At 48.4% G+C, this 136289-nt stretch overlaps 2 protein-coding genes across 4 annotated transcripts; both read left to right on the top strand.

Moving 5' to 3' along the window:
* Positions 1–22064: 22064 nt before the first annotated feature.
* On the top strand, positions 22065–39646 carry LOC141060428 (uncharacterized). Of its 3 annotated transcripts, none has more exons than XM_073556679.1 (7): positions 22065–22092; positions 34749–34855; positions 36326–36502; positions 36589–36712; positions 36793–36854; positions 37073–37487; positions 38299–39646. In XM_073556679.1, the coding sequence occupies exons 2-7, from the start codon at positions 34778–34780 to the stop codon at positions 39327–39329; spliced, it is 1887 nt and encodes a 628-aa protein (XP_073412780.1). In that variant the 5' UTR covers positions 22065–22092; positions 34749–34777; the 3' UTR covers positions 39330–39646. The 3 variants fall into 3 exon arrangements, with proteins under 3 accessions (XP_073412780.1, XP_073412781.1, XP_073412779.1); XM_073556680.1 differs by lacking the exon at positions 22065–22092 and adding an exon at positions 27110–27261 and having other exon boundaries at positions 37073–37475; XM_073556678.1 differs by lacking the exon at positions 22065–22092 and adding an exon at positions 27110–27261.
* Positions 39647–80249: 40603 nt separating this feature from the next.
* Positions 80250–130604, top strand: LOC141060424 (uncharacterized). Its single transcript, XM_073556672.1, has 7 exons — positions 80250–80372; positions 117914–118015; positions 126759–126935; positions 127019–127142; positions 127223–127284; positions 127503–127605; positions 128484–130604. The coding sequence occupies exons 2-7, from the start codon at positions 117938–117940 to the stop codon at positions 130028–130030; spliced, it is 2091 nt and encodes a 696-aa protein (XP_073412773.1). The 5' UTR covers positions 80250–80372; positions 117914–117937; the 3' UTR covers positions 130031–130604.
* Positions 130605–136289: the final 5685 nt, after the last annotated feature.

Here is a 136289-nt window from a genome sequence, read left to right as displayed (position 1 = left end):
CAAGAGCACCTGCAGGTAAAGCCAGACATGACCCTCTCTGAAGTTGGTAGTGAGGTGTGCGCGAGCAGGAACAGGACATGACAGGGCCAGTGGGGAAGGTGCGGAGCGGGGAAGCAACCACCACCGCAGACAAAATCCCCCGATGGGTAGAGGACCCGAGAATTGAGATCAGCCAGTTCCGTGAAGAAATGGTGGCTTCAAGGAGATCTCAGGCAGAGAGGCCTGGTCCTATAGTGTGAGACAGAGGAGCTGTCACCCGAGGAGAAGTTGAAGTTACCCAGAGGAGACATTCTCTTACAGGCTATACCTGTGGAAAGCCCGGTCACATTGCCCGGTGGTGTCCCCAGCGGAGCCGACCATACCTGCGCCTACCATTAAAGTAGGTGGCTCTGAGCACAAGGGACACCGCCCGGAGCGTGAAGAGCAGAGGAGGAGTAGTAAAAGTCCCACCAGCCTTGTTTCCACATGCCCCCTGGTCTGGGCAGAAATCAATGGAAGAGCAGTGCGATGTCTGGTAGACACCGGTTCACAAGTGACTACCATGTGGTGGCGGAAAGGAACTCGGTAAAGTCATCGCACCTGCCTCTGTCAATCGAGTATTGCCCCCTGGACAGACGGTACTTCCCCTGCCTATATGAACTGGTATCTCGCTTGAAGGGGTGGAAGTTAAAATTGAGCCTAGCAGAGCCGACTAGCTGCCATCAGGAATACTGGTCACGCGGTCCCTGGCCACTGTGCGGGGCGGCGCTGTCCTTGTGCGCTACATAAATGCGGGGGAGATGCATGCCATCCTACCCACTAAGAGCGAAGTCGTCCAAGTCCTGGGCCTCCCGGATGAGCTGGTTCCAACCAAGACAGTGCAGCTGACTGCAAGGTCAGAAGACCCTTGGCTGGTGACCATCAAAGCGGAGGTAGCTCCGGATCCCTGACTACTGCAGGAAGGGCGACGAATTTTGGGACGCATGCGAACAGAACTCTCAGAACTGGACCCACAGCAGGTCCCTCAGGTGGAAGCCTTGCTGGGTAAATATCAGGAGGTGTTTGCCAAGGATGAAGATGACTTTGGACGCACCACGGCCATAACCCACGAGATACCCACTGGAGATGCGGCGCCGATCTGGGAACGGTACCGTCAGATACCTCCACAGATGTACTAGGAAGTGAAAGGAATGCTGTCACACATGTTGAAGAAGGGAGCTATTCGTGAAAGTCAGAGCGCGTGGGCTGCTCCCATAGTCCTGGTGAGGAAGAAGGATGGGTCCTTGCGGAACTCGTACCCGCTGCCCAGGATAGAAGAGTCCCTATCGGCACTGGGAAATGCCAGGTTCTTCTCCACGTTAGACTTGGCCAGCGGATATTGGCAGGTGCCAATGTCCGAGCAAGATCGAGCCAAGACGGCTTTCATCCTCCCAATGGGACTGTACAAATTCGACCGGATGCCTTTTGGTCTAGCAAATGCTCCAGGAACATGTAACAACCCTGCAGGCATCACTGCATTGCCTCCCATCCCCCGCACACCAACTTACTTACTGCTTCAAGCCATGCTGTGAATTCTGTCTGTTGCCAGCCCTGTGCCTCTGATTTCCTGTATGCTTCCAAGCTATGTGTGTATAGGGGGGCGGCTCCAGAACTCTCTGGTTCTTGTGCAGTCAGGGTGCACCTGTGTAATCTGTCCTTGACCAATCACCTAGCGCCCTTGACTATTTAGTTCCGCCACACCCACTAACCCTTGCCTGTGCAATGTCTAAACTCAGTTAGCTCCTTGCTGCTGAGCTAGCCAGGCCCTGTCCTATGTCTTGCCTTCTCTGAAGGCTCTTATTGCATATTCCTGTGTCTTGGTACCTTGCCTAGTACTTCTCTATCCGCCTGCCAGGAGACAATATCCTGGTCCTTGTGTCTTTGTCCCCAGCCGCTCTGCCACCTCGGCTCCCTTGCTGCTCTGCCTGCTCGGCTCCCTTGCCGCTCTGCCTGCTCGGCTCCCCAGCCGCTCTGCCTGCTCGGCTCCCCAGCCGCTCTGCCTGCTCGGCTCCCTAACCGCTCTGCCTACTCGGCTCCCTTGCCGCTCTGCCTGCTTGGCTCCCTTGCTGCTCTGCCTGCTCGGCTCCCCAGCCGCTCTGCCTGCTCGGCTCCCCAGCCGCTCTGCCTGCTCGGCTCCCTAGCCGCTCTGCCTGCTCGGCTCCCTTGCAGCTCAGCCTGCCCAGCTTCCTTGCAGCCCAGCCTACTCTTCACTCCTGCGGCTCCGCACTCCTGCGGCTCCGCCTCCTCCACACTTCTGCGGCTCCGCCTACGCCGTACTCCTGCGGCTCAGTTCCTAACCTGTTCCAACATACTCCACTTCTTCCTGCCTAAACCTATACCTGCCCCTGCTGTGTGAACAGGTCCCTAGAGTGGAGTGGCACCCGCCAGCTACCTGCCGCATAAGCCTGACCTCACCATCAGAGCCTCCAGTGAAGAACGAGGTAGCTGTCGTAGTCACGCCCCTTCCAGGGTAGTCTGGTTTGTGGCACAGTGGGGCCACAACCCCCCGGCTCGCGCCATTCAGCCAAGGCGCGAGCGTGACAGTTTGCACAGGCCATGGTCCCCGCTGAGTCCCATGTCCTTCCACTCGCAGAGCATGATGAACTCTCTCCCTGCCAGTATGAGCAACCAGAGGTATTTGTTCCGTCCTGCTTGGTTCCGATTGTGGAGACCTCTGAACCAATCATTGTCTCCAATGCCCTCTACAATCAGCTCCTGGCCTATGAAGAGCACGACCCTGATGACCCGCCTAGGTTCAATGGGAACCCTACTGAGTGCCAAGGGTTCCTAAAATAGTGCCTGCACTACATCCTGCAGAATGCAGCTTGTTTCCCCTCTGACTGGGTCAAGGTGGGATACATCATGTCCTACCTAGCTGGTGATGCCTTGATGTGGATCTGACCCTTTGGGAAGCAGGGGACCCTGTCGTCATGAGCCTGGGGGCCTTCCTGGTGGCCTTCCGTAAAGTGTTCGACATGCCTCTTCCAGCTGCTCCTGAAAAGTCTTCCCCGCTAAGCTTCCAGATACAGACCAGACAAGAGGAACCTATGGGTGAATCCTCTCATCCGTCTATGACTATCCATCACCCACCTGTTCCACAGCTTGCCAAAGCAGCCCCCCGTGCAAGATCCAAGAGGTCTAAGAAAAAGGGGCGGGCTAGGTTGTCGTTGGAGTCCAGTCCTGAGAAGGAACATCCTGATGGTCTCTGCCCTGTGAAGCTTGTACTCCAGAACCCTGGGCCAGTAGGAGAGGCTGCCCTGGGCGAGAGTATTACCTCTCCATTAAACTCTTTGACTGTTTCTCTGTCTTCAGGGAGCTTTGGTGTGTTTAATTCGCCAGTCATACGGAGTCAGTGTGTGGTCTCTGTCGTAAAGCTCCCGAAGCTGGTGTGGGCGTTGTCTCGAGGTAGCCGAGCCCTACTTGCGAACAGTCTAGTCCTGTAAGGACAAATACAGCTCCAGGTTGAAGCCTTATACATGAGGAAGTTCATCTTCCACTTGCTGACTGGTATGCCCATGTGTCATTCTGTTCCAGAGATTCTAGTACCCGTTTATGTCTGGAAACCTAGCAGGGCACTGCGGTTGAAACAATCAAGTGACAAGAGGTGTCTGGTTCCCTTGCGTCAGAGTCGGTCAGCAAGGTCGCCTTCTTCATCTGGTCTGCTAGTCGTCGAGTCAAGGGGTGATGACGTCTCCAAAGAAGGGTAAGCGGTGTCAGTCTCCTCACACGTCTCCAGCGACTATACCAGTGATCTTCTCCCAGAAGCATCCCTATCTCTTGATTGTCCTCCCCTGGATTACGGGCTGAAGATGGGTCCTAAGTATATGCCTTCTACCCTCGTGTGGCCAGTGAGTGAAGATACTGAGACAGAGATTTTCTCACCCTCTAACCTAGTAGAGGAGGACCAGTTTTTTCAGGGTAACAGGCTGAAGTGGCTCCCTGTATGTATACCTCCAGCTTCCATTTGGCAGGTGGGTGAAGATGTTGGAACAGTGACCTACGTATCTCCGTTTCTCACCAACCGGGAGGAGGAGGTCCAATTTTTTTGGAATATCGGGCTGAAATTGGACTTAGTGACGGTGTCTTCAGTTTCCAGCTGGCCGGCTGATGTAGGGATCAAGTCCGAAGCTTCCAGGTCCCTACTTTCTGACAATCAGGAGGAAGAAGTCCTTGTACCCTCTGTGTTGGAAGCTGTTGGGCACCAAGAAACTTGGCACTCGGTGATTCCGGATGGCACGCCTACTTCACCTCACCAGAAGGATGCCCTGTCAGCCTGGGCTGTGTGTGGTCCCGTTCTCCTTCTTCTAGTCATTCTGGCAGGCTTGAGGAAGAGGGGCTGTAAAGGGGGGTGTAACGGGGTCTACCCATGCTGGGGTACCTCTTTCAGTACCACCGCGTATTTTCGGAGGTCTGCTCTGCGTTGGCTGGAGTCTGAATGAATGACGCTGGCTAGAATTCCTTGGTTACATGGGCGCATATAAAAGATCACTGCTTCTCCACGTATATCCAGTCTGACAACACTTTACTCACAGGACACAAAATATATCACACAGATACAGAGGGCAGGCCAATAGAAAAGCGGCAGGCCAGACATGCATTACAAAAGCCGCAGGTGGCCGGAGCCTGCCGATGTTTACTGTGGGAATTACAAAGGTGGGGGGAGGGCGGACAAAAGTAGAATATTGTGTCCCCTCGGCCCAGGGGAGCAGCCTGTGAACTGATGCATTAGGGACATGCATCTCACATAGAACCTATTATACATACATATAACTGCACAACATATTCTGGGTGCTGACTGGCTCTGTAACACGGCTCCCCTTTTCAGCGACGTGATCGGCATACACAGTCTGATCCTCAACGGATCGGTTTGGGGATGACCGAAGTTTATGGGGTTGGTACAAGTTCCGTTTGTCGACTTAGTCCATCGGCGTTACCATTTTGTTTGCTGCGTCTGTGGTGGATGGTGAAGTCCAGAGGTTGTAGGGCTAAACTCCACCACAGCAATCTGGCGTTGTCTCCGGAGACCCGATTAAGCCAGACTAGGGGATTATGGTCCGTTAGGAGGGAAAACTGTCGTCCATACAAATATGGTTGCAACTTCTTGAGTGCCCATACTACCGCCAGGCACTCCTTCTCGATGGCCGCATAGCTTACTTCACGGGGCAGTAGTTTCCGACTCAGGTAAGCTACCAGGTGTTCTTGGCCGTCTGGCCCGACTTGGCTCAGTACTGCCCCCAAACATAGAAGCGTCTGTGTGAACAAGGAAACGTTTAGCTGGATCGGGTGCGGCCAATACAGGGGTATTGGTGAGGGCGTCCTTTAGTTGGCGGAAGGCTTCCTCACACTCTGAGGTCTAGGTTACCTGGCGGGGTTGGTTCTTAAGGGTCAGATCAGTGAGGGGCTTGGCTACGCTGCTGTAATTGGGAACGAATTTCCTGTAATACCCAGCTGTCCCTAGAAACGCCATGACCTGGGTTTTAGTGCGTGGGATGGGCCATTTGGCTATGGCCTCAATCTTGGCTGGTCGTGGTCATTGTTTCCCACTTCCCACCCAATGCCCTAAATACTGAACCTCTGCTTTGCCCACGTGACACTTGTTTGGGTTCAGGGTGATTCCGGCCTGGTGCATCCTGTCCAATACTGTCTCTAGGTGATTTAGATGCTCTTCCCATGTCGCACTGTAGATGGCGATGTCATCCAGGTAGGCACAAGCATAGTCCTGGAGACCATCCAGAAGCCGGTCAGCCAGCCTTTGGAAGGTCGCTGGGGCATTCTTCATCCCGAATGGCATAACTCGAAACTGGAATAAGCTGAACGGGGTGACAAATGCCGACTTGGGAATAGCGTCAGGACTAAGAGGAATCTGCCAGTAGCCTTTGCATAGATCGATGGTGGTCAAATACTTTGCCCCCGCCAGCCGGTCTAACAACTCATCCACACGCGGCATGGGGAATGCATCCGTCACTGTTTTCTCATTGAGCTTACGATAGTCTACACAAAACCGTGTAGTCCCATCCTTCTTGGGCACTAACACTACGGGGGATGCCCAGGGACTATCTGACTCTTCAATGACCCCTAAACGCAACATCTCTTGTATCTCTTGTCGCATCCCCTCTCGTACAGACTCAGGGACGCAAAAGGGGTTTTGTCGCAGGGGGGTCTGATCCTGGGTCTCAACCTTGTGTTGTGCCAGGCGAGTGTACCCTGGTCTCCCCGAAAACATCCTCTGTCGCTGCCTCAACAACTCCTCCGCCTGCTGTCTCTCCCGGGGGCCTAGGTCTTCACCCAAGTGTACCTGGTCCCATGTTTTAGACTGAGTCCTTTCCCCTAAGACATCCGGCAAGGGAAGTCCAGCAAAATCCTCTGCTTCAGGTGCACAGATGGCCACTACCTCTTCAGGGTGCTCCCGGTAGGGCATCAGCATATTCACATGGAACATGCTGATAACCCTGGGGTCTTCACAATCGGCGACATTATAGGTTGTGTCGGCTATTTTCCCCACTACCTGGTAGGGCCCCTGCCATGCAGCTTGAAACTTATTCTGCTTAGTGGGCTCTAACACCAGGACCTTCTGTCCTATTTCCAAAGTGTGCTCTCTGGCCCTCCGATCGTACCATACGCGCTGGCGCCGCTGTTTCGCCTGCAGGTTCTCACGTACAACCTGGGTCAGCTCCTGTAGGCAGTCCCGGAATTCCAGCACATAGGGTACAATAGGTACCCCTTCTTTGAGGCCCTCCCCTTCCCAGTGTTCCAGCACTAAGTCTAGGGGTCCCCTTAGCCATCTCCCGTATACCAGCTCGAACGGGGAGAACCCCGTGGATTCTTGGGGCACCTCCCGATAGGCAAACAGGAGGTGTGGCAAGAATTTCTCCCAGTCCCTGTAGGTCCTGGTAAAAGGCCCAATGAGCTGTTTTAATGTCCCGTTAAAGCGTTCACACAACCCATTGGTTTGCGGGTGGTACGGGGCTCTTCTAATGGACTTTACGCCGCACAGCTTCCACAGTTGGTTGTCACCTCTGCTGTAAACTGGGTACCCTGGTCCGAGATAATCTCCTGGGGAAATCCAACCCGTGAGAAAACCTGGAGCAGGGCGGCCGCCACCGTCTCTGCCAGTATGTTAGGTAACGCAACCGCCTCTGGATACTGTGTGGAATAATCTACCACTGTCAATATATACTTTTTTCCGGACGGACTGTGTTTGGCTATCGGCCCTATCAGATCGACCGTTACTCAGCTAAATGGTTCCTCCACAATGGGGAGTGGGCGTAATTTGGCCTTGCATCGATCCCCCCTCTTGCCAATGCACTGACAACTGTCACAGGTCTGGCAGTACTGACGAACATCATAGGTTACCCCCGGCCAAAAGAAGTTTTGTGTCAGACGATGCCTGGTGCGACTGATGCCGAAGTGCCCGGCCAAGGGTATGTCATGAGAGATTCGCAGTAGCTCCTGCCTATACTTCTTGGGAACTACCAGCTGATGTTTTATAGTGGGGCTCGTCCCTGTGTGGTGCTGCTCTGTGATCCGGTAGAGGAATCCCTGCTTCCATACAAACTGTTCCCCTTCCAGTACTCCTCTCCTCCTCCTGTGCCTTCCCACGATATCCCTCTAAAGAAGGATCCTCAAGTAAGTCCCTCTTAAATTCATCTGGGGTGGCCCAAGAAATGTGTCTGGCTATGGGAATACGTGCAGGGCTGGGATGTCTTACCTGGGCCTCCTCTGAGTGTGATTCCGCCTCCGCAGCTCGAACTTGTCTCCGGATGGTCACAGGATAGGTCTCAGCCAGAGGGGCCACCGAGAATGCAGACAACATGGGCCTCAAGTCATTTCCCAGCAAGACGTCTGCAGGCAAATCCTCCATCAAGCCGACCTCAACAAGGCCATCCCCGACTCCCCAGTTCAGGTGAATCCTGGCAGTGGGTAGTCGATGTATAGCTCCCCCTGCTACACGGACTGCCACTGTCCGGTCCGTCTTCTCTTGGTCCCGGACGAGATGAGGCTTCACAAGGGTCAAAGTTGCCCCGGAATCTCTTAGTCCCTGCATACGTTTCCCATTAACCCACACGACCTGTCGATGCTGTTGTCGATTATCTGCCCGGGCTGCCTGGACGGCAGCACTTCCTCCATCTCTTCCACCCCTTGGTTAATCGTAGCCCTCAATGCCGGGTCAGCTTCGCCTTGGTAGCAGTGTACAGCAGCCCGGCTGAAGGTAGCTGTTCCCGCCTTTGGCCACTGGGTATGCTGAGTCCGGTTGGGACATTGTCTTTGCAAATAGCCCAGCTGACGACTGGTGTGGCATCGCGCCCCAGGGGGACTGTGGTAGGCCGGGTTTCTAGCTGGTCCCCCTACAGTCTTCGGTGGTTTGGGGCCCTCCAGGTCCATGGGCGAGCCCCTAGTGACCACCTTTGATCCGGACAACTGCGGCCTCCTGGCATCATGATGTTCATCGGCCAGACGAGCGGCTTCCTTAAGAGTCGTTGGCCGCCTGTCCCAAAGCCATTCCTGTGTCTCCGGGTTTAGTTCATTAAAGAATCATTCTAACAGGAAGAGCTGAAGGACGTCCTCCTTAGTGGTTGCTTGGCTCCCTTGTACCCACTGTAGAAAGTGACCGCCGTAATTTACAGGCCCATTCAGCTTGGGTATCGGTTACGCGTTTTATAAGTCCGCGGAACTTTTGGAGGTAGGCCTCTGGTGTCAGCGCATACCGGGCCACAATAACTTCTTTGATCCACTCATAGTCCATACAGTCCTCATCAGGTACCGTGCGATAGGCGTCCGCTGCCTGGCCTGTCAGCTTGCTGGCTAGAATCTGAACCCGTTCCTCCGGCTTCACTTGATGAAGAGCACACTGCCGCTCAAAGTCCTGCAGAAAGCCATCAATGTCTTCCTCTGCCTCCCCCAACTGTCGGAAGGCATTATACTGGATCTTTTTGTGGCTTACTGTTGAAGGTACCTGGTCGAAGGCCAGTGCTCCCCCTGCTCGCTGACTCTCCTCTCTCCGCTCTGCCATCTCCATCTTGGCCAGCTCCACTTTGGTCCGCTCTGCCATCTCCATCTTGGCTAGCTCTATCCTGGTCTGCTCGGCCATCTTTTCCTTCAGATCAGTACACACATCAGCCATCACCTCTCGTATGATCTCTACTGCAGGGTTTAGGCCATAGAACACCAGTCTGTTCTTTACCTCCCTCTGGAATTCGGTCTCCTCCACATTCACATTGGGGGGTGCTGCACTGTCGTGTTCCATGATGGCTGCTATGAAATCCGCTTTTGTTTTGTTGCTGGCGATCAACCCTCGAGCTTCCACCAGATCTTTTAATGTAGTCCTCTTTAACTTCTGGTAGTTATTTTCCATTCATTCCTTTCCTCCTGTAGAAGGGGTATCAAATCCCGCTGTCTGCCACCAGTGTAACGGGGTCTACCCAAGCTGGGGTACCTATTTCAGTACCACCCCGTGTTTTTGGAGGTCCGCTCTGCGTTGACTGGAGTCTGAATGAATGACGCTGTCTGGAATTCCTTGGTTACATGGGCGCATATAAAAGATCACTGCTTCTCCATGTATTTCCAGTTTGACAACACTTTACTCACAGGACACAGAATATATCACACAGATACAGAGGGCCGGCCAATAGAAAAGCGGCAGGCCAGACATGCATTACAAAAGCCGCAGGTGCCCGGAGCCTGCCGATGTTTACTGTGGGAATTACAAAGGTGGGGGGAGGGTGGACAAAAGGAGAATATTGTGTCCCCTCTGCCCAGGGGCGCAGCCTGTGAACTGATGCATTAGGGACATGCATCTCACATAGAACCTATTATACATACATATAACTGCACAACATATTCTGGGTGCTGAGTGGTTCTGTAACACGTAACAGGGGGGTACTGTAACAACCCTGCTGGCATCACTGCATGGCCTCCCATCCCCCGCACACCAACTTACTTACTGCTTCAAGCCATGCTGTGAATTCTGTCTGTTGCCAGCCCTGTGCCTCTGCTCTCCTGTATGCTTCCAAGCTATGTTTGTATAGGGGGGCGGCGCCAGATTCTCTGGTTCTTATGCAGTCAGGGTGCACCTGTGTAATCTGTCCTTGACTAATCACCTAGCGCCCTTGACTATTTAGTTCCGCCACACCCACTAACCCTTGCCTGTGCAATGTCTAAACTCAGTTAGCTCCTTGCTGCTGAGCTAGCCAGGCCCTGTGCTATGTCTTGCCTTCTCTGAAGGCTCTTATTGCGTATTCCTGTGTCTTGGTACCTTGCCTAGTACTTCTCTATCCGCCTGCCAGGAGACAATATCCTGGTCCTTGTGTCTTTGTCCCCATGTCTCTGTCTGAACTCAGTCTTACCTCTGTCAGTCAGTCTCCTTGTCTTTGGCTTCCTTCTCTGCTGTGTCTTTCCTTGTGTCCTCCCTATCTGCCTGCTCGGCTCCCTTGCAGCTCTGCCTGCTCGTCTCCCTTGCTGCTCTGCCTGCTCGGCTCCCTTGCTGCTCTGCCTGCTCGGCTCCCCAGCCGCTCTGCCTGCTCGGCTCCCCAGCCGCTCTGCCTGCTCGGCTCCCCAGCCGCTCTGCCTGCTCGGCTCCCTAGCCTCTCTGCCTGCTCGGCTCCCTTGCAGCTCAGCCTGCCCGGCTCACTTGCAGCCCAGCCTACGCCACACTCCTGCGGCTCCGCCTACTCCGCACTCCTGCGGCTCCGCCTACGCCGTACTCCTGCGGCTCAGTTCCTAACCTGTTCCAACATACTCCACTTCTTCCTGCCTAAACATATACCTGCCCCTGCTGTGTGAACAGGTCCCTACCTGTTCCTTTTCGAGCCGTGCCCGCCTGTCCTGTGTTTCCAAGACGTGCCCGCCTACCTTGTGTCTCCAAGCCATGCCTGCTTGCCCTGTGTCTCCAAGCCGTGCCTGCTTGCTGTGACAGACTCAGCTCCTGCTGAGCCCATTTTTTGAGTGGACCCTCTGGGTCGTGGCACCCACCCACCGAGGGCGAGCTGACCTTGTGAGAATCCACCCCCTATACAGGGAGTGTCAGGGGCAAGACCAAGGGGGTGAGCCACCACGACTGCTGGGACCAGACGGCCGGCTCAGGGGACACTAGACGAGTGTCTGATGACAAGGACGAGCAGGAAGCAAGACGAGACTAGACGTAGGTGCAAGGTATTTTCATTAGAATAACACAAGATCACATACAGAGAAAACAAGCAAAACGTGCAAGGTGCGCGCGTGGGCACGCCAAGGTCCATAACATGGTACGTGCCAGATGGCACGCCTAGGCACAGGTAATGGCATAATGGCATCGGACTCCGGAATGCTGGCAAACCGACAGGGTCCAGGGATCAGGCTGCGGACGTCAGCTCCGGACATCAGGCCGTAGTCATCTGGTTCCGGACCTCTGGCAACGGTCGGCAGGTTCCGGGCATCCGGCAGGCAAACCAGGGTTCAGGCAAGGAGGCACGACAGATATCCAAGCAGGGTGCGTGTTTAGGGAACACGCCAAGGTCCAAGGCTAGGTGCGTGTGTAGGGGACACGCCAGGGTCCAAGGCTAGGTGCGTGTGTAGGGGACACACCAGGGTTCAAGACTAGGTGCAAGGCAAGGTGCGTGTGTAGGGGACACGCCAGGGTTCAAAGCGAGGTGCGTGTGTAGGGGACACGCCAAGGTTCGCAAACGAGACAGGGTGCGTGTGTAGCCACGCCAAAGCATAGAATTAGACAGTGCGTGTAGAGACACGCCAAGGTACAAGGTATAAGACAGAGTGCGTGTAGAGACACGCCAAGGTTCAAGACAGAGTGCGTGTAGAGACACGCCAAGGTACAAGACAGAGTGCGTGTAGAGACACGCCAAGGTACAAGACAGAGTGCGTGTAGAGACACGCCTGTGACGAACAGCCCACCGCCGTTCGTCCACTTACGGGCGACACTAACGGGAGTCCCGCTGCCACCAAAACGCGACGGACAGCGGACCCTGTGTCACCACTATGTCACAGTCCCACCACTGACACGGGTGTATCAGCGGACGGAGGGGCGTGACACAATGCCGGCACACGGCTATCACAGGCGCAGTGGGGCTTATCTTAGTTATCCCAACACTGGCACCATGTGACCAAAAATATCCAGCAAGCTAATCTCGCTCTACAATTTGCCGCAGGGGGAGTTTAATTTGGATGCCCCACCACTGCTATCAATCTTCCAAGTACTGCGGGGATTTATGTATATCCCACTTTCTCAGTTCCACTTTGGAACTCGCAGCTCTCCGGCGCCCCCCTTACCCTCAGGTCAGTCAGGGAACTGCACCTAGGATAATTAGTCGCCGGACGGGCTGCCTGTTGTGAACCGGCAATTAGGCTTCTGCAGTAAGGGAATTATCAATGCTGTGGCTGAAGCCCCTTACTCAGCAATATAAGACCCTTCTAGACTGCCAGCAAGCCGTAATAGCCGTACACAACGCGCTGCCACCAGTCACGGTTACTTAATTCACAGTGTTAAATTAAGAGGGTCCGTGGCAAACCCCTTGAATTAGTAGCGATTATCTATCAAAGGCGTATAGTTCGATTCTTAGAGCATGGAGACAGATCTAAATAATTTCATTTATTTTCCGAAAGAGGACAGTGATTACAGATAAAAGTTGCTATAAAATTGAGACATAAAATATGTACAGTACAGGTATAAAATAAAAGTGGAGAAAACAAAGAGATTACACTCACAGTTCCATATTGTTCCTTAGGCAGACCATGCGGCTAAGGTGGGTGGAGGCGGAGCTGCACTTCTCCGCTCATTGGGGTCCTTCTAGCACGACGACTTGAGCTGTTCTGAGCTGGTTTGCCCAGGAAATGCCTTATAGACTTTCCTATGTGACATCACAGAGAGGTGCATTCTGGGTTGATCCCACCTCTCTTATCCAAGTTATGTTTTGGCTACAAAACTTAGATTAGCTATAACTTTATGGGAGAAGCTGGTATGGACTCATCAGTGGTATCATGTTTCCCAGCGTAATGAGCCCATCAAGAAAACATCAAACATCTATGCGATATGACCGTCCATTTGGGCGCAAATCCTATCTCATGTTCTGGACAGGGTAGAACTTCGAAACATACGCGGTCTCGAAGCTGGGACCGCTCAGGTTACAAAAATATGATTTTCATATCTCTAGGGTATTTGGTTCTTATGGTATAGTCTCTCATAGTTTTATTCGTTTCAAACAAAGAAGTTTTTCCCGCTCTGAAGAGGAGAGAAGGCAAATGGTGTGAGGAAGATGGTCTAGCTAATTAACATTCCTGCTCTTCCAGAGGAAGTGGCAGGGTTGATAAAACCTGGGGGGAAGGAATTCCTACTACTGAGAGTTTACAATGTCCTAGGATGGAGGATTTGTTAGCACATTGCAACAGAAAACATATCTTGCAGACATGGTACATCACACCTCCCCCCTTAAGAGGGCGCTAAGGAGGCATTACCTCTCGGTAATCGGCCATGCGCACCTCAGCGGGTTCGCCCCGGCGGGACAACCCATCGGCATTGCCGTTTTCACTGCCCTTCCTGTGTTTTACAGTAAAATCGTACTGTTGAAGGGCAAGGCTCCAGCGGAGCAATCTTCCATTGGTTCCCGACACGGTGTGCAACCAGCTCAGTGGGTTGTGGTCGGTTACCACCGTGAAGGCACGCCCATACAGGTAGGGCTGCAAACGCTGCAGTGCCCACACCATGGCCAGACACTCCTTCTCGATGGTCGAGTATGCCACTTCCCTCGGCAAAAGTTTCCGGCTCAGGTACAACACGGGGTGCTCTTGGTCCCCCGAGTCGACCTGGCTAAGCACAGCACTGAGGCCAAACTCGCTGGCGTCGGTCTGTACCAGAAACGGGCGACTGCTGTCGACTGCTCTCAACACTGGAGAGTTGCACAGGGCTGCTTTCAAAGCTTGGAAAGCCGCCTCACAGTCATCTGTCCAGTTGACTGTTTGGGGTAGCCTCTGCTTGGTGAGGTCAGTCAAGGGTTTGGCAAGGGCGCTATAGTCCTGTACGAACCGCCTATAGTACCCTGCAGTGCCCAAGAAGGACTTCACCTGTTTCTTGGTCCTGGGGGTGGGCCAGGACACGATTGCGTCCACTTTTTCTGGCTCCGGACTCATGGAACCCCCGCCTACCCGGTGCCCCAGGTAGTGGACCTCGCGCATGCCTATCTGGCACTTCCCCGGCTTGATGGTCAGGCCTGCCTGGTGAAGACGCTTGAGCACCTCCTGGAGGTGCTGAAGGTGTTCCTCCCAGGTGGAACTGAAGACGGCAATATCGTCTAAGTACGCCACTGCGTACTCCTCCAGTCCCCGAAGCAGGTGGTTGACCATCCGCTGGAAAGTGGCAGGGGCATTCTTCATGCCGAAGGGCATGACCGTGGACTCGTACAGTCCAAAGGGGGTGATAAAGGCGGATTTCTCCTGCGCCTCAGGGCTCAGGGGAATCTGCCAGTATCCCCGACTCAAATCCATGATGGATATGTAGTTGGCGTTTGTCAACCGCTCGAGCAGATCCTCGATGCGCGGCATCGGGTGGGCATCAGAGGTTGTGATGGCGTTGAGCCCCCTGTAGTCCACGCAGAACCGGGTGGTTCGATCCTTTTTAGGCACGAGGACTACAGGTGAAGCCCACGCACCTTTTGACCGTCGAATCACTCCCAGCCTTAACATCTCATCGACCTCTTGGCGCATGACTTGTTGCACCGTTTCAGAGATCCGATAAGGTGTTCGCCGTAATGGGGCATGATTCCCGGTGTCCACCTCATGAACCGCTAACTCCGTCCTCCCAGGACGGTTGGTGAACACGGGCCGGAAGAGTTCCAGGGTGGCCATCAACTGCAACCGCTGGGACACGGTGAGCGAACCACTTATCTCCATGTCCTCAATGGACCCATTGGCCTTGGCCTGGGCCAGCATGTCCAGGAGGGAATCTTCCTCCCCATCCTCTGGCAGATTGCAGACCGGTAGGATGCAAGCTTCACGTTCGTAGTGCGCCTTCAGCATGTTGACGTGAAAGGCCTTGCGCCTACCCCGAGCATGGTCAAGCGTGACCACGTAGGTGACCGGGTTGAGCTGATGGTGGACGACGTACGGGCCTTCCCAGGCTGCCTGAAGCTTATCCGTTGGTACTGGGACCAACACCCACACCTTTTGACCCACCTGGTAGGTCCGCTCCCGGGCGTTCTGGTCGTACCAGCGCTTCTGGTCAGCCTGAGCCTGCGTCATGTTGTCATGCACCAACTGCGTCAAGGTCTGCATCTTGTCACGGAAGCGCATGACATAATCCACGATGGACACTTCTGTGGGGTTTGGCTCATCTTCCCAGGATTCTCTTATCAACCCAAGGGGTCCCCGGACTCGCCTGCCATACAGGAGCTCGAAGGGGGAGAACCCGGTCGAAGCCTGCGGAACTTCTCTGTAAGCGAACAGCAGGTGTGGGAGGTACCGCTCCCAGTCGCGCCCTTGGGTCTCAACCAGTATGCGGAGCATCTGTTTGAGGGTACCGTTGAAACGTTCACACAAACCGTTAGTCTGTGGGTGATACGGACTCGATACCAGCTGCGTCACCTGCATTTTCTCACAGAGAGCCTCCATTAGGCGAGACATGAATTGGGGCCCTTGATCGGTAAGCATCTCCCTGGGAAATCCTACTCTCGAAAAGATGGTCACCAGTGCGTCAGCCACCTTATCTGCCCTGGTTGAAGACAGAGCTACTGCCTCTGGGTACCGGGTAGCGTAGTCTACCACGGTGAGAATGTATCGCTTTCCGGAGCTGCTGGGGACGGACAGCGGTCCTACAATGTCCACCGCGATTCTCTGGAAAGGCTCCTCTATCACCGGCAAAGGAATAAGGGGAGCCTTAAGAGCAGGCCCCGCCTTACCCACTTTTTGACAGGTGGCACAGGAGCGGCAGTAGTGTGTTACATCTGTCCCCATCTTGGGCCAATAGAAGTGTTGAGACAGCCGTGCCTTTGTTTTGCTGATCCCCAAGTGTCCAGCGAGTGGAATCTCATGGGCAATCCGCAACAACTCAGTTCTGAACTGATAGGGGACGACCAGCTGTCTTTCCCTCAATCACTCCTTTTTAGGATCTCCGGGTACTGTCTCCCGGTACAACCTTCCTCGTTCCCAGAACACCCTCTCCTTATCAGACTTGGAGGTGGGCGTCTCGGCGAGACCTCTCAATTTCTCCAGGCTGGCATCTGAGTGCAGAGCAGCCTGGAACTCCATGCTGGAGGCTGCCAGAAGTGACGTCAGGGTCCCCTCTTTACTGGGACCCTCTGGAACCGGCTCTGGGTTCACCTCTGGTTCAGTCTCTCCTGTAGCAGCAGAGGGTCCAGAAGACAGTGCGTTACCTGCGATCTGGGCACTCTGACTGCGTGTGACAGCTGCTATGTATGCTGTCTCCCTGGGGATTTCTGCAGACCCACCAGCTGGTGCTGCCCTGGGCTCTACCTCCCCATCCACCCCCAACACTTCAGGAGCAGTGCTACTTATGGGCCAGTTACCTTCCTCGGTGGCACTGGTCAGCTGCATGGCATTACCTTCCTCATGGTCCCCATGCACCTCCCCATTTCCTTGAGCACCGTTGCTTACTCCTGCCAGGGGTTCCTCAGCCGTCTCACTCCGCAGAGTGACGGGGCTGAGCACTTCGGTACCTGTGGACACATCTACCGCTTCAAAGAAAGGGTTAACGGGTTCAGTCGGCACAGATACATCAACATCATCATCATCCTTCCTAGGAGAAGAATGGTTATCAGTTTGCTTTGGTACATTCACATCAGCATCAGCATCGTACCTGGGGAAAGAATGGTTGTTAGTTGCATCATTACTCATCAAGGCATTAGCAGGTAACACATTCAGTTTCCCATCATCAACATCATCAGGGTTAACGTTACCCTTATTATCAGTTTGGGGAAGGGTGTCAGGGACATAGTATGCAACCATCCTCCCCAAGTCAGTCCCCAATAAAACATCAGTGGGCAAATTTTCAGACACTCCCACCTCCCTCAACCCGCTCCCGGCACCCCAGTCAAGAAAAACTCGTGCCACTGGCAAGGGACAACGGGTGCCTCCAATCCCGGTGACAGTCAGGGTTTTCCCCTCAACAAACTCTTCAGGGGCCGCCAGTCCAGGACGGATGAGGGTTCGTTCAGCCCCGGTGTCCTTGAGGCCTGTAGCAAGACGGGCCCCCACCTGAACAGGTTGAACGTTGTCGTCAGCCCTCCCAACCACACCTCCCACCAAAAGAACAGAGGCATTGGGCCCGGGGGCCTTGGCTGGGGGGTTCTTCGGCCTGTTCGGACAGGTGTAAAAGAAGTGACCAGGCCGCTGGCAGTGGTGACACAGGCGACTGTCAGTAGCCGGCCTGTTGTTGGCAACAGGGACAGGGCCTCCGGAGGGACGGCTAGCTGGGGCATTGGGGTTGGTTGCTGGCTTACCCCCTTTCCAGCTGGTGGCGACTGGCCTCCGCGTCTCGGGCTTCCGGTTGGCCTCGTGGTTGTCGGCGATCTGCGCCGCTTTGTCCGCGTTCGTTGGTTCGCGGTCCAGGATGAACTGTCGGACCTCAGCTGGGCAGAGATGCAGGAACTGGTCTTTGATCATCAGGTCCCGTAGCTGCTCAAAGGTTTCAACGGACAGTCCATGGATCCACTGGTCAAAGTGGGTCCTGAGTCCTTGCACCACATCACTGTAGCTAACGTGTGGGCCACGTTGGAGGTGTCGGAACTTCTTTCGGTATACCTCAGGTGTCAGCCGGTATTTGGCGATCAGCGCCTGCTTTATGGCGTCATAGTCATCATCGGCTTCTGGCGGAAGAGAAGCAAATGCCTCCAGGGCTTTGCCTTTTAGCCCTGGGGTCAAGTACCTTGCCCATTGGTCTCTAGGCAGCTGGTACTGTCTGCAGGCTTTCTCAAAGGCTCGCAGAAATGTGTCCAAGTCCCCGTCCTTTTCCATCACGGGAAAATGCTCTGGCCGGGGTTTAGGAGTCTGGACGCTGCTGGGCTCACGGCTTCGGGCTGTGAGGGCATTCCCACCCCGCTGGAGTACCTCCAGTTCATGGGCCCTCTGCGCCTGGCGCTCGGCTCTCTCAGCCTCAGCTTGGCGCTCAGCTCTCTCCGCCTGGCGCTCGGCTCGCTGCTCTGCTCTCTCTCGAGCTTGCTGGATCAGCCTCACCCGCCCATCACTGTCTTCGGCGGGGAGTTCGTCCAAGGCCATTTGCAGATAGGGGTCCACCCCGTTCTGGTTGAATGTGGGGCCAGCGCTCAGGAGTGGAGCCTCTGCTGCAGCCCCATTGCAACTTGGGCCAACTTCTGCGCTCGCTGGATTCTGGTCGTTGTCCAGCTGCACTAGAGCCGCGATCATTTGAGCTCTGTTTTTGTTCGTGGCGTCAAGGCCTTGGTACGTGCATAACGCAGCAAGAACTTCCTTTGTCTGCCGGGTGTACCAAGGTTCTCCTTTTGCCGCCATGGTTGCCAAATAAAAGATAGAAAAAGAAAAACGAAGAAACGGGAGGGGGATACTTGCAAGTACACACTAATGTCTCAGGACTAGTAACCACTGAGTCTGTTCTCCAAAACCTATGATGCAGGATTCCCGCAGGAACCGTGCAGGTTTTTAGTGAGAGGAATGATTGCTCAAACCAAATTACTAATGCTCTAGGATTATCCCACCGCGCTGCCACCAATATGTGACGAACAGCCCACCGCCGTTCGTCCACTTACGGGCGACACTAACGGGAGTCCCGCTGCCACCAAAACGCGACGGACAGCGGACCCTGTGTCACCACTATGTCACAGTCCCACCACTGACACGGGTGTATCAGCGGACGGAGGGGCGTGACACAATGCCGGCACACGGCTATCACAGGCGCAGTGGGGCTTATCTTAGTTATCCCAACACTGGCACCATGTGACCAAAAATATCCAGCAAGCTAATCTCGCTCTACAATTTGCCGCAGGGGGAGTTTAATTTGGATGCCCCACCACTGCTATCAATCTTCCAAGTACTGCGGGGATTTATGTATATCCCACTTTCTCAGTTCCACTTTGGAACTCGCAGCTCTCCGGCGCCCCCCTTACCCTCAGGTCAGTCAGGGAACTGCACCTAGGATAATTAGTCGCCGGACGGGCTGCCTGTTGTGAACCGGCAATTAGGCTTCTGCAGTAAGGGAATTATCAATGCTGTGGCTGAAGCCCCTTACTCAGCAATATAAGACCCTTCTAGACTGCCAGCAAGCCGTAATAGCCGTACACAACGCGCTGCCACCAGTCACGGTTACTTAATTCACAGTGTTAAATTAAGAGGGTCCGTGGCAAACCCCTTGAATTAGTAGCGATTATCTATCAAAGGCGTATAGTTCGATTCTTAGAGCATGGAGACAGATCTAAATAATTTCATTTATTTTCCGAAAGAGGACAGTGATTACAGATAAAAGTTGCTATAAAATTGAGACATAAAATATGTACAGTACAGGTATAAAATAAAAGTGGAGAAAACAAAGAGATTACACTCTCAGTTCCATATTGTTCCTTAGGCAGACCATGCGGCTAAGGTGGGTGGAGGCGGAGCTGCACTTCTCCGCTCATTGGGGTCCTTCTAGCACGACGACTTGAGCTGTTCTGAGCTGGTTTGCCCAGGAAATGCCTTATAGACTTTCCTATGTGACATCACAGAGAGGTGCATTCTGGGTTGATCCCACCTCTCTTATCCAAGTTATGTTTTGGCTACAAAACTTAGATTAGCTATAACTTTATGGGAGAAGCTGGTATGGACTCATCAGTGGTATCATGTTTCCCAGCGTAATGAGCCCATCAAGAAAACATCAAACATCTATGCGATATGACCGTCCATTTGGGCGCAAATCCTATCTCATGTTCTGGACAGGGTAGAACTTCGAAACATACGCAGTCTCGAAGCTGGGACCGCTCAGGTTACAAAAATATGATTTTCATATCTCTAGGGTATTTGGTTCTTATGGTATAGTCTCTCATAGTTTTATTCGTTTCAAACAAAGAAGTTTTTCCCGCTCTGAAGAGGAGAGAAGGCAAATGGTGTGAGGAAGATGGTCTAGCTAATTAACATTCCTGCTCTTCCAGAGGAAGTGGCAGGGTTGATAAAACCTGGGGGGAAGGAATTCCTACTACTGAGAGTTTACAATGTCCTAGGATGGAGGATTTGTTAGCACATTGCAACAGAAAACATATCTTGCAGACATGGTACATCACAACGCCAAGGTACAAGACAGAGTGCGTGTAGAGACACGCCAAGGTACAAGACAGAGTGCGTGTAGAGACACGCCAAGGCACAAGACAGAGTGCGTGTAGAGACACGCCAAGGCACAAGACAGAGTGCGTGTAGAGACACGCCAAGGCACAAGACAGAGTGCGTGTAGAGACACGCCAAGGCACAAGACAGAGTGCGTGTAGAGACACGCCAAGGCACAAGACAGAGTGCGTGTAGAGACACGCCAAGGCACAAGACAGAGTGCGTGTAGAGACACGCCAAGGCACAAGACAGAGTGCGTGTAGAGACACGCCAAGGCACAAGACAGAGTGCGTGTAGAGACACGCCAAGGCACAAGACAGAGTGCGTGTAGAGACACGCCAAGGCACAAGACAGAGTGCGTGTAGAGACACGCCAAGGCACAAGACAGAGTGCGTGTAGAGACACGCCAAGGCACAAGACAGAGTGCATGTAGAGACACGCCAAGGCACAAGACAGGGTGCGTGTAGAGACACGCCAGGGTTCAGAGCAGGGCTGCGTGCTAGGAGCTACGCAGGGACGCACACCTCACTGGCCAATGCACACGGCTGTAACGCCAGCACGAGGCACGACTAAGGCACAGGAGGGGGCAAAGGAACCTTCGTGCTAGGAGCCACGCCAGGTTCAGGGCAGGGTGCGTGCTAGGAGCCACGCCAGGGTTCAAGGCAGGGTGCGTGCTAGGAGCCACGCCAGGGTTCAAGGCAGGGTGCGTGCTAGGAGCCACGCCAGGGCACAAGGAAGGGCTGCGTGCTAGGAGCCACGCAGGGGGCAAGCCACACTGGCCAGTACACACGGCTGTACACAAACACGTGGCACTTACCACGGCACAGGAGACGGCCAAGGGGAACCCACGCCGGGGTTCAATGCAAGGACAAGGCAAGGAATACAGGCAGAAACAGAGCCAGGTCAGAGAGAGGACAGAGTCTAGCAGCGGAGCGTAGGCAGAAGCCCAGAGCCGGGCCAAGGGAAGACCTTGGGACTAGACAAAGAAACGAGCACTAAGGAGAGGAGAAATGGTGCGTGTGCCAGGGAGCACTACAGAGCACCATAGGAGAGAGCGAGGCAGATCAAGCAAAGACTGAGACCATAGGGAGGAACACAAAGCAAGGAATAGCAAGGCAGAGAACACAGGGAGGACTACAAGTCAAAGCATAGCAAAAGCAAGACCTGGCAAAACAGGCGAGGCAGAGAACAAAGGAAGGACTACAAGTCAAAGCATAGCTAAGGCGAGACATAGCAAAACAGACTAAGACAAAGAACAGCAGAAGGACTACAAGGCAAAGCAAGGCAAAGACAAACATGGCACGAGAGACAACACAAGACATGGCACAAGACAAGAGGCGGAATACGAGCACGGAGCGTGTGCAGAGACGCACTACAGAGCAAAGTGCAAGGGCACAGAATAGAGGGAGCAACCCCACAGACCCAGAGCCTTGCAGGGAAGCAACACAATAATCAGGCCCTGAGCATAGGAAGAGGCGGCCTGATATAGGGCATAGCACCTCCTCCTCCAGGTCAGGACCAGGGGAGAACTTCCGGGATTCTAGACATGACGAGATGATAGCAGAACCAGACAGTGCAGGATCTTAGGAAACGTCACATGATCAGGGTTTCAGACATGACGAGATGATCACCGAACCAACCAGTGCAGGATCCTAGGAAGAACACATGATCCGGGATTCTAGACATGACGAGATGATTGCAGAACCAGACAGTGCAGGATCTTAAGAAACATCACATGATCAAGGACTCCAGACATGACGAGAAGATCACAGAAGGCAGAGCAGAAACGCAGGGATCCTGCAGCTCAGACATGAGGTGAGTCTGCACACAGCTCTAGCGAACATGCAGGACAGCAGACAAAACATGCGCATGCACATCGCTCCAGGAGTTCTTGAGACAAACAGACATGGCAGACATGGCGGACGTGACACTTGCCCTGTGTCTCCAAGCCATGCCTGCTTACCCTGTGTCTCCAAGCCGTGCCTGCTTGCCCTGTGTCTCCAAGCCGTGCCTGCTTGCCCTGTGTCTCCAAGCCGTGCCTGCTTGCCCAGTGTCTCAGCCTGCCTGTTAGTCACACCTGTCCAAGTGACTTGTCCCCGAGTGGGACCAGCAGCCACAGCCAGACACCACCCTGGAGTGGCACCCGACAGCTACCTGCCGCACAAGCCTGACCTCACCATCAGAGGCTCCAGTGAAGACCGAGGTAGCTGTTGTAGTCACACCCCTTCCAGGGTAGTCTGGTTTGTGGCACAGTGGGGCCACAACCCCCCGGCTCGCGCCATTCAGCAAAGGCGTGAGCGTGACAGAAAATTTCAGCAACTCATGGAAAGGTGTCTGGGAGACATGAATTTTGAGGCCACTTTGATGTATTTGGACGATATTATCGTCTTTGCCCCCACCTTTGAGGAACATCTACAGAGACTGGAGCAAGTTCTGAGTCGACAACAGAAGTATGGCCTGAAGGTAAAACCCAAGAAGTGTCACCACTTCCAGACTGAGATTGAATATTTGGGACACGTTGTCTCCACCAAGGGAGTGAGGCCTTCCCAGGAGAAGATCGCTGCGGTACAAGAGTGGCCAACTCCAAAGACTGTACTTTAAAAGATGTGCGCGCATTCCATAATTCCCTCGAGATCAATAAAGTGTATCGTATGCCTGGGACTCACAGAGTACTTCAGATGCTTCGTAAAAGACTTTACCCGCTTGGCAAATCCACTTCTGGAGTTGTTGAGGGGAGTGCCCTCCTGCGCAAAAATCAGGAACATACAGTGGGGGAAGCATCAAGAAGAATCATTCCTAGCTCTGAAGAAGGCTTTGACAGAGGGCCCTATTCTGGCCTACGCAGACTTCACGCAGCCGTTCATCTTGCACACTGATGGAAGCCTACGGGGGCTCGGGGCAGTACTCTCGCAGAAGCAGGACTGGAAAGAACATGACATAGCATATGCCAGTCGTTCCTTGCATGTCTCGGAAAAGAATCCTGAAAACTACAGTTCATTCAAGCTGGAACTGTTGGCTCTGGTATGGGCTATGACTGAGAAATTTGCGGAATATCTGGCAGGTTCAGAAGTTCATGCAGGCACCGATAACAACCCACTGGCTCATCTTGAGACTGCCTGGTTGGGGGCCCTGGAACAACCTGGGTAGCCCAAATGACCAACTTCCGGTACCGAATCTCATACAAAAGAAGGGCCGAAAATGTTCATGCGGATGCCCTCTCTCTCGAGTAAATTGTCGCAGACCAACGGCCGACCCAGATGAAGAACGGGAGGATGTAGAAGTTCCCGGTTTTAGAGAGACTGCCAGGACGGTGGCAGCTGCGCGGGAGACTGGAAAAGAAGAGGCTTGTGTGAATTTGTTGGACAACCTCGGGATGAGTGGGTCCGAATACAGCAGCAGGATCCGGAGTTAGCTCAGCTGAGACGGTGGGTCGCGTCAGAACAAATGCCTAACCGCCATGAGAGGGGGTCCAAATCATCTGAGGTGTTGAAAGTGTTACGGTAGTGGGAAAGGCTCCAGTTGCAGGATGGTATCCTGTACCGGAAGGTGAACCTACAATCTTAACTTAATCTTGTTTGGCAGACGATCATCGCCTCGTCATTGGTAGATCAGGTGGCTAAGGAAGCACATGAGAAAGGAGCACACTTCGGGCCGGAAAAAAACATTCCAGTGGCTGCAGCACTTATTTTATCACCCCCACTTAAGAAACATTGTGGAGAGAGTATGTCAACAGTGCCGGAATTGTGAGCTGGTCAAGCCACCGGAATAGCGAGCTCCAACAGAGACGGTGAGATCTTCTGGCCCCATGGACCTACTGGCCATAGATTACTTGACGATTGGACCAGCGCATCAAGGCTACGAGCATTGCCTAGTAATGATAGACCACTTTACTAAATTTTCCATAGTGATGCCCACGCTGGACCAGACTGCCGAGTCTGCAGCATATGCAATCTGTAAACACTTCATCCAGGTATACGGGTGTCCCAAACACATCCATTCCGATCAAGGAGCCTGCTTCCTCGGGAAGGTGATGGAGGAGTTGCATCAGCTGTACAAAATCGATAAGTTCCGGACCACCCCTTATAATCCACAGGGGAACGGGGCTTGTGAAAGATTAAACCGCACCCTGATTAAAATGCTGAGGACACTGGAAGAGGACCAGAAAGCGCGATGGCCTGAGTCCGTCCCTGAATTGGTGTGGGCGTAGAACAACCGTAAACACAGCACCACCGGATTCACGCCCTTCTCACTGTTCTTCGGCCGAGCCGGGAAGAGACTGGCAGAGCTGGAACCTGAGGAGGATTACCCGCGGACGGGGGTGTACTCCTGGGTTCAAGAACATCGTCGTCGGTTACGGACCATTCAACGGCTGGTGCAGAACTGACTACGAGAATTGGAACATTCCCAAGTCTCTCCCCAAGAAGGGACAGCTCTATGACCTGGAGTTCGAGTCTTGGTGAGGGAGAAGCGCCCACACAACAAATTGGGGTACCGGTGGGAGAAAAGGCTGTATAGGGTGAAGCCAAGGCTTGGTGGCAATGGCCCCGTCTACGAGATCCAGCCTGAAACGGGGGAAGAGTCTCCCACCCGCACACTGCATCGGAATATGTTGCATCCATGTTTGCCTCAAGATCCTCAAGTGGTACCAGTGCCCCGACCAGCTGAGCCAGTGATCATTGCTGATGAAGAAGACGAGGGAGACTTCCAATCTCCCTCAGGGAACCCGAAAACAGGGCTGGTTCCTGAAACTACTGATGTATCAGAGGGGGCCTAGACCCCTCCTCCGCTCCTCCAACGATTGACATGACAGCCCCTGCTGATTTGAGTCGCTCTGAACATTCATCGGGCTGGTGTACCCCCCATCTGTTACAACCAGGATGAGTTCATCTGGCAACAGATTGTGCAAGCACTGGAATATTGCCAACAGGAGCTCCAGAAACTCTCACCAGTGAAATGGCGAGCTAAAAGAGAGGGGGAATGTAAGCAGGTGAAGTACAGGAAGAGCCGGGGGAGGGTTGTCTCCTCTGCTCCATCCCCGAAACCATTGAGTAGCACAACAAGTTCCCATAGGGACAGAAAAGGGGCCTGGTACAGGAAGGAAGCCGGGCAGAGAGTGGGAAAAGTTCGCGAGCTGTCCTCAGAGCAGCCTGGGCAGCGGTCAGGACAAGACGTAGACAGAGACCGGGGGAGAGACAGAGCTCCCATTCAGAAGGCAATGACCGGGGTACCGCACACAAAGACTTCAACCCGTGAGTATGTGGAGCTGGAGTCTGCAGTGACAGCAAAGGTGTGTCCTGACCCCCGTGCAGAGACAAAGGTCCGTGTTGAAACATTGGCCCGTACAAAGACTGTGACCCGCGCAGAGACCGTTGCCCGTGTTGAGACTGAGCCCTGTGTAGAGACAGTGACCTGTACAGAGGCAGTGACCTCTGCGCGAAGCCCCAGTACCCACGGAGTTAGTGCAGAGCCCCTGATTCTGGCGGAGGGACGCAATTGTGTACCAAGCTTTGTTTCTGCATACATTACACATGCGACTCCGCACACATTACGCACGCGGCTCCACTCTGCACACATTACACACGCGGCTCCGATTCGCGCACATTACACACGTGGATCGGCTCCGCACACATTACACACGGGGCTCCGCTCCGCACACATTACACACGGGGCTCCGCTCCGCACACATTACACACGCGGCTCCGCTCCGCACACATTACACACGCGGCTCCGCTCCGCACACATTACACACAAGGCTCCGCTCCGCACACATTACACACGGGGCTCCGCTCCGCACACATTACACACGGGGCTCCGCTCCGCACACATTACACACGCGGCTCCGCTCCGCACACATTACACACGCGGCTCCGCTCCGCACACACTACACACGCGGCTCCGCTCCGCACACATTACACACGCGGCTCCGCTCCGCGCACATTACACACGAGGCTCCGCTCCGCACACATTACACACGCGGCTCCGCTCCGCACACATTACACACGAGGCTCCGCTCCGCACACATTACACACGAGGCTCCGCTCCGCACACATTACACACGAGGCTCCGCTCCGCGCACATTACACACGAGGCTCCGCTCCGCACACATTACACACGAGGCTCCGCTCCTCACACATTACACACGAGGCTCCGCTCCGCACACATTACACACGAGGCTCCGCTCCGCACATTACACACGAGGCTCCGCTCCGCGCACATTACACACGAGGCTCCGCTCCGCACACATTACACACGCGGCTCCGCTCCGCGCACATTACACACGCGGCTCCGCTCCGCACACATTACACACGTGGCTCCGCTCCGTGCACATTACACACGCGGCTCCGCTCCGCGCACATTACACACGAGGCTCCGCTCCGCGCACATTACACACGCGGCTCCGCTCCGCACACATTACACACAAGGCTCCGCTCCGCGCACATTACACACCCGGCTCCGCTCCGCACACATTACACACGAGGCTCCGCTCCGCGCACATTACACACCCGGCTCCGCTCCGCACACATTACACACGCGGCTCCGCTCCGCGCACATTACACACGAGGCTCCGCTCCATGCACATTACACACGCGGCTCCGCTCCGCGCACATTACACACGCGGCTCCGCTCCATGCACATTACACACGCGGCTCCGCTCCATCCTCCTCTATAATACTAGACATCATCCGACACAGCAGAATCCTGCAGTAGTGATATGTCGTTCCCCAGTGAGAGCCACTAAAATCCCTGAATGGCTCTCACTGGGTGTAAAATCCATTGGTTCCTAGAAAGTGGGCGGGATTTCTGACGGCTGCAATTTTATGCAATAGGGATCCATTTAGGAAAAGAGTCGGGTTGACCATCACTACACTGAGACACCTGGAGCTCCGCCCATGATCATGTGACTCCATCCCATGTGACTGATCACATGACTGTGACGTCACACAGGTCCTGTGCGCACACGGCGGGGCCGCTCTGCAGTAGGAGGTATGTGTGTCTCCTCACCCCGCACTACACATGGAGGAGAGAGAGCGACAGACCCCGCACTACACATGGAGGAGAGAGAGCGACAGACCCCGCACTACACATGGGGGAGAGAGAGCGACAGACCCCGCACTACACATGGAGGAGAGAGAGCGACAGACCCCGCACTACACATGGAGGAGAGAGAGCGACAGACCCCGCACTACACATGGAGGAGAGAGAGCGACAGACCCCACACTACACATGGAGGAGAGAGAGTGACAGACCCCGCACTACACATGGAGGAGAGAGAGTGACAGACCCCGCACTACACATGGAGGAGAGAGAGAGCGACAGACCCCGCACTACACATGGAGGAGAGAGAGCGACAGACCCCGCACTACACATGGAGGAGAGAGAGCGACAGACCCCGCACTACACATGGAGGAGAGAGAGAGCGACAGACCCCGCACTACACATGGAGGAGAGAGAGCGACAGACCCCGCACTACACATGGAGGAGAGAGAGCGACAGACCCCGCACTACACATGGGGGAGAGAGAGCGACAGACCCCGCACTACACATGGAGGAGAGAGAGCGACAGACCCCGCACTACACATGGAGGAGAGAGAGCGACAGACCCCGCACTACACATGGAGGAGAGAGAGCGACAGACCCCACACTACACATGGAGGAGAGAGAGTGACAGACCCCGCACTACACATGGAGGAGAGAGAGTGACAGACCCCGCACTACACATGGAGGAGAGAGAGAGCGACAGACCCCGCACTACACATGGAGGAGAGAGAGCGACAGACCCCGCACTACACATGGAGGAGAGAGAGCGACAGACCCCGCACTACACATGGAGGAGAGAGAGAGCGACAGACCCCGCACTACACATGGAGGAGAGAGAGCGACAGACCCCGCACTACACATGGAGGAGAGAGAGCGACAGACCCCGCACTACACATGGGGGAGAGAGAGCGACAGACCCCGCACTACACATGGAGGAGAGAGAGCGACAGACCCCGCACTACACATGGAGGAGAGAGAGCGACAGACCCCGCACTACACATGGAGGAGAGAGAGCGACAGACCCCACACTACACATGGAGGAGAGAGAGTGACAGACCCCGCACTACACATGGAGGAGAGAGAGTGACAGACCCCGCACTACACATGGAGGAGAGAGAGAGCGACAGACCCCGCACTACACATGGAGGAGAGAGAGCGACAGACCCCGCACTACACATGGAGGAGAGAGAGCGACAGACCCCGCACTACACATGGAGGAGAGAGAGTGACAGACCCTGCACTACACATGGAGAGAGAGTGACAGACCCCGCACTACACATGGAGGAGAGAGAGAGCGACAGACCCCACACTACACATGGAGGAGAGAGAGAGCGACAGACCCCGCACTACACATGGAGGAGAGAGAGTGTCAGACCCTGCACTACACATGGAGGAGAGAGAGCGACAGACCCCACACTACACATGGAGGAGAGAGAGCGACAGACCCCACACTACACATGGGGGAGAGAGAGCGACAGACCCCGCACTACACATGGAGGAGAGAGAGCGACAGACCCCGCACTACACATGGAGGAGAGAGAGCGACAGACCCCGCACTACACATGGGGGAGAGAGCGACAGACCCCGCACTACACATGGGGGAGAGAGCGACAGACCCCGCACTACACATGGAGGAGAGAGAGTGACAGACCCCGCACTACACATGGGGGAGAGAGAGAGACAGACCCCGCACTACACATGGGGGAGAGAGCGACAGACCCCGCACTACACATGGAGGAGAGAGAGTGACAGACCCCGCACTACACATGGAGGAGAGAGAGCGACAGACCCCGCACTACACATGGAGGAGAGAGAGCGACAGACCCCGCACTACACATGGAGGAGAGAGAGCGACAGACCCCGCACTACACATGGAGGAGAGAGAGCGACAGACCCCGCACTACACATGGAGGAGAGAGAGTGACAGACCCCGCACTACACATGGAGGAGAGAGAGTGACAGACCCCGCACTACACATGGAGGAGAGAGAGTGACAGACCCCGCACTACACATGGAGGAGAGAGAGAGCGACAGACCCCGCACTACACATGGAGGAGAGAGAGCGACAGACCCCGCACTACACATGGAGGAGAGAGAGTGACAGACCCTGCACTACACATGGAGAGAGAGTGACAGACCCCGCACTACACATGGAGGAGAGAGAGAGCGACAGACCCCACACTACACATGGAGGAGAGAGAGAGCGACAGACCCCGCACTACACATGGAGGAGAGAGAGTGACAGACCCCGCACTACACATGGAGGAGAGAGAGTGACAGACCCCGCACTACACATGGAGGAGAGAGAGAGCGACAGACCCCGCACTACACATGGAGGAGAGAGAGAGCGACAGACCCCGCACTACACATGGAGGAGAGAGAGTGTCAGACCCTGCACTACACATGGAGAGAGAGTGACAGACCCTGCACTACACATGGAGAGAGAGTGACAGACCCCGCACTACACATGGAGGAGAGAGAGAGCGCGACAGACCCCGCACTACACATGGAGGAGAGAGAGAGCGCGACAGACCCCGCACTACACATGGAGGAGAGAGAGAGCGACAGACCCCGCACTACACATGGAGGAGAGAGCGACAGACCCCGCACTACACATGGAGGAGAGAGAGAGCGACAGACCCCGCACTACACATGGAGGAGAGAGAGAGCGACAGACCCCGCACTACACATGGAGGAGAGAGAGAGCGACAGACCCCGCACTACACATGGAGAGAGAGTGACAGACCCCGCACTACACATGGAGGAGAGAGAGAGCGACAGACCCCGCACTACACATGGAGGAGAGAGAGAGCGACAGACCCCGCACTACACATGGAGGAGAGAGAGAGCGACAGACCCCGCACTACACATGGAGGAGAGAGAGAGCGACAGACCCCGCACTACACATGGAGGAGAGAGCGACAGACCCCGCACTACACATGGAGGAGAGAGAGAGCGACAGACCCCGCACTACACATGGAGGAGAGAGAGAGCGACAGACCCCGCACTACACATGGAGGAGAGAGAGAGCGACAGACCTCGCACTACACATGGAGGAGAGAGAGAGCGACAGACCCCGCACTACACATGGAGGAGAGAGAGAGCGACAGACCCCGCACTACACATGGAGGAGAGAGAGAGCGACAGACCCCGCACTACGCATGGAGGAGAGAGAGAGCGACAGACCCCGCACTACGCATGGGGGAGAGAGAGGGACAGACCCCGCACTACGCATGGGGGAGAGAGAGGGACAGACCCCGCACTACGCATGGGGGAGAGAGAGGGACAGACCCCGCACTACGCATGGAGAGAGAGGGACAGACCCCGCACTACGCATGGAGGAGAGAGAGCGACAGACCCCGCACTACACATGGAGGAGAGAGAGCGACAGACCCCGCACTACGCATGGAGGAGAGAGAGCGACAGACCCCGCACTACGCATGGAGGAGAGAGAGCGACAGACCCCGCACTACGCATGGGGGAGAGAGAGGGACAGAGCCCGCACTACGCATGGGGGAGAGAGAGGGACAGAGCCCGCACTACGCATGGGGGAGAGAGAGGGACAGAGCCCGCACTACGCATGGGGGAGAGAGAGGGACAGACCCCGCACTACACATGGAGGAGAGAATGTGACAGACCCTGCTCTATACATGGAGGCTCCGATATTGTTCCTTTTTCTTGTGTGCGGTGGAGTACGGGTGAAGGACACGGACAGGATGGTGACAGTACTGAGTCGGGGACAGATTGTATATTCTAAGCGGCTTCCATGCTGAATAATCTCATGTGATTAGTAATATTCTTGTTCTGCTGCTTCCAGTTTATTGTTTGTAGAGCTACAATTATCTCAGTCAGCGGTGATTTATAGCAGCAGCTCAGATCTTGGGCTTTTCTACAAAGTGGTTCACATGTAACAATGGATTTCAGGAAAAAGAAGGAATCTTTGATTCTCAGGAGATCAGAAAGTCCCGGTGTGTTGGAGTGCGGTCATCACCTCTGCAGTGTGAATCTAGAGAAGACATATTCTATCAAGCATCAGAGTTTAATATAATAACAATAGTCACCACTGCTTCTCTGCTGGTCCGCCCCATAAATCTCCCTCCTTATCACTGTGATTTGTCTTTGTAGCTAAAGCTGTAGAGAAAGACATGGATCTCAGCCGCCAGGGGAAAATATACAGAACTGAATATGAGGTTCTTAGTTTAACCTTCTGATCAGACTGTGTGAAGCTGCTACCACATCACGGTGACCCTCCGTTACTGACCCACTTTAGATTGTCACCGTGAGGTGGTAGCGGCTTCACAGTCTGATGAGGTTAAACTAAGAACGTAATGTTCAGTTTTGTAGATTTTTGACTGGCGGCATTAGATCAGTGTGTTTGAATTTTGTAGGTGCGATCCATGTCTTTTCCTACAGCATTGACACTGGGTAAATTCCCTGCTTCTCCCACACTGACTACATTGGTGGCAGTAATGTCAGGGTGTATGTCCAGTGACCATGTGGATATAGTTTTCATTTGATGGTGTGACATCCTTTGACACTGCTTTAATGTCAAACATGGAGGAGCTGTCTTGACAAGTTATTCTGCTCCTCTATCCAAGCAGAAAGATACAATATCTGCATTATATACAGTGGTGCTTGAAAATTTGTGAACTCTTCAGAATTTTTTTTTTATTTCGAAAATCCGAAAAACAGTCAAAGAAAGCCTAATTAAATGAATGAGATAAAATATTAGGAAAAAAATAGAATTTATCCTCTTATGTTAAGTTTTAGGTATCAAGCAGAGAAGGATGAAATAGTGGACAGACATTGTGGTATTCTGGTTAGTAGAGAGGTGATGTCGGGTCCATAGAGGTAGATCTGTGAGTCATCAGCATAGAGATGTTACTGAAAGCCGTGGAAGTCTATGAGCTGTCCCAGGCCAAAGGTGTAGAAGAGCAGCGGTCCTAGAATTGAACCTTAGGGGCCACCGACTGGGTGTGAGATAAGGAGGTGGGGTGCGAGTGAGAGACGCTCAGTGTCCATCTGTTAGTGATGAGTAGATCCAAGAAAGGGCCAAGTCTATGATGACAAGAGATAAGCCAATCTGTAGGAATTCTTCACTGTGTTGAAACCAGAGGACAGGTCCAGGAGGAGGAGGACATTGTAGTGTCGTTTGGCTTTGGCGGTTAGTAGGTCATTGGTGACTTTAGCTAGGGCAGTTTCGGTCAAATGATGTGGTCGGAAGCCAGATTGTAACCAGTCAAAAAGAAAGCATGAGGACATGTGGGAGGACAGTTCAAGATGTTCATTCCATTCCAGTAGTTTTGAGGCATAGGGGAGAAGTGATATGGGGTTTTTAGCTAGACACAGAGGATTTGTCAAGGAAGGGCTTTTTGAGGATTGGTGTGATCGAGGCATGAGAACAAGACACCAGGTGTTAGTGATAGGTTGAAGAGATGGGTTAGAGTTGGGATGAGGTGGGTCATGCTGTGGTCAAGTGCACAGGTGGTGAGATGTGATCTGGAGAGTAGAGAAAGTTTATCTTCAGTAATGGAAGATAAGCTTATTTTGATGGAAGAGGTCTGAGTAGTTATGAGGAGGGACTGTAGGCTAAAGCTTTTTCTGATGTTGTCAATCTTCTGCTTAAAGAATGAGGCAAAGTCTTCAGCAGAGCTGAGTGGAGGGGGAGGAGATGCTGGGGGAATGAAGGAGGAGAGAATTGAAAGTGTTGAATAACTGTTTAGGGTTATGAGACAGAGAAGATATTAGAGATGAGAAGTAGGTTTGTTTTGCAGCAGTGATTGTGGACTTGAAATTGGAAGGTATTATTTGTATGTGATGAGGTGCTAGTCGTAATGGGATTTCTTCCATCTCTGCTCAGCAACTCTGAAAGCCCGCCTCAATTCTATAATCAGGCTGGTGTTCCAGGGTTGCCTGTTGATGGTGCGAGCTTTGGTATGTGTGAGGGGGCGACCGATTCGAGAGCTGCAGCTATTGTGTTATACAAAGCGGCAGCAGCATCTGCATTGTATAAGAAACCTATGTCTGCCAGAAGGAAGGGGCTCATAAAGTGAATGTGAATTCAAGGTGTTTAAGAATTTTTTCGAAGGTGTGTAAGATTGTGGAGTTGAAATTGTGCACTTGTAAACGATAGCGAAGAGAATGTGATTAGGTTGTGGTCAGATAGGGAACATAGGCGGTTGAAGATGAGGTCCAGTGTGTGGCCATCTTTGTGAGTGCCTGCGGAGGACCATTGCGTGAGGCAGACAGAAGAATTGAGTGTTAGAAGCATGAATACAGCTGAGTGGGAAGTGTCAATGGGGATGTTGAAGTCGCCCATGATGATAGTGGATAGCTGAAAGGAGATGAAGTAGCCAGATGGTGGTGGTTGAAAAAGATGGTGGCTGACCCTGAGGGTTGGTAAATGACAGCCACTTGTAGGGGGAGTATATACGGACAGAGTGCACCTTAAAGAATGGAGAGTAATGGAGGGTGGCAGTGCAATTAGGGTGAAGGAACAGTTATCTGAAAGGAGAAAACCAACTCCTCTACCATGCTGGTTGCTGGGGCTGGAGGTTTGAAAAAGATGGAATCTACCATAAGTACCATATATACTTGTGTATAAGCCGACCCCCCCCCTCCCCTAATTTTGCCACAAAAAACTGGGAAAACTTATTGACTCGTGTATAAGCTTTGGGTGGAAAATGCAGCAGCTACTGGTAAATTTCAAAAATAAAATTAGAGGCCAATAAAAGTAAAATTAAATGAGACATCAGTAGGTTAAATGTTTTTGAATATCCATATTGAATCAGGAGCCCCATATAATGCTCCATACAGTTCATGATGGCCTCATAAGATGCTCCATACAAAATACACCCCATATAATGCTGCACAAAATTAATAATGGCCTCATAAGATGCTCCATAGAATAATATGCCCCACATGCTGCCCCATAATTTTTGTGGCCCCATATGATGCTCCATAGAATAATGTGCTCCATAGATTATGCCCCATAAGATGCTCCATACATTATTCCCCCATATGCTGCTCCATAGAATAGGCCCCATATGCTGCTGCTGCAGCAAATAAAAAAAAAAAATATATATACTCACCTCTCGTCGCTGGGGGCCAGGTGCCGGTGTCCTGAGCAGATGGGGACACCAGCGCGCTATGGGGGACAGGTGCCAGTGTCACCGCTGGCTCAGGGCCCCGGCACTGGCAATATTCACCTTCCCCGGTCCATCACTCCGCTATGTCTTCCGGTCCTCTGTCAGTGACTGTTCAGGCAGAAATACTGAAAATTCTAAACAGTTCACTAACTTTCAAGCACCACTAAAACCCCTCATGTTTCTATTTATTATCTCAAGTTAATTTTTGTGTTTTTCACTTGTTTTCATTTAAGATCTTCTGATCCTCTTTAGAATAAATATCGTCTGTTGAATTTTTCAAAATAGGAGATTTGTTCCTGTTTTACCCATCAAAGATGACTAAGGACAGAGACAAGATGGCGGAGAGGATATTAAACCTCACCCTTGAGATACTTTTCTATCTTACCGGAGAGGTGAGAGGCTCTAATGTCATCATATGACCTCATTATCTATGGGAATAGCAGGGGATATGACTGGAGAGGTGAGAGGCTCTGATGTCATCACATGACCTCATTATCTATGGGAATAACAGGAAATATGACCGGAGAGGTGAGAGGCTCTGATGTCATCACATGACCTCATTATCTATGGGAATAACAGGAGATATGACCGGAGAGGTGAGAGGCTCTGATGTCATCACATGACCTCATTATCTATGGGAATAACAGGAGATATGACCGGAGAGGTGAGAGGCTCTGATGTCATCACATGACCTCATTATCTATGGGAATAACAGGTGATATGACCGGAGAGGTGAGAGGTTCTGATGTTATCACATGACCTCATTATCTATGGGAATAACAGGGGATATGATGGGAGAGGTGAGAGGCTCTGATGTCATCACATGACCTCATTATCTATGGGAATAACAGGGGATGTGACGGGAGAGGTGAGAGGCTCTGATGTCATCACATGACCTCATTATCTATGGGAATAACAGGGGATATGACTGGAGAGGTGAGAGGCTCTGATGTCATCACACGATTTCATTATCTATGGGAATAACAGGGGATATGACCGGAGAGGTGAGAGGCTCTGATGTCATCACATAACCTCATTATCTATGGGAATAACAGGGGATATGACGGGAGAGGTGAGAGGCTCTGATGTCATCACATAACCTCATTATCTATGGGAATAACAGGGGATATGACCGGAGAGGTGAGAGGTTCTGATGTCATCACATGACCTCATTATCTATGGGAATAACAGGGGATATGACTGGAGAGTTGAGAGGTTCTGATGTCATCACATGACCTCATTATCTATGGGAATAACAGGGGATATGACGGGAGAGGTGAGAGGCTCTGATGTCATCACATAACCTCATTATCTATGGGAATAACAGGGGATATGACCGGAGAGGTGAGAGGTTCTGATGTCATCACATGACCTCATTATCTATGGGAATAACAGGGGATATGACTGGAGAGTTGAGAGGTTCTGATGTCATCACATGACCTCATTATCTATGTGAATAACAGGGGATATGACCGGAGACTTGAGAGGCTCTGATGCATGACTTCATTATCTATGGGAATAACATGGGATATGACCGGAGAGGTGAGAGGTTCTGATGTCATCACATGACCTCATTTATGGGAATAACATGGGATATGACCGGAGAGTTAAGAGGCTCTGATGTCATCACATGACCTCATTATCTATGGGAATAACGGGGGATATGACCGGAGAGGTGAGAGGCTCTGATGTCATCACATGACCTCATTATCTATGGGAATAACGGGATATGACCGGAGAGGTGAGAGGCTCTGATGTCATCACATGACCTTATTATCTATGGGAATAACAGGGGATATGACTGGAGAGGTGATGGACTCTGGAGATGTCTGTAGTGATATTATTAATGTCTCCACACTCAGGATTACACAGTAGTGAAGACCTCTAGTGATCGCTGTCAGGCCCCTGTGTCTGAAGGACAGGGAGGAACCCTGAGCCCAATCGTGTGGCCTCCACCTCATTCCCGGATACATGAGGACATCAATGAGCAGAAGATTCTAGAACTCGCCAACAAGATGATTGAGCTGTTGACTGGAGAGGTGACACTGCTGGGAATGCTGGGACATTATTATCCAGGCCGGCATTGGAGGATTCTGGGTGATGACGGTATAATTGTGTGTGTCAGGTTCCTATAAGGTGTCAGGACGTCACCATCTATTTCTCCATGGAGGAGTGGGAGTATCTAGAAGGACACAAGGATCGGTACCAGGAGGTGATGATGGAGGAGCACCGGCCCCGCACATCACCAGGTAATAGACAGGACTAAACACACACGGCCTATAATTCTCTGTATGTAATAATGATGTCAGTCCTGTCTGTGTCTCCTCAGTTCTCTCCAGTAAGAGGACAACCCCAGAGAGATGTCCCACTCCTCCTCCACAGGACCATCAGGTAGGTGGAGATCTCCCTATGATGTGTAGACGGCTGTGACGTCCTTGTGTTCAGTCTTGTTTTCTCCTCCAGTATTATATGTTTTATACTTGTGTAATGAGAGCGGTGGAGACGGCAGGATCACAGCTGACCACAGACATCACATGTCCGGATCTTCTCACCATTATTCCCGGGGACTTCTCCAATCATCGGGGACTTTTACAATGTTTGTTTTTCAGCTTTTGGATTCGGAAAAAGATCTGAACAATATTAATGCTCCAGAGAGAAATGTGAGGGGCGATCAGCATTGTAAAGAGGAGACCCCTAATGTGAGGGGCGATCAGAGGTGTAAAGAGGAGACCCCTATTGTGAGGGGCGATCAGCGGTGTAAAGAGGAGACCCCTAATGTGAGGGGCAATCAGCGGTGTAAAGAGGAGACCCCTAATGTGAGGAGCGATCAGCGGTGTAAAGAGGAGACCCCTAATGTGAGGGGCGATCAGCGGTGTAAAGAGGAGACCCCTAATGTGAGGGGCGATCAGCGGTGTAAAGAGGAGACCCCTAATGTGAGGGGCGATCAGCGGTGTAAAGAGGAGACCCCTAATGTGAGGGGCGATCAGCGGTGTAAAGAGGAGAACCCTACAGGTAACTGCCCAGGTTAGTGGTGACCTCGGAACAAGGCAGAGAAGTCACAGATTTGTCTTCTCTGAATCAAACAATTTTTTTCGTGCTCTTTGCTCTCAGATTTCCAGTGGTATTTTAAATCCTTCATTCAAAATTAAATTCAAATGAAATATTAATGAATGTAATACCGATACAGGAGATAATACATTTAGCGCCTTTATATTATACATGGACGTGAATTCTGCATATGTGAGGGAGGCAGAGTTCGATTTCCTATCATCACTATGTTTGAGTCCCATATATTTAAGCAATTAATGATATTGAGATTGACGGGATTTCTAGAAGATTATTCTGCTAAAGTAATTTCGACAAGGGAATGTACAGGATAAGAGTTTTGAAAATAGAGTTTTTCCAGCATTCTGCCTTTTTGTACAGGGAATGTACAGATTTGGGTATTTTTAAAAAAATTTCAATGGGCTTAAATGTGTAAAATATCTGCGTGGTTGTACATTTCTGTTGCTGACTCCTCCATCTTTATAGAGTCTTTAGACACTTAATTTTTGATGTCATAAAGCATTATTTCATTTATGTGGCCGCATGTAGAGCAGCCACAAACACTGTTCTTGTGGTACCGACTATGAGATGCTAATCCATATTATTAACTACTTTTCTATGTGATTTCAATTTGGCATCGTAGAAGAGTCATTTTGGTAAAAAGACCGTTATCATCTGGCCAGTACAATGATCCTGCAGACAGGGGCCTGAGTTTACCAGTGAAAACTGATTTAAAATGTTTGTTTTTTTTAATTTTAAAATTTACAAAATCAGTTTTATTCTTTTGCAGGTAGTTGTGGTATACATTGCGTATATGAAGAACAAACCATTATCCCAGATATTGCATCAGCCCTTCAAATCCAAGATCTGTCATCTGATGCTTTTAAACAATTCCAATCTCCTGATTCACTGCAGAATGTTGCACTAAATGAAAGTCACAAAAGGGGGGTTCAAGACGAAAGAGCTCCCACAGGGGAGAAGCCGTATTCATGCTCAGAATGTGGGAAATGTTTTGCTGAGAATTCATCTCTGGTTGACCATCAGAAAACTCACACAGAGGCGAAGCCAAATGTATGTTTAGAATGTGGAAAATGTTTTTCCTTTAAATCAGAGCTTGTTAGACATCAAATAATTCACACAGGGGAGAAGCCATTTTCTTGTTCACTATGTGGAAAGTGTTTTAGGCAAAAGTCAGCTGTATATGTACATGAAAAAACTCACACAGGGGAGAAGCCATTTTCATGTTTAGAATGTGGAAACCGCTTTGTTCACAAATACAATTTTGTTAGACATATGAGAATTCACACAGAGGAGAAGCCATTTTCATGTAATCTATGTTGGAAGTCTTTTACTCAGAATTCATATTTGGTTGATCATCAGAAAACTCACACAGGGACGAAGGCTATTTTATGTTTAGAGTGTGGTAAAAGTTATAGCAGTAAATCAAGTCTTGGTGTACATGTAAGAGCTCATCACACAGGGGAGAAGCCGTACTCATGTCCAGAATGTGCAAAATGTTTTACTCGGAATTCACAGCTTGCTGCACATATAAAAACTCACACGGGTGAGAAGCCATATTCATGTTCAGAATGTGAGAGATGTTTTACCCATAAATCAGATCTTGTTAGACATCAAAGAATTCACACAGGGGAGAAGCCATTCTCATGTACTGTATGTGGAAAGTGTTTTACCCAAAAGTCAGCTCTAATTTCACATGAAATAATTCATAAAGAAAAACCATACTTATGTAAAGAATGTGGAAAATGTTTTACTTGGGAATTGCAGCTTGATGAACATATAAAAACTCATAATGTGATTTAATTGAAATGGTTCACCATGGTGTAATTAGACTTTAAACCAAGCACCATAGTAGTATCTGACCTGCCCCAAATTAGCACTCCTACACAAGGGCGTTCTTTAGTACGTGAAAATTGCAGGTAATTAAGAAGCCAGGAATAATTTTCAATTGTCTTCGAATGTTATTGGTATAAATGGTCGCTTTATCCCTGAAAAGTTGGTGCCACCTCCTATGCCATGTATGTAGGCTACTGTCAGGTTCTACCAGCTTTCCAGCATTTCTCCTGCAATTAATGGAGCTTAATAAATTCTCTATCCTCCATTAAACTTTTTCTTGCTTATTTGTTGTTTTCTCCAGTTTGGTTATTCTATTCATGGATCAGTATTCTATGTTGTTAAAGGTTGGTCGCTATTATGTCCGTGTTTTTTGCAGATTTCAATTATTGAGTAGGCTTTACTTGGTTTATTGAATCATCAGTGGGTAGGGAAAGTATTCAGACGCCTTTAAATTTTTCACTCTTTGTTTCATTGCAGCCATTTGGTAAATTAAAAAAAGTTCATTTTTTTTCTCATTAATGTGCACTCTGCACCCCATCTTGACTGAAAAAAAAAATGTAGAGTTTTTTTTGCAAATTTATTAAAAAAGAAAAACTGAAATATCACATGGTCATAAGTATTCAGACCCTTTGCTTAGTATTGAGTAGAGGCACCTTTTGAGCTAGTACAGCCATGAGTCTTCTTGGGAATGATGCAACAAGTTTTTCACCCCTGGATTTGGGGATCCTCTGCCATTCTTCCTTGCAGATCCTCTCCAGTTCAGTCAGGTTGGATGGTGAACGTTGGTGGACAGCCATTTTCAGGTCTCTCCTGAGAAGCTCAATTGGGTTTAGGTCAGGGCTCTGGCTGGGCCAGTCATGAATGGTCAGAGAGTTGTTCTGAAGCCACTCCTTTGTTATTTTAGTTGTGTGCTTAGGGTCATTGTGTTGTTGGAAGGTGAACCTTCAGTCAAGTCTGAGGTCCAGAGCACTCTAGAAAAGGTTTTCATCCAGGATATCTCTGTACTTGGCTGCATTCATGTTTCCTTCAATGTCAACCAGTCGTTCTGTCCCTGCAGCTGAAAAACCCCCATAGCATGATTCTGCCACCACCATGTTTCACTGTTGGGATTGTATTAGGCAGGTGATGAGCAGTGCCTGGTTTTCTCCAGACATACCGATTACAATTATCACCAAAAAGGTCTATCTTCATCTCATCAGACCAGAGAATCTTATTCTCATAGTCTGGGAGTCCTTCATGTGTTTATTAGCAAACTCTATGTGGGCTTTCATATGTCTGGCACTGAGGAGAGGCTTCTGTCTGGCCACTCTGCCATAAAGGCCCGACTGGTGGAGGGCTGCAGTGATAGTTGACTTTGTGGAACTTTCTCCCATCTCCATCTGTGGAGCTCAGCCACAGTGATCTTGGGGTTCTTTTTTACCTTTCTCACCAACGCTCTTCTCCCACGATTGCTCAGTTTGGATGTCCGGACGGCCAGGTCGAGGAAGGCTTCTGGTGGTCCCAAACTTCTTCCATTGAGGATTATGGAGGCCACTGTGCTCTTAGGAACCTTGAGTACTGCAGAAATTATTTTGTAACCTTGGCCAGATCTGCACCTTGCCACAATTCTGTCTCTGAGCTCCTTGGCCAGTTCCTTTGACCTCATGATTCTCATTTGGTCTGACATGCATTGTGAGCTGTGAGGTCTTATATAGACAGGTGTGTGCCTTTACAAATCAAGTCCTATCAGTGTAATTACACACAGCTCGACTCCAATGAAGGAGTAGAACCTTCTCAAGGAGGATCACAAGGAAATGTCCAGCATGTGACTTAAATATGAGTGTCTGAGCAAAAGGTCTGAATACTTATGACCTTGTGATATTTCAGTTTTTCTTTTTTAATAAATTTGCAAAAATTTCTACATTTCTGTTTTTTTTTCAGTCAAGATGGGGTGCAGAGTGTACAATAATGAGGAAAAAATGAACTTTTTTGCATTTACCAAATGGCCGCAATGAAACAGAGTGAAAAATTTAAAGGGGTCTGAATACTTTCCGTACCCACTGTAGCTCCACATCGGACCTTGATCGCGGGGTATGAAATATATACATGAAGTTGTAAAATAATTAGAAAATAAATTGGAAAGTATGCATAGGTTTGCTCAATGTATACAGGTACAATAGTCATGAATACATACGTAGTCATGAATATATACAGTGGGTGAAACAAGTATTGAACACGTCTTCACCAATTTTCTAAGTGAATGTATTTCTAAAGGTGCTATTGACATGAAATTCTCACCAATCCACTCTGGCAAAGAAATTATCCATAAATTATATGTAATATTGAGAAATGACACAGGGAAAAAAGTATTGAACCCATGAAAAAAGAGGTGAAAAAAACCACCCTGGAACTGGTCATGACATGAGCTGAAATCTATTAGTAATTAGAAAGCAATCTTGCCCCTTAGTGAAAAAATATCAGCTGGTTCAACTGAAGGCTTATAAAAAGGTGGTGTTTTATTACCAAGTTGTCACACAGAAACCTCTCATGATGGATAAAAACAGTGAGCTGTCTCAAGACCTTTGAAACGTTATTGTTGCAAAGCATGATGGCATTGGTTAAAGATAAATTTCTAAATTACTGAAGGTACCAGTGAGCATTACTGGGGGCCATAATCCGGAAGTGGAAAAAAAATTATTTCACCATAAACTGGCCAAGACCAGGTGCTCCCCACAAGATTTGTTTATTATTATAGTGCCATTTATTCCATGGAGCTTTACATGTGAAACATGTACACACAATAAAAAAACAAGTACAATAATCATGAACAAAACAAGTCGTTGACTTGTACAGTAGGAGAGAGGACCCTGCCCGTGATGGCTCACAGTCAACAAGTGAAAGGTGAGGATACAGTAGGTGAGCGACGAGTTGTTTGTGCAGCGTTATAGTGGAACGAGGGTTACTGCAGGTTGTAGGCTTGTCGGAAGAGGTAGGTCTTCAAGTTTATAGGTTTCAACTGTAGTCGAGAGTCTGATATGTTGTGGTAGAGAGTTCCAGATTAGAGAGGATGCACGGGAGAAGTCTTGTATGCGATTGTGGGGAAGAGGAGATAAGAGGGGACTAGAGAAGGGAGATCTTGTGAGGATCGGAGGTTGCGTGGAGGTAAGTACCAGGAGACTAGGCCACAGATGGTTACAGTATTCAAGGCAAGAGATGATGCCCTCTTATCTCCTCTTCCCACAATCGCATACAAGATTTCTCTCGCGCATCACCCCTACTCTGGAACTCTCTACCACAACATATCAGACTCTCACCTACCATCGAAACCTTCAAAAAGAGCCTGAAGACCCACCTCTTCCGACAAGCCTATAACCTGCAGTAACCACCGATCGACCAAACCGCTGCACGACCAGCTCTACCCTCGCCTACTGTATTATCACCCATCCCTTGAAGATTGTGAGCCCTCGCGGGCAGGGTCCTCTCTCCTCCTGTACCAGTTATGACTTGTATTGTTTAAGATTATTGTACTTGTTTTTATGTATACCCCCCTCACATGTAAAGCGCCATGGAATAAATGGCGCTATAACAATAAATAATAATAATAATAATGAGGGCATGTACTAGTGTTTTTTCAGATGCTTAGAATCATAGAATCGTAGAGTTGGAAGGGACCTCCTGGGCCATCTGGTCCAACCCCCTGCTTAAAGCAGGATTCGCTAAATCATCCCAGTCAGATGTCTGTCCAGCCTCTGTTTGAAGACTTCTATTGAAGGAGAACTCACCACTTCTCGTGGCAGCCTGTTCCACTCATTGATCACTAACTGTCAAAAAGTTTTTTCTAATATCTAATCTGTGTCTCCTCCCATTCAGTTTCATCCCATTGCTTCTAGTCTTTCCTTGTGCAAATGAGAATAAAGTTGATCCTTCTACAATGTGACAGCCCTTTAGATATTTGTAGACAGCTATTAAGTCTCCTCTCAGTCTTCTCTTTTGCAAACTAAACAATCCCAAATCCTGCAACCTTTCCTCATAAGACAGGGTTTGCAGACCGGTCACCATTCTGGTTGCTCTTTTCTGAACTTGCTTCAGTTTGTTGATGTCTTTTTTAAAATGTGGTGCCCAAAACTGGACACAATATTCCAGATGAGTTCTGACCAAAGAGGAGTAGAGGGAAATAATGACTTCACATGATCTAGACTGTATGCTTCTGTTAATACATCCTAGAATTGCATTTGCCTTTTTTGCTGCTGCATCACACTGTTGACTCATATTCAGTCTGTGATCTATTAGTATACCCAAATCTTTTTCACATGTGCTGTTGCTTAGGCCTATTCCTCCCATTCTGTATATGCTTTTTTCATTTTTATTGCCCAGATGTAGTACTTTGCATTTTTCCCTGTTAAAAACCATTCTGTTAGTTGCTGCCCACTTCTCCAGTTTATTTATATATTTTTGAATCCACTCTCTCTCTTCTCTAGTATTAGCTATCCCTCCTAGCTTTGTGTCAGCAAATTTAATCAGTTTACCCTCAATTCCTTCATCTAAATCGTTGATAAAGATGTGAACAATACAGGGCCCAGGACAGAGCCCTGTGGTACCCCACTTGAGACATTCTTCCAACTGGATGTGCAGCCATTTACGACCACTCTTTGGGTCCGATCACTAAGCCAGTTATGAATCCACCTAACAGTTGCCTTGTCCATTCCATACTTAGTCATTTTTTCAATAAGGATTGTATGAGATGCTTTGTCAAATGCTTTGCTGAAGTCAAGATATACTATATCTACAGCATTTCCTTGATCCACCCAATCAGTGATTCCGTCATAGAAGGAAATTTAGTCTGACATGACTTATTAGTTACAAACCCATGCTGACTCTGTTTAATCACTTCATTCTTATCCAGGTACTGACATACATGTTTAATAATTTGTTCAAAGATCTTTCCTGGTATAGAAGTCAGACTCACCGGCCTATAGTTGCCTCGGTCCACCTTCTTCCCCTTTTTGAAGATAGGAACAACATTTGCTCTTCTCCAGTCTTCTGGTACTTCTCCTGTTCTCCAAGAATTTTCAAAGATTATGGAGAGGGGTTCAAAAATTTCTTCTGCTATCTCCTTCAGTATTCTGGGGTGTAATTCATCTGGACCTGGAGACTTGAATTCATTTAGGTTAGCTAAGTGTTTCCTCACTATCTTTCTGTTTATAGATATCCTGGATTCTTCTATTCCCTTAATAGGACAGTGAAGAACAGTTGATGTTACATTTCCTTTCTGAGAGGAAACGGATGCAAAATAGGAATTTAAAAGTTCAGCCTTATCAACATCCTGTCTTACCATTTCATCATTTTCATCCTGTAAAAATCCTATAGCATCTTTGACTTTTCTTTTACTTTTGACATATCCCCAAAATCCTTTATTATTGCTTTTGACATCTCTTGCAAGCCTCAATTCATTGTCAGCTTTAGCTAATCTGATTTGTGCCCTGCAGGTTCTGCAGACAGCATTATATTCTTCTTTAGATATGCCTCCCTCTTTCCATTTTATAAACATTTTTTTCTTCCTTTTTAGCATGTGCTTAAGTTCTGTGTTCATCCATCCTGGCTTCCTTAAATGCTTCCTATTCTTCCCTCTTTTTGGAATTGTTAACAATTGTGCTTTGAGAATTTCATTTTTCAAGATTTCCCATCCTTCCTGGACATTTTTGTCTTTAAGGATATCCAGCCATTGGATCCCTCCAATTCTCTTTCTGAATCCCTTAAAATCTGCCTTTCTGAAATCTAACCTTGACGTCTGAGTCTTCACAGGTCTTCCTCCTCTAGTTATCCAAAATTCTAAAATAGCATGGTCGCTACCTCCTAGGGTCCCAGCCACTTTTACCTCCTCAACCATTTCCTCCCTGTTTATAAGGATTAGATCCAAGGTAGCAGTTCCCCTTGTTTTCTCCCCTACCTTTTGGAAGATAAAGTTGTCAGCAAGAGAGGATAAGAATTTCCTTGACCTGTTAGTTTTGCCTGAGAGAGATTCCCAACAAATGTCTGGATAGTTGAAATCTCACATGACAACTATGTCATATTTTTTGGAGTGCTTGGTTAAGGAGTGTATGGATTTCAGAAATAGTTTTGAGTTGGAGTCAGCAGGATGTGGAAAGGGCTTGGATATGTGCTTTGAAGGAGAGAGCAGAGTCTAGGTTTACCCAGAGGCAGCGAGCTTGTGGGTCTGTGGAGAGCGAGCAGCCATTGATTTTGATGGTGTTGTAGCTGTTTTTCTCTTCGCCACGACAGCACCCACTGAGAGAGGGGATCGGCCCCTAGGAACAGGAAACCTACAGAGAGATAAATGGGGTGGTCCTCCTCGCTCCTTCTGTTTGGTTTCCTGTTCCTAGAAGGAACCCGCAGAGAAGAGGATGCCCGGCCTGGTAGCCGCCCGCGAGCATTATATGAGCAGCGGGGACCCCAGGGCTGGAAGCAGCATCGGGTGGATCAGAATGTTGCTTCCCCCCTCAGCTGGTAATGCGGGTGAGACCGTGGCAAGATGGGCATGGCTCACCTTTGTGATGCGTGGAGAGCTGACTCCAGGATTCCCCCCCGAAGATGGCGCACGCATTACAGAGCGCGGCACAGCGTCGGGGGGCTGTGGATGTTCTCCTCCCCCCCCCCACACGAGCATTGCAAGGCCAGGGAAGGACGGAGTCCCTGAGCTCACGTGGACGCAGTAAGCGAGTAAGTGCCGGGAGCGCTTAGGGGGAGAATAACATACCTGACAGTGTCAGCGTATGTCCACCGGCCATGCAGGGGCAGCGGTCGGGAGGTGCCCGGCGGTGCAGGAAGCCGGCGCTCCTGTACTAGGACAGCGACCCGGAGGTGCAGAGACGACTTCCAGGGCACGGAGAGGCAGAAGACCGCGGTATCGCGGGGCGGCGACCGCGCATGCGCACTGGCGGAAAAAAAAATGCAAAAGGAAAAAAAAAAATAGGAAGTAGGCGAAACCTGGTAGCTGCATAAAAGCACCAGCCAGAGGCACACTGGTGCGCAGCTATGTCGTCTACAATCAACCCGGTTTCGCTCCAGTTAGGACAGCCAGGGGAATCCCCACATGGCGGTACCAGGAGAAGTGATAGCACAAGAAGGAGTGACAGCACCAGAAGGAGTGGAAGCTCTAGGAGACATACTAGTGGACGCTCCAGGCAGAGCGAGCCCATGGAGAAGAAGCGGGAGGAGAAGAAACAGTCTCACGCCTCGCCTCAGCCTGAGTCTCGAACCCCGCAGCCGGTACTACGCTGACGAAATTCACGGGTGAGTGTTTTTAGTCAAGCTCTTAGCTGATAGCGCGCCCCTTTTTTCTTGTTTCACACCCCTTAGGCCAAAAGAACGGAGAAAGCTAAAAATAGGGAATGTGCCTTATGCTCCCAACCCCTCCCAGATGGTCACCCAAAAAGGTTGTGCCAGACCTGTATCGAGCAGACCCTACAGGAGGAATCCTCGGGGGAAAAAGGAGGATATCAGTACAATAATCAGGGAGGAACTGCAATTTTTAGGCGGTTCCAGTAGTCTGGGGGGACGCTCCTCCGCCAGAGGGATAGCTTCACCGGCATCGAGATCGCTTTCAGAGACGGGGGAACTGGACTCAGATCTCAGGAATACCTATCCTCAGACTAGGAGGAGCAAACTTGCTTTCCCACGGACAGTGTTAACAATTTGGTAAAGTCGGTTCGGAATACCATGGGGTTATCCGATACTAAAGATCCTAAAACCCCGCAGGAAATAATGTTCGTGGGTATCTCCCAGAAAAAGGTTCGGGCCTTCCCAGTAGTTCCAGCAATTAAGGAGCTGGTGAAAAGGGAATGGGAAAAATGGGCAGAGAACCCTTCTCCCCTTAACATCCAAACGAAAATACCCATTTAATGATGATGAATTAGCGCCTTGGTCCAGAGCCCCCAAGGTGGATGCGGCAGTGGCCTCCACTTCTCGTCAATCTTCCCTACCAGTGGAAGACTCGGGGACATTGTCTGATCCCTTAGATCGCAAGGCGGATACCTTCCTCAAGCGATCTTGGGAGGCATACACGGCAGCTTTCAAACCGGCAATATCAGCCACATACACGGCGAGGTCCATGATAATATGGTTGACTGAGTTGGAGGAAAAGATAAAAGGCGGAGCATCTAGAGACAAGCTTCTCTCCTCTATTCCCCTGATTAGGGTGCAGCAGCCTTCCTGACGCCTCAGCTGACTCCCTCCGGCTATCTGCCAGAGAAGCAGGATTGGCCAACGCAGGCCGGCGGGCCTTATGGTTAAAGTGGTGGAGAGGCGACACGCAGACAAAGACCAAACTCTACGCTATACCCTGTCAGGGTAAGTACCTGTTTGGCACAGAGCTAGACGAGATCTTGACAAAAGCGGGTGAGAGGAAGAAGGGTTTCCCTAACCCGTACGTTACCTTCAACAGGAGAGCCTTCAGGAAGCTTCCATTTGGTAGGAAAAAAGATTTCAAATCCCAGGACCGCTGGGGCAATAAGGATCCCAAGGAGAGAGGCAGCCTATTTGGGAAACGTCCCTTCAAATCCGGGGACAGATTCCGGTAGCGCCAATTCACCGGTAGGTGGCAGGCTAATAAAGTTCAGCCACCAATGGGGAAAAATTACATCTAACCCCTGGGCCATTAATATTGTTACATCAGGCCAAAAACTAGAATTTATTCGGTACCCAACACAGCAGGAAGCATTGGAAACGGAGATTACAGCGCTCCTGTCTAAGCGCGTTCTGGTAGATGTACCAAGACACGAAAGGGGAATGGGGTTTTATTCTCCCCTGTTTCTAGTCCTTAAGCCAGATAGTTCATTTAGGACAATAATTAATTTTAAAAAGAATACATTTTTAAGGCTGCGCACCGTTAAAATGGAGTCAATACATTCGGCAATAAAACTCTTGTACCCTAGGTGCTATATGGCAGTCTTGGACCTAAAGGATGCCTATTACCATCTCCCTATATGCAAAGAGCACCAGAAATTCCTACGGGTAGCAGTCTGGTTAGAAGGCCGGATACGACCTCTCCAGTTTACGACGATGCCGTTCGGGTTATCCATGGCGCCCCGCGTATTTACCAAGCTAATGCTAGAGGTGATGTCACATGTAAGGCTGAAGGACACCTTAATAGTCCTGTATTTGGACGACCTGCTCATAGGAATTCTGTTTCTCAATGCAAGGACAGGATAGCTGATATCTCATCCCTACAGACACTAGGCTGGCTGATCAACTGGGGAAAGTCCAGACTGAAACCGGTAACCTGTCAGACGTTCCTGGGCCTACAAATAGACTCTGTAAGTCAAAAATGCTTTCTACCAGAAACAAAAGCATGGGTCATAGTTAACAAAATACGGAGGGCAAGTAATAATCCCACGATGTCCTTAAGAGAAGGCATGTCCTTGTTGGGATCCCTAATATCATGCATTCCGACAGTTCAGTGGGCCCAATTCCATTCCAGAAAATTGCAATGGGCCATTTTGCAAGAAGCAGATAGACTGCAAGGGCGATTGGGAGACAGAATATCCCTGTCACCAGAGGTGATCAGTTCCTTAGAGTGGTTGTTGGACCCAAACAATCTAGCAGGAGGGGTTCCATGGTGGATTGTCCCCTCTAAAATAGTCATCACAGACGCTAGCCCCTCGGGGTGGGGAGCCCACCTAGGGGGAGATAATGGTGCAGGGTCAATAGTCCGAGCTTGAAGCAGAGAGTTCATCTAATATGAAGGAACTAATAGCGATATATTATGCTGTGTCTAAATTTCTCCTGCAGCTAAGAGGAACCCACATGAGAGTCCAATCGGACAATACCACCGCAGTAGCGTACATAAACCGGCAAGGAGGCACGCGATCAGGACCGCTCATGTCTATCGCGGAAAAAATCTTAGAGATGGCCGAATCGCATCTCCACTCCCTGTCGGCTCTCCACATCAGAGGCGTGGACAATTCCAGGGCGGACTTTCTCAGCCGCCAGACTTTACATCAGGGGCAGTGGGTCCTCAGCCACCACATCTTCGAGATGATAGCGGCAAGATGGGGCAGACCAGAAATAGATCTGTTCGCGACAAGGGCCAACAGTCGTGTAGAAAGGTTCGCTTCTCTATACAGAGCGGACAATCCAGATGTGCTCAATGCCCTCCAAACACCCTGGACATTCCGGCAGGCCTACGCCTTCCCTCCAATGGTATTATTACCAACAGTGGTCAGGAAAATAAGAGAAGGGGCGAAGGTCATCTTGATAGCCCCGTTTTGGCCCAAGAGGCCGTGGTTCTCATGGCTGAGGGCCATGTCAATAACCGACCCATGGATTCTACCACTACATTGGGATCTTATCTCACAGGGACCCTATTACCATCCCCGAGTCAAAGTCTTGCGCCTAGCGGCATGGAATTTGAGAGGGAGCTATTGAAACTAAGGGTTCTCCAATAGTCTGATTAACACCCTTCTACAGAGCAGAGAGGAATCAATGAGAATTTATGCTAAATTATGGAAAAAATTTTTAGCCTTTCACCCAGCAAGACTTTCCAGCAAAATACCTATTACAGCCATTCTAGAATTCCTGCAGAAGGGCCGAGAGTTGAGACTCTCAGTTAACACTCTAAAAGTCCATGTATCGGCCCTAGGAGCGTTATATAACCACAACGTGGCAGGTAATAAATGGGTTGCCAGGTTTATTTCGGCTTGTCAGAGAGCGAATCCAGTTCACATTCCCCAGCTACCAACATGGAACCTCAGCTAGGTCTTAGATGACTTCACGCAGGCCCCGTTCTAGCCCATACACTCAGCATCAATAAAATGCCTTTCATTGAAAACCGCTCTGCTAATCGCTTACTCTTCTTGCTGAGACTAAAGCTATCTCCAGGCCCTATCGGTAGATCCCCCATTCTTGTCAGTGATCCAGGACAGACTAGTATTAAAAACGGACCCGTCGTATCTTCCCAAACGAGCTACTAAGTTTCATAGATCCCAGGAGATCTGCCTACCCTCCTTCTATGAGAGCCCGACAACACCGGAGGAGGTTAAATATCACGCCCTGGACGTGAAGAGAAGCAGTGCTAGCCTACCTAGATAGGACCAGTCCCTGGAGGCAGAGCAGGTCTCTTTTTGTCTCCTTCCAGGGTAACAAGAAGGGGTCGAAAGCAACGAGAGGCACGCTGTCCAGGTAGATTAGAGATGCAATCACGATGGCATATTCGGCAACAGGAGAAGACCTTCCACAGGGTATAATGGCGCATTCTACTCGAGCCATGTCATCCTCCTGGGCCGAGAGGGCGAATGTCCCAATTGAGCTAATATGTAAGGCTGCAACCTGGTCTTCTCCATCTACCTTTTATAGTCACTATAGCCTAGATTTATCCTCTTCTGAGGATTTGGCCTTTGGTAGATCTGTCTACCAAACACGGTGTGCCCTCCCAGGTGATTATCTCTGAAAATCTCTCAGTGGGTGCTGTCGTGGCGAAGAGAAAATCGGATTACTTACTGGTAATACTCTTTTGTAGAGTCCACGACAGCACCCGCTCACTCCCCCCCCCCCTCCTTAATGTATAGGTTTACACGTGGTTTTCTCTGGTGGTGGAGGATGTAATTAGGGATTAATATGTAGATAAGTATAGCAAACGTATAAATACAGTGGGGAAAAAAAGTATTTAGTCAGTCAGCAATAGTGCAAGTTCCACCACTTAAAAAGATGAGAGGCGTCTGTAATTTACATCATAGGTAGACCTCAACTATGGGAGACAAACTGAGAAAAAAAAATCCAGAAAATCACATTGTCTGTTTTTTTTTTCATTTTATTTGCATATTATGGTGGAAAATAAGTATTTGGTCAGAAACAAAATTTCATCTCAATACTTTGTGATATATCCTTTGTTGGCAATGACAGAGGTCAAACGTTTTCTGTAAGTCTTCACAAGGTTGCCACACACTGTTGTTGGTATGTTGGCCCATTCCTCCATGCAGATCTCCTCTAGAGCAGTGATGTTTTTGGCTTTTCGCTTGGCAACATGGACTTTCAACTCCCTCCAAAGGTTTTCTATAGGGTTGAGATCTGGAGACTGGCTAGGCCACTCCAGGACCTTGAAATGCTTCTTACGAAGCCACTCCTTCGTTGCCCTGGCGGTGTGCTTTGGATCATTGTCATGTTGAAAGACCCAGCCACGTTTCATCTTCAATGCCCTTGCTGATGGAAGGAGGTTTGCACTCAAAATCTCACGATACATGGCCCCATTCATTCTTTCATGTACCCGGATCAGTCGTCCTGGCCCCTTTGCAGAGAAACAGCCCCAAAGCATGATGTTTCCACCACCATGCTTTACAGTAGGTATGGTGTTTGATGGATGCAACTCAGTATTCTTTTTCCTCCAAACACGACAAGTTGTGTTTCTACCAAACAGTTCCAGTTTGATTTCATCAGACCATAGGACATTCTCCCAAAACTCCTCTGGATCATCCAAATGCTCTCTAGCAAACTTCAGACGGGCCCGGACATGTACAGGCTTAAGCAGTGGGACACGTCTGGCACTGCAGGATCTGAGTCCATGGTGGCGTAGTGTGTTGCTTATGGTAGGCCTTGTTACATTGGTCCCAGCTCTCTGCAGTTCATTCACTAGGTCCCCCCGCGTGGTTCTGGGATTTTTGCTCACCGTTCTTGTGATCATTCTGACCCCCACGGGGTGGGATTTTGCGTGGAGCACCAGATCGAGGGAGATTATCAGTGGTCTTGTATGTCTTCCATTTTCTAATTATTGCTCCCACAGTTGATTTCTTCACTCCAAGCTGGTTGGCTATTGCAGATTCAGTCTTCCCAGCCTGGTGCAGGGCTACAATTTTGTTTCTGGTGTCCTTTGACAGCTCTTTGGTCTTCACCATAGTGGAGTTTGGAGTCAGACTGTTTGAGGGTGTGCACAGGTGTCTTTTTATACTGATAACAAGTTTAAACAGGTGCCATTACTACAGGTAATGAGTGGAGGAAAGAGGAGACTCTTAAGAAGTTACAGGTCTGTGAGAGCCAGAAATCTTGATTGCTTGTTTCTGACCAAATACTTATTTTCCACCATAATATGCAAATAAAATGAAAAAAAAACAGACAATGTGATTTTCTGGATTTTTTTTTCTCAGTTTGTCTCCCATAGTTGAGGTCTACCTATGATGTAAATTACAGACGCCTCTCATCTTTTTAAGTGGTGGAACTTGCACTATTGCTGACTGACTAAATACTTTTTTTCCCCACTGTATGTTCAGATGTGATTGGCTTGTCTAGCAAGTTGACTAAAACATGTATGGTGGTTCCTCCTTTGTTCTCTGTAATCCAAACTGAGGGAGCGAGGGGGACCGCCCCATTTATCTCTCTGTAGGTTTCCTGTTCCGGGGGCAGAACCCCTCTCAGTGGGTGCTGTCGTGGACTCTACAAAAGAGTATTACCAGTAAGTAATCCGGTTTTTCGTTCTGACCCAAAGTCAGATATGCCAGATCACCAGGGAGGCCAAATTAAGAGGTTACGCTCCAGATAACGAGCTCGGAGAAAAGCATGCACACAGGTTGTGAGCAAATCACTTTTCTGTTTTATTGAAAAGCAAAGCAGTATTTTATACGATTTACAGCAATGTAACTCAATGTAGCCCCCCCACCCGTTACCTTGATCTTTTGAGGGGGTTGAGTGACATGGGGGAAAAAGATGATGCACTCTGTTTTCTTCAGGTTAAGTTTTATAAATTGAGCAGAGAAGAAGAATGAAATAGCGGACAGACATTGTGGAATTCTGGTTAGTAAGGAGGTGATAACAGGTCCAGAGAGGTAGATCTGTGTGTCATCAGCATAGAGATGATATTGAAAGCCGTGAGACCATGAGCTGTCCCAGGCCAAAGGTGTAGATGGAGAAGAGCTGGAATCCTAGAACTAAACCTAAGGGGGACACCGACAGGTCTACAGGAGACAACGGTCTACAGGAAAACTAAATGTTCTCTTTGGCTGTGTCTTTATTAACACAGAGGCGCTAACTGTATCTTTTGTACCTTCACTGTATCTTTTGCCGGCTCCTCTTCCTCTCCTCGTCCCCTCACTATCGGGGTCCCGCAGGGCTCAGTCCTAGGCCCCCTCCTCTTCTCTCTATACACTGCTCCTATTGGACAAACAATCAGCAGATTTGGGTTCCAGTATCATCTCTATGCTGATGACACCCAATTATACACTTCTTCCCATGACATCACCCCTACCCTAATTCAAAATACCAAGGATTGTCTGTCTGCTGTCTCTAACATCATGTCCTCCCTCTATCTGAAACTAAATCTCTCCAAAACTGAACTTCTTGTGTTTCTCACCCTCTACTAACCTCACTCTACCTAACATCGAAATAACCCTGGAGGGTTCAACCATAACTCCCAAGCAGCATGCCCGCTGTCTTGGGGTCATATTAGACAACGAACTTTCCTTTACTCCCTATATCCGATCACTCACTCTCTCTTGTCACCTGCATCTTAAAAACATCTCCAGAATCCGACCTTTTCTCACCTTTGAAACTGCTAAGACTCTTACTGTCGCTCTTATTCATTCTCGTCTGGACTACTGCAACTCTCTTCTGATCGGTCTCCTTCTTACCAAACTTTCTCCTCTCCAATCCATCTTAAACGCGGCAGCAAGGGTCATATTTCTGTCCAGCCGCTTCACCGATGGCTCCATCTTGTGCCAGTCATTACACTGGCTACCTATTCGCTACAGGGTCTAGTATAAACTCATCTCTCTCACCCACAATGCTCTCCACAGTTCTGCACCGCCTTATATCTCCTCTCTCATTTCTGTCTATCGCCCTACACATGCCCTTTCTTCTACAAATGACCTAAGCCTAACATCCCCCGTAATACGAACCTCGTACCTCCGTCTCCAAGACTTCTCTCGTGCTGCGCCAGCTCTCTGGAATGCACTTCCCCAGACGATCAGACTGATACCTAGCCCTGACCTATTCAAGCGCGCTTTGAAACCCCATCTCTTCAAACAAGCCTACCACATCAACTACTCAGTAAGCTAACTTTGCCCTGTTCCCTCCTTCCAAATATTCTGAATCTGCACCCTACTATTCATCTGTCTCCACACCCTCCATGCACATGATAACTGCACTTGATACTTGACTATTGCACTTAAACACACGGGCTGATGACCGGATCATGCAGCTTTATATGAAAATCCCTATTTATTATAATTGCCAGACCTGAATTAACAAGCATTTCTCACCTACTGTGTCCCCCCCCAATTTCCTTGTAGATTGTAAGCTTGCGAGCAGGGACCTCACTCCTAATGTCACTGTTTAAATTGTCTTATCTTGTATTGAATGTATTGTCTGTACATGTCCCCACTTAATTGTAAAGTGCTGCGGAATATGTTGGCGCTATATCATAGAATCATAGAATCGTAGAGTTGGAAGGGACCTCCTGGGCCATCTGGTCCAACCCCCTGCTCAAAGCAGGATTCACTAAATCATCCCAGTCAGATGATTATTATTATTATTATTATTATTATTATAACAAGCATATAATTGACCCTACACAGACTGGCCATCTCCAGCCTTACCAGCGACATCAGGATGACACAATGGCAACATATTGGTGGTAAGTTTTATGAAGAGAATAATTCTACATTGATCTTGTTGCAAAATGCCCTCTAAAATTTGGAAATGAATTCACCGGTCGGAAACTATATTTTGTGGAATGCCATGTAGACGCACAGTGCATTCAATAAATAACTTAAGGTTTTAGAGTTAGGTAACTCAGACACAGGGGCAAAATTACAGTGTTTACTGAACTTGTTGCCCACCACCCAAATAGGTCTTTCCCTGGGAGGATGGCAGGTCAGTAATGAAATACACAGAGAGATGGGTTCAAGGACCTCTAGGTGTCGCAGGTGTGTCACGTCCTGATGTGACCCCTGGAGGATCTGGGATCAGAAGGTCACAACGTTTATTCAATCGCAGGTCCTCTTTAGGATCCGTTTGTGGTTTACCTTGAATTGGAGTGGATTTACTTTCATGCAGTGCTGAAAGGGTTAGGGTACCGTTACACTTAGCGATGCACCAGCGATTCCGACAACGATATGGATCGCTAAGTGGTCGCTAGTGAGCTGCCACACAGAGGCAGATCTCACCAGCAACATAGCAGCGGTTGGGGGTCGCTACTTACCTGTCAGACACGGCGATCCTGACGTCCTCCCGCCCGCGTCCACGCATCGCTCGTTGGCGCCACAGGAAGCCCAGCAGGAAGTGGCCGACGAGAAATGGTCCAGGACGTTCTCGCGCGACCAGCGATGAGCAGCGGGGGAGCCGGTCGGAGGTAAGTATCAGACATAGCGATATCGCTAACAATATCGCTGCTGCGTCACAAAATCGGTGACGTTACAGCCATATTGCTAGCGATATCGCTATGTGTAACGGGGGCTTTAGGGACCTATACTCTTCTGGCTGTGAACTTGGAGCTTGAGTTCACAGCTGCAGCCCCTTGTGACCACTGCCTTCCCCTATATAAGCGCACTGCTAGCTTCAGTCTTTGACTGTTATAGTTCCTCCATACTGATCTCTTTGAAGGAGCCAGTCTCTGGATAAGCTGAGGTGTTCCTTCCACTTGCAGCAGTGAAGTTTCCTATTGGAGAAGCTAAGTATAGTGTTATTTGTTGTGTCTTTTCCCAGTTTGTCATACCTTCCTCTTGTTGTCTTATTGTAGTGGTGGGACTAGCGTCTCGCTGGCCTGCACGCTAGACAGAGAAAGTTCAGGACCAGCAAGGGTAAAGGCATGTGATTGCGCACAGGGGAAGGACCCATCTAGGGATGATAGGGAGTGCAGGGGTCAGACTCAGGTTTATGTTAGGAGGTTACCCCTATCCCTAGGGTCTCCCTGTACATCTTCCCTGGTGTTGCAACGCATGCTGGCTTTCCTCTCTGCCCCAGTGTGACACTAGGTGTAGGTAAGGACCGGGAAGTCAGCAGAATGGGTTTGGGATGCTTTAGCATGGGCACATATTTGTATTGTTAATCCCACATGGGCCTGCAAGCACTGCAATCATAGAAATTCTGAAGAATTCATGTACGAAACTGTCTAAACTAGGTCCCTCTTCAGAGTCCTTCAAGGAAGAGCATCATCTTTAACATCTTTAGTACCAGGTCTAAACATTAACACAAAATGAAACGGAGAAGAAAAATGTCTGACTACTCCTGACTCCACCTGTCTGTATCTATCATCTCTACCTTACCCACCACACAGGTATTATTTTGAAAGCTCCATTAGATGTGAGCTGTCTTCGGCACTTTCTTCTATACACTTATTGGCGAGACTATCACCAGACCATATGTAGCACTTTGCGTTATTCTATATGGCTGCAATTGTATTTACGTGCCTGTATACATTGTTTTCTACCTTGATTGTTATATCCATACCATGGTGTATTCATTTGCTTTTTGTACCATAGATAGAATTCAGGTGTCACTGCTTGATTCGGATTCTCTCAGCTATACTTATATATTGACCACTGATATCTCTGAAATACGTCCTTTACAAAATTTTGAAACACAGTCGTCGGATTACTTAGTCCAAAATACTCGTAGTGACCCTCTGGTGTGTTGAATGCGGTCTTCCACTCATCTTCTCTTATATGAATCAGGTTATACGCATCACCGAGATCAAGTTTGGTAACCAACGGGCTCCAAACAGCTGGTTGTAGAGATCAGGGACGAGTGGCAGAGGATACTGATTCTTTACAGTAGTTTTGTTACGTTCCCGATAGTCAATACAAGGTCTTAGGTCACCATCATATTTATTGTAAAAAAGTGTCTACTGGTGACGTGGACGGTCTAGCTGTTGTATAATCTTTCATGGCCTGATGTTCTGGACCAGAATGATTATCTACAGTATTTTACATTTGGGGAGATGAAAGTTAGCTACCAGGTCCATAGGACAATCACAATCTCTTTCTGGGGGTAATGTTTCAGATTCATATACAGAAAATACATCAGCACAATTTCTGAATATATCAGATAAACCTCTGGGTGCGACTATAGACAGATTCACAGATAAGGAGATACATTTCTGCTGACTCCCAGGCCCCTTGAAAAAGGAAGGTCCGAAACGCGCGTCGGGGTGGACGCGCTTAATCTGGGCACTGGTATAGCTTCCTACTGCTGACATCCATTGGTAAATATGATATTTGATTGGGCACTGTTCCTTATTATGGTGGGCATTATGGTGGATATGAGAAGTCGGTAGTTAGGTGGTGTTGTCTCTGTTCATGCATATGCTGTCCTAATGAATTCTAATTAGAAATTGTGGATAATACCCTGTGCTATTATAAACTAGTTGTGGCAATGCATATGAGCTACAATGATTTAATTATCTTTTGTTAGATGTTTTTACACATTAACTTGTGGGCAGAGGCTGAGAACTTAAGAATTGCAAGTATATTTCATGCAAGTATATTCCATGCCTGGATGAGTGCGTCACTATGTGTGTGTAAAACTGCACTAGCAAGTGTGTGTTTCCATTCCCTTTTTTCCCCTATATTGGTGTTATGTTTTTTTAAAAGCGTTTTTCATAATAAAATTTGATACTGATTATTTGATATATTGGCCTTTTGATCATTGTTTTTCTGATTTGACTCCCAGGGCTACAGCGCACAATGTCCAGTCAATGACCGGGTTATGTTTACATAACCAATGCCCAAGAACACGGTCGCGGACATGTTTTCACTAAAAACCACACATATTCAAAGTATAAAGTTCCAACAAGCATGGACACCTCCTTAGTGACTACCTCACCACGCCTTGGTGAGAGGTGTATCATCAAGAGCAGTGATGGCAATGGGTGTGGAGGGCTAACCCTGGAAAGGCGTGACTATTTGGCTACCTGGTCTTTACTAGAGCCTCTGGACAATGAGAATAGGCTTGGGCAGCAGGGTAGCCACCAGGGACCACACCTGGGCTGTCCCCAGATCTGGTGCAGCTGACCAATGGGCCAAGGCAGGGATAGGGGGCAAAGCTAGAGACGTCAAACAGCTCAAGGTCAGGGGAGGCAGCACAGGATCAGAATACATAGCCAAGGTCAGGAGCGGAGAGATCAGACAGAACGGGTATACAAGCAGGGTCGGTAAGAGGAGAGTCCGCTAAGAACCTAAGTTCAGACATGGCATAGAGTGTAGAGCTGCCTAATATATCCCCTCCTGGCAGAGGATAGGCCAAGGAATTAATTCCAAGAGAGAAAGGGAAAACTTGGCACCGCTGCGCCGCCCGACCTCAAAATGAAATCCAAGAGGTCCAATATCACACACTAATAACCATCGCCAAAACAACCCCATGGGGAACAGGTGCTCAATCCATAGAAGCACAGTATTGCAGCCAAAACAAGCAAAAAAGAGAAAGGATGGCACTCACCGGTCAATAAAACGAGGCTTTATTCAGGAAAATACAGGCATCGGCACGGGAGATATGTGCAAGGTACGGACTACGGCCGCTTCGCGCTGCCGCACTTCAACGGGTCCTGAACAGGTGGGGATTCTCAGCAAGAGGCGGCTACAGCAGTGCTGGGATTGCTTCAAGAGTCCGTTCAGTGTGAAGGACTGAGGGGCAGAGCGATGCGTAGACTTCAGATATAAGTCAATGTCCAGAACGATTATAGCCTCGCCCTTATCAGCTTTACGTATAGTGATGTTTATATTATTTCTAATCTCCCTAAGAGCTACCCTTTCTTTTTTACTTAAGTTGTTCAAGGGAGTTTTGTTTTATCACGATTAGGGATGAGCGAGCATACTCGTGAGAATGTGGTACTCGAATCCTCGCGAGTATTTCACTACTCGCCTTGCAATATTCGCAACAGCCCGCACAGTCCGGCACAGCCCTGCACAATCCCGCACAGCCCGGCACAGCCCTGCACAATCCCGCACAGCCCGGCACAGTCCCCACACAGGCCAGCGCAGTCCCGCATTGCCTGGCACAGTCTTCCCACAGTCCCCGACCAGTCCATCACAGTCCCTGCCCATTAATCGCATTTCCCATAGACTTACATTGGACTCGGTACGAGTACCCGAGTATTAGGAGGTACTCATAACAAGTACAGCGAGTCCGAATACTACACTACTCGATCATCCCTAATCACGATCCAACCTAGTAAGCTCTTGTTCCAACACATCCTGGAACTGAAGAATTGGATTGGATATTTATTTTTGGTCGTAGATGTGACATTTCCTACCTGAGTACTTTGGTCGGATTCATATCTAAGTTGCGTCAACGTCATAATTTTTTCCAAATCACTGAATAAAGGGATGGGGATATTTTCGGTTGGTATGGTTCCATCAGCAGACCTATCGTCAGAGGTATGGAATTCTGATATGTCATCTTCCTTACAATGCCACTGGATGGTAATTTATTAACATCCAGCAATGTAGAGAATGTAGAAAGCGTGCAAGTTACCGGCGTGATAAAAACATCATGACAGTAAGGGAAAGCCAAGATGTTTTACCACTTTGTCATCAATACAATTATCTACAGAATCAACAATCATCGGATTCTTCATCGCCAGGTCACACATCTCTTCTTGGATTCTATGACCCAGGCTGACGAACGGATCCCTGGAGTGAGACGAGGACAGTGAGCTGACTAAATATTTTTTCTTTTTTAGTGTTAGTAGCTTGGCCCGAGCGAAATTTTCGCACATTGGACGTCGGGGGCGCAGGCAATTTCAGCAAAAGCAAGCTGGTCAAATGTAAATGTATCTCATGAGCTGATGAACACAGACAGGTATTTATATATGTAGATTGGTAATACAATAAATTGATTTGATAAGTAGAGGCCAAAAAATGTCTTCCGGTTGAGGTGCCACCTGCAGGTCATTGTGTCTTACTGCAGGTTTATGAAAATGAATGTTTACACTGTATTTTGTGATAAAATCCTGTATGTGTGGATTGTTTGGCTGTTTTCTTGCTGAAGGGGGCATGTTTACCTTTCAAATGGTGTATCGTGTGTGTGTGGGTGCAGTATGAATGGGGATACAAAGGAATCACCGAAATACAGTGTTTAGAAATAATAGAATAGATTCTATGGGCAGGGCTGATCAGCGATTATTTTCTCAGGCTGACTCGGCAGCATGCTGCGATTGGCAGGGACACTCAGCTCACACGCTCCAAAACAATTCTATGGGTACAAGTGAAACATCCAGCTGCACTCGGATGTCATCCCAGTGCAGTCCGATATACGCCGAGACAGGCAATGGAGGAGATGGAGAAATTACTTTCACCGTCTCCTCTGCAGCTGTGCTGGGATTCTCTCATGGAAGCGAGACACTTGCTCTCCGCTCGCAGCGGAGTTTGAGCCGAGTGTCGCTGCGTTTGATGTTGTACACTCACGTGTGTTGTGAGCTCATTTTCTCATTCACCTTTGATATCCAATGAACTCCCTCTGCTGGTGAAGGGAGGTCGTTTAACTGATTTGGATGGGAGAGACCTGTCACCTGAACAGGTGGATTGAGATTGGACATCCGGAATCTCTGAGTGGATATAAGGCAGCCGACGCCCTGTAGGGTTGCTGGTGATTTCTCTGTTCTGAGCTCTGGCCTCCAGTTCAGTTCCTGTCTTCTAAAGTTAAGTTTTGCTCTGTTATTGTTCCATGAGATTTTGTCTGATTTGCTTAGTTTTGTGCTCAGCCAGCCCCGGCTGGGGCTCTGCTGAATTTCCATTTTTGTCCCTGATTGGTTAAATCTCTTTTGCTCTGTCTTCAGAATATATCGGAGTGCTGATATAGGGATTTTGAAGTCTAGTGACTTCAGGGCTGTTTTTCCTATCAGACGTGTTGGGACATTTTTGGTAGGGTTTTTGCGGATTGCAGCCAGCATCTTTTCTGTCCTTTCCTATCTAGTTAGTTGGGCCCCATCGTTTGCTCTGCCTGTCCTTCTGTCTGTGTTTGTGTTTTCATCTGTTTTCACTGACAATACATGTTGGGGGCTGTCTATTGCTTTGGGGTCTGCTCTGGGGCAGTTTAGATTTCCCCCTTTCTTTCTTTAGGCTTATTTAGTTCTCCGGCTGTGAAGAGGCGTCTAGGACCACCGTAGGAACGCTCCACGGCTGCTGTTAGTTGTTGCGAATAGAATCAGGGGTCTGCTAGCTACCAACCTCTCCGGTTTTCTGGACTTAGCTTGCATTTTTGTTTTTTCCTCCTCCGGTGACTCATTCATAACAGAAACACCAGCCATACCGCAGATTCTAGGGCGCTCAATAGCAGGAGAGAATTGTAAAAAAAAAAAAGTGTCAGAATTTATTTTTTTTTAATGTATATTTTTTCCTCTGTATCTCTGAGGCCGTAGGAGGAATTTTTTCTTAAAGGAGATTAAGCAATTGTCTGATCGTGTGGAGCAGCTCACTGCTGAAGTGCGGGGAATTTCCGCCTATCTTGCTCATTCACATGCTGCTGAACCAAAGATTCCTACTCCTGATGTGTTTTTTGGGGATTGGTCTAAATTTTTGAATTTTAAGAATAATTGTAAATTATTTCTTGCCTTGAAGCCTAGCTCATCGGGGAGCTCTGTGCAGCAGGTTAAAATTGTCATCTCTTTGCAGCGCGGCGATCCCCAGGATTGGGCGTTTTCTTTGACACCTGATGATCCTATTCTAACTAATGTGGATGCATTTTTTCAAGCCTTTGCGTTGTTGTATGATGAACCTAATGCTATTGATCACGCTGAAAAAGCCCTGTTGGCATTGAGCCAGGGTCAGGATTCTGCAGAGTTGTACTGTCAAAAATTGAGAAAGTGGGCGGTCCTTACTACCTGGAATGATGGTGCCTTGGCAGCTCTCTTTCGGAAGGATTTGTCAGAAACTGTAACAGATACTATAGTGGGATTTCCTGTTCCCTCTGGTCTTGACGATTCTATGTCATTAGCCATTCAGGTGGATCGGCGTTTACGTGAACGTAAAATTACACGAGAAATGTTGCCACCTGTTGAACAAATGTCTGAACCTATGCAATGTGATAGAGTTTTGTCTAGGGCGCAACGTCAGGAGTTTAGAAGGCGTAATAAGCTGTGTTTTTTCTGTAGAGATGCCTCTCATATTATTTCTGTCTGCCCTAAACGAGAGAAACGTTTTGCACACACATTTGCTGTAGGTAGTGTACAACCTAAGTTTCTTCTGGCAATTACTCTGATCCGCTCCCTGTCCACATTTTCCGCTAAGGCTATTGTGGATTCAGGAGCGGATCTGAACCTGATGGACTTGGATTTCGCTAAACATTGTGGGTTTGCTATGACACCTCTGCGGACGCCTATCCCTTTGAGGGGTATTGATGCTACTCCTTTGGCGAAGAATAAACCTCAGTTTTGAACCCAGGTGGTAATGCGGGTCGCCCCTGACCATCAAGAAAATTGCAGATTTTTTGTGTTGCATAATTTGCATGATACCATTGTTCTGGGGTTTCCCTGGTTTCAAATCCATAATCCAGTTTTGGATTGGAAATCTGTGTCTGTGGTGAGTTGGGGTTGTCGGTGTGCTCTTAGTGACGCTCCTGCTTTCTCCACCTCTCCCCATGATGTTCCTGACTATTTGGCTGATTTTTATGATGTATTTAGTGAGAATAAGTCTGCGTCTTTGCCCCCTCATAGGAGTTATGACTGTGCAAATGAGCTGAGCCCTGGGTGTGAATTTCCCAAGGGTCGACTTAGGAGTCAGGTGGAAGTTGCTGACAAGTTAAGGTGGACTAATTTTAACTGAGGATGTAAAACCTCATGGCGGTGACGAGGCTCGGCTTTGGTGGCCAGCTTCAAGGACGTTGTAATGGTAACGTCAATCAGGGGCGGGCACAGTGGTTAAGCAAAGGGGTGAGGACAGTAGGGTCATTGGTGCCCTAAAAATTTACTTGAATGGTAAGCCAGTGCGTGCCGCCCCTTTATGGCTGTCTGTCCTGGGTCTGTATGCCATACAGCTGGCGTTATCACAGTACTTGTGAATCCCAATGTACTAGCGCTTCACCTGAATCCTACTGTGATTGTTTCAATCCTGTGATTTAAACAATGGCCAATTTGATAACTAAGGGTACCGTTACACATAGCGATGCACCAGCGATCCCGACAACAATATCTGCCACACAGGCAGATCTCACCTGCGACATCGCAGGGGTCGGGGGTCGCTACTTACCTGTCAGACGCGGCGATCCTGACGTCCTCCCGCCCGCGTCCACGCGTCGCTCGTCGTCACAGCAGGAAGCGCCGCAGGAAGCTGACGACGAGAAATGGTCCAGGACTTTCTCGCGCGACCAGCGATAACTAGCGGGGGAGCCGGTCGGAGGTAAGTATCACATGTAGCGATATCGCTAGCAATATCGCTATAACGACACAAAATCGGTGACTTTACAGCGATATTGCTAGCGATATCGCAGTGTGTAACGGGGGCTTAAAATAGTGTGTTTTGTGTATTTATTCTAGTGCCTAGGTTTACTGTAGTTATGGTTGTTTTAAGATGGAGTCAGGAAAAAAAAGTCAGGAAAAAGGGGGAAAAGTAACGTCCCTATTAGTGATGAGCGAATGTGCTGTGATAAGGTGTTATCATGCTCGGTAGTCTTCGGCGTGCTTGAAAGATATGTTTGAGTCCCCACAGCTGCATGTCTCATGGCTGTTAGACAGCTGCATGTCTCATGGCTGTTAGACAGCTGCATGTCTCACGGCTGTTAGACAGCTGCAACACATGGAGGGATTGCCTGTTTGCTAGGATCTCTCTGCATGTGGTGTGGCTGTCGAACAGTTGCGAGGACAGGAACATATTTGTTAAGCACGCCGAAGACACTCACCCGAGCATGATAACCTTATCCCAGTATGTTCGCTCATCACTAGTCCCTACACAAACCTTCTCTATGCGTTTCATCCACCAGTGAGGGGTGTATATGTAGACCAAAAATAGATTAAAGAGAAAAAAACAGGTTCGCAAGTTAAGGTTACCCAGGAATGTTTCCAAAGGGACAATTTCCAGGGTTTCTTGCTCAGCATCAGCCCTTGTTAGCTGACATAGTGCTGTGCCATGCACGGGTGGATGAAACGTGTAGGAGGGTTATATAAAGACATCTATAGTGGGATAGACCACACCTGGGTACTGTTCTGGTCAGGACGGGAGACATACAAGGGTGCCCTTGTATCCATGCCCCCTCATGCACGTATGGGCGGCCTCTTCAGAAGACTACAAGTGGTGAGATCGTACCCTTGTTATTATAGCACTGGTTCACTTTTGCACTTTCTATACCTGTTTAGGTGCCTGTTTACTGGTTTAGTTGCAGTTTTAAAGTGATGTATCAAAACATGGCTGACACCTTACTATTCAGCAATTTCAGAAATTCATGTAATATCATGTTACTCCATTCACTGCTAGCAAGCAGCCTGAATGGTACAACTTCCCACCTCTGCTGCCTCTATTTTCTGCTGCAATATATCCAAATGGTACAACTCCATACTTCTGCTTGCTGTGTCTTCTGCTGCTTTACCATTTTGCTGCATATTTTAATGTGCTTGCTAAAACTTTGGTATAATTCATTTGTTGCCCTGTATGTAATACTTACTGCTTTAGCTCCGTGACTGGGGCCTCTCTAGATCTTATCAGGTGGAAGGTGCTATAGCATATTGACACAGCCTGGTCTAGTGCCTTTGATCATCTAACCATCCCCTGGTGTGCTGGCCCCAGCTGCCAAATTATACCCAACCAGCTCCCACAATCCCTCTCTCCTGACCCTGTAGTGTGGCCTATATATGTAGTAGTTCCTAAGGGGAAGCACGCAGTGTGGGGTGCAGCACGCAAGCATCCAATAAGCAAAGCATCACAAAAGCTAAGTATCAAGAAAACGGCAGTTATACATGGCAGTTAGTCAGGGCAGGAGTCAGGTAACCCACACTTTGCTCTCTCTATTATCCATGTGCTTTATTTCTATCCTCCTGTGTTATCTTGCCATCCACATTCACCACCCCATCCCCCCTCCATCATGACTCATACACATCAGCCCCTCTATACTTCCCGCTCCTATGCACTCCTCACCTTCCTGAGAAACCTCAGCCCATCTTGCTCAAACACAGTGCAGAAAAAACTACTTACAATTCCAACAACTATTTGCTCTTTATCTTCCTACTCCTACTGATTTCAGGGGACATCTCCCCCAACCCTGGTCCACCATCCCCCAACCTCAACCCTTACCCTACCTCATATCGAAACCATAATAATCTTATTAATATTACTTGCACTCCCTCATCTCCATCTTTAAATTGTGCCCTCTGGAATCCACGGTCTGTTTGTAACAAGCTTCCTTTCCTACACAACTACTTTCTGAACAACTCTCAATCTGTTGGCCCTCACTGAAACCTGGATTCAGGATTCTTACACTGTCTCTCCTGCTGCCATTTCCTATGGTGATTTACAATTCTCTCATTCCCCGAGACCCACAAACAGACATGGTGGTAGAGTCGGCATACTCCTGTCCCCACAATGCACTTTCCAGGTCATCCCCCCAGTTCCATCACTCTCATTCCCTTCTTTTGAGGTCCACTCCATCAGGCTCTTCCATCCCCTCAGAGTAGCGGTCATATACCAGCCCCCAGGCTCACCCACCCACTTCCTTGACCACTTTTCAGCCTGGCTGCCGCACTTCATTTCCTCAGAACTTCCAACCATTATCCTGGGAGACTTCAATATCCCCATTAACAGCCCTACTTCCACATATGTATCCCAGCTTCTATCACTAACCACTTCTCCAGGCCTCTCGCAGCTTTCAACCTCTGAGACACACAAGGACGGTAACAATCTCCCACCTAAATAACTCACCGCTTCCACTGTCTGACCACAACATTCTCTCCTTCATGTTCACAAATCCTCGCCCACCCCAGCTCACTCCTATCTACCACACATTCAGAAATCTACAAGACATTTACCCTCAGACACTTTCAGATTCCCTACACTCATCACTGTCCCCAATCTCCTCTTTTTCCTGTCCTGATCTGGCTGTTCATCACTACAATGACACTCTTAGAAGCAGCCTTGACCAAGTAGCGCCCCTCACCCTCATAACCTCCAAGCACAGAGTAAAACAGCCCTGGCTCACATCGCAAACTCAACTTCTCCAGCGATGCTCTAGGAGTGCTGAATGCCTATGGAGAAAAACCCGCACACCAGAAGACTTCATCCACTTCAAATTTATGTTAAGAACCTATAACGCTGCCCTTCATCTCGCCAAACAGACCTACTTCACCACCCTGATCTCACTAGCCAACAACCCCAAGAAACTTTTTGACACTTTTCACTCCCTCCTCAGGCCAAAAGTACAAGCCCCTATCACAGACTTTTGTGCTGATGACCTGGCCTCCCACTTTACAGAAAAAATAGATATTATCCGTCAGGAAATCTGCTCCCAACCACCAAGTGCTGTGACTCCCATCCCTTCCTGCATCTCCCCTGGCTCACTTTCCTCATTTGATCCCATCACAGAAAAAGAAGTCTCCAGACTCCTCTTCTCGTCCGACTACATGCACTACCGACCCCATTCCCTCACATCTCCTCCAGTCTCTCTCTCCAGTCGTCACAACCCACCTAACTACAATCTTTAATCTCTCCCTCTCCTCGGGCATTTTCCCATCCTCCTTCAACACGCCATTGTTACTCCATTACTAAAGAAACCCGCTCTCGACCCATCCTGCACAAACAACTACAGACCAGTCTACAATCTCCCCTTCATTTCTAAACTTTTGGAGCGCCTAGTTTACTCCCGCCTTACCTGTTACCTCTCCTTTCACTCCCTTCTAGACCCTTCACAGTCCGGCTTCCGCCCCCTACATTCGACTGAAACTGCACTCATCAAAGTGACCAATGAACTTCTGACAGCAAAATGTAACGGTGACCACTCTCTGCTCATTCTGCTTGACCTATCTGCAGCTTTCGATGCTGTTGACCACCATCTCCTACTCTCCAGGCTCCAGTCACTAGGCATTAAGGACACTGCTCTCTCCTGGTTCTCTTCCTATCTCTCTGATCGCTCCTTCAGTGTTTTGTTCTCTGGCTCCACGTCATCTCCTCTTCCTCTTGCTGTCGGGGTACCTCAGGGCGCAGTCCTTGGCCCCCTTCTTTTCTCTCTCTACACAGCCCCAATTGGGCAGACTATCAGCAGATTTGGCTTTCAGTACCATCTTTATGCTGATGACACACACCACTATATACGTCATCCCCCCGACCTTACCCCCGCTGTACTACAGAACGCCAGTGACTGTCTGTCCGCAGTTTCCAATGTCATATCCGCTCTCTGAAACTCAACCTCTCAAAAACTGAGCTTCTGCTCCCGCCGTCTACTAACCTCCCTAAATCTGACATTTCCCTCTCCGTGGGTGGCACTATAATAACACCCCGGCAGCAGGCGCGCTGTCTGGGTGTTATGTTTGACACCAATCTCTCCTTCACATCCCATATACAATCTCTTGCCCGCTCTTGCCGCTTATGTAGGGTTGGTGGGGCGAGCTGGGGGGTGGTCCCTCTCTTTACCGCGCAGAGATAAAAAGAGAGACACGATGGAGGCAGATTCTGGGTGCAACAAGTCCAAGTTTATTTCTCCCTTGCCGTCCGCCTGACGGCCTCAGAAGCACACCGCACTTCCTTCACCTCACGGCCCTCTGTTTCCAGGGCCGCTTTCCACACCGTACCTTATACTAGGGACGTGTCTGCACACACCGTCCCTTCTTCACTCGTCGACGCTCCTGACAGGTCCGTCACTGTGGCCGCCTTAGGCCCTTAAACCAACAGCGCTTCCACTAATCAGTCGTCGTGTCAAATACGGTGTCTCCACCCAGTGCCTCGTCCCTTCTGCGGTTCTTCCTGTCAGGACCACCCCCCTGACGTTCTCTCTCCTCAGTCCCCCTGGTCTGAATTCTCCTCACAGCGCACAGACTGTCGCAGTCCTCCTGTCACTGGAGCTCCCCCTGGGGACTGCAACTTTCTGGAACCCTCCCTCAGTATTTATAGCTAACCCGGTTCCTTGAAACTGTCACTGTCACCACGCCCCCATGACCAACGGTTTCTAAAGCCCTAAGCTGATGTCAAGTCCTTTGCTCACACTCCTCCCTGCCATCTAATGGTCAACCCAAGGTACTGCACGTCCACTACACTTTCCTAGCTGTTTCCCCACTGTACACCTACCTACACTGTGCATCCCTTTCCTTCTTCACTCAGACTAGTCCGTCCGTCAGGTCACCTTCCCTACACTTACACCTAAAGAACATCTCTAGAATCCGCCCTTTTCTCACCATGGAAAAAACAAAAACCCTCACTGTAGCATTGATCCACTCCCGCCTGGATTACTGCAGCGCTCTATTAATTGGCCTCCCCAGCACTCGACTATCCCCTCTCCAGCCTATACTTAAGGCAGCAGCCAGGGTCATTTATCTGGCTAATCGATATTCAGACACGTCCGCTCTTCGTCAGTTCTTACATTTTCTGCCCATTCTTTATAGGATCCAATTCAAAGTACTGTTCTCACCCACAAAGCTCTCCACGGTGCGGCACCCCCTTACATCTCCTCCCTCATTTCTGTCCGTCGGCCTAACCGACCGCTGCGCTCTGCAAACGACTTTCGACTAACCTCTGCACTAATCCGTACCTCCCACTCCCGACTCCAAGACTTCTCCCGCGCTGCGCCAATCCTCTGGAATGCTCTACCCCAAGAAATCAGGACTAACCACAATTTGCATAGTTTTAGGCGCTCCCTCAAAATACATTTGTTCAGAGCAGCCTATCACGTTCACTAATCACAGTCATTCTATGTGTAAGTGTGCGTGTGTAGCCCATTCACTATCTCCATCCATCCCTCGCTCCCTCAAGACGGCTGGACCATCATTGTAAATACACCATTGAAAATACACACCTGTACTTTGTATCTCCCTCACCTCATTGTAGATTGTAAGCTCTCACCAGCAGGGGCGGCTTATTTTGCTTTAATTATTGTATTGTTATCGCTGTTACTTATGACTTGTGTTTTGAAACTGTTAAACTGTAAAGCGCTGAGGAATATGTTGGCGCTATATAAAGATTATTATTATTATCAATCCCCCCCCTTCAAGTCCACTAATATAACCATGTAATTATCACCCCCCTTCCCACCTGCACCCCCATACAAGTGACATCATGCATCCCCGCCAACATGCAGCTCCACACAAGTAACATCACTCCATTCTCTGAGCTGCAGCCCCACACACATATCATCCACTTCCCTGTACATTCCCCCAAAATGCAGTCCCATGCAAGTGACTTCAGCCACTTCGCACAACCCCCCCCCCAGGCCTGTTTCACACATCAGTTTTTCTACGTCAGTCAAAATCCGCCAATTTTTGAAAATGGCGGATCCGCTATTTTTTTGGCGGATCCGCCGTTTTCCCCCATTGAATAACATTAGTGGCGGATTTTGACGGATGGCGTCCGTTACGTCCGCTATTCGGCGGATCCGCCAGATTTCTGGCGGATTCTGTCTGAGGTGGGAGGACTTTGTAATATTTTTTGGCTGCGTCAAATGGCGGGAGACGGCGGATGCGCCGTCGTCCGCCATTTCATAGAATGGCTGCCTATGGGTGGCGGATCCGCCGGGATCCGCCATTTAGCGGAATCCGCCAGCGGAATCCGCTTTTTCGCACTGAGCATGCTCAGAAAAAAGATACTTTTCCAGACAGTCCAAAAACTATATAAAGGTGGGCTAATGATCATTGGGCCCAGACATCCGGCACCAGCAAGAGAGACAAGACAGAGAAGATAGAGAGAGAGCCTGCCATCAACTGCCCAGCAGCAAGACCCCTGCAACCAGACTCCAGGAGCAAGAGGAGCACTTGCCCAGCACCAAGCCATGACCGAGAGGCCTGCCAGTGCCAGCCAGCCCAACAGCCTGCCAGCAAAGCCTGCAATTGTGAGTATAAAACCTATTTGTGTGGGGCATGTCTGTGTGTGAGTGTGTGGCCTGCCTGTGTGTGTGGCCTGCCTGTGTGTGTGTGGCCTGCCTGTGTGTGTGTGTGTCCTGCCTGTGTGTGAGGCCTGCCTGTGTGTGGCCTGCCTGTGTGTGTGTGTCCAGCCTGTGTGTGTGTGGCCCGCCTGTGTGTGTGTGGCCTGCCTGAGTGTGTGTGGCCTGCCTGTGTGTGTGTGGCCTGCCTGTGTGTGTGTGGCCTGCCTGAGTGTGTGTGGCCTGCCTGTGTGTGAGGCCTGCCTGTGTGTGTGTGGCCTGCCTGTGTGTTTGTGTGTGGCCTGCCTGTGTGTGTGGCCTGCCTGTGTGTGTGTGTGGCCTGAGTGTGTGTGGCCTGCCTGTGTGTGTGTGGCCTGCCTGTGTGTGTGTGGCATGCCTGTGTGTGTGTGTGGCCTGAGTGTGTGTGGCATGCCTGTGTGTGTGTGGCCTGCCTGTGTGTGTGTGGCCTGCCTGAGTGTGTGTGGCCTGCCTGTGTGTGTGTGGCCTGCCTGAGTGTGTGTGGCCTGCCTGTGTGTGTGTGGCCTGCCTGTGTGTTTGTGTGTGGCCCGCCTGTGTGTGTGTGGCCTGCCTGAGTGTGTGTGGCCTGCCTGTGTGTGTGTGGCCTGCCTGTGTATGTGTGTGGCCTGAGTGTGTGTGGCTTGCCTGTGTGTGTGTGGCCTGCCTGTGTGTGTGTGGCCTGCCTGTGTGTGTGTGGCCCGCCTGTGTGTGTGTGGCCTGCCTGAGTGTGTGTGGCCTGCCTGTGTGTGTGTGTGGCCTGCCTGTGTGTGTGTGTGGCCTGAGTGTGTGTGGCCTGCCTGTGTGTGTGTGGCCTGCCTGTGTGTGTGTGGCCTGCCTGTGTGTGTGTGTGGCCTGAGTGTGTGTGGCCTGCCTGTGTGTGTGTGGCCAGCCTGAGTGTGTGTGGCCTGCCTGTGTGTGGCCTGCCTGAGTGTGTGTGGCCTGCCTGTGTGTGTGTGTGGCCTGCCTGTGTGTGTGTGTGGCCTGAGTGTGTGTGGCCTGCCTGTGTGTGTGTGGCCTGCCTGTGTGTGTGTGGCCTGCCTGTGTGTGTGTGGCCTGCCTGTGTGTGTGTGGCCTGCCTGTGTGTGTGTGTGGCCTGAGTGTGTGTGGCCTGCCTGTGTGTGTGTGGCCAGCCTGAGTGTGTGTGGCCTGCCTGTGTGTGGCCTGCCTGAGTGTGTGTGGCCTGCCTGTGTGTGTGTGGCCTGCCTGTGTGTTTGTGTGTGGCCCGCCTGTGTGTGTGTGGCCTGCCTGAGTGTGTGTGGCCTGCCTGTGTGTGTGTGGCCTGCCTGTGTATGTGTGGCCTGCCTATGTGTGTGTGGCCTGCCTGTGTGTGTGTGTGGCCAGCCTGTGTGGCCTGCCTGTGTGTGTGTGTGGCCTGCCTGTGTGTGTGTGGCCTGCCTGTGTGTGTGTGGCCTGCCTGTGTGTGTGTGTGTGGCCTGCCTGTGTGTGTGTGTGTGGCCTGCCTGTGTGTGTGTGTGTGTGTGGCCTGCCTGTGTGTGTGTGGCCTGCCTGTGTGTGTGTGGCCTGCCTGTGTGTGTGTGGCCTGTCTGTGTGTGGCCTGCCTGTGTGTGTGTGTGGCCTGCCTGTGTGTGGCCTGCCTGTGTGTGTGTGGTCTGCCTGTGTGTGTGTGGCCTGCCTGTGTGTGTGTGGCCAGCCTGTGTGTGTGTGGCCTGCCTGTGTGTGTGTGGTCTGCCTGTGTGTGTGTGTGGTCTGCCTGTGTGTGTGTGTGGCCTGCCTGTGTGTGTGGTCTGCCTGTGTGTGTGTGTGTGGTCTGCCTGTGTGTGTGTGTGGCCTGCCTGTGTGTGGCCTGCCTGTGTGTGTGTGGTCTGCCTGTGTGTGTGTTGCCTGCCTGTGTGTGTGTGGTCTGACTTCCTGCCTGTGTGTGTGTGCCCGTGGCCTCCCAGTGTTGCATGTCTGTGTGTGTGTGTGTGTGTATTTTTATTATGCTTTTTTTTTTCATACTTTAATTGTTTTTCTGTTATTGCATGTGTACTGCATTTTATTTTCATACTACTGTAATTTTATTTGAATATTTCCAAGTGTGCTGTGATTGTGTGTTATGTGTGTATTGTATGTGTTGTGACTGTGGTATTGTATGTGGTGTTACTGTATTATGTGTTCAGCATTTTTTTTATTTTTCATGTACTGTGGTATTTCAAATAAAGAGCAGAGTAGCTCCTAATTGTTAAAAAGAAAACAAAAAAAATTATAAAAATAAAAACTGTCTCCAAAAACTGTCTGTAGTATCATTGTAAAACCAGGTAACTTTAATTGTGGGTATACGTGCAATACCTAAACCAGGTCACTTTAACTGTCGCTATATGCTCACTGATAGATTCTCAGGTAACTCTGCAGCAGGGAATTACACATGCAATACCAAAATCAGGTTAATTTAAGTATGGGTATCATTGTAAAACAAGGTTACTTTAAAGTGTGGGTATACATACAATACCAAGGTGTTTTTTTTTTTTTTTTTTTAAAGGGGAACACAAGGTGTAGGGTTGGGAAGGTTGCGCATTGCGCATATCAACATTCAATCTTGACTGTTAAATTGAACAGGAGGGGAAACATTCAAATAGTTAATATTTTTCGGTGTTTTTAGTATAAATTTCAGGAAGGATCCGCCAGCCAAACCGCAGCAGACCCGCAAATCCAGGCCGCAGCAGACCGAAAAAACTAGAATTTTCCCAGTAAGTATAAAGGCATGAAAGCTTTTTATCCTTTGTATAGTAGCTTGACAAGTGTCTTTTTATACTTGCAGATCCGTTCAGGAAGAGGCCTACAGCCAGGCCGCAGCAATAATGTCTTCTTCTGGGAGCCCCCCTCACAGCTCAGCGAACTGAGGTAATATAATTTTTTTTTTTTTACTGTTATTTTCCAATTTTTTTTTAACCCTATATGCATGTATTCTGTTTTCATAGGAAGCTGAACCTGAGGAGCCTCCAGGAGGAGACATGTAGGGTGGAGAAATGCAAGGATGGGGCGCGCAGAGTGTAAGTTTAGAAGATACAAATACTGACATACATAATGCTACACCCAACACAAACATTCATCACAGCACACACAATACTGTAACTATGCATCCATCCAAGCACATAATCATGTTTTTATTTTTTACAGTCTTCACAATGCCCGCACTAGAGCGACTCCTAGGACATCCCAGCGTCGTCGAGGTGATGCTTCCGGCAGTCGGCGACCAGTAAGTAACTCTTTATTTGGGTGATTGATTAATGAACCTCATGTGTCTGAATTTAATTTTTTACATTTTTTTACAGTTCTCACAGCGTGCTCCCGAAAGAGCAGTTGAAGAAATCATCGATGTCGACAACCTCACCGAGGCGGCGCGATAGCGGGAGCCGCTGTGAAACATGGCGGACCGACATCATGCTGACCAACCAACCACCCAACGACATTGGGATGAAGTTTGTTCGGAGGTCATAGAGAACTGAGAGGAGCTCGATGCGAGGGACAAGGATTTTGTGCGTAAGTATTCCAATTTCAGTAAGTTATATTACAGCATGTGAAGTGTTGAATACTAACCACTTTGTTTTTTTCCTTCACTGGTGACAGGGTTATCACGCGGTGGCGGTCGCTCAGGGATCACTTCAAGAGGGACTTCAACAAGGAGATGCAGGCCCCGAGTGGATCGGGAGGACACAGGAGCACCCGGTATAAACACTACCGAGCCCTGTATTTCCTCCGGTCGACGATGGAGAGCAGAAGGTAAATATTCCACACACATCTCTGTAGTACAAATGTTTACGTGTTTAACCTAATTTTTTTTTCCAGCAACTCCAATGAAATATCAATATATTAATATATATTTTTTTGTCTCTTTTATAGCACCATCTGCAGCACTCGGGAGCCTGCTTCTGAGTTGGCTCCCTCTGGAGAGATCCCTTCAGAGACCGCCACCGGGGACCACATTGAGGTATCCGACCCCTCTCTACCTTCCCTCTTGTGTCGTCCCTCTGTCCCATCCACCAGCACTGGAGCAGCAGGGCAGACTTCATCACATGAAGCTGCAGGTGACAATTTACAGTACCCTTTACCCCACCCCTCTGAAACTGCCGTAACATCTCTACCAACCCTTGGTTCTGGGCGGCAGCGTCTGAGAGGTCAGGAAAGGATGACTGTCTGACTGTTTGAGTCTGAATTCAACCGTCCAGAATGCATTCCGAATTTTGGGACAACAGATAACTTCTGGGTTGAACATAATAAATCAAAATATCATGGAACTCAGAAGTTATAAGGAGAGGTTGAATTCAGAGTCAAACGAGGTGCAGAGACATATTTTTTTTCAATCTGTTGTCCGGGACATGGAAGAGTTAAATCCTCACCTGCAGATGCATGTGATGCAAGCCTGTCACAATGCTCTAGTGACTGCAGTCTCCCAATCTACCCATGCACCTATTCCATCACCTTCTCATTCCACTGTCCATCCTCCTTCCGTCCATCCTTCCACCGTCCATCCTCCCACCACTCCTCCTTTCTCTAGTTCCTCATTCCATTCTTCCCAGTACCTTCCTTCCCCACTGCATTTTACCCCAATGACCTCACCGTACCCACCCCCACCTTCAATCTTCCAACAAACCTCCTCTGTCCATCAACTCCCGTCCCAACCTCATGTTTTAAACCCCCCTTCCACTTCTGATCCTCTCCAAGACCGTTCCCAGTCCCCCCCCCCCTCGATGTGGTCAGCCCTGTTAACCCCTCCGATGATATCTCCACCCAACAATACCGGCCTCTTTAACTTTGTTAAATTGTTAAAAAATAAATTATTTTTTGTTTCAAAACAATTTTATTGTGGTTTAATTTTTTTATTTAGTGTTAAGTAAAAAAACACCGGTGGTGTTCAGGTAAAATACACTACACTTTGTGGTAAAGGTACAAAAAGGTTAAAGGTACACCAGTGGTGTTCAGGTAAAATACACTACACTTTGTGGTAAAGGTACAAAAAGGTTAAAGGTACACCGGTGGTGTTCAGGTAAAATACACTACACTTTGTGGTAAAGGTACAAAAAGGTTAAAGGTACACCGGTGGTGTACAGGTAAAATACACTACACTTTGTGGTAAAGGTACAAAAAGGTTAAAGGTACACCGGTGGTGTACAGGTAAAATACACTACACTTTGTGGTAAAGGTACAAAAAGGTTAAAGGTACACCGGTGGTGTTCAGGTAAAATACACTACACTTTGTGGTAAAGGTACAAAAAGGTTAAAGGTACACCGGTGGTGTTCAGGTAAAATACACTACACTTTGTGGTAAAGGTACAAAAAGGTTAAAGGTACACCGGTGGTGTTCAGGTAAAATACACTACACTTTGTGGCAAAGGTACAAAAAGGTTAAAGGTACACCGGTGGTGTTCAGGTAAAATACACTACACTTTGTGGCAAAGGTACAAAAAGGTTAAAGGTACACCGGTGGTGTTCAGGTAAAATACACTACACTTTGTGGTAAAGGTACAAAAAGGTTAAAGGTACACCGGTGGTGTTCAGGTAAAATACACTACACTTTGTGGCAAAGGTACAAAAAGGTTAAAGGTACACTGGTGGTGTACATGGAAAAAACACCACACTTTTATTACACAAAATTGGTGTAAAGGTTCCATAACTCTGAAACAAAAAAGGAAAAATTACAAAAGTTTTTCTTATACCAAAAATGGAATCTTGGTATAAAATTTAAAAAAAAAAAAAAAATTATACCTTGTCATCTTGCCAGTCAACTCTTCCTTCCGGTGACACAAAATAATCAGCAAATGTGTCCCTCATTCTTGACACTGACCCAGTACTCCGAATTCTTGTCTGGTGATAATCCCACAAGGTGGTTTCACAAACTTTTTCTTCAATGGAAACAGGTTCCTTTGAAATTACAAAATTGTGCAGGATGACACACGCCTTCACCACCTCATCCACTGTCTCAGTTTTCATTTTAATGGCAGTTAACAGCACTCTCCGTTTTGATGTTAAAATCCCAAAAGTGCACTCCACCACTCTTCGCGCTTTTGTCAATCGATAGTTAAAGATTTTTTTCGTGTGTGTCAATCCATGACTTCCATATGGTTTGAGAAGATGTTTAGAGAGTTGAAATGCATCGTCTCCAACACATACAAATGGCATTTGTGGGCTTGTTGTTCCAGGGAGTGGTCTTGGAGGTGGGAATACAAAATTTTCTCCATACAAACGACGGCCCATTGCGGACATCTTGAACACCTGAGAATCATTGGATCGACCATACGCACCAATGTCGACCCCAATAAATTTGCAATTTGAGTCTGCAATGGCCATCAGTACAATGGAGAAGAATTTCTTATAGTTGAAATATTCAGATCCACATCCGATGGGTTTCACAATCCTGATATGCTTCCCATCCACTGCACCAACATAATTTGGAAACTGTCAGATTTCTTGAAAGTTGTCTGCAATCTCCAGCCACATTTCCTGTGTTGGCTGTGGGATGTACTCCTCCTATAGACAATCCCACAATGCCTGGCAGGTCTGTTGGACTATTCCAGAGATTGTAGATATCCCAAGCCGGAACTGGTAATGGAGGGAGGTGAAGGATTCTCCAGTTGCCAGGAATCTGTTAAAAAAAAGGGGAAAAAATAAATTTAATACAAACTACAAGCAATAACATGACAATAAAAGTCTGCAGAATCTGAAAACTTTTAGAAAAAATATAACTTACCAAAGGGTTACCATCAAACGCTCCGCCGGTGAGATTGAAAAGCGCATGTAGGTGTCCCTTCTCTGGATTTACGCTCCAACACGCTCCACCAAAATCTCAAACAGGTCCTGTCTCATCCGCACATACCGCATTTTTCGCTTTATAAGACGCTCCGGATTATAAGACGCACCCCAAATTTTGAGGAGAAAAATAAGAAAAAAATATTTTTTTAATAAAATGGTGGTGCTTCTTATAATCCATGCGCCTTATTGCTTACTGGGGGTGGTGGCTGCGGTGAAGTGGGGTCCCAGGGTCGCTGCTGGAGGAGGCAGGAGTGGGGTGATACTGTATGTCGCAGGAAGGGATGAGAGGGTGCTCCGATGTGCAGCGCACTGCCAGGGGGTCTTGTGCTGCTGCCAGGGGGGCCTGCGCTACTGCCAGGTGGGCTTGTGCTACTGCCAGGTGGGCTTGTGCTGCTGCTGGGGGTCTGTGCTGCTGCCACGGGGGCTTGTGCTGCTGCTGTGGGGGTCTGTGCTGCTGCCAGGGGGGCTTGTGCTGCTGCTGTGGGGGTCTGTCCTGCTGCCAGGGGGCTTGTGCGCTTGTGCTGCTGCTGAAGGTCTGTGCTACTGCTAGGGGGGCTTGTGCTGCTGCCAGGGGGGCTTGTGCTGCTGCTGGGGGTCTGTGCTACTGCGAGGGAGGCTTGTGCTGCTGCCAGGGGGGTCTGTGCAGCAGCCAAGGGCTCTGCCGACAATTACCGGGTGTAGGCCGCAGGGGTGTCCGGGTGTCCGATTTCTGAGATCTCATCTCTCAAGATCTGTCCCAAGATCACCATCAGCGCATGCGCCGCCCCCGGCGGCGGCCGCCATATTGCCGGAGTCAATACAGAGGGAACCGAGAGACAGCCCCGGGGCTCTGGCCTGTCGCAAAATGTCGGCAGAGCCCCGGGATGGGAAGCGGCGACACCGCTGGGCACGTAGAGATATGGCTGGGCACCCGGAGACACCCACAGCACCGCCGGAGACACCTGGACACCCCTGCGGCCTACACCCGGTAAGGCATGTCTGCTTTGTAAGACGCACCCCCATTTTTCCCCCAAGTGTAGGGTTCAGACAGGTTCTCAGGATGCAGTGACGAGACACGAGACTGAGTGTGATTGGTAAAATAAATATTTATAAATTGGTGCCGCTGGGGCTGTGCTGAACAAATCAAATGGGCAACAACAAACTGTCCTCACAGGGACTCAATAACATTTACAACACTTTTCCTTATACTAAATGTGACTAATCCGGCTAGTCCGGGTGTTGTAGGCCACGTACGGCCGAACTAAGGGTCCTTATTTCCTATGGACAACTTATCCTTCCAGGCGTCGTTCAGGATCGCAAATGCGGCCGCTCAGAGGTCGCTGATGCGGCTGCCTTGATGCCCCGGGATGATTTGGGTTCGACGGGCCCTGGAGGATCTGTGCTGGTGGGGCACGACAGGCCCTGAAGAATCGGTGCTGGTGGGGCACGACAGGCCCTGAAGAATCGGTGCTGGTGGGGCACGACAGGCCCTGAAGAATCGGTGCTGGTGGGGCACGACAGGCCCTGAAGAATCGGTGCTGGTGGGGCACGACAGGCCCTGAAGAATCGGTGCTGGTGGGGCACGACAGGCCCTGAAGAATCGGTGCTGGTGGGGCACGACAGGCCCTGAAGAATCGGTGCTGGTGGGGCACGACAGGCCCTGAAGAATCGGTGCTGGTGGGGCACGACAGGCCCTGAAGAATCGGTGCTGGTGGGGCTCGACAGGCCCTGAAGAAATGATGCCGGTGGGGCGCAACAGGCCCTGAAGAAATGATGCCGGTGGGGCGCAGTGATGACGCAGTCTCTAAATCTACTGTTCACCAGTCTCTGCCCAGAGTCCCTCAGCAAACCAGACGGGGGCCTCTACTATCGCCTGTAGCGAGGTGGTGCCCCCTAGGGCCGGTGATGACAGGGCCGTCAGTCCTCCTCCCCACACAAGTTTGGGGGGAAAAAAGTGCATCTTACAAAGCGGAAAATACGGTAATTGAAGAACTTGTCCGGGTTATCCCTCAATTCCAGATAAAGTGTAGAAAAACTCCAAGGGTCAATCTCTGTGCATTTATAGGATGAATCCACTGCCGTCTATTCCTTCTCCGGCGCAGGATGCGCAGTCTTGTTTCCTCCCTTTGCATAGCAATAATTGCCAAAGGATTGCACTCAAAATCCACACAGATGCTGTTAATATTCGCTATTACTCCTTCCATCGCTGCCACTAGCTCTACAACCTTTCAAAGATTTTGTTTTACAACACCCTAGATATAGTTTTCCCTAGTTTCCAAGAGCCAAACATATTTGGGAGCAGTTTCCAAGAGCCAATCATGTTTGGGAGCATCCCATTTTGGAGGTGTGGAAAAACGGATCCGTCAGAAAACGGACCCAACGGATGGCAAAAACGGATGCCAGCGGATGGGACAGATTCGCTTTTTTCACGGATCCGTATAAAAATCCGTACAGCAGATCTGTCAAAAAACGGATCCGTATCATCCGCTGGCATCCGTTTTGACACATTTATAGCGGATCCGTCAATCCGCCACGATGCCGGATCTTCACTGACGTCATAAAACTGATGTGCGAAACAGGCCTTAGATGCAGCCCACACACACATCAACTACTTCCCTGTGCATCGCCCCAGCATGCAGCCCCATGTAAGCGACATCAGCCCCTTCCCCGTGCAGTGCTTCCCTCTGTAGACCCTCAGCGTCTAGCCCCATGCATATATTACCCACGTCACACAACCCCCTAACATGCAGTCCCACACACACATCACCCACTTCGCCATGCATTCCTCAACGTGCAGCCCCATGTAAATGACATCAGCAAACTTTTCCACACAGCTCTCCCAACATGCAGCCCAATGTAAGTAACAGCTCTTTCCCTGTGCAAGACCCTTAACATGCAGCACATTCCTTGTGAAAGACAATGGACATGCAGCCCCATGCAAGTAATAATAATCTTTACATAGCGCCAACATATTCCACAGCGTTTTACAGTTCATACACAACAGTCATAAGTAACAACGAGAAAAATAATACAATAAATAAGCAAAATAAGGCGACTCTGCTGGTGAGAGCTTCCAATCTACAAAGAGGTGGGGGAGACACAGTAACATCATACACTGTCCTGTGCCCCCAAAATACAACCTCAGACCACTCACACTGAGCCCTATATACACACCACACAACCCTCATCTCCACAGAGCTCCGTCCCCTCAGATCACAACCACACACGGCCTCTGACAACACAACATCCTGGTATCAGGAGGAGGCCCCGCCCCTTCCTGTGACATCATCCCCTCACAGGAACAACTCCACTCTAGACAGGACCCTGGAGGTGAAGGTATGTGTGTGATGTCTCCTCAGGGAGAAGCCCTATATATAACCACCTGACCCTGCACTGTATATGGGGGAGAGAGAGCGACAGACCCCGCACTACACATGGGGGAGAGAGAGCGACAGACCCCGCACTACACATGGGGGAGAGAGAGGGACAGACCCCGCACTACACATGGAGGAGAGAGAGCGACAGACCCCGCACTACACATGGAGGAGAGAGAGTGACAGACCCCGCACTACACATGGAGGAGAGAGAGGAACAGACCCCGCACTACACATGGAGGAGAGAGAGGGACAGACCCCGCACTACACATGGAGGAGAGAGAGGGACAGACCCCGCACTACACATGGAGGAGAGAGAGCGACAGACCCCGCACTACACATGGGGGAGAGAGAGGGACAGACCCCGCACTACACATGGAGGAGAGAGAGGGACAGACCCCGCACTACACATGGAGGAGAGAGAGCGACAGACCCCGCACTACACATGGAGGAGAGAGAGAGACAGACCCCACACTACACATGGGGGAGAGAGAGGGACAGACCCCGCACTACACATGGAGGAGAGAGAGGGACAGACCCCGCACTACACATGGAGGAGAGAGAGGGACAGACCCCGCACTACACATGGAGGAGAGAGAGGGACAGACCCCGCACTACACATGGGGGAGAGAGAGGGACAGACCCCGCACTACACATGGAGGAGAGAGAGAGACAGACCCCACACTACACATGGGGGAGAGAGAGGGACAGACCCCGCACTACACATGGAGGAGAGAGAGGGACAGACCCCGCACTACACATGGAGGAGAGAGAGGGACAGACCCCGCACTACACATGGAGGAGAGAGAGCGACAGACCCCGCACTACACATGGGGGAGAGAGAGCGACAGACCCCGCACTACACATGGAGGAGAGAGAGCGACAGACCCCGCACTACACATGGGGGAGAGAGAGCGACAGACCCCGCACTACACATGGGGGAGAGAGAGCGACAGACCCCGCACTACACATGGGGGAGAGAGAGCGACAGACCCCGCACTACACATGGGGGAGAGAGAGCGACAGACCCCGCACTACACATGGAGGAGAGAGAGCGACAGACCCCGCACTACACATGGAGGAGAGAGAGCGACAGACCCCGCACTACACATGGAGGAGAGAGAGCGACAGACCCCGCACTACACATGGAGGAGAGAGAGAGACAGACCCCGCACTACACATGGAGGAGAGAGAGCGACAGACCCCGCACTACACATGGGGGAGAGAGAGCGACAGACCCCGCACTACACATGGGGGAGAGAGAGCGACAGACCCCGCACTACACATGGAGGAGAGAGAGGGACAGACCCCGCACTACACATGGAGGAGAGAGAGCGACAGACCCCGCACTACACATGGAGGAGAGAGAGCGACAGACCCCGCACTACACATGGGGGAGAGAGAGCGACAGACCCCGCACTACACATGGAGGAGAGAGAGCGACAGACCCCGCACTACACATGGGGGAGAGAGAGCGACAGACCCCGCACTACACATGGGGGAGAGAGAGCGACAGACCCCGCACTACACATGGGGGAGAGAGAGCGACAGACCCCGCACTACACATGGGGGAGAGAGAGCGACAGACCCCGCACTACACATGGAGGAGAGAGAGCGACAGACCCCGCACTACACATGGAGGAGAGAGAGCGACAGACCCCGCACTACACATGGAGGAGAGAGAGCGACAGACCCCGCACTACACATGGAGGAGAGAGAGCGACAGACCCCGCACTACACATGGGGGAGAGAGAGCGACAGACCCCGCACTACACATGGGGGAGAGAGAGCGACAGACCCCGCACTACACATGGGGGAGAGAGAGCGACAGACCCCGCACTACACATGGAGGAGAGAGAGCGACAGACCCCGCACTACACATGGAGGAGAGAGAGCGACAGACCCCGCACTACACATGGAGGAGAGAGAGAGACAGACCCCGCACTACACATGGGGGAGAGAGAGCGACAGACCCCGCACTACACATGGAGGAGAGAGAGCGACAGACCCCGCACTACACATGGAGGAGAGAGAGCGACAGACCCCGCACTACACATGGAGGAGAGAGAGAGACAGACCCCGCACTACACATGGAGGAGAGAGAGCGACAGACCCCGCACTACACATGGAGGAGAGAGAGCGACAGACCCCGCACTACACATGGGGGAGAGAGAGCGACAGACCCCGCACTACACATGGAGGAGAGAGAGCGACAGACCCCGCACTACACATGGAGGAGAGAGAGCGACAGACCCCGCACTACACATGGAGGAGAGAGAGCGACAGACCCCGCACTACACATGGAGGAGAGAGAGTGACAGACCCCGCACTACACATGAGGGAGAGAGAGTGACAGACCCCGCACTACACATGGAGGAGAGAGAGTGACAGACCCCGCACTACACATGGAGGAGAGAGAGTGACAGATCCCGCAGTACACATGGAGGAGAGAGAGCGACAGACCACGCCCTACACATGGGGGAGAGAGAGCGACAGACCCCGCACTACACATGGAGGAGAGAGAGCGACAGACCCCGCACTACACATGGGGGAGAGAGAGCGACAGACCGCGCACTACACATGGAGGAGAAAGAGCGACAGACCCCGCACTACACATGGAGGAGAGAGAGCGACAGACCCCGCACTACACATGGAGGAGAGAGAGCGACAGACCGCGCACTACACATGGAGGAGAAAGAGCGACAGACCGCGCACTACACATGGAGGAGAAAGAGCGACAGACCGCGCCCTACACATGGGGGAGAGAGAGCGACAGACCACGCACTACACATGGAGGAGAGAGAGCGACAGACCCCGCACTACACATGGGGGAGAGAGAGCGACAGACCGCGCACTACACATGGAGGAGAAAGAGCGACAGACCCCGCACAACACATGGAGGAGAGAGAGCGACAGACCCCGCACTACACATGGAGGAGAGAGAGCGACAGACCCTGCACTACACATGGAGGAGAGAGAGCGACAGACCCCGCACTACACATGGGGGAGAGAGAGCGACAGACCCCGCACTACACATGGAGGAGAGAGAGCGACAGACCCCGCACTACACATGGAGGAGAGAGAGCGACAGATCCCGCAGTACACATGGAGGAGAGAGAGCGACAGACCCCGCACTACACATGGGGGAGAGAGAGCGACAGACCCCGCACTACACATGGAGGAGAGAGAGCGACAGACCCCGCACTACACATGGGGGAGAGAGAGCGACAGACCCCGCACTACACATGGGGGAGAGAGAGCGACAGACCCCGCACTACACATGGAAGAGAGAGAGCGACAGACCCAGCACTACACATGGGGGAGAGAGAGCGACAGACCCAGCACTACACATGGGGGAGAGAGAGCGACAGACCCCGCACTACACATGGGGGAGAGAGAGCGACAGACCCCGCACTACACATGGGGGAGAGAGAGCGACAGACCCCGCACTACACATGGGGGAGAGAGAGCGACAGACCCCGCACTACACATGGGGGAGAGAGAGCGACAGACCCCGCACTACACATGGGAGAGAGAGAGCGACAGACCCCGCACTACACATGGGAGAGAGAGAGCGACAGACCCCGCACTACACATGGGAGAGAGAGAGCGACAGACCCCGCACTACACATGGGAGAGAGAGAGCGACAGACCCCGCACTACACATGGAGGAGAGAGAGCGACAGACCCCGCACTACACATGGGGGAGAGAGAGCGACAGACCCCGCACTACACATGGGGGAGAGAGAGCGACAGACCCCGCACTACACATGGGGGAGAGAGAGCGACAGACCCCGCACTACACATGGGGGAGAGAGAGCGACAGACCCCGCACTACACATGGGGGAGAGAGAGCGACAGACCCCGCACTACACATGGGGGAGAGAGAGCGACAGACCCCGCACTACACATGGGGGAGAGAGAGCGACAGACCCCGCACTACACATGGGGGAGAGAGAGCGACAGACCCCGCACTACACATGGGGGAGAGAGAGCGACAGACCCCGCACTACACATGGGGGAGAGAGAGCGACAGACCCCGCACTACACATGGAGGAGAGAGAGCGACAGACCCCGCACTACACATGGGGGAGAGAGAGCGACAGACCCCGCACTACACATGGGGGAGAGAGAGCGACAGACCCCGCACTACACATGGGGGAGAGAGAGCGACAGACCCCGCACTACACATGGGGGAGAGAGAGCGACAGACACCGCACTAAACATGGGGGAGAGAGAGCGACAGACCCTGCACTACACATGGGGGAGAGAGAGGGACAGACCCCGCACTACACATGGGGGAGAGCGAGGGACAGACCCCGCACTACACATGGAGGAGAGAGAGCGACAGACCCTGCACTACACATGGGGGAGAGAGAGCGACAGACCCCGCACTACATATGGGGGAGAGAGAATGACAGACCCTGCACTACACATGGGGGAGAGAGAGCGACAGACCCTGCACTACACATGGGGAACAGGCATAGACCCCGCTCTTGTTCTCTCTTGGGCACCCGTGTGGTTGCATGACACATACCTGCCTTAGGACAAGTTCAACATGAAGAGGGAGTCAGAGTTCAGCTGCAGCCCCCGGATTTCCTCTCTATGTTCAATTTGTCTGAAGGTGGGGAGATTGACGCCAGCCCTGATTGGGCGCCAGGGTCACATGTCAAAACAATTGCACAGGAGCCCCGGGAAATGCGAGTGCCGACACCGTGGGAATAGTGCTGACACAAGAGGTGATTATAGGCGTGGGGTATGACAACGAGTTGTCCAATTAGTCGAAAACTTCTTTAAGTATCGGGGCGGCAATATGGCTCAGAGAGAAAGTTGTGTGTATTTATACCATGCAATTTTAACCCCTTTCTGACATCTGACGTACTGTTCCATCCACAGTACCCGGGTCAGTATGACCGGAGACGTGATACTACGCGATCAGCGGCGCTCACGGAGGGGGTCACTGATCGCGGCCGGGTGTCAGCTGATTATCACAGCTGACACCCGACACTATGTGTCGGGGGCGGTCATGGACGAGCCCTGGCACATTAACCCCTGGCACATCAAACAATCGCAGTGTACCGGGGGCATAGGGAAGAATCACGCAGGGAGGGGGGCCCCAGCGTGCTTCCCTGAGACCCTCGGAACAGCGCAATATGATCGCGCTGTTCCGAGGGCCTCCTCCGTGCAGGCCCCCGGATCCAATATGGCCACAGGGGCCTTCGGGATCCTGCAGGGAGGCGGCTTCCTCAGTGCTTGTCAGATCGCAGACTTGACACAGTGCACAAGTGATGAAGTGATGTCCCCCCTGGGACAATGAAATAGTTAAAAAAAAAAAAAAAATCAAGGGTAAAAATAATTTTTAAAAAATTCCTAAATAAATAAAAAAAAATATTCCCTAATTCTTTTTTTTTGTAAATAAAAAACCAATAAAAGTACACATATTTAGTATCGCCCCGTCTGTAAATACTCGCCCTATAAAACTGTCCCACTAGTTAACCCCTTTAGTGAACCCCTTAGAAAAAGCAAAAAACAATGCTTTATCACCATACCGACGAACACAAAGTGCAATAATGCGCAATCAAAAAGACGGATATAAATAACCATGGTACCGCTGAAAACGTCATCTTGTCCCGCAAAAAATGAGCCGCCATACAGCGTCATCAGCGAAAAAATTGTTTATTGTATTAAAGCGCCAAAACATAAAAAATATATAAATGAAGTATCGCTGTAATTGTACTGACCCGAAGAATAAAGCTGCTTTATCAATTGTACCGCACGCGCAACGGTGTAAACGCCCCCCAAAGAAATTCATGAAATGCTGGTTTTTGTTCATTCTGCTTCCCAAAAATCGGAATAAAAAGCGAACAAAAAATGTTACGTGCCCGAAAATGGGACCAATAAAAATGTCAACTCGTCCCGCAAAAAATAAGACCTCACATGACTCGGTGGGTCAAAATATGGAAAAATTATAGTTCTCAAAATGTGGTGATGCAAAAACTATTTTTGCAATAAAAAGCATCTTTTAGCGTGCGACAGCCGCCAAACATAAAAACCGCCATAAGTAGTAAATCAAAACCCCCTTTATCACCCCCTTAGTTAGGGAAAAATAATAAAATTTAAAAAGATGTATTATTTCCATTTTCCCATTAGGGTTAGGGCTAGGGTTTAGGGCTGAGATTAGGGTTAGGGGTGTGTTGGGGTTAGGGTTGGAGTTAGAATTGGGGGGGGGGTTCCACTGTTTAGGCACACCAGGGGCTCTCCAAATGCAACATGGCATCTGAGCTCAATTCCAGCCAATTCTGTGTTGAAAAAGTCTAACAGTGCTCCTTCCTTTCCAAGCTCTGCTATGCTCCCAAACAGTTGTTTACCCCCACATATGGGGTATCCGTGTACTCAGGACAAATTGCACAACTTTTGGGGTTAAATTTCTCCTGTTACCCTTGGGAAAATAAAAAATTGGGTGCAAAAATGATTTCTTTTATTATTATGGCTCTACGTTATAAACTTCTGTGAAGCCCTTGGGGGTTCAAAGTGCTCACCAACACATCATGATAAGTTCCTTGGGGGGTCTAGTTTTCAAAATGGGGTCACTTGTGGGGGTTTCCACAGTTTAGGCACATAAGGGGCTCTCCAAACGTGACATGGCGCCTGATCTCAATTCCAGCCAATTTTGCATCAAGCGGTGCTCGTTCCCTTCCGAGCTCTGCCATGCGCCCAAACAGTGGTTTACCCCCACATATGGGGTATCGGCGTACTCAAGACAAATTGCACAATAACTTTTAGGGTCCTATTTCCCTTGAGAAAATAAAAATTGGGGGTGAAAAGATCATTTTTGTGGAAAAAAATTATTTTTTAATTGGCTGTACGTCATAAACTTCTGTGAAGCTCCTGGGGGTTCAAAGTTATCACCACATATCTAGATAAGTTCCTTTGGGGGTCTAGTTTCCAAAATGAGGTCACTTGTGGGGGGTTTCCACTGTTTAGGTACATCAGGGGCTCTGCAAATGTAATATGGCGTCTGATCTCAATTCCAGTCAATTTTGCGTTGAAAAAGTCAAACGGCGCTCCTTCCCTTTCGAGCTCTGTCATGCGCTGAAACAGTGGTTTACCCCCCACAGATTAGGTATCAGCGCACTCAGGACAAATTGCACAATAACTTTTGCAGTCCAATTTTTTTCTGTTACCCTTGGTAAAATAAAAAAAATTGTATCTGAAGTAATTTTTTGGTGAAAAAAAATTAAATGTTCATTTTTTTTAAAACATTCAAAAATTTCCTGTGAAGCACCTGAAGGGTTAATAAACTTCTTGAATGTGGTTTTGAGCATCTTGAGGGGTGCAGTTTTTAGAATGGTGTCACTTTTGGGTATTTTCTATCATATTGACCCCTCAAAGTGACTTCAAATGTGATGTGGTCCCTAAAAATAAAATGGTGTTGTAAAAATGAGAAATCGCTGGTCAACCTTTAACCCTTATAACTTCCTAACAAAAAAATTTGGTTCCAAAATTGTGCTGATGTAAAGTAAACATGTGGGAAATGTTACTTATTAAGTTTTTTGTGTGCCGTATCTCTGTGATTTAAGGGCATAAAAATTCAAAGTTGGAAAATTGCAAAATTTTAAAAATTTTTGCCAAATTTCTGTTTTTTTCACAAATAAACGTAAGTTATATGAATGAAATTTACCACTAACATGAAGTACAATATGTCACGAGAAAAGAATGTCAGAATCACCGGGATCCATGGAAGCTCCAGAGTTATGACCTCATAAACGGACAGTGGTCAGAATCGTAAAAAATGGCCCGGTCATTAACGTGCAAACCACCCTTGGGGGTAAAGGGGTTAACAGTTCAGACTTTAGTCTTGTTTACAAAGTGATACAATTACAACATTTAAAATATTAAATATTTAAATATGGCAGAACTATTGTTTCTCTGTAGGTCACAGTCATGGTCTCTTGTAGTACTGTGGACACATTTGCCAGCACATCTACATTGTGAATCAATGAAAACATATTTTATTAAGCTTTACAGATGAAAAAAATAATATATAATCTCTAACAAGAGTAACCACGTCACAGCTTTTGCGCTAGTCCATTTCATAAGTCTCAAGCTTTACGATTGTCATTGCTTTGTTTGCTAAAATAACAAAAATTCTCCCACACTGATATTCCCATGATCTTTGTAAGTCCAAATTTATGACGATTGCACGGACAACATTCCGTCAGGTGTGTCATGTGACCATCGCAGCCATTGATTGGCTATAGAGGACAGGTTAAGGATTCACAAACTTTTGACTCAGCTTTGGTCTCAGACATGAAGAAGCTGCCATGACATGTTTTTAAACTTCTCAATCCAGCAGCAAAAAATACAACTTTCCGAATTTTCTGTATTTCAAAAGTTCAGTAGATAGAGAAAAGAAAATCAAACAAATGAGGCTAAATATTGCTACCTTAGTATCTAGTATGACCCCCACAAGCACATCAGCTTGGAGCCTATTTCCACCTACAAAACCTCTGTTATGTTGGTGGATTCTCTAAATGAACTGCTCATTTCGGGCCATTCCATAACATTCCTATTGTAATATATGTCATTACTTTGACTCCATTCCTAAACTTCAACTGTAGCCAGTTATCGGCCGCTAATAAGACGCATCACTCTCACTTCCTTCGGACAAAACTTACATCGGGAGGAAGTGAAAGAGCAGGAACAGTTCTGACTTCCTCCAGATAACAAGAGGAGTGAAGCAGCCTATTAGCAGCTGCAAATTGACTGCATTGATCATGTCACAAAACAATGCACTCAAGTCCCTAGAGAGCAAATATCAGCACTGGAGGTAAGAACAGACTTTCTCTAGTCACCTTCCACAACAGCCATATCGGAGGATGTCTCCCCGCCCTAATGGGGGACAGGAAATGCACAAGAGGTTAAATAACCCTCCCCTTCCTGCTATCTTCAGTGTTTTTCCTGTCCCCTATGGGGCATGAAGAGGTTCTGATAGTGCTGCCGTGGCCAGCGACCGGAGGCACTACAACATCAGAATACCTGTAACGCCGGGCAGTCAATGGTCGGGGGCTCTGCTCTCCTCCGTAGGAAGGCTGCTCCTGTCTCCACTTTGGTGGTACTCGGGACCCTTGCTCGTCCCCTCAGCGGGGTAAAGCGGGGCGGTGCTGTGCGGCGGGGTCCTCCTGGAGCTTCCCGGCGTCCTCTTGCCCAGACAGCATGTGATCCGGGGCTATGTGCTCGCAAACCGGAAGTGGCGTCGGGACCGGCGCCGAACTTCCGGTTTGCCTTCCACCTGTGTGCCAGGCTGGAGCACACGTGCGGGCGCGTCCGGGGCCCCACCACAACAGCGAACACCGCGACCCCCCCAGGGAGTCTCCCGACGGGATGAGTGTGCAGGGGCAGCTGCTGATCAGCTGGAGAATCAGCTGTGGAGGAGGGGTGATTGAAATGACCCCCACCCGTGGACCGAAGGGAGGAGGAGCACACAACACGCTTGATGGACCGCGGTTATTCTAATCCTGGTTTGCGTGCGTCCAGGTAAGGCCATTACCTGTACAGACCATGGACGGCGACAAACCCTTTCTGCCTGCTACTGCGGAGCACAGCGTCACCCTCCTACTGTAAGTAGCGGGGTGGGTCCCCCCTTTTCTGTCCAGAGTAGTCTCGGAGGTGACTTAGTATGCCTTCTCTCTCTCGTAGGGAGACAAGGCCTCTGACCCTAAAAAGAATAAACCAGGTGTGGTTCCAGGCTTCCCTCTTCATATAGGAGAAGCTTTGTCAGCCCTGCACGGACGATGTATTACGTGCAGAGCAGCCCTCCCTACTGGACAGTATAAAAACTCTCATTGGACAAGAAGTCCAATCTTTTATGACGGCATTTTCCCAGCCACAGCCCCCTCCTGCTAGGAAGAAATCGGCACCTGTGGTTGTCTCTGGCAAATTTGATACCACTAACTCAGAGGATGCTTGGGAAAATGAGGGTTCCACTTCCACCCCCAGTACTATTTCTCTTCCGAAGGTGCCACCGGCCATTCTAGGCTGAGCATGACTACATTCGTCACGGCCGCTAAGCAGCTTGAGGCTGGGCCGGGACCGGAATGGGAGACCAGATTAGTTAGTATGGTGAGGAGGAAGTGGAATACTCTATACAGGATGAGATGTTTGGAGGGGCTGAAGCCTAAATCCCCAAAGCGGTTTCCCATTCACCACTGGTAATGGGCTTCTCCCGAGAGAGACTTAGTGTCACCTCAGAATTGAGGAATCTGTTTTCCCTTGGATGGAGATGGCTCCTTATGGGAAGTCCCTAAAGTGGACGTTCAGGTATCCAGGGTAACTAAAACAGCTTGCTTAGGAAATCCTGGGACGCCTCCACAACCCTGCTTAAGGCCAATATAGCCTCTATGTGTGTAGCCGGGTCCCTGTCCGCTGGTGGCGTACGCCGGAGGATCACCTCACTCGGGACCTCCAGGGAAGAAACCTTGAGTCTCTTTCCCTATTACAAAAGCGACAGGGTTCCTAGCAGATGCTTCCGCTAAGTCCGTCCGGGTAGCAGCAAAATCTGCGGTGCCACGGGCCCTTCTAGGTCCACCGGCCATTCTAGGCTGAGCATGAGTGCATTCGCCAGGTGTCGGCCGCTAAGCAGCTTGAGCCTGGGCCAGGACCCGAATGGGAGACCAGCCCGCAATCGCAGGCCAGCCTGCAATCGCAGGTCACGGGTCATGCATTTACCTCTCCAACTCAGCCAGGAGAACTCTGGGGCTGAAAGCTTGGGGGGGAGAATTTATGTCAAACGTCTGTACGTTTCCCTTTCAGGGAAATTTTTATTTGGCCCAGCTTTGGATGATATCCTAGAGAAAGCCACTGATAAAATGAAGTCGCTTCTGGAACAAGGAAACCAAGGAAATGATTTTTTCGTCTCCCTCCCCATGACCAGTCCTCCCAGGATTCACGGTTCTCCGGTCGGGGGCCGACTCTTGAATTTCATAGATTGTTGCAATCCATAACCTCAAACCAATGGGTTATTCGCATCTTTCACGATGGACTGCGATTGAGGTTCAAGAGTCCTCCCCCTCAATGTCTAAGAGTGATGTCCTTGCAGGCGTACCTCCAAAAATCCTTGCTGTCAGACATAAAGACACTTCTGCAAGCAAGAGAGATCTCCCCAGTTGCACGACAGGTGATAGGCAGAGGCCACTACTCTCGCCTCTTTGTAATTGTAAAACCCTCAAGCAGGGTTATAATAAACGTGAAACCCTTGAACCAAGTGGTAAAGTACAGACGATTTAGGATGGAGTCGGTTACGTCAGCAATCCCCCTCATAGGACAAATTGGATGTTGGTCACAATAGACCTGAGGGACGCTTACTATCACGTCCCGATTCATCCAGACCACAGGAAATTCCTCAGGTTTGCGGTTTTCCAGGGTTCCCGGGTCAACCACTACCAGTTCAATGTCCTGCCGTTCGAGGTGTCATCAGCCCCTCGAGTGTTTACCAAGATAATGGCAGAGGCAATGATCTTCATTCGCCAGCAGGGGATTTTGCATTGTCCCATACCTAGACGACCTTCTAATAATGGCTCCATCCATATCTCGCCTGAACCAGGACATAGGAAAGTCCCTGGAGATTTTACAGTCCTTGGGTTGGATTCCCAACCTGGAGAAATCAGACCTTCCTTCTTCAGGGAACGACGACTTGAACTTGTTCAGAGGATCTCCAGGTTCAGAGACCAGAGAGCACCAACCCTGAGGGACTCAATATCCATCCTAGGTTAGCTTACAGCATGCATCCAAGCTGTTTCCTGGGCTCAAGCCCATACTCGGATCCTTCAGTCCTATGTACTCCGGTGTTCAAAGAAGTATCGGAATACACTGACCAAGAGAACCAGTCTTCTTGGTCATGTGAAGGTGTCTCTCCTATGGTGGCTGGACTACCAGAACCTCCAGCTGGGCATCAGGGGGGATCAGCGCCCCCTGAAAATCGTCACCACAGACGCCAGTCAGAAAGGCTGGGGTGCCATAGTGGAGAAATCACTCTTCCAGGTATGGCCCCCAGACGTCAGAGCCAGCTCCTCAAATGTGAGAGAACTGAAAGCTGTAGAGGAAGTGTTGAAAGCAGCGTCAACCCTTGTCCAAAATCATCATGTACGTGTCTGCTCAGACAATATGACTACAATGTCCTACATCTGACACCAAGGAAGCATGAAATTCTTCAACCTAAAATTGGCTGCAAGAATTTTTCTTGGGTAGAGAAACATCTGTTGTCCATATCTGCAGTACATCTATGGGTAGGCGGACTTCCTCAGCAGGAAGGACGTTCATCCCGGGGCCTAGACCAAACAGTTTCTTTTGTCTCCGGTGTCAGGGTGGGGAAATCCCAATGTGGACCTTTTTTTTGCCAGCGGTCAGGGAAACATTTCCCTCAGTCCCACCGATGGAGCATGGGGAGGTGATGCTCTCTCCTATCCGTGGCAGTTCGATCTGGCTTACGCCTTCCCTCCGATTCCCATGATAGTGAGAACACTACAGAAGGGAGCAGAGCAAGTCACTACAATCCTAGTGGCTCCCTTGTGGCCAGGGAGGAGCTGGTATGGAGCCCTACGGAACATGGCTCAGGAAGGCCCGATACTTCTGCCCCAGAGGGCCAGTCTCCTTTACTAGGGCTGTCTACTGCACCCAGACCCGCACAGAATGAACCTTGCAGCCTGGCTACTGAAGCCGGAATTCTAAAAGCTAAAGGCCTTTCTGAGGAAGTGATCCAAACTCTATAGAAGAGTAGGAAACCAGTGACTAACGCCATTTACGGGAAGGGTTGGAAGAAATTCTTATCTTGGTGTTCCCCAAGTACTCCAGACCCCTTCCGTCCTAATATCACACAAATCTTAGAGTTTCTTCAGGACAGCTTAGATCTAAGGCTCACTCCTAGTACACTAAAGGTTCAGGTGTCAGCTCTTAGTTCATCTTACGATCAAGATCTGGCAAGCCATCGATGGGTCAAACGATTCATGACCTCAGCAACTAGAATCCGTCCCAGACTCCATAGCCAGGCCCCCCCGGGACTTGAACCTAGTTCTCAAAGGCTTTGACCAGGGAACTGTTTGAGCCACTGTCTTCCATGGCTCTGGAAAACTTAACACTAAAAACTGTGTTTTGGTAGCAATTACTACCGCAAGGAGCATAGGAGAATTACAGGCCCTATCAATACAGGAGCCATACTTGACCATAATGGAGGCTAGCATCTTCCTAAAGTTAGATCCCTCCTTTATGCCTAAGGTAATCTCAAACTTTCATAGGTTCCAGGACATCGTATTGCCTTCCTTCTGTACAAACCCCTCCAACACGAAAGAAGAAGTCTTTCACACCCTCGACGTCTGTAGAGTAGTTCTCTTCTACCTCCAGCGGACGGAGAGTTGGAGGATTGACCAGATTTTATTCATTCAAATTTCCGGTCGGAATAAAGGCAAAAAGGCGGCAAAAATTAAGATAAGATAATCCTTTAATCGTCCCACCATGGGGAAATTCAGAGCATTACAGCAGCAAGGCAGAAACAAGTACAGATACAGATGCATAAAAGGCATTACATTGACAGTAGGTAGGTACATATACGGAAAAAAAAATAAAAAATTTAACCGGACTGTCACAAATTTGGATCTATCAGTTCTCTGTTTGGGTCGTTCTCCGTTTTGGACAGTGCTGGTTATACAGCCTAACTGCAGCAGGAAGGAAGGACTTTCGATAGCGCTCCCTCTCACATTTAGGATGAAGTAGCCGGTCACTGACAGTACTGCACATCTTTGTCACGGTCTCATGCATGGGATGGGAATCATTCTGCACCATGTAGCTCACCTTGGCCAGTATCCTCCTGTCGCCTACTTCCTCAACTGGGTCAAGGGGGCATCCCAGGACAGAGCTGGCCCTTCTAATCAGTTTGTCCAGCCTATTCCTGTCCCTGGTTGATATGCCACTACCCCAGCACGCCACACCAAAGAAGATGACTGATGCCACAACAGAGTTGAAGAAGGATGCAAGGAGTGCCCCTCTAATGCCGAAGGCTCTCAGCCTTCTGAGCAGATAAAGCCTGTTTGGCCCTTCCTGTACACTGCATCCAAGTGATGGGCCCAGTCAAGCTTATTATTGAGGATCACACCAAGGTACTTATAGCTGTCGACTATCTCAATTACAATCGCGAATTGTATCAGGCAAGCTATAAGCCTCACCTACTAATCACAGAACGTTCCTCCTCCTACATCTCTGAAAGCCCACTCTACTCGTCAGTATCAACATCATGGGCAGGAAGAGGGGACGCATCTTCTGTGCAGATATGCAGAGCCGCCACCTGGTCGTCTGTTCATACATTCACCAGACACTATACACTAAATTTCAACAGGGATTTAACGTTTGGCAGATATGTTCTGCAGGCTGTTGTCCCTCCCTAAGAAATTAGTTGTTGGTATTCCTCCGATATGGCTGTCGTGGAAGGTGACTAGAGAAAATAAAATTAGTCTTACTGGTAATTCGGTTCCTAGGAACCTTCCACGACAGCACTAATTTCCCTCCCTATCTGATACTCTTATTGGATGATTCCTGCACCTTGGTGGTAACTATACATGCTAGTGTGTCCAGAAAAAACACTGGAGATAGCAGGTAGGGGAGGGTTATTTAACCTCTTGTGCATTTCCTGTCCCCCATTAGGGCTGGGAGACATCCTCCGATACGGCTGTCGTGGAAGCTTCCTAGAAACCGAATTACCGGTAAGACTAATTCTATTTTTTTGTGTTACATGGGGGTGTAAAGTAATTGAGAAAGTGTTGTTCAAGTAGTGGCAATCCCTAATTGAGAGAGGCCTTTAGTTGCTGTGATGTTACCTTGGGTTCCATTGTGACCTCATGGACTACTATATGCCTTGCTTTTGGAATGATCTTTGTTGGTTGACCACACTTGAGGAGTGCAATAATGGCACTGAATATCACTATTTCTATGCAATCTATCTGACCATGAATTAATTGAGTCCAACCTTTCTAGAAATTGTTTTGTAACCTTTTCCAGCTTAAAGAGCGTCAACAATCCTTTTTATCAAGTCCTCAGAAATCTCCTTTGTGCCAAGATCCATTCCCACAAATGTGTGAAGATCAGACTTTGATGGATCCTTTTTCTTTAACCTAAACATGTTACCCACTCACACGTGATTGTCATCGTATTGATTGAAAACACCAGATTCTAATTTCACTTTTAATTATCTGGTAATCCTAAAGGTTCTCACAGTTTAGCAACTCACAGACATGTGATAGAAAATACAATTTTTTTTCCTCATGCTAATAATGACAAAGTGTCAGCACTCACAGTCCCGGGGCTATCGTGCAGTTGTTGTGACATGTGACTCCTCCGAATCAGCGCCGGGGTCACTGTTCACGCCTTTGGACAAATTGAACATGAAGATGAAGTCCGGGCTGCAGCTGCTCTTTCACTTTCTCTTCATGTTTAATTCAGTAGGAGGCTGGGGCAATGACGCCAACACTGATTGGGCGAAGGGGTCACAGAAGCCCTGGGGAGAGCGCTTGCTGACACTGAGGGAATGGTGCCAGCACAGGAGGTGAGTATAAGGTTTTTTATTTTAACGAGACCAAGCATGTGGTATAAAAAGTTGTATTGGACAAGTTCATTAATATTTTTGACCCATTTGTTTGATTTGGTTCTTTATCTACTTTTAGACTTGTGTGAAAATCTGATTTAGTTTTAGGTCAAATTTATGTAGAAATCTTGAAAATTTGTAAGGATTCACAAATAGTGATGAGCACAAGCGCTTGTTACTAGAGTTTGCCAAGGGTGCTTGGGTATGCACTGAGTATCACAGGTGCTCAAGTGACATGTTTGCGTCACGGTTGTTAGACAACTGCAAAAACGTGGGGATCACCCGTGTTTGTCAGCCATTCTCCACATGTTTTGTGGTTGTCTAGCAGCCTCAAGACATGTGGATCGGGATACGAACATGCCACTGGACCAAGGAAAAGTCCAGCTGATAAAAAAAGGCTATTTATTGAAAAAATTCAAGTTAAGATCAGCATCCCGCAGACAATTAACGGTAACGCAGCTACGCGTTTCGAACACTAGAATCATAGAACGGTAGAGTTGGAAGGGACCTCCTGGGCCATCTGGTTCAACCCCCGGCTCAAAGCAGGATTCGCTAAATCATCCCAGACAGATGGGAACTACATGTGTTCTTTGTCAGAGCTACACATTGGCATTTAGAAAATCAGTTTATACATACTCAGTAAGAAAACCACTCCCCCTCATGAATCCCACAATTAGAATAACAATTGTAGTGCACCTGAGCAACAATTAAAAACATGTGATGCAAGAAAACACAGGTTGACAAAAAAAAACCCATGCTATTGTAACAGAGAATCAATGAAATAATAGCTCTCTCCGAAGATTAAGTCCACAAGGATGGCAGGTGTCCAAATTAAATATCCAGAAAGCCTCACGATGACGCAGATATTTACGGATGTCATCTCCTCTTGCTGATGAAACAATTTTTTCTATTGGAAAAACTTGGAAGGATGCAGTGTTGCGCTCATGGCATTGTATAACATGTTTAGAGGCCTGTGACATTCTGCGAGAAGAATTAGAGACGTTACCAAGATCGTTTAAATGCTCAGAAATACGTTTCTTCATATTACGAATGGTACACGCAACATACATTTCATTACATACGGAACTATTAATTGTGTATACCACATATTGACTGTTACAATTCATAAATTGTTTTATACTAAATTGCTCAGAGGAATTTGAGTTAGAAAAATTCTTAGTGTTTGTCACGAATTTGCATATTCTGCATCAAGCCATGTAGAACTATCATTTTTTTCTCCTATTATTTGGAGCTGATAAAAGACTGCCTAATGTTCTGCCTCTTTTTGCTACTACCGCACAACCCGGTTCTAAAATTTTGGATAATATCCTATCTTCCTCCAAAAGGGGTAAATATTTAAGTATAATTTTTTTAATATTACAAAATTGTGGACTATATTGCAAAGACAGTACGGGCTTAGTTTGCCATTTTTTCTTTTTTTTTTTGGATGCATCCTCCACTAAAAGTTCAAAATGATCCTTTTATTCGGTCGTCCATGACAGCACCACCTGAGAGGGGATCCGCCCTTCAGGAACAGGAAACCTACAGATACAAAAGGGCGGCACCTCTCCCACACATCAGTTGGTTTCCTGTTCCTAGAGGACAGGACTTCCTACAGATCGTCGTTCAAGGAAATTCCCAGGCCGGCTGACCGACCCAGGCAGCGGTTGGATCTCCTACCTCGGTCAGTGCGGGGTCCCTGGAAGCGCCACGGTGGGGCTGGGTAGGTCTCCACGGCAGTGTGCGGAGCAGGTGGAGCAAGGGGTCCGGAAGACAGCCGTCTCCAGAGTGCCAGCACCAGTGGTATGTATTTCCTGGCCCTTCATGGTGCGTCCCCCCCCTGGGGTCTGGTCTTCATTTTTCAGCCCCGTCCTGCATTAGTGCCCGGTCAGCGGCTCAGGTCGGCGCACGGGGGCCTGGAGGCATACCAAGCTGGGGGCGCCTTGCCGGCTCCCTGTCGCGCGCTCCCGCGGTCTCAGTTTGGGCGGCAGAGGTGATGCGGCGGAGGGGGCGGGCCCGAGAACGCCGAAACCAGAAGTCGGGTGCCGGCCGGCTTTCTGTATGTGCCGCAAGAGCGCGGCTGTCCGGGGTCGCGTGTAGCGGCCGAGGGGGGAGGGGGGCCGGATCGCGGGGCGGGGGAGTCGCGGGAGGGTCCCAGGTGGGAGGTGCCCTGGCCAGAACCCTGCTGACCTGGATATCGAGAGATAATATAAGGAAGGCTGGGACACTGCTGGGGTGCTTCCGAAGGCCCATTGCAGCAATGGATACAACGGAAGCCCCCATAGACCAGCAGGATGAGGTGCAGGAACACCCGCAGAAGCAAGCCACGGTGAATCCTCATACAAGTGGCCAGCAGAAGAAGCAAGGACGAACGAGCGGGCAGAGCCGCAGAAGTTCCTCCAGGCTGAAGGATCCCCCTGCCTCCCTCCGTGATCCGGTACCTGCTTCAACTGCATGGGTAAGAGATCTCCGTGAAAGTACCCTGATGCAGTGTTCCCTTATGTTTTTTCACAGGGGAAGAAAAGTTTGGGTAAACAGAAGCACAGAGAGTGTGCCCTCTATAGTTGCCCCTTGCCAGATGCCCACCCTAAAAAGTTGTCAGCCATGCGTGCAACAGATGGTAGGGTTTAAAAGGGAACGATAGTCCATGGCTAGATTGACAGGCCCTTACACTCTCCCCCATTTACAAAGGTAGTGGAAGAGACGCCTGACTTCACCACAAGCCTGAGGGAAATAATCAGGACAGAGATGAAAGCCCTATCACAAGGGGAATCTTCTAGGAGAAGAGAGGCTATTTTTTCGGGTTCAGAGTCCTCTGTCACCCATAGGAAGGACGATGACACCTCAGAGTGCCCTGCCTCATCTTCATCTTCTTCGGAGGAAGACTCTAGCCATTTCTGCTTCCCTCTAGACCAAATGGATAGGCTAGTCAAAGCAGTAAGGTCCACCATGGGGGTAGCGGACACGAAACCAGAACTCTCTGCACAGGATATGATGTTCGGTGGTCTAGGTCCAATGAAGCGCAGGGCCATCCCACTAAATAACAAAGTCCAGAGCCTGATAGACAGAGAATGGAAAAGGCCTGAAAAGAGGGGCACCTTACCACCGGCCTTTAAGCGGCGGTACCCCTTTGATGACCCAGTGGTAAGCAGATGGGACAAGGCCCCTAAGCTCGACGCAGCAGTAGCCATTGCATCCAAAAAATCCTCCATACCATTTGATGACATGGCCTCCCTAAAAGATCCGTTAGATAAAAAAGCGGATTCATTTCTAAAAGGAACATGGGAGATGTCAGCTGGCGCTCTAAGACCAGCGGTAGCCGCCACATGCACAGCCAGATCCATGATGGTCTGGCTGGATCAACTGGATTCTCAGTTGAAAGACGGAGCCTCGAAAGCATCCATCCGGAAGACCCTGCCGATCATTCAAAATGCTGCTGCCTTTTTAGCTGATGCTTCGGCGGATTCGACAAGGATGGCGGCCAGGACCGCAGGATTATCAAATGCAGCTCGAAGGGCTCTCTGGTTGAAATGTTGGCCGGGAGATATCCAGGCCAGGTCCCATCTCTGTTCCATTCCGTGTGACGGGGAATATCTATTCTGTCCCGTGCTGGATGAACTTTTAGAAAAAGCCGGGGATGATAAATAGAAATTCCCCAGTCTGCCGAATCCTTCTTATAGACGTTCCTTTACTAAGAAGGGATATTTCCGTAGAAGGCCGTCCAGGGATCAAGGCAGATGGGGGGAAAAAAGAAGGAAAGGTACAGGATTTATGTTTGGAGGAGGGGGGCGCCAGGAAGGGCCAGCACGTGAAGCTAAAAAGCCACCCCAATGACTAGTGGCTCCGGTAGGAGGGAGACTAGCTGCCTTCTACCCGGCCTGGTTGCTAATTTCTAGTAGCAATTGGATCCTGGGGGTGATAGCTGCGGGACTATGGCTAGAATTTTCTTGTGTCCCCCAAAACAGATTTAAGGTTACCCCACTTAGGTCTTCCCCATCAGAACAAGCTGCCCTGGAGGCCGAGGTTTATGATCTATGCCGCAAGAAGGTCCTAATAGAGGTGCCTGAGGCAGAGAGGGGAAGAGGTTTCTACTACCCTATGTGCCTTGTCCGTAAGCCAGACGGCTCCTTCAGGACTATAATAAATCTTAAAGCCCTTAACGAATTTCTGGTCATATGTCCGTTCAAAATGGAAACAATCAATTCCACAATAAAATTCCACAACACAGAACTAGACCCCAATCAGAGGACCATAAATCATCCGGACTCCTTATCTATGAACTGGTCCAATGTTTATATTTATGTTTCTCCCTCTCCCATATTGATGGTTCTGCTTCACGTCACTTGTCTTATCTATTGCATTTTTTCTAGGCTGTATTGTGCATAAATATGTGACTTCAGATTTTGTATTAGTCTAGCCTGATGAAGAGACCTGAGTAGTCTAGAAAGCTTGCAATGTGTTACCATCTTTTCAGTTAGCCATTAAAAGGTATCAACTACTGAGGACTCTCAATCCTGAATATTCATACTACCGCCAGGCACTCTTTCTCGATGGCCGCATAGCTTCACGGGGCAGTAGTTTCCGACTCAGGTAAGCTACCGGGTGTTTTTGGCCGTCCGGCCCGACTTGGCTCAGTACTGCCCCCAATCCAAACATAGAAGCGTCTGTGTGAACAAGGAAACGTTTAGTTGGATCGGGTGCGGCCAATACAGGGGTATTGGTGAGGGCGTCCTTTAGTTGGCGGAAGGCTTCCACACACTCTGAGGTCCAGGTTACCTGGCGGGGTTGGTTCTTACGGGTCAGATCAGTGAGGGGCTTGGCTACGCTGCTGTAATTTGGAAAGAATTTCCTGTAATACCCCGCTGTCCCTAGAAACGCCATGACCTGGGTTTTAGTGCGTGGGATGGGCCATTTGGCTATGGCCTCAATCTTGGCTGGTTCTGGTCGCTGTTTCCCACTTCCCGCCCAATGCCCTAAATACTGAACCTCTGCTTTGCCCACGTGACACTTGTTTGGCTTCAGGGTGATTCCGGCCTGGTGGATCCTGTCCAATACTGTCTCTAGGTGATTTAGATGCTCTTCCCATGTCGCACTGTAGATGGCGATGTCGTCCAGGTAGGCACAAGCATAGTCCTGGAGACCATCCAGAAGCCGGTCAGCCAGCCTTTGGAAGGTCGCTGGGGCATTCTTCATCCCGAATGGCATAACTCGAAACTGGAATAAGCCGAACGGGGTGACAAATGCCGACTTGGGAATAGCGTCAGGACTAAGGGGAATCTGCCAGTAGCCTTTGCATAGATCAATGGTGGTCAAATACTTTGCTCCCGCCAGCCGGTCTAACAACTCATCCACACGCGGCATGGGGTATGCATCCGTCACTGTTTTCTCATTGAGCTTACGATAGTCTACACAAAACCGAGTAGTCCCATCCTTCTTGGGCACTAACACTACGGGGGATGCCCAGGGACTATCTGACTCTTCAATGACCCCTAAACGCAGCATCTCTTGAATCTCTTCTCACATCTCCTCTCGTACAGACTCAGGGACGCGGAAGGGGTTTTGTCGCAGGGGGGTCTGATGATGGGTCTCAACCTTGTGTTGTGCCAGGCGAGTGTACCCCGGTCGCTCTGAAAACATCCTCTGTCGCAGCCTCAACAACGCCTCCGCCTGCTGTCTCTCCCGGGGGCCTAGGTCTTCGCCCAAGTGTACCTGGTCCCATGTTTTAGACTGAGTCCTTTCCCCTAAGACAACCAGCAAGGGAAGTCCGGCTAAATCCTCTGCTTCAGGTGCACAGATGGCCACTACCTCTTCAGGGCGCTCCCGGTAGGGCTTCAGCATATTCACGTGGAACATGCGGATAACCCTGGGGTCTTTACAATCGGCGACATTATAGGTTGTGTCGGCTTTTCCCCACTACCTGGTAGGGCCCCTGCCATGCAGCTTGAAACTTATTCTGCTTAGTAGACTCTAACACCAGGACCTTCTGTCCTATTTCCAAAGTGCGCTCTCTGGCCCTCCGATCGTACCATAAGCGCTGGCGCCGCTGCGTCGCCTGCAGGTTCTCACGTACAACCTGGGTCAGCTCCTGTCGGCGGTCCCAGAATTCCAGCACATAGGGTACAATAGGTACCCCTTCTATGAGGCCCTCCCCTTCCCAGTGTTCCAGCACTAAGTCTAGGGGTCCCCTTACCCGTCTCCCGTATACCAGCTCGAACGGGGAGAACCCCGTGGATTCTTGGGGCACCTCCCGATAGGCAAACAGGAGGTGTGGCAAGAATTTCTCCCAGTCCCGGTAGGTCCTGGTAAAAGTCCCAATGAGCTGTTTTAATGTCCCGTTAAAGCGTTCACACAACCCAATGGTTTGCGGTTGGTGTGGGGCGCTTCTAATGGACTTTACGCTGCACAGCTTCTACAGTTGGTTGGTCACCTCTGCTGTAAACTGGGTACCCTGGTCCGAGATAATCTCCCGGGGAAATCCAACCCGTGAGAAAACCTGGAGCAGGGCGGCTGCCACCGTCTCTGCCAGTATGTTAGGTAACGCAACCGCCTCTGGATACCGTGTGGCATAATCTACCACTGTCAATATACACTTTTCCCCGGACGGACTGGTTTTGGCTAACGGCCCTATCAGATCGACCGCTACTCGGCTAAATGGTTCCTCCACAATGGGGAGGGGGCGTAATCTGACCTTGCATCAATCCCCCCCTTCTTGCCAATGCGCTGACAACTGTCACAGGTCTGGCAGTACTGACGAACATCATAGGTTACCCCCGGCCAAAAGAAGTTTTGTGTCGACTGACGCCGAAGTGCCCGGCCAAGGGTATATCATGAGAGATTCGCAGTAACTCCTGCCTATACTTCTTGGGAACTACCAGCTGTTGTTTTATAGTGGGGCTCGTCCCTGTGTGGTGCTGCTCTGTGATCCGGTAGAGGAGTCCCTGCTTCCATACAAACTGTACCCCTTCCAGTACCCCTCTCCCCTCCTGTGCCTTCCCATGATATCCCTCTAATGAAGGATCCTCAAGTAACTCCCTCTTAAATTCATCTGGGGTGGCCCAAGAAATGTGTCTGGCTATGGGAATACGTGTAGGGCTGGAACGTCTTACCTGGGCCTCTGAGTGTGATTCCGCCTCCGCAGCTCGAGCTTGTCTCCGGGTAGTCACAGGATATCTCTCAGCCAGAGGGGCCACCGAGAATGCAGACAACATGGGCCCCAAGTCATTTCCCAGCAAGAAGTCTGCAGGCAAATCCTCCATCAAGCCGACCTCAACAAGGCCATCCCCGACTCCCCCAGTTCAGGTGAATCCTGGCAGTGGGTAGTCGATGTATGGCTCCCCCTGCTTCACGGACTGCCACTATCCGGTCCGTCTTCTCTTGGTCCCGGACGAGATGAGGCTTCACAAGGGTCAAAGTTGCCCCGGAATCTCTTAGTCCCTGCATATGTTTCCCATTAACCCACACGACTTGTCGATGCTGTTGTCGATTATCTGCCCGGGCTGCCTGCACGGGGTCTACTTCATGCAGCACTTCCTCCATCTCTTCCACCCCTTGGTTAATCGTAGCCCCCAATGCCGGGTCAGCTTCGCCTTGGTAGCAGTGTACAGCAGCCCGGCTGAAGGTAGCTGTTCCTGCCTTTGGCCACTGGGTATGCTGAGTCCGGTTGGGACATTGTCTTTGCAGGTGGCCCAGCTGACGACAGGTGTGACATCGCGCCCCAGGGGGACTGTTGTAGGCCGGGTTTCTAGCTGGTCCCTCTACAATCTTCAGTGGTTTGGGGCCCTCCAGGTTCATGGGCGGGCCCCTAGTGACCACCTTTGATCCGGACAACTGCGGCCTCCTGGCATCATGATGTTCATCGGCCAGACGAGCGGCTTCCTCAAGAGACGTTGGCCACCTGTCCCGAAGCCATTCCTGTGTCTCGGGGTTTAGTCCATTAAAGAATCGTTCTAACAGGAAGAGCTGGAGGACGTCCTCCTTAGTGGTTGCTTGGCTCCCTTGTACCCACTGTAGCAGTGACCGCCGTAATTTACAGGCCCATTCAGCGTTTGTATCGGTTACACATTTTATAAGTCTGCGGAACTTTTGGCGGTAGGCCTCTGGTGTCAGCGCATACCGGGCCAAGATCACTTCTTTGATCCGCTCATAGTCCATACAGTCCTCATCAGGTACCGTGCGATAGGCGTCCGCTGCCCGGCCTGTCAGCTTGCTGGCCAGAATCTGAACCCGTTCCTCCGGCTTTACTTGATGAAGAGCATACTGCCACTCAAAGTCCTGCAGAAAGCCATCAATGTCTTCCTCTGCCTCCCCCAACTGTCGGAAGGCATTGTACTGGATCTTTTTGTGGCTTACTGTTGAAGGTACCTGGTCGAAGGCCAGAGCTCCCACTGCTCGCTGACTCTCCTCTCTCTGCTCTGCCATCTCCATCTTGGCCAGCTCCACTTTGGTCTGGTTTGAAAGACCAGCTCACCCACGTCTGACCTCACCGCACCTCAGACTCGGATCCGGCCCCGCCCTGGCCGCACAGCAGTAACAAAAGAAGAAATGATCCAGCTGAAGTGCTCTGGTGATTTATTGAGTGCTGTTCAGACAACAGAACATTGTTTACGCGTTTCTGGCTAGACGCCCTTAATCATAACCATAACTTCTTTTGTTTCCACTTTGGTCTGCTCTGCCATCTCCATCTTGGCTAGCTGTATCCTGGTCCGCTCGGCAATCTTTTCCTTCAGATCAGTACGCACATCAGCCATCACCTCTCGTATGATCTCTACTGCAGGGTTTGGGCCATAGAACGCCAGTCTGTTCTTTACCTCCCTCTGGAATTCGGTCTCCTCCACATTCACATTGGGGGGCGCTGCACTGTCGTGTTCCATGATGGCTGCTATCAAATCCGCTTTTGTTTTGTTGCTGTCGATCAACGCTTGGGCTTCCACCAGGTCTTTTAATGTAGTCTTCTTTAACTTCTGGTAATTATTTTCCATTCATTCCTTTCCTCCTGTAGAAGGGGTATCAAATCCCGCTGGCTGCCACCAGTGTAACGGGGTCTTCCAAGCTGGGGTACCTCTTTCAGTACCACCCTGTGTTTTCAGAGGTCCGCTCTGCGTTGGCTGGAGTCTGAATGAAGGACGCTGGCTGGAATTCCTCTGAGTGCATGGGTGCATATAAAAGATCACTGCTTCTCCATGTATTTCCAGTCTGACAACACTTTACTCACAGGACACAGAATATATCACACAGATACAGAGGGCCGGCCAATAGACAAGCATCAGGCCAGACATGCATTACAAAAGCAGCAGGTGGCCGGAGCCTGCGTATGTTTACTGTGGGAATTACAAAGGTAGGGGGAGGGCGGACACTGCTGATACATTAGGGACATGCATCTCACATGGAACCTATTATATATACATATAACTGCACAACATATTCTGGGTGCTGAGTGGTTCTGTAACAGGGGGCTCATATGGGTGAGATTTTAGTCCAGGGCCTATGGGAGCATCATCAGGTAGAAATGTCGTCTAACCTAAAAGAGTTGACAGCAGTGGAGCAGTCAGCTAAAAAGCTCCTTGTGTATCTACAGGGCCATCACGTGCGAGTGTTCTCCGACAATCAAGTCACCGTGGTGTAAATCAATCACCAAGGCAGGACTCGTTCCAGACCCCTGATGAATGTAGCAGAGCGCTTGTTCCAACTAGCAGAGCAGCATTTTCTATCTTTAACAGCTTTACATATAAAAGGAAAAGAAAACGCCACAGCAGATTTCTTAAGCCGCAATCTGCTAAAACAAGGGGAATGGTCCCTAAAAACCTCCATCTTCGACCTGATTGTACAAAAGTGGGGGTAACCAGAGGTAGATCTCTTCGCCACCAAGGAAAACAGGAAAGTGAGACAATTCTGCTCTCTAAATCCCTGAGAAGACCCTCTGGCGGTAGACGCTTTTCTGATAAAGTGGGACTTCAGGCTGGCCTACGTCTTCCCTCCCCTATCTCTACTACCCCTGGTGATGAGGAAAATCAGGAAAGACAGGGCGAGTATTATAGTGATCGCTCCGTTTTGGCCCAGGAGGGCATGGTTCTCATGCCTCAGGGCCATGTCTGTGTCCGATCCTTGGGTGCTTCCGGACATCCCAGATCTCCTATCCCAGGGCCCAGTTTAACATCCTCACGTGGCTGACCTACATCTGACGGCGTGGATTTTGAATGGTCACTACTAAAAGGACCTGATTAACATCCTGCTTAAAAGTAGAAAAATCATTACAACAAAAATTTACGTTAGAATCTGGAAAAGATTCCTTCAGAACTCGGGAGTAGTCGCTTGGGAGTCAGCACCTATAATTCAAATCTTAGAATTTCTACAGAAAGGTCTGGACATGGTGCTTTCCACCAGTACCCTTAAGGTACAAGTATCAGCCTTGGGGGTCCTTTTTTGCTGCGACATCGCGGGTAATTACTGGGTCAGTAGGTTCATTAAGGCAGCAGGTAGATCCAGACCGGTAGTGAAGGATAGGTTCATGCCATGGGACTTGAAACTAGTGCTCACGGCTATGACAGAAGCTCCATTTGAACCTATCTAATCAGCTTCCATAAAAAACCTGTCCCTCAAAGTAGCCTTCCTGGTAGCTCTGACGTCAGCTCGTAGAGTAAGCGAAATCCAGGCATTATCTAGGCATCCTCCTTTTATGCAGTTCAGGGACGATAGGGTAATACTTAGGCCGGATCCGGCATACTAACGTAAGGTAGTTTCTAGGTTTCATAGGACACTGGAGATAGTCCTTCCATCCTTCCTCCCTAATCCAGCTAACGAGGAGGAGAAACTACATACCCTAGATGTTAGGAGATGCCTCATAGAATATCTGGCAGTTACCGACCCCTGGAAGAAAGATAATGCCCTGTTTGTCTCACTAGGAAAGGCCTTAGAGCATCAAAACTTCAGACCTACCGATGACTACCCATTCCTGCTACTACATGTGGGGACAAATGACACCGCAAGAAACGACCTGGAAACCATCTGCAGAGACTTTGAAGACTTAGGCAAGAAAGTGAAAAAACTGGGAGCGCAGGTGGTCTTCTCTTCCGTCCTCCCAGTGGATGGCCATGGAACAAGGAGGTGGAATAAGATTCTGCAGGTGAACAACTGGCTACGTCGATGGTGCCGTCAGCAACAATTTGGATTTATGGATCACGGAGTGAATTACCTTTACGATGGACTACTTGCTAGAGATGGGGTGCACCTTATGAAGACTGGAAAACATGTATTTGGAAGTCGACTTGCTACACTTGTAAGGAGAGCTTTAAACTAGAACAACATGGGAAGGGAAGCAAAAGACCAGAAAAAGCCATACACCTGACAAATGCTATTGAGAACTCTGCTATTAGAAGTGGAAAGGAAGAACAAAGACAAAAGAATCTAATTAATAAAAATATTGGAGAAAGAGAAACCAATCACAAACTAAAATGTTTCTATACTAATGCACAAAGCATGGGCAACAAACAAGGAGAATTGGAACTACTAACACAGGAAAAGAAATATGATGTCATTGGAATCACTGAAACTTGGTGGGACAATACACATGATTGGAATACAAGACTAGAAGGATACAACTTATTTGCAAGAAACAGACTTGATAAACGAGGAGGAGGTGTTGCATTGTATGTTAGAAACGCGTATATCTGCACAGAGATTGAAGCTTCAGAGACTGGGAGTTCTGTGGAAACTGTTTGGGTAAGAATACAAGGACAGAACAATGGAAAGGACACCATTGTAGGCATTTACTACAGGCCGCCTGTGCAAGCTGAAGATATGGATGAACTCTTTATGCATCAAATGGCCAAGTTCTCCAAAAAATATGACACAGTTGTCATGGGAGATTTCAACTATCCAGACATTTGATGGGAATCTCTCTCAGGCAAAACTAACAGGTCAAGGAAATTCTTATCCTCTATTGCTGACAACTTTATCTTCCAAAAGGTAGGGGAGAAAACAAGGGGAACTGCTACCTTGGATCTAATCCTTATAAACAGGGAGGAAATGGTTGAGGAAGTAAAAGTGGCTGGGACCCTAGGAGGTAGCGACCATGCTATTGTAGAATTTTGGATAACTAGAGGAGGAAGACCTGTGAAGACTCAGACGTCAAGGTTAGATTTCAGAAGGGCAGATTTTAAGGGATTCAGAAAGAGAATTGGAGGGATCCAATGGCTGGATAAAAGCACAATTGTTAACAATTCCGAAAAGAGGGAAGAATAGGAAGCATTTAAGGAAGCCAGGATGGATGAACACAGAAATTAAGCACATGCTAAAAAGGAAGAAAAAAATATTTATAAAATGGAAAGAGGGAGGCATATCTTAAGAAGAATATAATGCTGTCTGCAGAACCTGCAGGGCACAAATCAGATTATCTAAAGCTGACAATGAATTGAGGCTTGCAAGAGATGTCAAAAGCAATAATAAAGGATTTGGGGGATATGTCAAAAGTAAAAGAAAAGTCAAAGATGCTATAGGATTTTTACAGGATGAAAATGATGAAATGGTAAGACAGGATGTTGAGAAGGCTGAACTTTTAAATTCCTATTTTGCATCTGTTTTCTCTCAGAAAGGAAATGTTACATCAACTGTTCTTCACTGTCCTATTAAGGGAATAGAAGAATCCAGGATATCTATAAACAGAAAGATAGTGAGGAAACACTTAGCTGACCTAAATGAATTCAAGTCTCCAGGTCCAGATGAATTACACCCCAGAGTACTGAAGGAGATAGCAGAAGAAATTTTTGAACCCCTCTCCATAATCTTTGAAAATTCTTGGAGAACAGGAGAAGTCCCAGAAGACTGGAGAAGAGCAAATGTTGTTCCTATCTTCAAAAAGGGGAAGAAGGTGAACCCAGGCAGCTATAGGCCGGTGAGTCTGACTTCTATACCAGGAAAGATCTTTGAACAAATTATTAAACAACATGTATGTCAGTAACTGGATAAGAATGAAGTGATTAAACAGAGTCAGCATGGGTTTGTAACTAATAAGTCATGTCAGACTAACTTAATTTCCTTCTATGATGGAATCACTGATTGGGTGGATCAAGGAAATGCTGTAGATATAGTATATCTTGACTTCAGCAAAGCATTTGACAAAGTATCTCATACAATCCTTATTGAAAAAATGACTAAGTATGGAATGGACAAGGCAACTGTAAGGTGGATTCATAACTGGCTTAGTGATCAGACCCAAAGAGTGGTCGTAAATGGTTGCACATCCAGTTGGAAGAATGTCTCAAGTGGTGGTACCACAGGGCTCTATCCTGGGCCCTGTATTGTTCAACATCTTTTGTTATGATGAGTCACCGAAGGAGGAAAAAACAAAATACTAGCTAAGTCCAGAAAAACCAGAGAGGTTGGCAGCTATCGGATTTCAGACCCCTGAACCTATCCACAACAACTAGCAGTAGCCGTGGGGGGTTCCTACGGTGCCCTAGACCCCTCGATCACAGCCGGAGAACTACATAGCCTAAAGACAGAAAGGGGAAAAACTAAACTCCCCCAGTGCAGACCCCAAAGCAATAGGCAGCCCCCAACATATAATGATGGTGAAGCAAGATGAAAACACTAACACAGATAGAAAGATAGGTTGAGCAAATGATGGGGCCCAAGCTAACTAAATAGGACAGGATAGGAAAGCTGCTGTCTGCCATCCGCAAAAACCCTATCCAAAATGAGCCAACCGACTGATAGGAAAAACAGGCCCTGAAGTCGCTAGGCTTCAAAAGACTATATCAGCACTCAGGTATATTCTGAAGACAGAGCAAAAGATCAACAGATCAGAGACAAAAATGGAATTCAGCTCACCCCCGGCCAGGGATGGCAGAACTCCCAAAAAACAAGGCAAAACAAAAACAAAACTGAAGAGTACAAAGCAGAGCAGAAAAACTTAGCTTTGAGACGCAGGAATCAGACTGGTCTCCAAGAATCCAGCAGGATCACCAGCAAGGCAGAAGGGCGTCGGCTGCCTTATATCCAGTCCTCAATTCCAGCCACCCAGTCATCATCTAGCTGCCCAGGTGTTTGGTAATCAGCCTCTCTACCTTCCTTCACCAGAGGAGGAAGTTCATCAGACCTCAATGGTGAAGGGAAAAATGAACTCACAACAATCTTTATCAACGATTTAGATGAAGGAATTGAGGGTAAACTGATTAAATTTGCTGATGACACAAAGCTAGGAGGGATAGCTAATACTAGAGAAGAGAGAGAGGATTCAAAAAGATATAAATAAACTGGAGAAGTGGGCAGCAACTAACAGAATGGTTTTTAACAGGGAAAAATGCAAAGTACTACATCTGGGCAATAAAAATGAAAAAAAGCATATACAGAATGGGAGGAATAGGGCTAAGCAACAGCACATGTGAAAAAGACTTGGGTATACTAATAGAGCACAGACTGAATATGAGTCAACAGTGTGATGATGCAGCAAAAAAGGCAAATGCAATTCTAGGATGTATTAACAGAAGCATACAGTCTAGATCACGTGAAGTCATTATTTCCCTCTACTCCTCTTTGGTCAGACCTCATCTGGAATACTGTGTCCAGTTTTGGGCACCACATTTTAAAAAAGACATCAACAAACTGGAGCAAGTTCAGAAAAGAGCGACCAGAATGGTGACCGGTCTGCAAACCCTGTCTTATGAGGAAAGGTTGCAGGATTTGGGAATGTTTAGTTTGCAAAAGAGAAGACTGAGAGGAGACTTAATAGCTGTCTACAAATATCTAAAGGGCTGTCACATTGTAGAAGGATCAACTTTATTCTCATTTGCACAAGGAAAGACTAGAAGCAATGGGATGAAACTGAATGGGAGGAGACACAGATTAGATATTAGAAAAAACTTTTTGACAGTTAGAGTGATCAATGAGTGGAACAAGCTGCCACGAGAAGTGGTGAGTTCTCCTTCAATGGAAGTCTTCAAACAGAGGCTGGACAGACATCTGACTGGGATGATTTAGCGAATCCTGCTTTGAGCAGGGGGTTGGACCAGATGGCCCAGGAGGTCCCTTCCAACTCTACGATTCTATGAAAAAACACACTAGCCAGGTGGATTAGAGAGGCTATTTCACTTGCATACACCTCGAAAGGCAGATCGGCACCTGGGAATCTGAGCACGCATTCCACCAGAGCATTCCACCAGAGCATTCCAGCCGACCTTGTGGACTGAAAGATTAGAAGTCTCCATTGACGAGATATGTAAGGCGGCTACTTGGTCCTCTCTGAACACCTTCTATAGTCATTATAGGCTAGACTTGGGTGCTTCCTCAGACCTCTCCTTTGGTATTAGGGTGCTGCAGGCTGTAGTCCCTCCCTAAAGTAGTTATTACTCTCTGTAATTCTCTCAGGTGGTGCTGTCATGGACGACCGAATAAAGTCTTAGTTACTCACCGGTTAACGGTATTTTTCGGAGTCCATGACAGCACCCGTAGATTCCCGCCCCGGTCTTAAATTGGGGAGTGCACCTTTTTCCTCTTATATATATCCACGGGTGATAAATAGTTAAGTAATAATAGTATTGTACATAGATCATGCCATTAACCTTGGAGGTCCTCTTGTGCTCTGTAATCCAACTGATGCGTGGGAGAGGTGCCGCCCTTTTGTATCTGTAGGTTTCCTGTTCCTGAAGGGCGGATCCCCTCTCTCGTGGTGCTGTCATGGACTCCGAAAAATACCGTTAACCGGTGAGTAACTACGACTTTTCTCAACTATATTTTTTGCTCTATGTAGCATCCAATTTGAATAGCCCCAATTAGAGAGTTTTTTTTTCACTTTCTTGCAATTCCGTTTTATACGGGTGAATTCCCCTACAGAGATCGACCTGATCGTGTGCTTGGGGTGACAGCTGCCTGCATGCAGTATGCTGTTGCCTGACACATTGGTTTAGAAAAGGTAGAAGTCATTATAACATTACCTTTGCCCTCCAAATAAAAGATCTAAAAAAGAAATGGAAGATGCATGAGTGCTGGATGTAAAAGAAAGACCAAATGTCTTATTATTAACGTAGTTTACAAAGTCAGGTCCAGTAGCAGTATCACCCCTCCAAATAGACAGAAGATCATCAATGAATCTGGCATACCTCTGTATATTGGCGATGAATGGATTAGAGCTTGTATATAAATAATTTAATTCCCAATAGGACATTACTAGATTTGCTACTGATGGAGAAAATTTCGCCCCCATTGAGACGCCCCTGCATTGTAAATAAAATTGGTTGTCAAAAATAAAAAAAAATTGTGCGTCATCAGAAAAAAAAACCCAAATCCAATATGTAATTACTGTAACGGGAAAAATGAAATTTTAGTGCTTCCAAGGCAACCTCATGAGGGATGCAAGTGACGAAGGACACTACATCACCCATAGAAAACGGAATTGCAATGATGTAGTAAAATTAAAGGGGGGATTGGAAGAAAATGGAAAAAAACAACTCTCTAATCGGGGCTCTTCAAATTGGATGCTACATAGAGCAAAAAATATAGTTGAGAAAAAGGATCGTTTTGAACTTTTAGTGGAGGATGCATCCCAAAAGAAAAAGAAAAAATGGCAAACTAAGCCCGTACTGTCTTTGCAATATAGTCCACAATTTTGTAATATTAAAAAAAAATTATACTTAAATATTTACCCCTTTTGGAGGAAGATAGGATATTATCCAAAATTTTAGAACCGGGTTGTGCGGTAGTAGCAAAAAGAGGCAGAACATTAGGCAGTCTTTTATCAGCTCCAAAGAGTAGGAGAAAAAATGATAGTTCTACACGGCTTGATTGCAAAGGTTTTTTTTTAAATGTGGTGAAAGCCGCTGCAGAATATGCAAATTCGTGACAAACACTAAGAATTTCTCTAACTCAAATTCCTCTGAACAATTTAGTATAAAACAATTTATGAATTGTAACAGTCAATATGTGGTATACATAATTAATAGTTCCATATGTAATGAAATGTATGTTGGGTGTACCATTCGTAATATGAAGAAACGTATTTCTGAGCTTTTAACCCCTTCATGACCCAGCCTATTTTGACCTTAATGACCTGGCCATTTTTTTTTGCAATTCTGACCAGTGTCCCTTTATGATGTAATAACTCAGGAACGCTTCAACGGATCCTAGCGATTCTGAGAATGTTTTTTCGTGACATATTGGGCTTCATGTTAGTGGTAAATTTAGGTCGATAATTTTTTGCGTTTATTTGTGAAAAAATCATAAATTTGGCAAAAATTTAGAAAATTTCGCAATTTTCAAATTTTGAATTTTTATTCTGTTAAACCAGAGAATTAGGTGACACAAAGTGGTTACTAAATAACATTTCCCAGAAAATACCCAAAAGTGACACCATTCTAAAAACTGCACCCCTCAAGCTACTCAAAACTACATTCAAGAAGATTATTAACCCTTCAGGTGTTTCATAGGAACTAAAGCAACGTGGAAAGAAAAAATGGACATTTTAATTTTTACAGCAAAAATTTTCTTTTAGCATCAATTTTTTCATTTTTACATGGGCAACAGGATAATATGGATCCTAAAATTTGTTGGGCAATTTCTCCTGAGTACACCGATACCTCATATGTGGTCATAAACCACTGTTTGGGTGCATGGCAGGGCTCAGAAGGGAAGGAGCGCCATTTGACTTTTTGAATGGAAAATATGCTGGAATATTTAGCGGTTGCCATGTCACGTTTGGAGAGGCCCTGTGTGCCTAAACATTGGAGCTCCCCCACAAGTGACCCCATTTTGGAAACTAGACCCCCCAAGGAACTTATCTACATGAATAATGATCACTTTGAACCACCCAGGTGTTTCACCAATTGATCGGTAAAAAAAAAAAAGTACTTTTTTTCACAAAAATTTTCTTTTAGCCTCAGTTTTTTCATTTTCACATGGGCAACAGGATAAAATGGATCCCAAAATTTGTTGGGTAATTTCTCCTGAGTACACCGATACCTCATATGTGGTCATAAACCACTGTTTGAGCGCACGGCAGGGTCCAGAAGGGAAGGAGCGCTATTTGACTTTTTGAATGGAAAATTAGCTCCAATCGTTATCGGACACCATGTCGCGTTTGGAGAGCCCCTGTGTGCCTAAACTGTGTAACCCCCCCACAAGTGACCCCATTTTGGAAACTAGACCCCCTAAGGAGCTTATCTAGATGTGTAGTGAGCACCTTGAACCCCCAAGCGCTTCACAGAAGTTTATAACGCAGAGCCGTGAAAATAAAAAATCATTTTTTTCCTCAAAAATGATTTTTTAGCATGCTATTTTTTATTTTCACAAGGGTAACAGGAGAAATTGGACCCCAAAAGTTGTTGTGCAATTTGTTCTGAGTACACCGATACCCCATATGTGGGGGGAACCAATGTTTGGGCGCACGGCAGGGCTCAGAAGGGAAGGAGCGCCATTTGACTTTTTGAAATGAAAATTAGCTCTATTCGTTAGCGGACACCATGTTGTGTTTGGAGAGCCCCTGTGTGCCTAAACATTGGAGTACCCCCACAAATGACCCTATTTTGGAAACTAGACCCCCTAAGGAACTTATCTAGCTGCATAGTGAGCGCTTTGAACCCCCAATTGCTTCACAAAAGATTATAACGCAGAGCCGTGAAAAAAAAATAAATTTGTTTTCCTCAAATAAAATTTATTTTTTAGTGCGAAATTTTTTATTTTCACAAGGGTAACAGGAGAAACTGGACCCCAAAAGTTGTTGTCCAGTTTGTCCTGAGTACGCTGGTACCCCATATGTGGGGGGGACCACTGTTTAGGCACACGTTGGGGCTCGGAAGAGAAGTAGTGACATTTTGAAATGCTGACTTTGATGGAATGGTCTGCGGGCATCATGTTACATTTGCAGAGCTCCTGATGTACCTAAACTGTGGAAACTCCCCACAAGTGACCCCATTTTGGAAACTAGACTAGATGTGTGGTGAGCACCTTGAACCCCCAAGTGCTTCACAGAAGTTTATAACGCAGAGCCATGAAAACAAAAAATCATTTTTTTTCCTCAAAAAAAATGATTTTTAGCCAGCAATTTTTTTTCCATAAGGGTAACAGGATAAATTGGACCCCAAAACTTGTTGTTCAGTTTGTCCTGAGTATGTTGGTACCCCATATGTGGGTGGGGACCACTGTTTGGGCACACGTCGGGGCTTGGAACTGAAGTAGTGACATTATGAAATGCTGACTTTGATGGAATGGTCTGCGGGCGTCATGTTACATTTGCAGAGCCCCTGATGTACCTAAACTGTGGAACCCCCCCACAAGTGACCCCATTTTGGAAACTAGACCCCCCAAGGAACTTATCTAGATGTGTAGTGAGCACCTTGAACCCCCAAGCGCTTCACAGAAGTTTATAACACAGAGCCGTGAAAATAAAAAAATCATTTTTTTCCTCAAAAATGATTTTTTAGCATGCTATTTTTTTATTTTCACAAGGGTAACAGGAGAAATTGGACCCCAAAAGTTGTTGTGCAATTTGTTCTGAGTACACCGATACCCCATAGGTGGGGGAACCATTGTTTGGGCGCACGTAAGGGCTGAGAATGGAAGTATTGACGTTTTGAAATGCAGACTTTGATGGAAAGGTCTGCGGTCGTCGTTACGTTTGCAGAGCCCCTGATGTGCCTAAACAGTAGAAACCCCCCACAAGTGACCCCATTTTGGAAACTAGACCTTCCAAGGAACTTATCTAGATGTCTGGTGAGCACTTTGAACCCTCAAGTGCTTCACAGATGTTTATAACGCAGAGACGTGAAAATAAAAAAATCATTTTTTTTCCACAAAAATAATTTTTTAGCCCCCAATTTTTTATTTTCCCAAAGATAACAGCAGAAATTAGACCACCAAGTTATTGTGCAATTGTTCCTGAGTACGCTGATACCCCATATGTTGGGGTAAACCACTGGGCACACGTCGGGGCTTGGAAGGGAGGGAGCACCGTTTGACTTTTTGAGCGCAAAATTGGCTGGAATCAATGGTTGCACCATGTCGCGTTTGGAGACCCCCTGATGTGCCTAAACAGTGGAAACCCATCAATTCTAAGGCTGTGTGCACACGATGCAGATTTGCAGCGGTTCCGCAGCGGATTTTACCGCGCAGAAATGTTGCATTTCTGCATTGTGATGTACAGAAGCCTTAAAATCAATGTAAAAAAAAAACGCTGTGCAGACGCTGCAGATTTTTCCGCGCGGTTTTCCCGCGGTACAAAATCCGCAGCATGTTACTTCTTTTGTGCGGTTTTCCATCTCACCTGTCACCAAATCCGCAGGGGGAAAACCGCGATGGAAAACCGCGGGAAAACCGCATGAAAAATGGAAGAAATCCGCAGGAAAAATGCAGGTCATTTGACCTGCGGATTTCTTCCATTCTGCGCGGAAAAATCCGCAGGGCCAAAAAGTACGTCTGCACTCAGCCTTACTCCAACCCTAACCCCAACACACCCCTAACCACAGCCCTAACCCCAACACATCCCTAATCCTAATCCCAACCCTAACCATAACCCTAACCCCAACACACCCCTATCCCTAACCCTAATTCCAACCCTAACCCTAATTCCAACCCTAACCCTATTTCCAACCCTAGCCCTAACTCTCTTTCCAACCCTAACCCTAATGGAAAAATAAAAATAATTTCTTTATTTTATTAGTTGTTCCTGCCTATGGGGGTGATGAACAGGGGGGTTTATTTACTTCTCATTCTATTTTGATCACTGTGATAAACTCTCACAGTGATCAAAATAGAATGAATGAATCTGCAGCCGGCGGGCGCACTGCGCATGCGCCCGCCATTTTCCAAGATGGCGGTGCCCATGAAGCAGGACCACGGGACACCGGGAGCAGGAGAGGGACGTCGGAGGTAGTGGGGGGGTAAGGGGGGTCGGAAGGTGGGGGGGAGCCTAGAGAAGGGGGAGGGGAGCAGATGATGACAGCGGCTGCACATTGCCGCCGTCAGTCGGTATCGGGGGCCGATCGGCCCCGTGAGTCGTGGGGGGGGGGGGGTCGGATCACGGTCTCCAGCCATGTCCGATGCTAGTGCAGCATCGGCCATGGCTGGATTGTAATATTTCATCAATTTTCATTGCTGAAATATTACTATCGCTCTGATTGGCAGTTTCACTTTTAACAGCCAATCAGAGCGATCGTAGCCTCGTGGGGGCGAAGCCATGCCCCCTGTGGTGAAGAATGAATTACAAAGCCCCCTGTATCTGCGGGTCGGGTGACCTTTCAGTGACCCCGGTCACCCGACCCACAGGGGGGCTTTAAAGTCATGACGCAACATAGGCATCATGGGCCGTTTTGGCACGACTTTTCATGACGCCTATGTGGCGTCAAAGGTCTTGAAGGGGTTAATTGATTGTTCAGGTGCACTACAATTGTTATTCTAATTGTGGGATTCAAGAGGGGGAGTGGTTTTCTTACTGAGTATGTATAAATTGTTTTTCTAAATGTCAATGTGCAGCTCTGACAAAGAACACATGTAGCTTTCGAAACGCGTAGCTGCGTTGCCGCTAATTGTCTGCGGGATGCTGATCTTAACTTGAATTTTTTCAATAAATAGCCTTTTTTTATCAGCTGGACTTTTCCTTTTTCTATATTGCTTCCAAGCGGTCTCCTTGCAGTCCGTGCTGACAACACGCCACAACCCGTGAGCTGGCTTTACTCTACTTCTTTCTCATATCACTGGATACTCGGTGCATACCTGAGCACCCGTGGCAAACTCGAGTAACGAGCACAGACGCGCATCACTATTCATAAACTTTTCAAGCACCACTGTATTCCTTTCCTTATGTTCAGTTAATTTTTTGTATTTTTCACTTATGAATTTTTTTAACACGTGATCATTTTTACGATGAAGGATCTTGTTTTTTTCTTTTTTTTTTGTAGATTTTTGTGTTTGACTCATCAAAGATGAAGAAAGAAAGAGACAAGATGGTAGAGAGGATATTAAATCTCGCCCTAGAAATAATCTTTCACCTAACTGGAAAGGTGAGAGGTTCTGATGTCATCATATGACCTCATTATCTATGGGAATAACAGGGGATATGACCGAAGAGGTGAGAGGCTCTGATGTCATCACATGACCTCATTATCTATGGGAATAACAGGGGATATGACCAGAGAGGTGAGAGGCTCTGATGTCATCACATGACCTCATTATCTATGGGAATAACAGGGGATGTGGCCGGAGAGGTGAGAGGCTCTGATGTCATCACATGACCTCATTATCTATGGGAATAACAGGTGATATGACCGGAGAGATGAGAGGCTCTGATGTCATCACATGACCTCATTATCTATGTGAATAACAGGGGAAATGTCCGGAGAGGTGAGAGGCTCTGATGTCATCACATGACCTCATTATCTATGGGAATAACAGGGGAAATGTCCGGAGAGGTGAGAGGTTCTGATGTCATCACATGACCTCATTATCTATGGGAATAACAGTGGATATGACCGGAGAGGTGAGAGGTTCTGATATCATCACATGACCTCATTATCTATGGGAATAAAAGGGGATATGACCGGAGAGGTGAGAGGTTCTGATGTCATCATATGACCTCATTATCTATGGGAATAACAGGGGAAATGTCCGGAGAGGTGAGAGGCTCTGATGTCATCACATGACCTCATTATCTATGGGAATAACAGGGGATATGAGCGGAGAGGTGAGAGGCTCTGATGTCATCACATGACCTCATTATGGGAATTACAGGGGATATGACCGGAGAGGTGAGAGGCTCTGATGTCATCACATGACCTCATTATCTATGGGAATAACAGGGGATATGACCGGAGAGGTGAGAGGCTCTGATGTCATCACATGACCTCATTATCTATGGGAATAACGGGGGATATGACTGGAGAGGTGAGAGGCTCTGATGTTGTCACATGACCTCATTATCTATGGGAATAACAGGGGATATGACCGGAGAGGTGAGAGGCTCTGATGTTGTCACATGACCTCATTATCTATGGGAATAACAGGGGATATGACCGGAGAGGTGAGAGGCTCTGATGTTGTCACATGACCTCATTATCTATGGGAATAACAGGGGATATGACCAGAGAGATGAGAGGCTCTGATGTCATCACATGACCTCATTATCTATGGGAATAACAGGGGATATGACCGGAGAGGTGAGAGGCTCTGATGTCATCACATGACCTCATTATCTATGGGGATAACAGGGGATATGACCGGAGAGGTGAGAGGCTCTGATGTCATCACATGACTTCATTATCTATGGGAATAACAGGGGATATGATCGGAGAGGTGAGAGACTCTGATATCATCACATGACCTCATTATCTATGGGAATAGCGGGGGATAAGACTGGAGAGGTGAGAGGCTCTGCTGTCATCACATGACCTCATTATCTATGGGAATAACGGGGGATATGACCGGAGAGGTGAGATGCTCTGATGTCATCACATGACCTCATTATCAATGGGAATAACAGGGGATATGACCGGAGAGGTGAGAGGCTCTGATGTCATCACATAACCTCATTATCTATGGGAATAACGGGGGATATGACTGGAGAGGTGAGAGGCTCTGCCGTCATCACATGACCTCATTATCTATGGGAATAACGGGGGATATGACCGGAGAAGTGAGATGCTCTGATGTCATCACATGACCTCATTATCTATGGGAATAACAGGGGATATGACCGGAGAGGTGAGATGCTCTGATGTCATCACATGACCTCATTATCTATGGGAAGAACGGGGGATATGACTGGAGAGGTGAGAGCCTCTGATGTCATCACATAATCTCATTATCTATGGGAATAACGGGGGATATGACCAGAGAGGTGAGAGGCTCTGATGTCATCACGTGACCTCATTATCTATGGGAATAACAGGTGATATGACCGGAGAGGTGAGAGGCTCTGATGTCATCACATGACCTCATTATCTATGGGAATAACAGGGGATATGACCGGAGAGGTGAGAGGCTCTGATGTCATCACATGACGACATTATCTATGGGAATAACAGGGGATATGACCGGAGAGGTGAGAGGCTCTGATGCTGTCACATGACCTCATTATCTATGGGAATGAAAGGAGATATGACCAGAGAGGTGAGAGACTCTGATGTCATCACATGACCTCATTATCTATGGGAATAACGGGTGATATGACTGGAGAGGTGAGAGGCTCTGATGTTGTCACATGACTTCATTATCTATGGGAATAACAGGGGATATGACAGGAGAGGTAAGAAGCTCTGAAGTTGTCACATGACCTCATTATCTATGGGAATAACAGGGGATATGACCGGAGAGGTGAGAGGCTCTGATGTCATCACATGACCTCATTATCTATGGGAATAACAGGGGATATGATTGGAGAGGTGAGAGGCTCTGATGTCATCACATGACGACATTATCTATGGGAATAACAGGGGATATGACCGGAGAGGTGAGAGGCTCTGATGCTGTCACATGACCTCATTATCTATGGGAATAACAGGTGATATGACCAGAGAGGTGAGAGGTTCTGATGTTATCACATGACCTCATTATCTATGTGAATAACAGGGGATATGACCGGAGAGGTGAGAGGCTCTGATGTCATCACATGACGTCATTATCTATGGGAATGAAAGGAGATATGACCAGAGAGGTGAGAGGCTCTGATGTTGTCACATGACCTCATTATCTATGGGAATAACAGGTGATATGACCGGAGAGGTGAGAGGTTCTGATGTTATCACTTGACCTCATTAGCTATGGGAATAACAGGGTATATGACTGGAGAGGTGAGAGGCTCTGATGTCATCACATGACCTCATTATCTATGGGAATAACATGGGATATGACCAGAGAGGTGAGAGGCTCTGATGTCATCACATGACCTCATTATCTATGGGAATAACAGGGGATATGACCGGAGAGGTGAGAGACTCTGATGTCATCACATGACCTCATTATCTATGGGAATAACGGGTGATATGACTGGAGAGGTGAGATGCTGTGATGTTGTCACGTGACCTCATTATCTATGGGAATAACAGGGGATATGACCAGAGAGGTGAGAGGCTCTGATATCATCACATGACCTCATTATCTATGGGAATAACAGGGGATATGACAGGAGAGGTAAGAGGCTCTGAAGTTGCCACATGACCTCATTATCTATGGGAATAACAGGGGATATGACCGGAGAGGTGAGAGGCTCTGATGTTGTCACATGACCTCATTATCTATGGGAATAACAGGGGATATGTCTGGAGAGGTGAGAGGCTCTGTTGTCATCACATGACCTCATTATCTATCGGAATAACAGGGGATATGACCGGAGAGGTGAGAGGCTCTGATGTCATCACATGACCTCATTATCTATGGGGATTACAGGGGATATGACCGGAGAGGTGAGAGGCTCTGATGTCATCACATGACCTCATTATCTATGGGAAGAACGGGGGATATGACTGGAGAGGTGAGAGCCTCTGATGTCATCACATAATCTCATTATCTATGGGAATAACGGGGGATATGACCAGAGAGGTGAGAGGCTCTGATGTCATCACGTGACCTCATTATCTATGGGAATAACAGGTGATATGACCGGAGAGGTGAGAGGCTCTGATGTCATCACATGACCTCATTATCTATGGGAATAACAGGGGATATGACCGGAGAGGTGAGAGGCTCTGATGTCATCACATGACGACATTATCTATGGGAATAACAGGGGATATGACCGGAGAGGTGAGAGGCTCTGATGCTGTCACATGACCTCATTATCTATGGGAATGAAAGGAGATATGACCAGAGAGGTGAGAGACTCTGATGTCATCACATGACCTCATTATCTATGGGAATAACGGGTGATATGACTGGAGAGGTGAGAGGCTCTGATGTTGTCACATGACCTCATTATCTATGGGAATAACAGGGGATATGACAGGAGAGGTAAGAAGCTCTGAAGTTGTCACATGACCTCATTATCTATGGGAATAACAGGGGATATGACCGGAGAGGTGAGAGGCTCTGATGTCATCACATGACCTCATTATCTATGGGAATAACAGGGGATATGATTGGAGAGGTGAGAGGCTCTGATGTCATCACATGACGACATTATCTATGGGAATAACAGGGGATATGACCGGAGAGGTGAGAGGCTCTGATGCTGTCACATGACCTCATTATCTATGGGAATAACAGGTGATATGACCAGAGAGGTGAGAGGTTCTGATGTCATCACATGACCTCATTATCTATGTGAATAACAGGGGATATGACCGGAGAGGTGAGAGGCTCTGATGTCATCACATGACGTCATTATCTATGGGAATGAAAGGAGATATGACCAGAGAGGTGAGAGGCTCTGATGTTGTCACATGACCTCATTATCTATGGGAATAACAGGTGATATGACCGGAGAGGTGAGAGGTTCTGATGTTATCACTTGACCTCATTAGCTATGGGAATAACAGGGTATATGACTGGAGAGGTGAGAGGCTCTGATGTCATCACATGACCTCATTATCTATGGGAATAACATGGGATATGACCAGAGAGGTGAGAGGCTCTGATGTCATCACATGACCTCATTATCTATGGGAATAACAGGGGATATGACCGGAGAGGTGAGAGACTCTGATGTCATCACATGACCTCATTATCTATGGGAATAACGGGTGATATGACTGGAGAGGTGAGATGCTGTGATGTTGTCACGTGACCTCATTATCTATGGGAATAACAGGGGATATGACCAGAGAGGTGAGAGGCTCTGATATCATCACATGACCTCATTATCTATGGGAATAACAGGGGATATGACAGGAGAGGTAAGAGGCTCTGAAGTTGCCACATGACCTCATTATCTATGGGAATAACAGGGGATATGACCGGAGAGGTGAGAGGCTCTGATGTTGTCACATGACCTCATTATCTATGGGAATAACAGGGGATATGTCTGGAGAGGTGAGAGGCTCTGTTGTCATCACATGACCTCATTATCTATCGGAATAACAGGGGATATGACCGGAGAGGTGAGAGGCTCTGATGTCATCACATGACCTCATTATCTATGGGGATTACAGGGGATATGACCGGAGAGGTGAGAGGCTCTGATGTCATCACATGACCTCATTATCTATGGGAATAACAGGGGATATGACCGGAGAGGTGAGATACTCTGATGTCATCACATGACCTCATTATCTATGGGAATAACAGGGGATATGATCGGAGAGGTGAGAGGCTCTGATATCATCACATGACCTCATTATCTATGGGAATAACGGGGGATATGACTGGAGAGGTGAGAGGCTCTGCTGTCACCACATGACCTCATTATCTATGGTAATAACAAGGGATATGACCGGAGAGGTGAGAGGCTCTGATGTCATCACATGACCTCTTTATCTATGGGAATAACAAGAGGATATGACCGGAGAGGTGAGAGGCTCTGATGTCATCACATGACCTCATTATCTATGGGAACAACAGGGGATATGACCGGAGAGGTAAGAGGCTCTGATGTCATCACATGACGACATTATCTATGGGAATAACAGGGGATATGACCGGAGAGGTGAGATGCTCTGATGTCATCACATGACCTCATTATCTATGGGAATAACAGGGGATATGACCGGAGAGGTGAGAGGCTCTGATGTCATCACATGACCTCATTATCTATGGGAATAACAAGAGGATATGACCAGAGAGATGAGAGGCTCTGATGTCATCACATGACCTCATTATCTATGGGAATAACAGGGGATATGACCGGAGAGGTAAGAGGCTCTGATGTCATCACATGATGACATTATCTATGGGAATAACAGGGGATATGACCGGAGAGGTGAGATGCTCTGATGTCATCACATGACCTCATTATCTATGGGAATAACAGAGGATATGACCGGAGAGGTGAGAGGCTCTGATGTCATCACATGACCTCATTATCTATGGGAATAACAGGGGATATGATCGGAGAGGTGAGAGGTTCTGATGTCATCACATGACCTCATTATCTATGGGAATAACGGGGGATATGACCGGAGAGGTGAGAGGCACTGCTGTCATCACATGACCTCATTATCTATGGGAATAACGGGGGATATGACCGGAGAGGTGAGAGGCTCTGATGTCATCACATGACCTCATTATCTATGGGAAGAACGGGGGATATGACTGGAGAGGTGAGAGGCTCTGATGTCATCACATGACCTCATTATCTATGGAAATAACGGGGGATATGACCAGAGAGGTGAGAGGCTCTGATGTCATCACGTGACCTCATTATCTATGGGAATAACAGGTGATATGACCGGAGAGGTGAGAGGCTCTGATGTCATCACATGACCTCATTATCTATGGGAATAACAGGGGATATGACCGGAGAGGTGAGAGGCTCTGATGTCATCACATGACCTCATTATCTATGGGAATAACAGGGGATATGACCGGAGATGTGAGAGGCTCTGATGTCATCACATGACCTCATTATCTATGGGAATAACAGGGGATATGACCGGAGATGTGAGAGGCTCTGATGTTGTCACATGGCCTCATTATCTATGGGAATAACAGGGGATATAACCGGAGAGGTGAGAGGTTCTGATGTCATCACATGACCTCATTATCTATGGGAATAACAGGTGATATGACCGGAGAGGTGAGAGGTTCTGATGTTGTCACATGACTTCATTATCTCTGGGAATAACAGGGGATATGACCGGAGAGGTGAGAGGCTCTGATGTCATCACATGACCTCATTATCTGTGGGAATAACGGGGGATATGACTGGAGAGGTGAGAGGCTCTGATGTCATCACATGACCTCATTATCTATGGGAATAACATGGGATATAACCAGAGAGGTGAGAGGCTCTGATGTCATCACATGACCTCATTATCTATGGGAATAACAGGTGATATGACCGGAGAGGTGAGTGGTTCTGATGTTGTCACATGACCTCATTATCTATGGGAATAACAGGGGATATGACCGGAGAGGTGAGAGGTTCTGATGTTGTCACATGACCTCATTATCTATGGGAATAACAGGGGATATGACCGGAGAGGTGAGAGGCTCTGATGTCATCACATGACCTCATTATCTATGGGAATAACAGGGGATATGACCGGAGAGGTTAGAGGCTCTGATGTCATCACATGACCTCATTATCTGTGGGAATAACGGGGGATATGACTGGAGACGTGAGAGGCTCTGATGTTATCACATGACCTCATTATCTATGGGAATAACGGGGGATATGACCGGAGAGGTGAGAGGCTCTGATGTCATCACATGACCTCATTATCTATGGGAATAACAGGGGATATGACCGGAGAGGTGAGAGGCTCTGATGTCATCACATGACCTCATTATCTGTGGGAATAACGGGGGATATGACTGGAGAGGTGAGAGGCTCTGATGTCATCACATGACCTCATTATCTATGGGAATAACGGGGGATATGACCGAAGAGGTGAGAGGCTCTGATGTCATCACATGACCTCATTATCTATGGGAATAACAAGAGATATGACCGGAGAGGTGAGAGGCTCTGATGTCTTCACATGACCTCATTATGGGAATAACGCGGGATATGACCGAAGAGGTGAGAGGCTCTGATGTCATCACATGACCTCATTATCTATGGGAATAACGGGGGATATGACTGGAGAGGTGAGAGGCTCTGATGTCATCACATGACCTCATTATCTATGGGAATAACATGGGATATGACCAGAGAGGTGAGAGGCTCTGATGTCATCACATGACCTCATTATCTATGGGAATAACAGGTGATATGACCGGAGAGGTTCTGATGTTGTCACATGACCTCATTATCTATGGGAATAACAGGTGATATGACCGGAGAGGTGAGTGGTTCTGATGTTGTCACATGACCTCATTATCTATGGGAATAACAGGGGATATGACCGGAGAGGTGAGAGGTTCTGATGTTGTCACATGACCTCATTATCTATGGGAATAACAGGGGATATGACCGGAGAGGTTAGAGGCTCTGATGTCATCACATGACCTCATTATCTATGGGAATAATGGGGGATATGACTGGAGAGGTGAGAGGCTCTGATGTTATCACATGACCTCATTATCTATGGGAATAACGGGGGATATGACCAGAGAGGTGAGAGGCTCTGATGTCATCACATGACCTCATTATCTATGGGAATAACAGGGGATATGACCGGAGAGGTGAGAGGCTCTGATGTCATCACATGACCTCATTATCTGTGGGAATAACGGGGGATATGACTGGAGAGGTGAGAGGCTCTGATGTCATCACATGACCTCATTATCTATGGGAATAACGGGGGATATGACCGAAGAGGTGAGAGGCTCTGATGTCATCACATGACCTCATTATCTATGGGAATAACAAGAGATATGACCGGAGAGGTGAGAGGCTTTGATATCATCACATGACCTCATTATCTATGGGAATAACGGGGGATATGACCGGAGAGGTGAGAGGCCCTGATGTCATCACATGACCTCATTATCTATGGGAATAACAGGGGATATGACCGGAGATGTGAGAGGCTCTGATGTATCACATGACCTCATTATCTATGGGACTAACAGGGGGTATGACCTGAGAGGTGAGAGGCTCTGATGTCATCACATGACCTCATTATCTATGGGAATAACAGGGGATATGACCGGACATGTGATGGACTCTGGAGATGTCTGTAGTGATATTATTAATGTCTCCACACTCAGGATTACACAGTAATGAAGACCTCTAGTGATCGCTGTCAGGCCCCTATGTCTGAAGGACGGGGAGGAACCCTTTCCCCAATCCCAGGGCCTCCACCGCACCCCCGGATACATGAGGACATCAATAACCAGAAGATTCTAGAACTCGCCAATAAGATGATTGAGCTGCTGACTGGAGAGGTGACACTGCTGGAAATGCTGGGACATTATACAGGACAGCACTGGAGGATTCTGGGTGATGACGGTATCATTGTGTGTGTCAGGTTCCTATAAGGTGTCAGGACGTTACGGTCTATTTCTCCGTGGAGGAGTGGGAGTATCTAGAAGGACACAAGGATCGGTACCAGGAGGTGATGATGGAGGAGCACCGGCCGCGCACATCACCAGGTAATAGACAGGACTAAATACACACGGCCTATAATTCTCTGTATGTAATAATGATGTCAGTCCTGTCTGTGTCTCCTCAGTTCTCTCCAGTATGAGGACAACCCCAGAGAGATGTCCTGCTCCTCCTCCACAGGACCATCAGGTAGATGGAGATCTCCCTATGATGTGTAGACGGCTGTGACGTCCTTGTGGTCAGTCTTGTTTTCTCCTCCAGTATTATATGTTTTATACTTGTGTAATGAGAGCGGTGGAGACGGCAGGATCACAGCTGACCACAGACATCACATGTACGGATCTTCTCACCATTATTCCCGAGGATTTCTCCCGTCATCGGGGACTTTTACAATATTTGTTTTGCAGCTTTTGTATCTGGATGAAGGTCTGGACAATATTAATGGTCCAGAGCGAAATGTGTGGGACGATCAGCAGTGTAAAGAGGAGACCCCTACAGATCACTGGCCAGGTGAGTAGTGACCTTAGAAAAAGGCCGAGAAGTCACCGAATGTAACTATATTTTTACACTCTTTATTCTGTCAATTTTTTTCAGTGGTGTATTAACACCTTCATCCAAAATGCAAATTAAATTTCAATAAAAATGTGATATCAATACAGGTAGTGCATTTATATTATAGATGAAAAGCAAAAAGTTTTGGTTTGAGGACATGTTTTATTTTTGCTCATTATTTTGGGCTGAGATTTGCTGTCGTATACATCTTTTTTTGCTTTTAATGGCTGTGTTATATTCATTTTTTTTTATTTAATAAAGTTTCATTTTCTTGAGATGCACAGTCCTCCTTTTGCTTATACCTTTTATTTTCCATTGGTTTATTTTATATGCTACATATTAATAGTTTTGCTCACAGTATTTTCTCTGTTCCCAAAAACACAATGAAAATCGGGGGCGAAAGTCTGGAAGGATTGTTTTGTATCAAAGGGATTGCATTTTGCCATTGTTTTTGTACAGAAATTTTACGGATTTGAGAAAAAAAAAAATGTAAGCCGCAAGGGGCTCAGTTGTATGAAATGTATGCTTGGTTTTAATTTTTTGTTACTGATTCTTCAATCCTGATAGTCTTTAGACACTCATTGTTTGGTATCATAGAGCACTATTTCATTTACGTCGCCGCATGTACGGGAGCCATAGATAATTTACTTGTGTTACCATTTATGAGACACTAATCCATATTATCAACTAATTTTCTGTGATTTCTCTTTGGCATTGTAGAAGAGTCATCTTGATAATAAGACCACATTCATCTCATCAGTTTATCTAGTACTGCAGTCAGGGTCCCACGTTTATATTGTTTAACATTTAAAACAATCTGCTTTATTTTTTGACAGATGACTGTGGTATTATACTTCATACATATGAAGAGGAGAAGCCATATTTATGCCCAGAATGTGGAAAATGTTTTACTGAGAATTCATCTCTGGTTGACCATCAGAAAACTCACACAGAATTGAAACCTAATTTATGTTTTAAATGTGGGAAATGTTATAAAAGTAAAAAAACTCTTGCCAAACATTTAAGAACTCACACAGGGGAGAAGCCATATTCATGTCCGGAATGTGAGAAATCATTTACCCAGAAATCAGATCTTGCTAGACATCACGTGATTCACACAGGGGAGAAGCTATTTTCTTGTACCCAATGTGGAAAGTGTTTTATAAAAAAGTCAACTCTCATTGTGCATCAAAGAACTCACACAGATAAGAAACCATTTTCATGTTCAGGATGTGGTAAATGTTTTAATTTAAGATCAGTTCTTGTTAACCATGAAAGGATTCACACAGGCGAGAAGCCATATTCTTGTACTTTTTGTGGAAAGTGTTTTAGACAAAAGACAACTCTTGCTGATCATCAAAGAACTCACACAGGGGAGAAGCCGTTTCCATGTTCAGAATGTGAGAAATGTTTTACTTGGAAATCAGATCTTGTTAACCATAAAAGAATACACACAGGGGAGAAACCATTTTCTTGTACCATATGTGGAAAATATTTTAGGCAAAAGTCAACTCTATTTGCACATCGAATAATTCACAGAAAGAAACCATTTTCATGTCCGGTATGTGGAAAATGTTTTACCCATGAAACACATCTTATTCAACATCAGAACACTCACACAGGGAAGGAGCCAATTTCATGTTCAGAATGCGGAAAATGTTTTAATCGAAAATCACAACTCGTTGTACATCTAAAAACTCACACGGAGGAGAAGTCGTTTTCTTGTACAGAATGTGGAAAAGGCTTTGATCACAAATACAGTTTTGTTAGACATTTGAGAATTCATTCAGAGGTGAAGCCATTTTCATGTAATCTATGTGGGAAATGTTTTACTCAACATTCATATCTAGTTGATCATCAAAAAACTCACACTGGGACAAAGGCAATTTCATGTTTAGAATGTGGGAAATGTTATACCAGTAAATCAAGTCTTGATGTACATATAAGAACTCACCACAAAGGGGAGAAGCCATACTCGTGTCCAGAATGTGCAAAATGTTTTACTCGGAAATCTGTGCTTGCTGCACATATTAAAACTCACACAGGGGAGAAGCCATTTTCATGTTCAGAATGTGAGAAATGTTTTACCCATAAATCAGATCTTGTAAGACATCAAAGAATTCACACAGGGGAGAAGCCATTTTCTTGTAACTTATGTGGAAAGTCCTTTATACAAAAATCATCTCTAATTTCACATGAGATATCTCACACAGGAAAACCATTTTCATGCTCGGAATGTGGAAAATGTTTTACTTGGGAATCGCAGCTTGATGTACATATAAAAACTCACACAGGGGAGAAGCCATTTTCATGTTTAGAATGTGGGAGATGCTTTGCTCACAAATCTGCTTTATATAGACATCTGAATATTCATACAGTGTAGAATCCATTTTCACGCATTGTATGAGGAAAGGTTTGCAATGAAAGTAACTTCTGACATCACATAAAAAGCATATCCACCAATCAACTCTCTTTTTACTTAATTGAACTCGTTCACGGGAAAGCAGACATTTTGTGTGTTTTATTGAGAAAAAGTGCAAGCAATAATACCACAGTTACTTTCAATATAAAGTCCTAAGTCATCAAAAGTCATTAAAAAAAATGTTAGTTAAGAAATGTAAGTAATTGTCATAAACATCTGTTATGGAATAGAATCCGATGACACATTTATATATAGCGAATCCTGCTTTGAGCAGGGGGTTGGACCAGATGATCCAGGAGGTCCCTTCCAACTCTACCATTCTATGATATATCAACCATGTGCACAGAATATTACGTGTTAATTTATAGCTGCATCCTAAAACTTGTCACCAATCGACTATTTTCTTTAAAACTTTAATGCTTATAATATGGACTTGTCTATGTGTTTTGCTTTCGATATTTCCTCAGAACCTGGGGAGTTGAGAGAAATCTGGTCATCAAATTGTGCATAAATATACGGCTTGGTGAAATTCTTAGCGCATGTTGTAATTTTGTAAATGATTTTTAGTTTTCCTTTCACCTGAGAGAGGTGAAGCCTCTCCAAAACTACAGTAGTTTCCTGTCCTTAGAGAGGGAACCTACACCCTGGGTACTCCAGGGAGAAGAGTTTTTGTTTTGGTAGCAGAAGTTGCTGCTTTGGTCATCTTAGGGTACCGTTACACTAAGCGATGCACCAGCGATCCCGATAACGATATGGATCGCTGGTGCATCGCTAAGTGGTCGCTAGTGAGCTGCCACACAGGCAGATCTCACCTGCGACATAGCAGCGGTCGGGGGTCGCTACTTACCTGTCATGTGGCGATCCTGACGTCCTCCCGCCCGTGTCCATGCGACGCTAGTCGGTGCCACAGGAAGCCCAGCAAAAAGTGGCTGACGAGGAATGGTCCAGGGAGTTCTCGCGCGACCAGCGATGAGCAGCAGGGAGCCGGTCGGAGGTAAGTATCACATGCAGTGATATCGCTAGTAATATCGCTGCTACGTCACAAAATCGGTGACTTTACAGCGATGTTGCTAGCGATATCGCAGTGTGTAACGGGGGCTTTACATACAGCTCCTCTGGGTGGTGTTGCTGCAGAATTTCCTAATCGGAAGTCCACACTTCTGCCATTGTGTTGAAGTTCCCAGCAATGCTTTAGTGAAGCAGAAGCTGACCAGAAATTTGTGTAAGCATGCATGTGTGAACACAGGGCTCATTGAAAGAATGTCAACATGCCAACATCTGATAGGGTCTGGATGAAGTCAGTGACGTGCTCTTGCCCCAAGACCGGAAGCATGGGGCTGTGAAAACTAGGAAATCATCAGATGAAAGAGTTTTACCGGTTCCCCAGTCCACAGCTATTTTACTCCTGGCGATGTCAAGTGGCCTGTGTTGGTTGCTTCACTCCAGAGTTAACATGGATGATACAACAGCCTCCTGCAGAGACCACTCAGAAGACCCAAACCTTCCTCCCTGTATGGTAGTTACAAGCATTTGATGCCTGTAACTGATCCTTCATAACCGTACACATGTTAATTGTTCTTTGTTATAGGATAGACCTAGAAAATGGCTCTAAAACTAAACCTAGAGAAGGCACACTTTATAAGGTCAAACTAGCCAGTCAGTATGATATGAAGTTATGTTAGTCATGTCTCGAGAAACCTATCTGTGAAGAAACCTCGTCTATGATTGAAACATAAATAAGGAATTATGGCTTGCCCAAATAATTTACTTTGTCCCGTACTAACAGGCACTCGGTGTCTCTTCCCATGTATTATAAGGAGATGGAGGTTTTAGGAGAAGAATAGATTTCAATCCCTTCATCTTTAGATGATGAAAAGTAAGGTAGACCTTGCTTCCCGGTAGACAATACCAATCAGTTGACAAGTAAAAAAAGCAATGGCCGACAGCACTACAGATATCAGAAGGCACGTTCTAGTTCCACTGGACCCAACTGGAAGAGTACATACCATAAAATAGAGTAGAACAGCATCCAATCCGGGTGAAAAAATAAAATGAATTCTTTATTTCGCCAAATGCAACGTTTCGACCATTATAGGTCTTTTTCAACGTTGCATTTGGCAAAATAAAGAATTTGTTACGTGTTACAGAACCACTCAGCACCCAGAATATGTTGTGCAGTTATATGTATGTATAATAGGTTCTATGTGAGATGCATGTCCTTAATGCATCAGCCCACAGGCTGCGCCCCTGGACAGAGGGGACATGATATTCTCCTTTTGTCCGCCCTCCCCCCACCTTTGTAATTCCCACAGTAAACATTGGCAGGCTCCGGCCACCTGCGGCTTTTGTAATGCATGTCTGGCCTGCCGCTTTTCTATTGGCCTGCCCTCTGTATCTGTGTGATATATTCTGCGTCCTGTGAGTAAAGTGTTGTCAGACTGGAAATACATGGAGAAGCAGTGATCTTTTATATGCACCCATGTAACCAAGGAATTCCAGCCAGCGTCATTCATTCAGACTCCAGCCAACGCAGAGCGGACCTCCGAAAACACGGGGTGGTACTGAAAGAGGTACCCCAGCTTGGGTAGACCCCGTTACACTGGTGGCAGACAGCGGGATTTGATACCCCTTCTACACTAGGAAAGGAATGAATGGAAAATAACTACCAGAAGTTAAAGAGGACTACATTAAAAGATCTGGTGGAAGCCCGAGGGTTGATCGCCAGCAACAAAACAAAAGCGGATTTGATAGCAGCCACCATGGAACACGACAGTGCAGCGCCCCCCAATGTGAATGTGGAGGAGACCGAATTCCAGAGGGAGGTAAAGAACAGACTGGCGTTCTATGGCCTAAACCCTGCAGTAGAGATCATACGAGAGGTGATGGCTGATGTGCGTACTGATCTGAAGGAAGAGATGGCCGAGCGGACCAGGATAGAGCTAACCAAGATGGAGATGGCAGAGAGGACCAAAGTGGAGCTGGCCAAGATAGAGATGGCAGAGCGGAGAGAGGAGAGTCAGCGAGCAGGGGGAGCTCTGGCCTTCGACCAGGTACCTTCAACAGTAAGCCACAAAAAGATCCAGTATAATGCCTTCCGACAGTTGGGGGAGGCAGAGGAAGACATTGATGGCTTTCTGCAGGACTTTGAGCGGCAGTGTGCCCTTCATCAAGTGAAGCCGGAGGAACGGGTTCAGATTCTGGCCAGCAAGCTGACAGGCCGGCAGCGGACGCCTATCGCACGGTACCTGATGAGGACTGTATGGACTATGAGCGGATCAAAGAAGTGATCTTGGCCCAGTATGCGCTGACAACAAAGGCTTACCGCCAAAAGTTCTGCGGACTTATAAAACGCGTAACCGATACCCACGCTGAATGGGCCTGTAAATTACGGCGGTCACTGCTACAGTGGGTACAAGGGAGCCAAGCAACCACTAAGGAGGACGTTCTCCAGCTCTTCCTGTTAGAACGATTCTTTAATGGACTAAACCCCGAGACACAGGAATGGCTTTGGGACAGGCGGCCAACGACTCTTGAAGAAGTCGCTCGTCTGGCCGATGAACACCATGATGCCAGGAGGCCGCAGTTGTCCGGATCAAAGGTGGTCACTAGGGGCCCGCCCATGGACCTGGAGGGCCCCAAACCACCAAAGATTGTAGGGGGACCAGCTAGAAACCCGGCCTACCACAGTCCCCCTGGGGTGCAATGCCACACCTGTCTTCAGCTGGGCCACCTGCAAAGACAATGCCCCAACCGGACTCAGCATACCCAGTGGCCAAAGGTGGGAACAGCTACCTTCAGCCGGGCTGCTGTACACAGCTACCAAGGCGAAGCTGACCCGGCATTGGGGGCTACGATTAACCAAGGGATGGAAGAGATGGAGGAAGTGCTGCATGAAGTAGACCCCATGCAGGCAGCCCGGGCAGATAATCGACAACCGCATCGACAGGTCATGTGGGTTAATGGGAAACGTATGCAGGGACTAAGAGATTCCGGAGCAACTTTGACCCTTGTGAAGCCTCATCTCGTCCGGGACCAAGAGAAGATGGACCGGACAGTGGCAGTCCGTGTAGCAGGGGGAGCTATACATCGACTACCCACTGCCAGGATTCACCTGAACTGGGGAGTCGGGGATGGCCTTGTTGAGGTCGGCTTGATGGAGGATTTGCCTGCAGACATCTTGCTGGGAAATGACTTGGGAACCATGTTGTCTGCATTCTCGGTGGCCCCACTGGCTGAGACATATCCTGTGACCACCCGGAGACAAGCTCGAGCTGCGGAGCCGGAATCACACTCAGAGGAGGCCAAGGTAAGACATCCCAGCCCTACACATATTCCCATAGCCAGACACATTTCTTGGGCCACCCCAGATGAATTTAAGAGGGAGTTACTTGAGGATCCTTCATTAGAGGGATATCATGGGAAGGCACAGGAGGGGAGAGGGGTACTGGAAGGGGAACAGTTTGTATGGAAGCAGGGACTCCTCTACTGGATCATAGAGCAGCACCACACAGGGACGAGCCCCACTATAAAACAACAGCTGGTAGTTCCCAAGAAGTATAGGCAGGAGTTACTGTGAATCTCTCATGATATACCCTTGGCCGGGCACTTCGGCGTCAGTCGCACCAGGCATCGTCTGACACAAAACTTCTTTTGGCCGGGGGTAACCTATGATGTTCGCCAGTACTGCCAGACCTGTGACAGTTGTCAGCGCATTGGCAAGAGGGGGGATCGATGCAAGGCCAAATTACGCCCCCTCCCCATTGTGGAGGAACCATTTAGCCGAGTAGCGGTCGATCTGATAGGGCCGTTAGCCAAACCCAGTCCGTCCAGGAAAAAGTATATATTGACAGTGGTAGATTATGCCACACGGTATTCAGAGGCGGTTGCGTTACCTACAGTTGTGGCCAAAAGTATTGACACTCCTGCAATTTTGTCAGATAATACTCTGTTTCTTCCTGAAAATGATTGCAAACACAAATTCTTTGGTATTATTATCTTCATTTAATTTGTCTTAAATGAAAAAACACAAAAGAGAATGAAGCAAAAAGCAAAACATTGATCATTTCACACAAAACTCCAAAAATGGGCCAGACAAAAGTATTGGCACCCTCAGCCTAATACTTGGTTGCACAACCTTTAGCCAAAATAACTGCGACCAACTGCTTCCGATAACCATCAATGAGTTTCTTACAATTCTCTGCTGGAATTTTAGACCATCCTTCTTTGGCAAACTGCTCCAGGTCCCTGATATTAGAAGGGTGCCTTCTCCAAACTGCCATTTTTAGATCTCTCCCACAGGTGTTCTATGGGATTCAGGTCTGGACTCATTGCTGGCCACCTTAGAAGTCTCCAGTGCTTTCTCAAACTATTTTCTAGTGCTTTTTGAAGTGTGTTTTGGGTCATTGTCCTGCTGGAAGACCCATGACCTCTGAGAGAGACCCAGCTTTCTCACACTGGGCCCTACATTATGCTGCAAAATTTGTTGGAAGTCTTCAGACTTCATAATGTCATGCACACGGTCAAGCAGTCCAGTGCCAGAGGTAGCAAAACAACCCCAAAACATCAGGGAACCTCCACGATGTTTGACTGTAGGGACCGTGTTTTTTTCTTTGAATGCCTCTTTTTTTCTCCTGTAAACTCTATGTTGATGCCTTTGCCCAAAAAGCTCTACTTTTGTCTCATCTGACCAGAGAACATTCTTCCAAAACATTTTAGGCTTTTTCAGGTAAGTTTTGGCAAACTCCAGCCTGGCTTTTTTATGTCTCGGGGTAAGAAGTGGGGTCTTCCTGGGTCTCCTACCATACAGTCCCTTTTCATTCAGACGCCGACGGATAGTACGGGTTGACACTGTTGTACCCTCAGACTGCAGGGCAGCTTGAACTTGTTTGGATGTTAGTTGAGGTTCTTTATCCAACATCCGCACAATCTTGCGTTGAAATCTCTTGTCAATTTTCCTTTTCCATCCACATCTAGGGAGGTTAGCCACAGTGCCATGGGCTTTAAACTTCTTGATGACACTGCACACGGTAGACACAGGAACATTCAGGTCTTTGGAGATGGACTTGTAGCCTTGATATTGCTCATGCTTCCTCACAATTTGGTTTTTCAAGTCCTCAGACAGTTCTTTGGTCTTCTTTCTTTTCTCCATGCTCAATGTGGTACACACAAGGACACGGGACAAAGGTTGAGTCAACTTTAATCTTTGTCAACTGGCTGCAAG

Source organism: Dendrobates tinctorius, unplaced genomic scaffold (genome assembly GCF_039654945.1).
Source record: "Dendrobates tinctorius isolate UK_male_01 unplaced genomic scaffold, ASM3965494v1 ptg000237l, whole genome shotgun sequence".
NCBI lineage: Eukaryota > Metazoa > Chordata > Amphibia > Anura > Dendrobatidae > Dendrobates > Dendrobates tinctorius.
Note: the sequence above shows the minus strand (reverse complement) of the source record. Positions and strands in the feature narration are given on the sequence as shown.

Coding starts and splice junctions, on each gene's coding strand:
- LOC141060428 (XM_073556679.1), top strand. CDS start 34,778: ATGACTAAGGACAGAGACAAGATGGCGGAGAGGATATTAAACCTCACC. Junction 34,856..36,325: donor TTTTCTATCTTACCGGAGAG/GTGAGAGGCTCT, acceptor CTCCACACTCAG/GATTACACAGTAGTGAAGAC. Junction 37,488..38,298: donor CCCTACAGGTAACTGCCCAG/GTTAGTGGTGAC, acceptor ATTCTTTTGCAG/GTAGTTGTGGTATACATTGC.
- LOC141060424 (XM_073556672.1), top strand. CDS start 117,938: ATGAAGAAAGAAAGAGACAAGATGGTAGAGAGGATATTAAATCTCGCC. Junction 126,936..127,018: donor TTGAGCTGCTGACTGGAGAG/GTGACACTGCTG, acceptor TGTGTGTGTCAG/GTTCCTATAAGGTGTCAGGA. Junction 127,285..127,502: donor CTCCTCCACAGGACCATCAG/GTAGATGGAGAT, acceptor TTTGTTTTGCAG/CTTTTGTATCTGGATGAAGG.